The sequence below is a fragment of the Gasterosteus aculeatus genome, chromosome 20 (genome assembly GCF_964276395.1).
Source record: "Gasterosteus aculeatus chromosome 20, fGasAcu3.hap1.1, whole genome shotgun sequence".
Taxonomy (NCBI): domain Eukaryota; kingdom Metazoa; phylum Chordata; class Actinopteri; order Perciformes; family Gasterosteidae; genus Gasterosteus; species Gasterosteus aculeatus.
This window is the reverse complement of record NC_135707.1, coordinates 7,159,224-7,281,013: the sequence shown is the minus strand read 5'-3', so window position 1 is coordinate 7,281,013 and position 121,790 is coordinate 7,159,224. Positions and strand designations below refer to the sequence as shown.

The 121,790-nt window shown below is 46.1% G+C and overlaps 12 protein-coding genes, 1 long non-coding RNA gene and 1 other non-coding gene across 30 annotated transcripts; 7 read left to right on the top strand and 7 right to left on the bottom strand.

Annotated features, from left to right (window-relative positions):
- The first annotated feature begins 11,835 nt into the window (after window positions 1–11,835).
- crabp2a (cellular retinoic acid binding protein 2, a) lies at window positions 11,836–17,757 on the top strand. Its single transcript, XM_040166108.2, has 4 exons — window positions 11,836–12,365; window positions 15,404–15,582; window positions 16,070–16,186; window positions 17,220–17,757. Exons 1-4 carry the CDS (start codon window positions 12,284–12,286, stop codon window positions 17,268–17,270), a joined length of 429 nt encoding a protein of 142 aa, XP_040022042.1. The 5' UTR covers window positions 11,836–12,283; the 3' UTR covers window positions 17,271–17,757.
- A 3,925-nt stretch (window positions 17,758–21,682) lies between these two features.
- LOC144389560 (uncharacterized) lies at window positions 21,683–23,376 on the top strand. Its single transcript, XR_013453684.1, has 2 exons — window positions 21,683–21,922; window positions 22,017–23,376. It is a non-coding gene; the product is annotated as an uncharacterized LOC144389560 (long non-coding RNA).
- Window positions 23,377–26,206: 2,830 nt separating this feature from the next.
- itga10 (integrin, alpha 10) lies at window positions 26,207–44,981 on the top strand. The gene is made up of 31 exons (XM_040164772.2): window positions 26,207–26,445; window positions 26,877–26,960; window positions 32,042–32,153; window positions 32,272–32,381; window positions 32,462–32,550; window positions 33,995–34,109; window positions 34,275–34,402; window positions 34,971–35,119; window positions 37,931–38,081; window positions 39,083–39,248; window positions 39,375–39,448; window positions 39,527–39,671; window positions 40,358–40,506; window positions 40,649–40,792; window positions 40,928–41,134; window positions 41,235–41,365; window positions 41,673–41,839; window positions 41,985–42,127; window positions 42,207–42,317; window positions 42,408–42,493; window positions 42,566–42,707; window positions 42,801–42,893; window positions 43,010–43,086; window positions 43,167–43,256; window positions 43,328–43,412; window positions 43,634–43,744; window positions 43,822–43,929; window positions 44,014–44,127; window positions 44,202–44,297; window positions 44,385–44,498; window positions 44,578–44,981. The coding sequence occupies exons 2-31, from the start codon at window positions 26,909–26,911 to the stop codon at window positions 44,632–44,634; spliced, it is 3,516 nt and encodes a 1,171-aa protein (XP_040020706.2). The 5' UTR covers window positions 26,207–26,445; window positions 26,877–26,908; the 3' UTR covers window positions 44,635–44,981.
- polr3c (polymerase (RNA) III (DNA directed) polypeptide C) lies at window positions 44,811–49,915 on the bottom strand. Of its 2 annotated transcripts, none has more exons than XM_040164778.2 (13): window positions 49,701–49,915; window positions 48,448–48,594; window positions 47,968–48,232; window positions 47,516–47,817; window positions 47,285–47,389; window positions 46,849–47,022; window positions 46,703–46,754; window positions 46,532–46,592; window positions 46,306–46,456; window positions 45,711–45,812; window positions 45,583–45,632; window positions 45,317–45,466; window positions 44,811–45,224 (listed from the first exon to the last, which is right to left on the bottom strand). In XM_040164778.2, the coding sequence occupies exons 2-13, from the start codon at window positions 48,592–48,594 to the stop codon at window positions 45,143–45,145; spliced, it is 1,641 nt and encodes a 546-aa protein (XP_040020712.1). In that variant the 5' UTR covers window positions 49,701–49,915; the 3' UTR covers window positions 44,811–45,142. The 2 variants fall into 2 exon arrangements, with proteins under 2 accessions (XP_040020712.1, XP_077950954.1); XM_078094828.1 differs by lacking the exon at window positions 49,701–49,915 and adding an exon at window positions 49,526–49,644.
- rnf115a (ring finger protein 115a) lies at window positions 49,747–55,981 on the top strand. The gene is made up of 9 exons (XM_040164785.2): window positions 49,747–50,066; window positions 52,058–52,116; window positions 52,346–52,400; window positions 52,657–52,940; window positions 53,101–53,169; window positions 53,265–53,337; window positions 53,416–53,509; window positions 54,088–54,203; window positions 54,904–55,981. Exons 1-9 carry the CDS (start codon window positions 49,989–49,991, stop codon window positions 55,021–55,023), a joined length of 948 nt encoding a protein of 315 aa, XP_040020719.1. The 5' UTR covers window positions 49,747–49,988; the 3' UTR covers window positions 55,024–55,981.
- Window positions 55,982–56,057: 76 nt separating this feature from the next.
- Window positions 56,058–60,510, bottom strand: gba1 (glucosylceramidase beta 1). Its single transcript, XM_040164779.2, has 12 exons — window positions 60,259–60,510; window positions 60,018–60,080; window positions 59,730–59,921; window positions 59,509–59,655; window positions 58,983–59,116; window positions 58,725–58,897; window positions 58,516–58,605; window positions 58,280–58,427; window positions 57,599–57,823; window positions 56,979–57,142; window positions 56,765–56,881; window positions 56,058–56,521 (listed from the first exon to the last, which is right to left on the bottom strand). The coding sequence occupies exons 2-12, from the start codon at window positions 60,073–60,075 to the stop codon at window positions 56,416–56,418; spliced, it is 1,554 nt and encodes a 517-aa protein (XP_040020713.2). The 5' UTR covers window positions 60,076–60,080; window positions 60,259–60,510; the 3' UTR covers window positions 56,058–56,415.
- A 236-nt stretch (window positions 60,511–60,746) lies between these two features.
- On the bottom strand, window positions 60,747–66,423 carry dap3 (death associated protein 3). Of its 2 annotated transcripts, none has more exons than XM_078094829.1 (13): window positions 66,127–66,423; window positions 64,599–64,640; window positions 63,995–64,108; window positions 63,732–63,833; window positions 63,506–63,614; window positions 63,324–63,416; window positions 63,101–63,231; window positions 62,582–62,662; window positions 61,718–61,882; window positions 61,566–61,625; window positions 61,384–61,473; window positions 61,101–61,218; window positions 60,747–60,998 (listed from the first exon to the last, which is right to left on the bottom strand). In XM_078094829.1, the coding sequence occupies exons 1-13, from the start codon at window positions 66,127–66,129 to the stop codon at window positions 60,913–60,915; spliced, it is 1,194 nt and encodes a 397-aa protein (XP_077950955.1). In that variant the 5' UTR covers window positions 66,130–66,423; the 3' UTR covers window positions 60,747–60,912. The 2 variants fall into 2 exon arrangements, with proteins under 2 accessions (XP_077950955.1, XP_040020715.2); XM_040164781.2 differs by lacking the exon at window positions 66,127–66,423 and adding an exon at window positions 64,797–65,077.
- An 8-nt stretch (window positions 66,424–66,431) lies between these two features.
- Window positions 66,432–81,167, top strand: LOC120810321 (histone-lysine N-methyltransferase ASH1L-like). 8 transcript variants are annotated; one of them, XR_013453678.1, is made up of 14 exons: window positions 66,432–66,998; window positions 69,583–70,423; window positions 71,162–75,161; window positions 76,568–76,894; window positions 77,076–77,249; window positions 77,333–77,427; window positions 77,511–77,584; window positions 77,716–77,761; window positions 77,846–77,886; window positions 77,999–78,066; window positions 78,159–78,328; window positions 78,809–78,897; window positions 79,015–79,153; window positions 79,239–81,167. XR_013453678.1 is itself a non-coding variant. In XM_078094826.1 (11 exons), exons 3-10 carry the CDS (start codon window positions 77,370–77,372, stop codon window positions 79,105–79,107), a joined length of 639 nt encoding a protein of 212 aa, XP_077950952.1. In that variant the 5' UTR covers window positions 76,568–76,894; window positions 77,076–77,249; window positions 77,333–77,369; the 3' UTR covers window positions 79,108–79,153; window positions 79,239–81,167. The 8 variants fall into 8 exon arrangements, 2 of the variants coding, with proteins under 2 accessions (XP_077950952.1, XP_077950953.1); XR_013453679.1 differs by having other exon boundaries at window positions 78,159–78,341; XR_013453677.1 differs by having other exon boundaries at window positions 76,992–77,249.
- A 459-nt stretch (window positions 81,168–81,626) lies between these two features.
- rusc1 (RUN and SH3 domain containing 1) lies at window positions 81,627–95,829 on the bottom strand. Of its 5 annotated transcripts, none has more exons than XM_078094821.1 (13): window positions 95,651–95,829; window positions 90,805–94,126; window positions 88,149–88,952; window positions 87,071–87,193; window positions 86,888–86,964; window positions 86,678–86,695; window positions 86,257–86,431; window positions 85,826–85,931; window positions 85,632–85,678; window positions 85,065–85,561; window positions 84,743–84,969; window positions 84,351–84,518; window positions 81,627–84,216 (listed from the first exon to the last, which is right to left on the bottom strand). In XM_078094821.1, the coding sequence occupies exons 2-13, from the start codon at window positions 93,998–94,000 to the stop codon at window positions 84,051–84,053; spliced, it is 5,604 nt and encodes a 1,867-aa protein (XP_077950947.1). In that variant the 5' UTR covers window positions 94,001–94,126; window positions 95,651–95,829; the 3' UTR covers window positions 81,627–84,050. The 5 variants fall into 5 exon arrangements, with proteins under 5 accessions (XP_077950947.1, XP_077950948.1, XP_077950949.1 ...); XM_078094822.1 differs by lacking the exon at window positions 95,651–95,829 and adding an exon at window positions 95,035–95,254; XM_078094823.1 differs by lacking the exon at window positions 86,678–86,695.
- A 710-nt stretch (window positions 95,830–96,539) lies between these two features.
- Window positions 96,540–100,628, bottom strand: fdps (farnesyl diphosphate synthase (farnesyl pyrophosphate synthetase, dimethylallyltranstransferase, geranyltranstransferase)). 2 transcript variants are annotated; one of them, XM_040164783.2, is made up of 10 exons: window positions 100,416–100,628; window positions 99,819–99,959; window positions 99,584–99,724; window positions 99,071–99,151; window positions 98,842–98,964; window positions 98,678–98,766; window positions 98,524–98,596; window positions 98,353–98,430; window positions 98,113–98,247; window positions 96,540–97,198 (listed from the first exon to the last, which is right to left on the bottom strand). In XM_040164783.2, exons 1-10 carry the CDS (start codon window positions 100,416–100,418, stop codon window positions 96,998–97,000), a joined length of 1,065 nt encoding a protein of 354 aa, XP_040020717.1. In that variant the 5' UTR covers window positions 100,419–100,628; the 3' UTR covers window positions 96,540–96,997. The 2 variants fall into 2 exon arrangements, with proteins under 2 accessions (XP_040020717.1, XP_040020716.2); XM_040164782.2 differs by lacking the exon at window positions 100,416–100,628 and having other exon boundaries at window positions 99,819–100,208.
- Window positions 100,629–100,891: 263 nt separating this feature from the next.
- Window positions 100,892–108,527, bottom strand: fam189b (family with sequence similarity 189 member B). Of its 2 annotated transcripts, XM_040164867.2 has the most exons (14): window positions 107,079–108,527; window positions 106,923–106,979; window positions 106,371–106,478; window positions 106,124–106,240; window positions 105,540–105,647; window positions 105,207–105,367; window positions 105,019–105,118; window positions 104,873–104,945; window positions 104,456–104,753; window positions 104,027–104,376; window positions 103,908–103,949; window positions 103,225–103,400; window positions 102,994–103,140; window positions 100,892–102,874 (listed from the first exon to the last, which is right to left on the bottom strand). In XM_040164867.2, the coding sequence occupies exons 1-14, from the start codon at window positions 107,310–107,312 to the stop codon at window positions 102,620–102,622; spliced, it is 2,226 nt and encodes a 741-aa protein (XP_040020801.1). In that variant the 5' UTR covers window positions 107,313–108,527; the 3' UTR covers window positions 100,892–102,619. The 2 variants fall into 2 exon arrangements, with proteins under 2 accessions (XP_040020801.1, XP_077950945.1); XM_078094819.1 differs by lacking the exon at window positions 103,908–103,949.
- Window positions 108,528–108,911: 384 nt separating this feature from the next.
- rab13 (RAB13, member RAS oncogene family) lies at window positions 108,912–113,515 on the bottom strand. 2 transcript variants are annotated; one of them, XM_040164862.2, is made up of 8 exons: window positions 112,930–113,515; window positions 112,196–112,256; window positions 111,835–111,895; window positions 111,627–111,704; window positions 110,593–110,682; window positions 110,360–110,425; window positions 110,205–110,255; window positions 108,912–110,075 (listed from the first exon to the last, which is right to left on the bottom strand). In XM_040164862.2, exons 1-8 carry the CDS (start codon window positions 113,051–113,053, stop codon window positions 110,004–110,006), a joined length of 603 nt encoding a protein of 200 aa, XP_040020796.1. In that variant the 5' UTR covers window positions 113,054–113,515; the 3' UTR covers window positions 108,912–110,003. The 2 variants fall into 2 exon arrangements, with proteins under 2 accessions (XP_040020796.1, XP_077950946.1); XM_078094820.1 differs by lacking the exon at window positions 110,205–110,255 and having other exon boundaries at window positions 110,316–110,425.
- Window positions 113,515–116,706, top strand: rps27.2 (ribosomal protein S27, isoform 2). The gene is made up of 4 exons (XM_040164864.2): window positions 113,515–114,198; window positions 114,579–114,687; window positions 115,158–115,268; window positions 115,996–116,706. The coding sequence occupies exons 1-4, from the start codon at window positions 114,193–114,195 to the stop codon at window positions 116,022–116,024; spliced, it is 255 nt and encodes an 84-aa protein (XP_040020798.1). The 5' UTR covers window positions 113,515–114,192; the 3' UTR covers window positions 116,025–116,706.
- Window positions 114,951–115,083, top strand: LOC120811253 (small nucleolar RNA SNORA13). The gene has a single exon (XR_005710326.2). It is a non-coding gene; the product is annotated as a small nucleolar RNA SNORA13 (small nucleolar RNA).
- Window positions 116,707–121,790: the final 5,084 nt, after the last annotated feature.

The following is a 121,790-nucleotide window of genomic DNA, read 5'->3' as shown; positions in this document are numbered from 1 at the left end:
TAATTCTGCAGTATTGAAAGTCACCGTAGCTTTTATTGAACAGAGTAGACAGCCAAAGGAATATAGAATATTATGAAATCAAACTATTTCCCACACACACTTTCGCTTAGCCTCAACATGCTGATACAGTCGGCACACAGGTGATGGCAGCATTGCACAAATTTGTTACCAACATAAGTTATAGAAAAAACTTTTCTCTGTAAACTGACTTTTTAGATGCATGTGACTAACTGACGATGTCGGCTGATGTTGTTTAGGTTCTTGCATTGTTTGCGTCCACCAGACTAGAAATACAAATTTGAGCACATGAATCCAACAGATTTCTCCACACAGATTATCTCACGTCTTTCCAGAAGATCACATTGAGTAATTCTGTATCCCCTTAACCTGACATTTAAAATATAACCTAAATAATTCTGAATTAAGTAAATAATCAAGAAGTTGGTTAAGCACAGTTTAATTTAGTAAAATGGGGCACGTAAGCACACTATTTACTCAAGTAATGAAGGCTTAAAAACTAGATTTTGATCGAGTGCAAATCTATGAGATTTTGAAATGAGGTAGTTGTTGATTTAACTTGATCGATTCAGTTTATGAAAGGTTCTAGTATCCTTTAACTGTTAGCTTAGTTAACTGAGGTCAATAAATATTGCATTAGTTGCAGCGGATATTCAAATAAAAAGTGACAGCATAAGTATTTACAAACTAATTTTCATGTGCTGCTGCACTGAACCTGAAGCCTTGAACATCCACTTTTGCACTAAACCTCATTCCTACATACATGTCCTAAACCCCCCCCAAAACACTGCAGGTTTAAAAAAAAGAAGAAAGTCAGGAGAAATGCTGATACCTGACGTCTAATGCCTTCTCTAATGCCTTCTAATGCCTCCAAGGTGGAATATGTTTCCAGTGCCAAAAAACAAGTAATAACTCCACACACTGTGATCATTGAAACTTAATCACAAATAATGTTAGAAAGGAAACTTTAAGGTCACCAACAAGCTCTTATGCAAATGTTGGTTAAATGGTTTTTGGTGCAGGGCCTGCACATGTGTTCGAGTGCTCGCTAACAATCCCCTCGGAAAATATGCAGCCCTGATCTTGTAAAACTTCTCCATCTTTCCATCCTTTGCTTTCATTGGTTTTTTTTCATCGATTGTGTTACAGAGACAGTTAACAGTTTTTCATAATGTTTAATGCTTTCATTCTCTCACTATTTGAACTCATGTGGTCATGAAGAAAACACACAATCACAATTAAAAAAGTAAAACCAATAAACAACTTTCCATTTCATCAGTGAATTCTGGGGACTTTAGGGTCAAAGGGTCTCTCAAACACACACAGACACACACTCTGCTGAGGAAAAAGCAATATCGGACAACAATCGTTGACTCGGGTCAAAGAGGAAAGGCAACGGGGGAATAAAAGAATGAGTGCAGAGTGAGAGGTGGTGTGAGGGTGGAGGGGCCGAGCCGGAGGATGCAAGAAGGAGGGGCCACCTGATGAAAAAAACCAAACAGGGCAGCACTTTTAATGAACTTTTTTGGCGGATTTAAGAAGAAAAAAAACACATCACACGGACGCAAAATGAGGTGAAAAGCAGCGAGAGTCTGGGAACCAACGCTTGTTTTTCCTCTCGTCTTTCCCTCATCCCCCCCCCCTCCCCCCCTCCCCCCCCTCGACCTCAGACCATGTCGTCTCACTGCACTTCACACAACCGCCCTCATGAACATCTCCATCTACTTCACTTCCTCTCTTCTGACTCCTTCCCTCCTGTTGTCCTCTATCTTCCTGTTGAGCGTTGAGCCGTTTGACCTCATTCAGCCCATACAATGCAGTTTTACTGCGCCGTTGTCACGTAGCACCTCGGAGGGGCCCGTGGGCTCGTTAGGCTGGAGGTGTCAGACCGAGTGGAGGAACTGCAGAAACACGAGGCGAGATCGGGGCAACGGACGGGACCAAATCGAGAGAGAGAACGAAAACATGCAGGTTCATCAAAATTCCAGTTCTCCATCTCCTAATCTAATCTCTCCCGGCTCTCGCTCCCTCTCCGTCCAGACCAACTCATAACAAATGAGCGCGATAATTAGAACCACAAAGACTCGAGGGGGAGGGAGGAGAGATTTTAGGAGGTGGAGAGAGAGGGGTGGGGGGGGGGTAAAGGACAAAAGGAATAGAGTGTGAGTAATACAAGCGTCTGGGTGCTCGGGCATCTGGACATGTACACAAGACACTCAGCTTGACTCATGTACACACACACACACACACACACACGCACAAACGCTAACTGTCCCCTCAGCCTTTAAAAACAAAACGTCTACAGGGAAGCGATGTGAGTGGGTAAGATTTGGAGAAAATGTGTGACACACCGTTTGATTCTTGTGTATCTGAATTTGTTCCTCCCTCTCCGGTCTCCCTCGTTCTCTTCCTCTCGTTTCCTCGCTGGTCGTATCCTCTGCTCTAATCGAACCCACATGGTCAGCGGGTCGGCGTGACAGCAGCCCTCAGTGACGCACGGACCTGTGAATGTGTACGTGAGCCGCTGGCTTTGTTTGTTGTGCAGGTCCAACAGAGAAGTGGCTCACAAACATTTTGCCCCCCCACCCCCCGTGAGACTCCTTAAAATGAGACTGGGAGCCGTGATGGATTTCTGCATATAATTTTTTCAGAGGCCGGAGGAGACAGAAATGTGCAGTATTTTGAAAGCAAAGAGAAGTGATTAAAAGTTTCTTTCCTGTTAATCTTCTCTCAACGCCTCGGATGTGTCACACGACCCCCTGGGGAGGTCATAACCCTCCCACTGGAACAGAAATGAATCATAAGCTACAGTTATTGGTTACACCTTTGTCTCCATTATTTGCCCCTGGCTTCCTTTGAGGCTAAAGGCCAGTGATAATGACTTCCAGGAGTTAGTGGGGAGGAAGGCCAGGGTCAAGTTCACATCTGGGATCACCAGGGTTACTGGGGGGAGCCGTTATTGCTGGAGGTCATCTGGATGATAAAGTGGAGAATGCCACTGAAGTGTGCCTTGATCACACACACGTTCTCACACGCGAGCTTTAACTAACGCAAGTAAGCTGCTCCTTTGGAAAAAAAAGAAAAAGGATTGCAATGGAAGGGGACCACTATACCGAACATAAGTAAAACACAATAGTTTCCCATTGCACACCCAGATAAGATCACACTGGGACAATGAGTAGTCTGCAGACAGCAGCGGATGCGCCACACATATGATTCAAATCGGTGTCATTGGAAAGAGGAGAGCTGCTAGGAAACAAAAAGCTGCAAAAGAAGCGATATTACATCACAATGTACAGCATCTCCGCTCTGGTGTGGTCGGGTGTGTTTCTGTCGTGAACTCACACAGATAAGAGTCAACCGTTAAGTACTCTTTGTTTTGCTTGCACGTGCTCCGGCGTGTGAATCTTTTGCCGTTTGCGATATCAGTTACCAGCGTGGCCGTCGATATGAGACTAAACAGACAGATGAAGATGACGGAACAAAAGAAGTGAACAGTATACGGGCGGGTAATAGGAATAATAATCGGTATAAGGAGACCGATGAGTGAACTAAAGTTGGCACCAAAGGAGCAAACTAATACCTCTCTCGCCTCCAAAGACAGAGGAGTCTCTCTTTAATTCTTTGTGTCTCAACCTCTCCATCTCTGTCACTTTTGGTTTGCTTTCATCTTGCAGCTCTCTAAGTCACCGTCTCCCTTTGGTGACTCTCGCTCTCCTTTTCCTCCACAAAGATAAAACATTAACTACACTCTAACTTTCCCATTAACGCTTCCCCCTTTCTCTTTCTCTGCCTTTCCATCCTCTCCCCTTCTGTTTTCCCCTCTTCCCTCTCTTCAGCGTCTGTGAGGAATGTGTCAGAGCACCACAAAAGAACAAAGCTTGACAGCAGGAGGAGGAAGAAAAGGAGAAGAGGAGGGGAGGGGGGGGGGGTAAAGGAGAGGCAGAAAGGAAAAGGGGAAATAGAGGGAAGGATTGAACGCAGAGAAAAAGGTTGAGAGGAGCAGAACACGGTTGAGTGGGTCTGAATGCTGAGCTGCGCTTTGTCATCACGTGCTGACATGCAGCATCACACACATTTCAGAGCTCTTTATCAAGCCCCCCCCCCCCCACACCCCCATGGACAGCAGGCGCACACGATGGGTGAAGCTGTCGCTGTGTGCAGCAAACGGCTGCCTGTTTGATTCAGCGGCCTTTGAGGCATTTCTTGTTGTGCCATGGTGATATGCTAATGCACAGCGGCGAGGCAGAAGATTAATTTGCTCAACACCCGACAGCTCTCCATTGTGACCTTTGTGTTTGCATTAGTCACTTTCAAACTGGGAGCATGATCAATTCCCGCTCTTTCTGAACAGGCCGTGTTCCATCGACCACCGTGGAGGTGGAGAGGCAAACAGGCGGATGCTTATAGCGGTGAAATAAGCGCCGTCACTGATATAAGAATCACACTGCCTGTATGCTACCCAACTCGCCTTTACACTACTTTTACTGTGATATGTTCCTCTGGTCAGAGACAACCACAGGCTGAAAAGTTAAACAGGGACAAATAAAGAGAGGATTGGAGATTTGAGAGGAAGTAACAGTTGTGACCGTTTGATCTGATGGCTCAACCCCGTTGTTTGGACCAGGATTAACTTGTGTGGGCACGCTGCAATTGTGGCATGGTGTGTGGCCAATAAGGTGTGTGTGTGTGTGTGTGTGTGTGTGTGTGTGTGTGTGTGTGTGTGTGTGTGTGTGTGTGTGTGTGTGTGTGTGTTTGTGTTCAAAGGAGACAATGTGAGAGCTTTGTTGGCATCAAAAAGAGCCGAAGGACCTGCTGGAAACCACAGGATCTGGACGCAGGCCTGTGCGTAAACACGCGTATCGCGTTACCAAAGATCAATTTTGGGCCAATATTCACCTTTGTTAGTCTGTGTTAGGTCTAGCACTGATCCGGTGTATCAGCTGTGTGTGTGCGTGTGTGTGTGTGTGTGCGTGTGTGACTCCCCCCCCTTTCTCCCGAGTCACCCGGTATACCTCGCGCTAATTCGCCGTGCAGTGTAGCGGATGGGATCATCCATCAAGAGTCAATAGTTAACATCGGCTTTGTCCCGCTGCCATCCATCATCAGCGCGTGCGTGCGATTGCCTGCGTGCGTGTGCGCAGACATACAGCGTGCGTGTGAGTTGTGCGCGCTCCTCATAGGACTATACCTCCGACCCCGCGGGCCCCTGACCCTGCCCCACTGGCCCGGCTGACGCGCTGCTCCAAATGCTCCGGCGTCTCCTCCTCCTCCTCCTCCTCTGTACCCTTTCTTCCTTCCGAGCAGCGGGGGGTGAAAAGGAAGGGGGAGGAGGGGGGGTCGAAACGCTTTGAGGACACACCGACGACCTGCGCCGATCCCACCCCTTATTTTAATCTCTGCCTCCCTAATGGGTGCAGGGTGTCCCCCCCCCCCCCCCCCCCCGTGACGCAGGCACCGTTAAATGGATCGCCCACCGGTCGAGGCCAGAAGCTGTATCCCATTACCACCGCTTTTATTTTTATGACACGCCGCCGTTCATGGCGCAAGGGAGGCTGAGAGGGTTGCATTTGGCCTCTGTGTGTGTGTGTGTGTGTGTGTGTGTGTGTGTGTGTGTGTGTGTCTCTCTCTCTCTCTCTCTCTCCCTCTCTCTCGGTGCATGCTGGGAGTGAGTGTGTGTGAGCGTGTGTGAGCGTCTTTGAGCGGTTTTCTCTATTTGTTTTTTTTTCCCTTAGTTATATATATTAATTTAATGTGGTTTAGTGGTTGTTTTTCACTTTAGTTGTGGGGTTAGTCGTGGGTTTTTTTTTCTTTCTTTGGGTTTCTTTTCTCCTGCCGGTGTCTCGCCGGTCGGCGTCTCTAGACGCCATGGTAAATGGGGACACGTTCTCCCAGCTCACGAGGAAGCACGGCATTAAGATCGCCGCGGGCTTCCCGTGCAGCGTGGAGGACATCGGGTTGGCTGTGGGGGAAGTGGTCGGGCACGGCAGCGTTAAGTCGGCCGCTCGGATGAACGGGGCCGTGGTCATTTTCCTGGACCAGGTGGAGAAGGTGAACCGAGTCGTCGAGGCGGGCCTCACGGTGAATGAAATGTTTGTGCAGGTGTTGCCACTGACGCAACCGGCCACGAAGGTGGTTCTATCGAACGTCCCTCCGTTCATCACCGACGAATTTCTCAGCAGAGAACTCTCCAGACACGGAAAGGTGGTCTCACCGATCAAAAAGATCTTGTCTGGATGCAGGTCTCAGTTACTGAAGCACGTAGTGTCTCACCGCAGACACCTCTATATGATACTTAACAACCGGAATGTGGAGCTCAACCTCCGCTTCCATGTTAAGATAGATGATTACGAGTACGTGATTTTTGCATCATCGTCGGCGATGAAATGTTTCGGTTGCGGCGAGGAGGGGCACACCGTGGGTGCCTGCCCGAGGCGCGGGGACCCGACTCCGCCTGGCGGGGCTGCGGCGGGGGATCCTCCGGCCGCGGTTCTTGCGGGGGGGTCTCCCGCCGCGGCTGCGGCGGGGGGGTCTCCGGCCGCGGCTGCGGCGGGGGAGCCTCCGGCCGCGGTTTTGGCGGGGGGGTCTCCGGCCGCGGCTGCGGCGGGGGGGTCTCCGGCCGCGGCTGCGGCGGGGGAGCCGGCTCTTGCGGGGGGGTCTCCGGCCGCGGCTGCGGCGGGGGAGCCTCCGGCCGCGGCGCTTGCGGGGGAGTCTCCAGCCGCGGAGGTGGCTGCGGCGTCCGTGAGGCCGTTTCCGGTTCCGCGGGCCGCGGGCCGTTGCGCTGCTGTGCCTGACCCACACGGGGTGAGTATGGAAGATGTGCACAGTGTAAATGAGGGTGTTTTGGTGGGCGAGAGAGGAGCTTTGGGTGAGGTGGCACAGGGTGAGGATGGAGGGGAAGGAAAGGAAAAGGGTGAGGGGGGGGTTAGTGTGGAACAGGAGTCAGGTGCCATAGAGGCACAGTTGGGGGGAGGACTGAATGGGGGGGTGGAACAGGCAGAGGAGGTTAAGATGGTGGAGGAGGAAGCAGGAGAGCAAAAAGCTGCAACAAAAAGAAAAAAAAAGAGGCAAGATACAGGCAGCGAGGCAAAAGCCAGCAAGGTGGGGGAGGAAGAGGAGGCCATGGGGGGTCAGGGGCCATCTGACGGCAGTGAGAGTGAGGGCTGTGTGTCGGACAGCAGCGACATCCACAGCGCCTGTCTGACACACAGCCAGCGGGAAAAGCTCTACTCCGCAGAGCAAATCAAAATGTTTTTACAAAAAGTCAAAAATAGGAGAAATCTAAAAATCGAGGAGTTTTTCCCAGACCTGGTGTGTTTTTATAACTCAGCCAGACTCCGCATGAGCCAGCGAGAGGAGTCTGGCTTCACAGATCAAGAGGGTTTTAGACTAAAAAAAATTGTGCTAAAAGCAAAACGAGCAATCGATGATCACGAGAAAAGCCCCAATGTGTGTTTTAATTGATTTATTGGTTTTATTTTTATTTATTTTTATCATGGATACTTTAAAAGTGGGAAGCCTGAATGTGAACGGAGCCAGAGATGCCAAGAAGAGGGCATCTATTTATGAATTTAAAAAAATAAAACGTCTTGATGTTCTCTTCGTGCAAGAGACGCACAGCGACAGCACCAACGAGGCCGACTGGAGGAGGGAGTGGGAAGGGGAAGTCCTGCTGAGCCACAACACCAACCTCAGTGGAGGAGTGGGCTTCCTCTTCTCCAGGTCTTTTAAGCCAATCTCCCTGGAGGTCAAACACATCATCGAGGGGAGGTTGTTTTTAGTCAAGGCACGGTTCGACCTTTTTACTGTTGTTTTTATCAATGTGTATGCTCCAACAATCGGTACAGAGAGGAAGCTTTTTTTAACAAAAGTTAATGATCTTTTAGATGGCTGTGCCCCGGAGGATTTTTTATTCTTGGGGGGGGATTTTAACTGCACAGAAGATGCGGCCATAGACCGCAACCACGCAGAGCCACATCCAGCTTCCCAGCACGCTCTGAGGCAGCTGGTCCGGTCTCATGGCCTGGTGGATGTGTGGAGAAGGATGCATGCAGACTGCCGACAGTACACGTGGTCCCACCTCAGAGAAGGTAGAATCTCCTCAGCCAGGCTTGATCGGTTTTATGTTTTTAAGCACCATTTTAATATTTTCAAGATGTGTACCATTGTACCGGCTGTTTTTTCAGATCATTCCCTGCTAGTGTGTAATGTTTTTATTAGGAACATTTTGCCAAAAAGCGCGTACTGGCATTTTAACTCCGGTTTAACATTTGATAGGAATTTTAGAGCGGCCCTTTCATATTTTTGGAGTGTTTTTAGGCTGAGGAAGAGTGATTTTAGTAGTCTTAGGCAGTGGTGGGACCGCGGTAAGATCGAGATTAGGCTTCTTTGTCAGCAGCACACTCTCAACGTGACCAGAGACATCACCAGATCTATGAAGGACCTGGAGACTGATATAGTGGAACTAGAGCGTTTAAACGAGTCCACAGGAGAGCGAGGACATTTTGAAATCCTCAAGATCAAAAAAATGGCTCTGGCCGACCTGTTAGACGTTAAAGCTCAGGGTGCACTGGTCAGGTCCCGATTCCAGACCATCACGGAGATGGACACTCCCTCTAGTTTTTTCTTCGGCCTGGAGAGGAAGAGTGGGCAGGGGAGGGTGATCCACGCGCTGTTGGCAGACACAGGGTTGCCGGTGGTGGAACCATGCCAGATTAGGAGGCGAGCGGTCAGCTTTTACTCCTCCCTCTACACCAGTGAGTACAGGGAGGAGGAAGCACTGACGGAGGAGTTCGTGAGCGGGCTACCTCAAGTCTCTGAGGAGACCAACAAAGCGCTCAACAGGCCCATAACGGTGCAGGAGCTGAAGGCCGCCTTGCAGGGCATGCAGGGACGGCGTGCTCCTGGCATCGACGGCCTCCCCGCAGAATTTTTTAAGGCATTCTGGGACATATTTGCACCTGATGTCCTGGAGGTTTTTAACGAGAGTCTGGCCTCTGGTTCCATGCCGATGTCCTGCCGCAGAGCGGTCATAACGCTACTGCCGAAGAAGGGGAACCTGCAGGACATCGGCAACTGGCGCCCTGTGTCTCTACTGTGCGTGGATTACAAGCTTCTGTCCAGGGTCTTTGCCTCCAGGCTGAGGGAAGCTATGGAGCAGGTCATCCATCGGGACCAGACCTACTGTGTGCCCGGCAGGTCCATGGTAGACAATGTCTACCTCATTCGTGATGTTTTGGAGGTCGCCAGCTCGTTAGGCATTAATACTGGTCTGATTTCCCTAGACCAGGAAAAGGCTTTTGACCGCGTTGAGCACAGCTTCCTCTGGAAGGTCATGGGGAGGTTTGGGTTCAGCGCTGGTTTCATAGCTAAGATCAAAGTGTTGTACAGCGAGGTTGAGAGTGTGCTGAAGATAAACGGCAGTCTGTGTGCTCCTTTTAGAGTGTATAGAGGGGTCCGGCAGGGTTGTGCTCTGTCCGGGATGCTCTATGCACTCTCCCTGGAACCCCTTCTCGGCAAAATACGCTCTAGCCTGGAGGGCCTGGTTTTACCTGGTTTTAGTAGAAGAATGATTTTATCGGCGTATGCCGACGATGTTGTTGTTTTTATTAAAGGCCAGAGGGATGCAGACCTTTTAAATAACATCGTGGAAAGTTTTAGTAAGGCATCGGCAGCGAGGGTGAACTGGAAAAAAAGTGAAGCCCTCGCTGTCGGTGAATGGCGTGGCGGCCTCCCAGTTCTTCCCCAAAGCCTAGTGTGGAGGAAAGATGGTTTTAAATATCTGGGGATTTATCTAGGACAAGAGAGCATCGTCCAGAAGAACTGGGAGGGCGTCACAGAGAAGATAGAGGGGAAACTTTCCAAATGGAAATGGCTGCTCCCTCAAATGTCTTTTAAAGGTAGAGTTTTGGTTTTAAACAACCTGATTGCATCCCAGCTGTGGCACCGTCTTACCTGCCTAGACCCTCCCTCAGGCTTCCTTGCCAACTTACAGAAGAAAATGGTGGATTTCTTTTGGGGGGGTCTACACTGGGTGCCACAAGGGGTGCTGTTTTTACCCAGAGAGGAGGGGGGACAGGGCCTTGTCCACCTGGCCAGCCGGACGACCACTTTTAGACTCCAGTTTTTACAGAAATATCTCACAGGTCCGGAGTTTTTAGTATGGAGGGACGTGGCCAGCTGCATTTTTAGACGTGCAAACAACCTGGGGCTGGATACTGCTCTGTTTTTAATTGATTCTAAATTTTTAAAGTTAAATGGGCTACCTCCGTTTTATCAGGGTGTTTTTAAGTCTTGGGCCCTTTTTAATCATAAAAGGTGCCCACAGTCTTTCTCTCTGTACTGGTTGTTGAGAGAACCTTTGATCTACAGAGCAAGGCTGGACATCAGCAGCAGTGGTACCCCAGGCCTGATGGGGGCGCTGCTGAAAGCACGAGTCCTGTGCCTGCAGCAGCTGGTGGACGCAGTGGGGCCGACGCTGAGCGACGCCCCGGCCCTGGGCTCTCTGCTGGGGCTGCACTCCGTCCGGATGGCGAGGAGGCTCCTGGAGCTGTGGAACCAGAGGCTGACTGAGGAGGAAAGGAGCCACCTCACAGACTACAGCCAGAAAGATGTGGAGCCGGACCCTGCAGACCCCTTCCCCGAGATCTACCTGAGCCCAGGACTAGGGGAACTCACCGGCCCCCTGCTCGCCACAACACGCCCCGAAGCGCTGACATTGCACGAAGCAGACAAGAAGACTCTGTATTTTAACTGCGTGAAGAGCATAAACCGGTCCGGACTGTGCGACAGGCTCCCCACTGTGTGGTCCAACAGACTGGGACAAAATGGACCGGGCCCACAGTGGAGGATTTTATACAAACCTCCCCTCAAGAAACGGACTGCCGACCTCCAGTGGAGAATTTTACACGGTGCTGTCGCCTCCAACGCTTTTATTTCTGTTATTAATCCCACTGTTCTGAGCAAATGCCCCTTCTGTGACCTCCGAGAGACTATTTATCATGTTTTTACAGAGTGCAAGAGACTTACGAGTTTCTTCTCTCTTTTAACATCGGTTTTTAGTCTTTTTAATGTGGTTTTTACTGAAAAGATTTTTATCATGGGAGCTGCCTACAAAAAAGCAGAAAAAGAAAAATGGCAGCTCCTCAACTATCTTTCAGGGGAAGCCAAAATGGCCATTTATCTAAGCAGGAAGGCCAGAGTGAAGGACGGAGAGGGGCAGGAGGCCAGAGCAGTGTGGCTGGTGAACATCAGGGCCAGGCTCTGGCTAGAGTTCCGCTTTTATAAACACATTGGGGACGTAGACACTTTTAAACAACGCTGGTGTTTTAAAAATGTTGTGTGCTCAGTGGAAAATAATGAATTGGTGTTTGCTCCCGTTTTTATGGCATGAAATATAATTTTGCTTTTGTTTGTTTTGTTTTGTTGTTGCTTTGTCTTGTTTTTTTTAACAAAGGAAGGAAATCTGTGACCTTTTTTTAACACATTGACAAAGTTGTTGAAATATGTAAAATAAATTGTTTTTCTAAAAAATCAAAAAAAATCTCCCTCTCTCTCCCTCTCTCTCTCTCTCTCTCTCTCTCTCTCTCTCTCTCTCTCGCTCTCTCTCTCTATCACACACACAACAGCTCTGCTTTCCAGTCGGTCTCCTTCCTTCACACCGCTCTGCCACAGTCTAGCCTGGCTGTCATCCTTCCTGTTTTATACCAATAATGTTCACCGCACTGAAGTCACTCATTGAACCGAACAACTGCCAAAACAACACCGTAGCCCTGGACATTAAATTGTTATATCAAGCGCACAGGCGACTCATGGCACGCAGCTTGGATGAGAAGCGTCTCCAAAAGCGGGCTTTGGGCAGCTCCAAAATGCACATGTTGCATTCAGGGGCGGGGTCAGGTTGAGGCACTGGGGACCTTTGCCTGTAATCTGTTGGCGTTGGGGGCGTGTCCGCAGAGAAAGGGGCGTGTTCGCCCCAGTGCAGAGTATCTCCGCTCTCCGTGCCATTCATTTGTATCTTATATTGCACCGGCTCATAGGTGAGCAAAAGGGGGATCTGCCAGTCGGTCACTCATCGCATCGAGGAGAACAGAAGTAAAATTGGACGGGCATCGTCAGAATCATCCGTCTCGCACGCGAACCCAGACGAGAGTCATAAAGACCAGCTGTAGCTTTATTGGCGCAAGACGCGCAGAGACAGCAGAGGACCGACCCCACTTGGACCTGACAGTTCACCTCCATTCATCTGCACTACCTTCGGCTTAACATGGAGCGCGCAATCCCCGATTTCTCCGGCACCTGGGAGATGAAGAGCTCTGAAAACTTCGAGGAACTTTTGAAAAAGTTGGGTAGGTTGATCAAATATATATGCGAATTTTTAAACGTCGGCGAATGCGGCAGCTTGGCCCATGTGTTTTTCTGCGGGAGAGTGGTCTCTAATGAAGCTTTTATTTCGGTGCATAACGAGATCAGATGTGACAGTTTGTGTCGGCTCAAGCTTCCTCAGCACAATTATAGGTCAAATCTTCATCCGCGCCTCATGGATGATCACCCCCTCGACCGCATCGGTGGGGGGTCTTTGTCATTCTGAGGAACCCAAAACTCGGTGCTTGGCCTCCAGCCAGCATCACCACTCTCCCTCTCCTCCCCCCTTTGGCCTCCAAACACAATAGAGACAAACGGCGGCACATCTGTCTGTGCTGTAGCCGCAGATTGTGTGTGTGTGTGTGTGTGTGTGTGTGTGTGTATATGTGTGTGTGTGTGTGTGTGTGTGAGACCACCGTTATGACACGATACAGTGCAAGACAACCAAATTATGAATTATGATATGACACCTGCTGCTGAGGTTTACACAATTTTTTTCACATCACTTCTATTTATGAACGATGGAGATGTGTTAGTGCATGTGTGTGTGTGCGTGCGTGCGTGCTCGCCCACAACGTCGGAGCCGTCTGTCGTTAAAAGCCAATTCCCATGACATGACTTGCCGGTGCACACCTGAAATACATATCATCACATCGGCTGACACAGGGCGATGACACACACACACACACACACACACACACACACACACACACACACACACACACACACACACACACACACACACACACACAGTCTAAACAGGGTTATTGAAATAACTAAAGTATGGCAGTATTTTTCCAACGGCCAGGAATGTGAATTCAAATTTCTCAGTGACAATGAACAACCAATCGGGCGTTAATATACATGTTCATGTACGCCTCCCTTTACATGGAAGGAGAGAGAGAGAGAGGAGGGGGGATCCCAGGATATGGCTGCATGCACTACAGGTTTATTTGTGCGTGTAGTGTGTAGTTGGGTCTGTGAATGTGTGAGGTTTCTTCATATACTTGTGCACAAAAGTTAGAGGAACTTTAACAGGAATGCAGGTTAAAAGCCGCTCTGTGACACCGCCGTGGCTCATACTCAAAAAATAAATAAAACCATCACTGCATTAGTCATTCCTTTGGCATGGATGTCGGAGAGAGGGCCGCCCTTTGGTTTCATTGGGGATTAAAGCGCAGCTGGATGCAGCCTGTCAGCACCCTCCATCTTCCCTTCCTTTCCTCACTCCTGCTCTCTTCTCCCCTCTTCCCTCATCTCCCCCCGTGTCCCAAATGCTTCCTCTGCCCTCTGCTCTTTGACCTCTGACTCTGACCTTGTGACTATCTGCGTGTCCTCATGTGGTCCGTGTGAATTTAAGCATTTTGCTCGCAGGATTGCGAAAGTCTGTTTGGGTCATTTATATCTTTTAACAACTAATGGTTTTTCTAAAAGCTTCCCAAACGGGCCTCTGGCTGGGACTTTACTCCTTTCTTCAGTCTGTGTAAACATGCGCCTTGTGACGGTGACGTTCTCATTCTCCAGCATTTCTGGAGCAAAATAAGGTTATTTTATTTTTGTGTTTAGCCCAACTTCAAGTTCACTCCGCTTTTAGGTCAACATCATTCTGTGTCTTGCAAAGGGATGCAAATGTAATTTTTGCTTATTTTTTGTTTTTTAATGCAGTAGTAGAAACTGGGAACAGAATTGGTCCACATTCTGTCTCTATATTGATTGACTAAAACCCATTAAAAACAAACATAACCACATTAAATAAAATGTGCAATGTCACAGTGTAAAATACTCCATCTTAAGATGAAACTATACAATAATTAAAATAATAGTTAATTAAAACATGAGTTATTAATTATTAAAAGAACATGTCTGTATTTTAGACAATGAACTGTTGAAGGGTTTTATACGTTGTATTGCTATTCTTTTTATTTATTTTTAGTTTTTTGTATCTATTACAATGTGTGTCTGCTTTGTACTGTATTATGGATCCCTCTGGGTCTGAAATAAAAAAATAAATAAAAAAAATACATACAGTTTATATATAAACTTTCTTACTTTCAATCCGATTACCTCTCCTAGAAAATCAGATATATCAAATACGTTAATAAGACACAGACGCCTGCCCATTGTAATACCAAAAATAATCAAAATAATCTATCCATAATAATAACAATGCACATAAATACTGAGTTGTGTGTGGCATCCAGATGCGTGCTGGATGACTGTGCATTTCAGCAGTTGTATATATTTACCCCTGGTGACAGGTGGGAATGTGCGAGAGGTGAGAAGTGCGAAACCCAACTCGACGACAGATACACGCCGGACGACGTACACAAACTTCGCCTCACACTTGGACAGAGATCTTCACACACACAGACCACTGCCCCGTGTCTGTCTGACTCCCTCCTCCCCTCCCTCCCCTTCCCTCCCTCCCTCCCTCCCTCCCACCACACCGGTCTGCTCCTGGTTCCCTCTCTTTTCTTTCCCCCTGGGGCTGCATAATTAGTTTCACTGCAGCACACAATGGCAACCCGAGTGTGTGAACTGTCTTTGGTTACACAAAGGATAATAATGCAGATTACAGTTGAAAATCCCCCCCGATTGGTCCGAGTGTTTGATTCTGTGTGTGTGCAAAGATGACCAAGTCCGATGAGAATGCAGATGTGCTGCGTATGACCTCATTCTTTCCTCTGTCATCATTATTGGATGGAGCTGTGCACAGGCTTCTCCTTTTACCCCGAGTGTGCTTCAACACCGCAACACTTAACCACACACACAGACACACACAAGGCCTAGAGCCCGTTGTGCATCATTTGTTAGTAATACGTTTAGTATTTCTTGCTTCTGAGGGCTGGATCCTATAAACCAAACAGTGGCACAGAAAAATATCTGCCTCAATGCATTTGTGTGCTGCTTGCATGAGAATTTCCCTTCAAAGTATCGACACCAGTTTGTGCAACGGCGAGTGAGTGTTTACTTGTGTGCAAATCTCAAAAAAGTTTTGTCATGTTGTCCCTGTCTTCTCCAGCTGTGAACAAGATGCTGCGTTTAATTGCCGTGAAGGCCGCTTCCAAGCCTCTGGTGGAGATCACGCAGGACGGAGAGACGCTGTCCATCAAAACCTCCACCACAGTCCGCACCACCCACATCACTTTCACTGTGGGGCAGGAGTTCAACGAGGCCACTGTGGACGGACGTCCCTGCACGGTGCACGCGCACACATATGCACATAATAAATGGGTGTTTGGGGAGGGAACTGCCCAGATTACATCAATCTGTTTGATTTGGCTTTTCATCATATTTTGACTGATAGCATATCTCTACTCCTCCCTTAGTCCCTGAAGGCCCATCATGCTACATTATGCTCCTTCACACTCTTTACGACCCCATTCAGCTTCCTCTCTTCCCACCGTTCCCCCTTTCTCGCCCTTCCCTGCCCCCTGTCCCTCCCTTATTCCTCCGCGTTGGTTTCCCCCGTTTCCCATACGTGGCCTCTGTTTGGCCGTCTCCAAAGCAAACACGCGCAGGCGGCCAGCGCTCCGCTTTAGTGGCAATGAGCGCATCACAAGTTATCACCTCTCGGCGATCGCGCTGCTCCACCGCTGTTGTTTTCTCCCTCTTATCGGATACTCTCTTGTGACACCACATCCAGCCGGTACATCCAACTAAGTATTTTCTATCCCTCTGTTGTCAGAGTTTTCCACGTTGGGAAACCGACAGCAAGATCACTTGTGAGCAGACTCTGCCGAAAGGAGAAGGGCCTAAGACGTCCTGGACCCGAGAGATCACCAATGACGGCAAACTGATCCTGGTAAGCCACAAAAAAGATCCACTAAACCAGGGTTTAGATCTAGAGATCCTTTGCTGTACATTTTCAAGTACAGTAATTCTTTTGGACACTTGGTGAATTAATAAAACTCAATTTTATCTTCTTAAGAGCAAAGTAACACACCCGATACCACAGTTAAAAAAATGTATTTAGCAATGTAAACATTATGTAACATAGTAAAGGAATAATTGGTTATGCAATACCCTGTCCACCATGTATAAAACCTTTCTAAGTGTAGCTTAGTTTTATCTATTTCAATAAATAATACCCAAACTAAACGGTAAAATCACAGGAATATTGGTATTGCTAATACCACGATTGTATCTTGCGTTTCCCACTTAATAGTTGCAGGATATTTTTCACTATGCGACTCTTTTTATGTTTTTACAGTTATGCAGACATTTCTTTCTGGTATATTTTACAATTGCGCAACAAGACTACGCTGAAAATCACAGGCTATGATCTGAAGTATTGCCTTTTGAGTAGATAATTACATTATTGAGCTCTGACCACCATGATGTAAATATACTGAAAGAAGATTTTGTTGGAATAACAAATGCACGCACAATCATCAGCTGAACAAAACACAAGCTTGTGGGCAGACAGCATCCGACCTGATCAGAACAGAATAAAAACAATAATTATCATCTAAAGCCTAAAATCTATTTTCTTAAGTTAGGCTGACTTAGAAACGCAAAACAAAGCGACCAAAACATAATTATTATAAGACATGTTTCAGTAATTCTACCGGAATAATCAGAATCAGGCCCATAGAGCAGTGCCAGCAGGCTGCATGCTGTATTTAAGGGGCAGAACTACCATTGTTTAAATAAGCAACTTTCCGTAAATGTTTGTTCAAACCAGTTTGTTGAGATTACGTTGGTCTCAACTGGTGGATATGTGATGAAAAAACAACTCAATTCGCAGGTGAAGAAAGAATCATAAATGACTTGAAATGCTTTTAACAACATTTACCGTGTCGGTATCTAACATCCACATTCTCCTCTCTTTTCAGACCATGGCAGCGGATGATGTGATATGCACCAGAGTCTACGAGCGACAATGAACGAGAGCACTTCTCCCCATTTTCGTCCTTCCGCCCACCCTCCGTGTCCTGCGTCACCACGTGCATCTCTTCACCCCCCTTTTTGTTATGGCAGCACTCGGAGATCGCAGTTCCTAGTTTAATTCCGTCGTCTCTGTTGCATGGCTGTGTGTCGGCTCCTCAGTGGTCCTTTCGAACATGAAACATGTGCGTTGGATCCGATGAGTGAGCGCTTCATTGTGTGGTGCGGCAGGAGAAGTGTGTGACTATATCTGTAGACGTGTAAACCAATCTTTGAGCAGGTCAGTTCTGATGTGCACCTCCTCTCTGCTCCTTTAGCCCACAACTCTAACCTTTTCTATCTCACGACAACGTTTATATTTATTACTACACTAGAAGTCTGCTACAGTACCGCTCACGTTTTTACTTTGTGTCTCTTTTATATGAATATGTGACCATAGGAAACAACACGTTCTGTGGGGAGATAATAAAGCACGATATTAACTCAGCCTGACGTCGACTCCTGGTCCTCCTACTAAAGACTATCAGGTTCATAAAAGCACTTAACAGTGCACGCGTTGTATATTTTGTGAGTGCAGTTGTGGAACATGTGCACATTAGACGGCTCCATCTTATTTTAGGCTTTCTGTCAGCTGTCGGCAACTAGAATAACCTGTCTGTCCCCTCCCTCTCGGTCTGCCTCGCTCGCTCTCAGTCTCCCCATCCGTCCCATTCGTCTCCCTCTGTCAATCATCTCTCCGCCACATGCCCTCATTATTCCCCCTGCAAAGCACCACGGCTGAATACTTTTTCCGTGTGACTTTTTCTTTCCCTGTCTGCTCACGTTTATCTCACATTTCATCGTGAAAGCCCCTGTGGCATGTGAGGCAACCTGCAGAAAGCCAGCTGTGGGAATGACACTATGGGACGCTGTACAGTTGATTTCCGTTTAACTTGCCACTTCGTTAAATTCGGTTCATATTTCTCCGAAAAGTCTTTAAAAGCTCCTTGACTCAAAATAGTAGTTTGACATTAAGGAAAATACGCCATTTGCTTTCTTAAGGCCACTAAGCTGCTCTAATGGAGATTTCGTCAGAGATTTTACAGCCAGCAGGCGGTTAGCTTAGCTTAGCTTAACAACTACAAAAAAATTAATCTGGCACCTCTGAGAATAACTGAAAAAAAAGACAATTCACTGTTTTACAAAAGGCGATGTGCCGGACTATTTCTTGGCCTGACCGTCCCGAAGTCTTTGTTTTTCAAATGTGTGTTCACCGAGTTCACGAGAAGAGTTGAGAATGTTTTTCTGTGTGGAGGGGAGGGGAGTTCATTTTTCGGGTTGATGGATGTTGGGTTCATTTATTGTAATCTTAGTTGTGTAGGTTGATGTGTGAGGAAAATGTTGATATAGCCTCATTGTTTTCCTCCTTTGCGTTCCCTGAATTACATTTGCAGCTTGCTAAATATTTAGCCTCGGGGGACTCTCAGCTTTATGGTGAGCTAAGCTAACTGGCTGCTGGCTCTCATTCACCGAAATGACCACATAGGTTGAGAATGTTATCAATCTCCTCGTCTAACTCTGAGCAAGAAAAGCATTTCCCAAAATCTTCCTAATTTATGGGACATCTGTTGTTATGGCAACCAAAGTGGATAAAACAAATACTTGTAAACTTGTGGGTCAGACAGTGAACTACCTGAACAATCGCTTTAATGATCAGTGGGCGTGTCTACGATGGCAGGAAATGCCAATTAGATTACAGGGTACAACGGATTGACAGCAGATGTGCTTAACAAGGGGCGGGCTGTTAAGGGAAATGAAAAAGGGGCTGGGGAGAAAGATGGATGACCCCAAGTTCATACACACACACACACACACACACACACACACACACACACACACACACACACACACACACACACAAATGTACGTACATTGTCATAGAACAAGAAAGAAAATAGATTTCTGAGGGAGGAATGTTGTTATACTTAAACTTCTCTTTAACAAATTATTTCTTTATCTCTTCTTTTTATTTCACTTTTTGCCCTGCGGCTGTGTGTAGTTACAGTGTGACCCCAATAAAGTCCCCTTCTCTTCCCCCCGCCCTAATAAAAGGGGCAAATAACTACCCCTCCTTCACTGTTTATTACCCCCTGGGGCAGTAAAAGGCAGCTGTCCGGCCTCCTTCAAAACGCCGGACCCCTGTAAAAAAAAAAAAACACACGTACACACACATTGACATACCAAACTAAAAACACACATTCTGGGAACTCTTCACACATACCATCAAACACTCTGTACACTGCAGTGGCTCACCCTGAAGGGTGGACAGACACCCTTGTGTCTGCCTGGTGCACAAAACCTGCAAAACCCCCTGAAAAGACTGAGAATCAAAAAAAAAAAATACCCCGCACATCATCTCTGCTGATGACATCCCGAATGCATCGTTACCCCTGCAGATTGTTGGCTGTGCAGAAAAATGTAACAAAGAACAGAAGACGGTTTGGCAACATCGGGACAAACATACTTGACTCCACACTCTCTCACTGTAAATCAAGAAATAAACAGAGACACTCTGCAGAAAGAGCAAAAACAGATGCATGCATGAAATAAAAAACACCTGTTTCCTGAGTGAGTTCACAGAATTCACTTTATTGTGTTTAACAAGCTAACCGTAGTAACTATTGAAGTACATTTCAACCGTGTTAGATCAGGTTAGTTTAGGTACCGCAGGGCCCAGACTGAGTCGGGTTACAGTTTGATGGATGACTTGAGAGCAGGGAGTGTGTGTACTTGTCTGCATACTTGAGGGCATGTCACTAAAAGCCAGGACAGTTGATTTGTGATCTGGTTGAAGCAATTACCGCCACGCGGGTCTGCCACGGTCTAGCTTAGAGAGTGAGGGAGGGAGACGACTCGTAGAAGAATTCCCCGCGGGTGAGAGCGTGATGGGGAGCGAGAGGCACACGTCTTAGAGACGGTCTTCACGCACATAAATTCATAGATATATAGAATGCATGCGACAGTGTGATGACAGGTGATTGTCATTAACTGCACTCACGTGCTGCGGTGTCTCCGTCCAAGGTATTGATTTACACGCACCCGCCAGGCTGGACGAACTGATACACACGGCCAACAGGCGCACGCGCCCTGGTAAGTGCACCCGTCATCTTTGGCAAACGCAATTAGACCACCCAGGAACGTTTGAGGCCACTTGTAAAACATTGGTCAAGAATAGTCGGCAGCCCCGAGGGCATACCGCACACACACACACACACACACACAGGGAAGATGCCTACACACAGGACGCACAGGATACTCAACCTAAACTAACCCCAAAGCGCTTTTCTGTCTTGTCTGGGCAGAGAATGCTTCTATTAGGGGAAATAAAATTAAAGAGGAGCGGAACGGAGAAACCAGGAGCTGTTGAGTCACTGACTGAAGGAGCGCTGAGGAGGAAGGCGTGTACTTTGCTCAGAAATCTGCAGATGTACTGGGATCTCAGTGGATAACTTCCCCAATGTGCATCATCATCATCATCATCATCCTGCTGCTGCTCCTCCGCTTAGTGTGGGACAATGGTCTCACAGTATACCAGGCTGAATGAAGCCTTTGTAGAGATGGAGAATGCAATATTAAATCTGATTACAGACTCTGGATGGACACAGGGAGATGATGGAAATATGGAAGACTGTTTAAAGCCAGAATAAGCTAAAGAGATTTGTGTAAGTTAAAGAGAGAACTGTTACACAAGGGGACATTATTTCTAGTTATAAATACTATAAGTACAGGGGAAGTCAAAAATAGTGCATCGAAAGTGGATGGAGTGAACTTTTGAACCCAGTTGGGTAGAGGTGCAAGACAAAAGCATTATCAATGACAAATTACTAAATACAATCTGTTGGAGTTCAACACAAGTTAAAGGTCGTCAAGAGGATTACATTACATGAATATGTTTCTATTCTATTAACACCTGAGTGTCAAAAACCCGAACATTTTCGGCATCATAACAGTAAACTTTATGGCAGTACACCTGTATTGCATTTTTTTTTAATTGTACCGGTGTACTTGATCTCCGCAGTAGCTGCCATATTTGTTTGCACCAACACATCCTGCTTTTTTTCCTGATGCAACCATTGAATTTTTAAGATGATGCAGTATTCAGTATCTCTGCTTCGTCTTGACAGTGCACCCAAATGGGATTGTTGAATGACTTTTATCAAAAGAACATGGCGAGTAAAATGCTGCTGCAGCAGCCTCTGCTCTTCTGATTTCCAGCAACATGTTGGAACAACAAGTTTTTCCACAACAAACCCAGTAGCACAGCTCCGCGGGGCGGAGCCTCGCTTTGAGCGCACAACGTTGTCGTGCCGAAACAGGCCTTCCCCAAACTACCGCCCCAAACTATTCACAGTCATTAACCATCTAAGTTGAAAAGAGAACCGGAAGAGAGGCACCCAGGAGGAACACACGCTACATGTGTCCATTCCACCACGGGCGTTTTGTTTTGTCAACGTGAACTCTACACAGCTCCTGTGCTTTTGTGACAGATTATTTACAGTGTATTCAACACAATAAGCTTTAAAGGGATCCGCGAGAGCATTCAGGGAGTCAAAGAGAAGGTTCAATGAGGGAGAGCATGAAAGGAAAGCTAATACTTGGAGTCACATCAGTGGTAAGAGCCTGCATTTGTATTACTTCATACATGAGGTGCGGTTTAACACGTTCTCTTTCTTTTCCTCGCGCCATCTATTTCCTCTTTCTACAAGTTCCAGACCGATGCCCAGCCAACACACACCGGTCAAATCAACCGAGTTGTGCCGCGGTGTCGCTTGATTGGTGGCAGAGGACCATCGTTTGGTGAAGGAAGCTGTGAAGAAACGCAGCCACGTTAGCTGCTGCCCACCACTAGAAGCGCTGCACGCTGACAGAAGATCATCACGGTAACCACGGGCGTGACGTGTTGTCACGGCGGCTGCAAAGGCGGGAGCAGGAGGGACGTTGCAGGAGCACGTGGTGGCCGGTCTGCTAACACTGCGCTGCCACTACCGTCCGTCTCCTCCACAAATCACAGCTACTGTACTGCACTGATGATATGTAACACATGTGTGCTATGTGCTCTACTGCCCGTCCATCCATCCGTCCATCCATGCAGCCAGGCTCCATGTCTGACATTGACTCACTGATCACCCGACAGGCAAAATATCCCACGGACGTGCCAGCAAAAGTAGTACGCACAGACATTCCTTCTGCTCCTCGTCCTGAAATGTGCATTCGCTGTGAAAGAGAGAACTCGGCGGACTGAGCATTAGACGTCAATTCAATGTTTGAATCCGGCTGTCGTCTGTGATTTGGCTCACACGAAGAGTAGATTTTCACGTGGTGCTTTTCCAGAAAAAACACATCCGGTATATAATTAAATCATAGATCTGGACTAAAATGCTTTAGAACTTCATATTTCCTTTTAAAAGTCAGTGTGGAAAACCCAAAACATTAAGACAAGTCTCAATCAATGTTAAATTCCTGAGGTAACACAGAAAAAAACGAGTGCCCTTTACATCTGTATCCAATATTCACTCTACTGTGCAGTATGTAAAAGCTGTAAAAGTTATGTCCTCCCTGTTGATTGAAATGGTCTCGTTACAGCGGCGTGACTCTTCAAAGTTAGATTTTATGACGTTAATGTGTGCCCCCGCATAACTCTCATTGGTCTGAAACTGTGTGTGTGTGTGTGTTTTGACTCTGACTCCGCTTCTGTGCAGGGATCTGTGTTTGTGTTCAGTGAAGTCTGTATAATTAGGAGCAAAGGCATCTGTATTAACATGCTGCTGCCAGTCTGCATCACTATGCTGCCAGAGGAGTTACAGCAACAGCAGGGGCCCCAAAAAAAAAGAAACCCAAAGTGTGCGTGTTGTTTTGGTGATATGAGTCAAGAACCAGGACAACTAAGATCCAAGAGGAAGAGGAAGGTGGAGATGAAGAGGAGGGAGAAGTGATGGCAACGGTGATGGCGACCAAATGGCGTCAGTTAGGCAGTAACTGTAAGAGCAACGAAGGAGAGACAGAGGTCAATTATCCAATAATCATTATCTTCCCAACCACAGGGTTCATAAATCAAAAGCCAATGAAGCTCTTCTTATTTCGCCATGTGTTAGCCACCAAACCCATTGCACTCTTTACCCCAGTCCAGGCAGAAATCCATCACCACGTGATGAGTCTCGAGCGGGGGAGCTGATTTGCAAGGGACAGAAATAGACACTCAGCAACATTACTAAGAATTTGAGACGTGGAATCCGGCACGATATAAATCAGTCGTCAGCTGATCATCACGACGATCAGTGGACTGGCCTTGCGATCAGCTTTAAAAAAAAAACGAAAAGAAGGAAAACCTACCATTACTGAAAGGCACAGCATGGAGCTGCTGAGAGGTTCAGACAGGCTCGGGAGGAGCAATAGTTGAGAAGGAGCGGCACCGAGTGGCGACGTGTGCAAATTGTTTTAACAGTATTTAAAAGCAGCACATCTAATGAGATCTGCTGTTTTGTTAGATTACATTCTGTGGTTGGACATCGTTTCTTGGTGCCGAAAATTCTAAAATCCCCAAAGTTTACAGAAAACCTTGCAGCATCAAACACATGAAGTCCAGCTAAACACCTGCAAACTAGTGGCAGAACGTGTAAAAATGTTTTTAATGATAGAGAGTGGACGGGGAAGCTGCTCTCTAAACCACTATTAAAATAACTTTTTTGCCCACACTTTTTTAACTTTAATCACTTTAATAAAGACCTATTCGCATTTATATTTACCAAGATTGAGTAAGTTGCTGAACAAACATAGTACCAGTACAAATGAATGCAATTCACAAATTTACAAGTTCAAGCCTGTAAAATTTCAAGTGTGTCGACTAAACAAAAGTGAAAATTTTAGCTGGAATAAGAATTTTTACCAATGAACCTGAGAAATCTCACAGCATGGCTTCCATTGGCTAGATGCATACTTTAGTCGACGTTGTACGTCATGGACATTAATGATGTAAAAGCGAGCTCACCCAAAAAATGTACTTTTCCTGGTGACTTAAGAGTTAGGAGTGTTGATAGCAGGAGTGAGTAAATACATCAATTGTTTTGAGGGAGAGGCCATCATTTCTATTAACTGTCCAAACAAATTACCAGCTTAAAGCAATAATAATTAAATTACAGTACTGCTTATTTAAAACAATCACCATGTTCTATATCTCATTCAAATAGATCACAATTGCTTCTATGTGTGCGCCGCCTTCCAACCACATACCATAAGGTCCCATTATACCAATCTTTTTTTGTCTTGTCCCTTCTTCCTCATATTCTTCTTCTCCAATGTCAACACCAAGCTCACATGGAAATGATTGAGGTTTCCCCTTGCACAGCTACTGGGTCTGGGCTAAACTCAAGCAGCATACTCAAGTAAAACATTGAGATACTTGTACTTGTACACCTCCGTGTTTCCATCTCCTGCAAAATGATATCTCTGCTCCTTTCCACCACATTTAGCATAACTGTACTTTTGTGTTTTGTTTTACTTGCAGCACTAACTGTGGGGACCTGAGAGTGGCGCTAAAGACCTTTACAAGAACGATCTGCGGAGGGGTCAGTATATCAGATGCAATTCCTTCTCCATGTTGACATGATTTACTTTTATTGACTTTAGTTTGACCGCAGTTCTAGTTAAAATAGGACCTTTAAGATGCCGGTTGACTCGCCTGTTGACTTGTATGCCTTTCTTTGACTATAGTCAAAGAAAGGCATAGAAATAAGATTCATGTATGAGCTTCTGTGATGATGTTTTCATTTTGAGCGGTCCACAGAGCTTTGCACTCCCATCTAATAAAATTCCTCCTCGCACAGCAAACAAATTTAAAAGTAGGAATGATTAATTGATGCTAATTCGAGGAAGAGTTTAAATTTCCAAATAAAATGTACCAAATTGATGAGGTCAATCAAAACAGCTATTGCACGTTTAGGTGTATGGCAAGGAATAAAAAACAAGGATATAATTTTGCCGTTTACTGGACAGTTGTTTTAAATTTTAGAATTAAGAAAGCGATGTTAAAGTAAGTTTGCTTGCACACAATAAGGATTACAGCTTGTTCATTTAGAAATTGTATCCCATTTGTATTTATTTGTCCTTAGAATACAATACCTGTGTTTGACAGGCCATGTTGAATGTCAAAAGACTTATTTCCCTTTATCAAAACATAAATATGTTGCTGGTCAAAGCGTGTTAATTGGTTTGTTGGTGATTACTTACTAACCCATAGCCTTAGCCTTATTCTTACTAACCCATTGCATTAGCATTTCATTCCACTTTATTTTATTACCTGTGCACTGTTGTCTTGTCTGTCTACTGTCGCGCACTAACCGCCAAGACAAATTCCTTGTATGTTTGACATATTTTGGCTAATAAATGTTTCCTGATTCCTGATTCCTGATTCCTGATTAAGAAATCAAATGAATAATGTCCTCATGCTTTCCTCCATCTACCTATTTCCTAGGAAAGGACGGGGCATCTAAACTAAGCTCATGGTTTGAATTATGAATAATTGAACTTAACATTATAAATATGATTTCACTGATACTTTTGCTTGGGATTAAGAAACATTGGAAAACATTTCCCACAACTTGGCTACCCGAAGGTTGATTCTATCGATGGCGAAATGAGATATTAACCAATAAAGATACTAGTAAATAAGTAGATAGAGCCAAAGTGCGGCACTTATATATTCCGCAAAGTTTAAGATCTGATGTGAAGGTTTTGTTCCAAAGAAATAAGTCAGTCAGAGGTGAGCAAACAGAGAAATCGTCAGTTTGGAAAGTAAGACATGTCGGTTTGAGGTTTGTCGATGTGATCCAGCTGAGAGGACTGCTGGCTGGAGGAGGACGGATGGAGGGAGGGGAACTCCGAGGATAAATGCGCTCTTTCATTTCAAAGTCCGTTAGAGGCACATAGATACACCTACAGTTACTCTCTAGGAACAAGCAGATTTCTCTTAAAAAGTGAGGAAATCAGCGCAGAGGACCATGGACAACAAGCTACTCTAAAGAACTTCTCCACAAACCTTTGGCTCTATACAGAGAGACTGGAGATCTGGAGAGACGCGCTCCAGAGCCGAGGAGGACAACGCGCGCTGCTGACATCTGTTTGGGAAGGTGTTACACACTGGTGATGGTTTAATGATTATCAACGGCAGCCATTTTTTATTATCACGCCTGCGGGTCCCCGAGGTGTCAATTGAGCCATTTTTCTTTAGAAGCCTTTGCCGCACCACAACAGGGAATAACTTTCTGTGGTGTCACCCGAAGATTTCCAGGACTTTAAGAAAACGACAGAATCACGTTCAGGGATTATGATGTCGAGAAGACTTGTTTTATTTTCTATAGACGAGACCACTTTTGCAAACCAGGGAGCGCGCGCACAACAGACGTGCCAGCGGAGGACCGTTTGACTGGATTTTACGCATCTAAAGCGAGACCCGAGGACGCGCGTGTCCGTTTATAGTTGTGTCTGTATGTGCGCGTGTGCATGTGGTCCACGCCGAAGCTCTGCGCTTACCACAGCTCAAGGGAGAACTTTTCTTCTTTTTTTTTTAACAGAAAAAAGACGCTTCTTTCATTCGCTCTCATAAATGGATCTGCGTAAATACCTGCTGTGTCTGGAGTCCATCCTTCTTCTGATAGGTAATAACCCCTTTATTATCATTCATAAAGTTATATTTGGGGTAAGAAGTCACTTTGAAATGATTGTGTTTTTAAAATGAGTTTTTTGGCTGCTTATGGGACTTTTAACAGGAGAGGGTGGTGAGCCTCAGGGCACGAAGTGGTGCCTCTCTTAAAGCCACCTTTTGAACTTTGGAGAACTAAAGTCAACCTCTTGGTCCATGATTGATGCCTCTTCACTCCCCAGTTGCTCTCCTTTCCTCCAGCGCTGTCTCTCTGGCTGATGTGGTCCATAACCTCCACAACTCTTGCACTAAACGGACATGTGTGAATGATTGCGTCACACGTGCCTCCCCGAGACCCAAAGAGCTTTATTCTGTGTTGTGACAGTATAAGTGAGTGAGCATGAAGACATTCCTAGCGTGATCGTGTGCCGGAGAGCAGAGAAGCGGGCATACTAAAACACATGACCACACTCCATTTGCCAAAAAGATCAAAGGAAAAGGAAGTTGTGCATGTGTCCCGCAAAGCAATGGTTCCTTGTTCAAAGTTGGCTTCTTAAGTAAATCCATCAGTTTTTGTCAGTGCCGAGGAAGAATTTCATTCTAAGAGTTGGAGGCCTTAAAGCTCGGCGATATTTGCATGTAACCTCCGCCAAAAGGTTAGCGGTTGCTCTCCTCTTACAGTCGACCCCCTTTGACCCTGGCAGCTGAGTAACTCAACCCTACCGGCCATCAGCCCATCGCTTAAACCTGATGTCTGAAGTTCCCCTAATAAGGCGTCATGCGCCATGTGCCTTTTCAACACGGAGCCTGAACATCAGCTCTCCCTCCTGCACTCATGTTCGGCGTGGAGCCTCACACACCACATGGAGCCATATTCCCGCTCACCAGCAGGCAACCTAAGAAAAAGACTATTGTTGTCTAAGTGATTGCGCAGCGGATAAGCACACGTTTAACTGCTGCGTAATGGCCGTGAAGAGAAATGAGATCAATAGGCTGAGATATTATGCCGTGCAAGGCATGTTGAGATGGCTGCTCGGAACCACACAGCTACTGAAGTCAAAGTTAACATTGAGGCGTTATTGCCCGAGGGGTGATTATCCACGCGGTCGGTTTTCGTGCAACGCAAAATGTTTCTCATCCAGGAGCTTTAGAATCAACAAGGACCACATACGTACACAGCAGTATACACACACCTATTAACAAACGCCACCAGCCTGCGGTTAGGTTCTACACATTGCCCTCCATTATCAGGTTAGATCAAGCATGTAAAGGCTAACACCCCCCACCCTCCCTCCGACCACCTCTATTTAACCCTGCAATATTTGATGTAAATTGCACTGTAGCAATGAGACCTTAGTGTAAGTGTTGCTGCATGTGTCATACAGGAGCATGGCGGTGAGTGAGAGTGTGTGTTATGGTAATGGCTTCAGCAGACCTCTCCTGATGTGGACAACAGGCCTCTCGAGCATCTTACGCTCTGTTATGCTTTGCAGAGATGTCAAACACATGTGTGTGTGTGACTCATTTCTATATTTTTGCTATCATTCTCCCGGGTTTCTTCTTGTTTTATCCTTTTACCCTCCCCCATTTGTGGACTTTTAATCCTACTCCCCCTGCACCCACATTCCCTGGGAGAGGGTGACAGATATGAAAACAGAATGCCAGCAAGATAATTGAGAGAAAATCTGTGAAAAGGGGGTGAACTGAGCTGAGAGAGGAGGGGGATTGCATGGGAAACATTATGAGTCAGTTAAATGAAGATGATAGAAACAGACAGTCAAGCAATAACCTCTTCTGCAGGACATTTCACAGAGGGGCTATAAGTCAGGGAATTGAATTCAGGAACCAGAGAAACAGACGAGGAGAAAAGGTCATTTAAATACGATAATCCAATTAAAACCACATACATCCGTGTCTCTGCGTTCTGCTCGCATGTCTCCATAATCATCCAAAACATTGACGTGTCACGTTAACTTTCTGTGTAAATATACGGCACTTCGCAGCTATGCGGATCCAGCACCGATACCACCCGGAGCCCCACGTGCGGTCGAGAGAATCTGGACCTCGTTCGCCTTGATAAATGTTTGCCAGCAGTTGTCATGGTGACGGGTGGTCAGACGGGCTGCGGTACGGTGAGGTATATAAACCCCAATGAAAATGGAACCAGAGGAAGGAGGACAGGACAGGACAGACAAAACAGGGAGCGAGGTGCAGTTTTGTGGTATGAACGAAAGGGGGGGGGGGTCGTGGTTAAATATGTGTTTTTAGAAAGAGGGGGTAAAAGAAAGAAGCAATTTATGGTTTATGAGAGAATGAGTGAAATAGGAGGATGAAAGAGGAAATCAGTAGCAGGGCTTTTTATCAGGGGCCCCCGGTTTGTTGTGGAAAGCAATTTGGAACCAGAGAGGCTGGTTGATGTTGCCACAAGATATTTTAGTACACAGTGTTTAAGATTTGACAGAAGAGGACAGAATAACAAAGGCTGGATGGAAACCTTCACATTCACTCTGGCAATGAACAAGTATGATTTAGTATCAAGAAATGAATCTGTCCTTGCCTACGCAAATTCCCACCGCTGAAGTGCATTGAGCATCTGTGTAGAATCAGGTAGATGGATGAATCTCACAGTCACTGCAGGTTGGAATACTAGACGCTCACTCAGATCTGCAAGATGAGCAGAAACAAGACTTCCAGGTCTACAGGTGCTCTTTGAAAGGCCCAAAGCACAGCAGTACTTTGTTGGCCCACTGACATGCTCACAATGCAGTTGTTGTTTGAGTTGTTTGGTTATAATTCAAAGTAAAGTTTTGACCGGATGGCGCCAGATGAAAAGTTAGATCACGAAAGTCATTGACAAATGCATCCAGTGGTCGCTGAAACATTGAAATGCAAACTATGTTTCTACACCATCAGGACAAAACTCGATGTCGACACTATTTATCCTTTGTTTGACATTAAAGTCTGCAGCAAACAGGTCTACCAATCAGCAAAACGTGGCAATGTTTAGAGTAACGCTTTAAAGAATTGCAGCTCGACGTCCTTGAGTAAATCTGTGAGAAGAAACTTGTACAGAGAAGAAAAATGAAAGCGCAGGTAGAAGAAACAACAGCGTGTGAGAAAGGCAGGAGAAAGGGAAACATTGAACATATCTAGTTTCCTTCTCAAAGCCGAGTGCAATCCCCCTCGGATTTGGCCGAGGTAACCGCCTGTGTGTGTCGGCGTGTTTGCGGGGAACTATCTGCACCCGTGTGTGTTCGGGAACTGGTGAACTATCACGGCAGCAGAGTTCTGGTCTCGTTCTCCATCTGGATCACTGGAGATATGCGCAATAGGACAGTCGCTGATGCTCCGGATGCCAATAAATTACATGTCAACTAAGATTTATCTAGAAATCCTCTTGAACGAAACATACCCAGCACTGCCTGCTTTCCGGAGCTGCTCAAGTGTGACAAGTCAGGTTCCCGTTAACTGTCACACAGTTCAGTGTTTTGTGTGACTAAGCTGCCAGTTATTCTAAGGAAATAGCAAGATAGGGTAGTTTCCTGTGAGCCACCGCTGGTATCAGCTACCAGTACGATGAAACAGATAATAAAGTTGCATTCCAAGTCTGCATTTCTTTGCACGTATAGTGCACACTCCAGTTACGTAAATACTGTTGCATGCGGTGTCCCGTCCATTGGTCCATTGGTCCATTCGTGCCGTCCATTGGGATATGCTACTCCCACAATTTTGCACCTTGAACTTTGATCCTCTTGCCAAGAGGATTGTGGGTCAGAATAGACAGAAAAGCTGCCTTTCATGCTGCAAAATGCCACCAGATGTAGAAGGGTATCCTGGTGTTTTCGGTATACTGCATTTGACATACTGTGTACTTACACTAAATCTGACATTGATGCACAGCAAAATGTGGATCCATTGGTTATTGGTCTGCACAGTGTATTGCACATTTTATACTAGCAGGACTCAGGCAAACTGATAATAGAACATATTATAGATCTGGGTGAGCGAGAACAGAGGAGGAGGTCAGCGAAGCTCCAGTGAAATTCATCAGTTAACCCTTGTTTCAACATTTAACATAACTAAGTGTGTGTTATCTACCAATTTGTATTTTTCTGGCTTTAGAAAAAATGTTAAACTTCTTTTCACTCTTTGAAAAAATAACCATTAAATAGCCATTTATAGCCATTAACTTTGCCAGTATGAACATGCTCCAGTCAGCACCTGAATGTTCACGACTCAGGGAACCATCTTGCTGCTCTTCATCCCCGGTGTCTCCCTCGCCCCTCTCCCTCGGTGAATGAAGGGCGGCTTGTGCGTTGCAACAGGGGGCTTACTATGCTCCATCGTTTTTCTAACCCACACCCTTCCCTGCCTTGCCTCTTCCCTCCCCCGTTCCCCCCTGAACTCCCCTTTTTCCTCAGAGGTCTGCCTTTGGTCACTCTGTTTATCCATTTTTTCAGCCCCCCCCCCCCATCTCTCTCCCTCCAATCTCCCTCCCCAAAGCCGAGAGGGAAAAATAATAATCAGGCTTTGGACTGTACAGTTGTCCAGAAATGAATATTGTTTACACAGACTCGCATTCTTTACTCTGTAAAGCACTTTTCCTGTCGGGAGGCGGATGAGAAGATTAATACCACTCCAATGTTTTCACCAAAAACCCACGTTGTTAAGCTTATGTATTCCTTGATACCAGGGATCCCTTCTCACGAACACAACATCTGAGGACCAGCCTCCTACTTACAGCACAGATAGGAGAGGTATTCATTCTTTCTCGGGAAAAAAGCAAACATCCGAACATCCTTATTTTCCCCCCCTTGAGGTGGCTTTACTTTTGTAACATGCATCTTACTCCACAATATAACTGACATAAACTATATTCATGAAACATTCAAACTAAAGACTGATGACTGCAGCATCTCCTCAAAAATGAAAATGTTCTAGATTTCAAATGTATCATGTTATATAGATTTCTCAAAATTCAGCCTGACGTATTTGGCATCTTTGGAAACATCGTAATTCCATTCAATTAAAAAATGCAACGCCATGTTTTCTTTATACCATCTGTTTAATCTTCTTTTCTGTTATTTTGTTTTTCAGTGTTTTGTCAGTGTTTCAACATAGATGTAAAGCGCCCGCGCATCTTCACCGGTCCAAAGGACGCTCTGTTCGGCTTCTCCGTTTTACAACATGAAGCAGACGGGGAGAAATCGTACGTTCGTGTTGATTGGAAGCAAGAAAGATCCACAAATAATTCAACTTTTCATGACTGGACTGATCTTTCAAGATGTACACTGAGTGTGTTGATGATGAAGGACTTTCTGCTGAAGGTTGCTGGTCGGTGCTCCCTGGGACGGACCCCCCAACAACAGGAAAGGAGACGTGTACAAATGCACCGTGGGAGAGGAGAGGAACTCAAACTGCAGCAAAATGAATATAGGTGAGAGAAACAAATATGTGTAACAAGTCAACTCTCCTTGTTCAGGTCAATGCTACACTAAACTGATCTGTCTATCTCAGGTGAGACCGCTCTTCAGAACGTTTCTAAAAACCTGAGAAATTCCTCCCTGGGAATGACGCTGACTCCAAACTCACCTGATGGCTTCTTGGTACGTGGTTTCAACAGTGACAAACAGGACTGAAGGGATGTGATGACATCGAGTTGTGCTTGTTTGACAGAATTGAATGACTCACTGATACTTTCTTGATACCTTTTTGGAGTTTAATACGCGCACACACATTTTCACACAACAAAGACGGGAGTTGGCCGACTGAACTGGCAACATGCTTCAATGAATAAACACAACAGTGTGATTGCTGTAATTACGGAAGTTTTTGCAGATATGCGAAGCCCGCCTTCCTCTGGCTGACTTCTGTTCTATTTTTGCCAAATTGTAGGAGGCACTGATTTGAGACTTATACGTTTTTGTGCTCAACGCCGAGTTAAATCTCACATCATTCAAGTGCAAGTCCTCATGTCTGTGACGTGAAAGGTTCTCCACACAGTATTCAGAGCACACAATTTTGAGGCTTCTGGCTTCCAGAGGAACACACACGTCTGCATGAGCCAGCGAGCAGAAACGTGCGTTCTGTGCGTGTGATTGTATGTTAGATACTGTGTCCATCATGTGTTAGCGTGTTTTGGCGTGTGCCAGGCTTTTACTGCTGCTCCGGCCGTGTAGTCGAGCACAGTTCATGAACGTCCTTCGGTTTATTCCATTCTTGCGTGTGTGTGTGTGTGTGTTTATCTTAACCCCAGTGGTCAGGTCTATAAGAGGATCGGAATGCGTCTCTGGCCCTTCGTTAATGACAGACCGAGCAAAAGCCATAGCACCTCTCTCGCTTCACTCTGTCCTCTCCCTGCTTTCTGTCTCTCGCCCATCCCTCCACCCCGTCCCCTCGACCTGTCTGAAGAGAAACCCGCTGATAATGACAGGGCGGGGGGCAGTACCGGGATGTTTCTCGTTTTCTCATTCTGCCCCATCCAACCCCACTCAGTTGGTCTCATTCTTTTGTCTCTCTGCTGTGTGCACGAGTTTCTCTTTTATCTTCCCTTTCCACATTTTCCCCTTTTTTCCTCCCTCTCGGCATGAAAGCCAAATAAAAGGCACGCTTTGAAGATAAAAATATGTTTTATACCATGCACCCCCCCCTTACACACAATCAAATTTATATTGCTGTACTGGTCTGGTGTTCCAGCTCTGGTAAACCACTCATGACAACAGTGACTGCCAGCATGTCAACAATACTCTCCATCTCTACGCTTCTCCCTCATTCCTCTGCTCCCCAAACCACACTATTGTAGTTTTTCCATGACTTGTTCGCGCTCTCATTTCTTTTTGTTACCAGTCTGCTCTAGCTCAGCCTTATTTGTGTGTGTTTATTCAGTCGTCAAACCATTTTTGTCAACGCATTTAATCCCTGCCGTCCACAGAAAACACTCACACTGAGCGAAACGCAAACACCAAAAATAAACCGCTTCAAATTGAGCTGCTCCCGAAATTGCTTGACCTGACAGACAGATGCTGATGTGTTCCGATGTGTGTTTGGCAGGCCTGTGCCCCTCTGTGGTCTCAGGAGTGCGGTACGTCTCTGTTCAGCACCGGCATTTGTGCCTCCGTCAGCGACAACTTAGATCCAAGAGAGCCCATCGCCCCAACAGCGCAAAGTAACCACACACACACACAGACACACACACACACACACACACACACACACACACACACACACACACACACACACACACACACACACACAGGCGTAGTACATGTTGGGCAGGCTTCCTTTAGCCAACTCGTCTTTCTTTCTTTCAAAAAAAAAAAAACTCCCTCAGAGTGTTCCACATACATGGACATTGTGATCGTGCTGGATGGCTCCAACAGCATCTACCCCTGGTACGAGGTCCAGAATTTCCTCAGCAACATCCTCAGCAAGTTCCACATTAGCTTGGACCAGATGCAGGTAAGAGTGCAAGTCAATGTCTATTTGCACTGCTGATATATACTATTTACATTAGTGATGGAAACTTGTGGGTTTTGGATTGTGAGCGCTGTTGCCCAGAAGAGTAAGACAAGCTGGTCCCTTGAGTGGAAACATGCAGCGAGTGACAGAAGAACCAGTTTGGCAAATATGACCAGAATGAATTTCTTTAGTGATGTAAAAAAGGACGTGAGGCGAGTTAGCTTGAGGTGGAGGAGGAATGAAAGTCGGGTGGGAGAAGGGGGGGCTGGGAACGTTATTCGGAGTTGAACAACAAGGAGAAAGAGGTGGTTGGAGTTTTGGAAAGGGGGGACGAGGGGTCAGGGGCAAAGTGAGGGGAAGAGGAAATAACTCTGGTTTTTGAATGAATTAAAAAATTCTCCAAGAGCACTGTTTGCTTTAAGAATGAGATGGCTACTCAAATACATAATTGACCCAGAAACAAGAGCCACAGATGTTGCTTTCCACTACGATGTGCCAGCACGACCATAAATATGTGGCATTGTTGAAATACTTGTCTGTGTGTGTGTGTGTCTGTGTGCACATTCAGGTTGGCATCCTGCAGTACGGCGAGGTAGTTGTCCACGAGTGGTCTCTGAAGGACTACCAGACCACACAGGAGGTGGTGGAGGCCGCCAAGAACATCAGCAGACAGGAGGGACGAGAGACGCGCACGGCGTCCGCCATCCACACAGCCTGGTAGGCCCGTCAATCCCTGTGGCCTCTCTCTCGTTGGCTCGAGCTCTTTGTACGAAAACAACTCTGTACATCTGGCCAGCTAACGGGAAACTGTTTAGATTTTGGTGTAGTGTTTTAAATATGTCACTCTATGATGACCCAAAGATGAAGTATTGTACCATAGGGTACCGAAAGGTGCTCCGAGCAATACTTTGATCTCAACCACAAATCAAATGACCATGTGAGCTCTCAAAGGGAAGCGTTCATTGTGTAAACTCAACATTATGATGAATTATAGACTCATCTTTCAAGGAGTTAGTTGTGTTTTTCTAAGTGTAACTTCCCTGTTTTGATTCACTAACTGTCCTCAAACTACGAGTCACTTGCTCGACATCAATAAGGAGACAAAAAGAATAATAGACTAGCTGGTGAACGTAGCAGAGATACGAGATCACTAGTTACAGAGCAGAGATACGTCAATGATCAATCATCATTTGTGGCCCAGTTTGTCATCATCGTCACGCCTGTGCTTTGTGGAAGCATGTTGAGGGCATTTATGATGGTAACCCAAGTCTAAAGAAACATCCTATATGTTAAGGGGCAGTGAAAACCTCCTAGTCTTAAAGTATCTTTCTTTTCAAAAGAAAATTCCTACTTTATTAAAGCCACAAGGAGCACCACACCCAGGCCGTATGTGGCTACAGCTTCTTTTTTGGTGTTTCTGAGTGTCACACACACACACACACACACACACACACACACACACACACACGGGTAATCAAAGAGTTCCTTGTTTTCTGGCTACATTTAAAGGTAATTGTTTGGGAGAAGTGATGGAGGGACATTTAAAAGGCAGTCGAAAAAAGTAACTTGAAAATGGAGCCAGTGAAATAGTGTTTCGGCATTAAAATGACAGGACATCCAGACACTTTATCTTACAATCTCAATACCTTTCCTGCACCGTCATAAGTTGACTGTAAAGTCGTCTGCGCTATTAAGAAAATGACAGATTAAGGATTTTCCCAAGTGTGTGTCAGTCACGTTAAAGAAATAAATGTCCAAAGATGACCCCTTCTGCCTCATACAAACCAACAGGGCAGACTCCTGCTCACACACACACGCACACGCACACACACACACACACACACACACACACACACACACACACACAGCTGGCAGTGTGCAGGGAAGCGTCGGGGTAGAAAAATAGTGCGATTAGCTGAGCTGGACTCGTGGGCTGCTGACTCAGCGCGGCTGCAGGTGTGGCACAGCCTGACTCGGCCTGGTCAGACAAGTAGTGCTCCTACTGCTGTGAAAAGACCTACTCAGATACCAACAGTACACACACACACACACACACACACACACACACACACACACAGACACACAGTAAGGGCGCACTCCACAACTGTAGATTAAAGTCTTGAGGTTTTGAGGGAATTTACCAGACTTTCTTCCAGTCTGCAATGGCAGTTAAATGAGGATGGTGGTAAAATGTATTAATAGAAATAAACCCACAGAAAAAAGAAATGCTATCAAAGTGTAGTGGTAAAGTGGGGGCAATCAACAAAAGACCATACGAATTTGTTAAAGAATTCATCTCCAAACACGATAAAACACGGGGGAACGACTTGAAAGGGACACGGTCTCGGCTCTAAAAAAAGAATGGTGAGAACGCAGTTTAAAAAGGCAGATTGCGCGAATTGAGCTGGCAATGCGTGAATCCGTGGAGGGAAGAAATAGAAGCCTGCAGACAGTGTGATGTTGACATGTAAATGACAGCAATCGTTCGAATGTAGAGTAGATGACGTGAACATCAAACATTTCTTTTACATTGCTCCACCCGCTTGAGACGCTCCCGCTCACACTCAAACACACCTTCACAAGTGCACACACAGACAGCTGCGCCGTGTCATTACCACACTGCTGTGACTCCAATAAATGGCGTGTAAATACAACCAGGCCTCCCAATTAGCGCCACTCACTTTCTATCCCCTTTAAGCCGCCCTTCCCTGTCTCATCTCCATGTTCCTTTATTCCGGACTAATTGTTACCATTTCTTCTTTCTCATCTTTATCTAGTTCTTCTCAGTTATTCTACTCCTCTCTTCTGTTTCCACCCTCCTTCTCTGCACCCTGTGTAATTTGCACACTGCACGGGGGAAACGGTTGTTTTTAACTCTGACTTTCCTGCGGCTGACCACCATGTTATATTTAGACAAGGGGCTGAAGTTGGGACTGAAAATGACTGAGTTCACTCGCAGGGACTACTCTCCTCAGTTCGTGTGTGTGTGTGTGTGTGTGTGTTGGTCTGAGGCTTACCAAACTTATTCAATCCTTGAATCACGTCCCGTTGGTGAACAGGTTTCTGGAGACAAACAGGGTGTGGCTTGGGTCTGCTGGTGCATTTGTCATTTAGGTTTTCCTCTCTGCATCGTGGCACAACAGGATGGGAGTGCACAGATGCGGTCGCTGCGTGCAATGACACATGCACTGCAGGCCATGAACAATGCGAGTCAACTGGCAGTAAATGTATGTGTGCCAAATATGACTAATTTAGTTGTGGTACACTCGTGATTTGGACCATTTATATATCCGGGAAGCAACTTCAAATCTGTCAATGTTTTTTCTGGCATTTTCTAGCCCTTGAGATGTATATTTTTTTATGGGGTGTGTTTATTTGAGATTCTATGGAACCAAGTGACTGATTCTCTACGTCTTTCTCCCTCTCCCTCAGGCTCTTTCACTCCTTGCACGCTTCTATTTTCATTTTCTTTTCTCCCTGCGCCGCTTGTCATCATTTATCTCAGTCTGTCCCATTGCGTCTCTCTAGCACCGAGGCGTTCAGCGAGGAGCGTGGAGCCAGGGAGGGCGCCACCAAGGTGATGATCGTAGTGACGGACGGGGAGTCACATGACGGGGAGGATCTGGAAGCCTCGCTGGGCGAGTGCACGGACAGAAACATCACCAGATACGCCATCGCTGTGAGTACTTTGGTGCTTCGAGGACACACAGACCTAAAGTTATCCAACCTTCTGCAACCGGGGGAAACGTTTGTGGGAAGCGCACAAACTGACGTTCCTCACGTGTAGTGTGAAAGTGGTACGATGAAAATATATGAACCCCCAAACTGCCCCGCCTCAAAAAATAACACGGCTCTAAATACACAGATGACTGATTACTGAAAGAGTGGGAAGTGAAGCTCTTTCCTTCTAGCTCCACCCGACCCCTCAACACACAGAGGGGCGGCATGGATTTTTGGGGGGCTCTCGTGGAAGAACTGGTTGTAGACCCAGCCACAGTGTTTATACCATTACATTCAAATTCAATTCCTTTCCAAGTGCTGGAATTGTGCTTTCAATTTCAACACAAATCTCTTTTCGGTCTTTTATGTTTGTGTAAAGCCAAAGGAATGTAAAGCATCTTAATATATATATTTCATGTGGCCTCCCTTCACACTACACCCCTCTCATCCCCCTTTGAAAATAGAGGATTTCCTTAGTTTGCTTGGCAGCTGAACACACGGGGCGAGATTCTCGGGTTTGGTTTCCCTTATGGAATTTTTCTCATTTGTACTTCAGGCATAATGCCGTCGGCGACTGCTCTGCTACAATATATCTCCAGCATCAGTCATCTCTTCGCCTCGCAGCGAGGCCTGCGCTCCTCATTTACAAACCTCTGGTGGCCACCGTTTCCTCCGCTCTTATGTTTTCCAGTCAACTTGTTGCCTTTAGGTATATTGCATAACAACCCGTGGATGACACAGTCAATGAAGTGTGTTTGTATCGAGTTTACGGTTCAATTCCTACAGCTTACATCAAAGTAAATATCTCCTTTTGCCTCAGACTTCGACTATATATTTATCTCCTCACTGTTCATTCACAAACCTTCGCTCTGATACATGTGCTCTGTTTCCTCCCCCCTGTTCTGCACAGCTTAATCCATCATCTTTTTTTCTGGCTCGTTGTCTCACGCTGGCCTCCAGGTTCTGGGTCATTACATCCGCCGGCAGCAGGACCCAGAGACGTTCATCACGGAGATCAAGTCTATCGCCAGTGCCCCCGAAGAGAAGTACTTTTTCAACGTGACCGATGAAGCTGCGCTCAATGACATCGTGGACGCCCTGGGAGATCGCATCTTCACTCTGGAAGGTTAGTGATGGGAAAGGGAGGCCGTGGAGAAATTAAAGAAGTCGGACAAGGCCGTCTGGATCAGATCCAGAGAGGGGAGGAGATGTGTGAAGAAACAGAATTGCTCTTTTTTTTTCCCCCATCCAGGCACACTGGGCAACAACAAGAGCTCGTTCCACATGGAGATGTCTCAGATCGGCTTCTCAACACACACAATGGATGTAAGTCCTCCAGCTGTGACCCTCTGTGTGTGTGTGTGAACTGCACGTGTCTCATCCTTGGCCTGCTCCGTGCTTCAGGACGGCATCCTGTTTGGGATGGTGGGCGCCTACGACTGGGACGGCGGAGTGTTGAAGGAAGGGAGCAACGGACAAATAATTCCGCCCAGAGAGGCTTTTGAAAGCGAGTTTCCACTGGAGCTCAAGAATCACGCAGCTTATTTAGGTACCGTCATATCACACCACGCAGCATCTAACATTTTTTCCACGCAAACGGATCTCTAGCACAGATTGTTTTGTTAATGTTCGGTGTTGCTGGGACTGATTCCTCCAGGAGGGTGCATTCGTGTGTCAGCTGAAAGCTCAGACGTTTGAAACTTTGAGCCGACTACAGGGCCGGGGCAACCCACAAGTGGGCCCCAAATCCTTGCCCACCTACAATTTCAATTAATTATAATTTGATTAGAACTGCAACAATTATATACACTTAATTGTTTCTTTGTTTTTCGTCTGTATTGGATCACATTTCCTAAATCCCAAAGGGAGATTGTGTTACAAAACAGTCCAAAACCCAAACCTGGGGGCTTTTTGGAACCAATTCACTGTGATAATTAATTTTAGCGGATTAAATGAGCTCCAACTGCACGTGATCCTTTACAAAACCTTACAAATCCTTCTTGCTTATGGTTTGTCTTGTGCATAGAAACGCAAGAAAATATCAGATGATATTTCATTAATTCAGCTTTACTCGTATGAACACGTGCACGTGTCCTCTTTCCCCTACCAAACACATACGTGTAATCTGAGAAGAACACATTATTCGACTCCAGGTACTTTTTATCAAGTTGCTCTCCAACCCTGGTCTGACCCTTGTGTTACACGATGCCCATGTACTTGGTTACATGTTTGCAGGTTACACAGTGTCATCGGTGACCGTCAGTGACAGGAAGAGGCTCTACGTGGCTGGAGCTCCTCGGTTCAAACACAAAGGCAAAGTCATCCTGTTTGAGCTCAGCAGTGAGGGCGATGTCGACATTGCGCAGGCGCTCAATGGAGAACAGGTGAAGCTTCCTTGTCACGAATCTATCCTCAACCCTTCTTCGGCTTCTACTTGTTTGTCAAAACAGACAAAAGCCTGAACCTCATTGAATCAAGGGCTCCACCTAGTGGCAGGGAACTGAGAGGGCATGTTTCTGTCTGTAGATTGGATCTTACTATGGCAGTGAGGTGTGCGGGATGGACATTGACCAGAATGGCATCACGGACGTCCTCCTGGTTGCGGCTCCGATGTACCTCGGCTCAGGAAACAAGGAGACTGGAAGAGTTTACATCTACACACTCAGCGGGGTGAGACAGCAGTGGCACTGGTCCTTCTTCTGCTGGTGGATTTCGCTTACACAACATTCATCAAACCCTCGTTAGGGGTCCGTAGCCGTTTCTCAAACGCCCGGTGAATCCCGACACTCGTTTCTTTTCTCCCAGGAGGAGCTGTTTGTCCCTAATGGGACCCTGAAGTCTGAGGACAAGTCCCAGGACGCCAGGTTTGGTTACGCACTGGCAGCGGCCCCTGACCTGAACCACGATGGCTTCACTGACCTGCTGGTTGGAGCCCCGCTGGAGGACGACCACAAGGGCGCCATTTATGTCTACCACGGAGATCGTACTTACATCATACACAACTACAAGCAGGTGCTGCTTGTTTGCCCACAATTGCATTTTGACGTGTTTATTTCAGTATTATAATCCAACTATTGTTTTTTTCTTTTTCCTGCCTCTCTGGTGCTCTTAGCGTATCTCAGGGTCATCTATTTCCCCCTCGCTGCAGTACTTTGGCCGCAGTGTGAGTGCTCGCTTGGATTTGGATGGAGATGAGCTAATAGACTTGGCAGTTGGAGCACAAGGCAACGCTGTTCTGCTCAGGTGGGCCTAAGAAGGGAGGGAGGGAGGGAGGGAGGGAAGGACGGAGGGAAGGAAGGGCATTCACAGAACAGATTTTGGTTTTATGGCTGTAAGCACTTGGAGATAATGAACACATTAAAATGCACCCAAGAAGTGAGTGTTGCAGGGATGACGCATTTTTGTAGGTCTCAAGCCGGTAGTTAGCGTCCCACTGGTTCACTTAACCAAAATGGTTGGATTATTGCACAAAATGAGCTGAATGCCAAACATATGTTAGAGAAATGTACTTCAGAACCCGTTGGTCATTCCCTGTTCGTCCTCTGTCCAGCTCTCGGAGCATCGTGCAGATCAACGTGAGTCTCTCCTTCCAGCCTCACTCCATCAACGTCATTCAGAAGACCTGCCAGCGGGGAGGCAGAGACTCCGCCTGTCTCATGGCCACCGCCTGCTTCACCACCGTCTCCCGCTCCCCCGGTCCCCACAGCAACAGCTTCGGTACGACACTTCACATTACGTCCTCACTAATCGCCTTTGACGAGGGCCGGACACACGTACTAATATTAATCAGAACGGGTCTTTTCCAACTCTCGCTGTTTGTCCTTCGCCATAGACGGGTCGTAATTAACCGCTCTGTCCTCAGACCTGTGGGTGTCGGCCATGTTGGATGACAGGAAGTTGTCTGCCAGGGCGCTGTTTGACGAGAGCTCCCACCGGCAGACCCAGCGGCCAGTTCGAGTCCACGTGGGACAGACGCTGTGCTCCGATCTGCCCTTCCACGTCTACGTGAGAGTTGCAACACACGCCAACCAACAAGTTTGAGGTTTATCTCGTCGCTGACATTTGTTTCCGTCTTTGTTTGCAGGACACAGCAGATTACATCCGGCCAATTAGTTTCTCACTGCAGTTCAAAATCAATAACACAGATAGCGGTCCGGTTTTGGACGAAGGCTGGCCAACAACGGTCAAGAAATCTGTGAGCGGTTGTGATTTATAGCTTCCTTGTTTCCGCTCCATTGCGTTTTCTCCATCTAATACGTCGTCATCTCCATGTGCGCCTGTCCAGATCCAGTTCTTTAAAGACTGTGGTGAGGACGACGTTTGTACAACGGACCTGGTGCTGAAGGCCCACATGGACATCTCTGGGACGAGGTACGTCGTTTGAGATTCATGTTGTCAAGACCAGATGATTTTATGGGAGTTTCTATATTGTTTCCTCCACAGACAGAAGCCTTACGTGATCCGCAGCCCCCGCAGGCGTATGGCGGTGGAGGTGCAGCTTGAGAACAGGCTGGAGAACGCCTACAACACCAGCCTGACGGTGCACTATTCACGCAACCTGCACTTCTCCAGCCTCAGCATCAGGGTGAGCACGGCGTAGGTACCGCAAACGCTCGCACACGCGCCACCGACCAACTAACGCAGGATTCTGTGTCTCTCACCTTTTCTTCTGGTGCAGGAGGCCGCCCACTTCAAGATCGAGTGCACAGCACTCAGTGCCAGCAGCCACTCGTGCAACGTCAGCTATCCAGTATTTCGCTCCCAGTCAAAAGTAGGTCCAACATCTCCCATCGCTCTCTGGACTTGAGCTCGCTCAAACTTCAGTTCCTTCAGGTGAAATGTGTCACTCCAAGCGGGCGTTTTTTCTTTTTTTCTGTTTCTTCGAAGGTTAACTTCATGCTGGAGTTTGAGTTCAGCTGCACATCCTTGCACAGTCGAGTGCAGATGAAGCTCCACGCTGCCAGGTTCAACATACACGGTTCACAAATACTGACAAACTAAAAAAAAAAATTTTTTTTTTTTTAACCCTGTTGTTCTTTTACAGTGACAGTGTGGAGAGAGAGGACACTTTTGGGGATAACAGTGTCCATCTGCAGAGTTTTGTTCAGTATGAACCAGATTTGTTTGTTAGCAGGTATGTTCGCACATTTCTTTTGTAAATTTCAACAATCGGATATTTTAGCAGCTGTGTTTTATTCTGCGCAGTGACTCTAATTTGAACCGATATGAGGTTCACCCCACTCGGACGGCGTCGGAGGCAATTGGACCAGAATTCTACACTCACCTCAGGGTAAAGCTCTTTTTATGACCTTTAACGCGCTTTTCGTCGTTTAGTCTAAAAAAAAAAGATAGGCAGTAATTCTAGTTAAAGTGCCTCTGCCTACCAGTTTAGCTCCATGTCCTTGAAAACCAAGATGATATCCTATTAGATATTTTACTGAAAATTGTCACAGCGACCTTGACCGCTCGCAGTCACAGTGGAAGCATTATTCTTTGACTTATTTTTTTCAGCTGCAGAACCTCGGCTGTTACTCGGTGAGTAATCTGGAGCTGAGGCTGCATCTGCCCTCCGTGGCAGCAGGAGGCCGAGTCTTCATGACCGTCATCGATGTCTCACACAACGTGAGTAGTGCTGCTTTTGTGAGTGTTTCCGTCTCCCTTTTTGGATCGTGTCTGACAGACTTGATTTGCCCCCTTAGGCCACCGGGGTGAACTGCAGTGTGCTGAGTGATCCGGTCCTACTAGAGGCCAGACAGACAGACGTACGCTCCCTTCATCCTGAAGACATGATGCAAAACGACATACTGGTGAGGCCTCTGGTAGCGGAGCAGCTGCCCAACGCAGAACGCTGTGCGGCGTCAGTATAATTACGTCTTCATTTACGTTCGTAGAACTGCAGCAGGTCGTGGTGCACGGAGATTGTGTGTGAAGTCCAGCAGCTTCTGAGAGGGCAGACCGCCGCCATTCGAGTCAGTCGCAGAGTTCACGATGACTTTTTCAGAAAGGTGAGCCACACAGCGACGCGGAGACGCTCATTTCAGCCTGAATATAACTTTCACTTCTGACTCCCCTTTCGTAGGCCAAATACAAGTCAGTGAAGATAATAGCGTCCTATCGTCTGGCAGCTAAGGAGACAAACCTCATTACTCTGGGCACAGGGACAGCCTGGAGGGAGGTAAGACGACCGTGGCAGGATTTTGAGAGGCAGAATGAGAATTAGATTTTCTTTCTCCAAGCAAACCCTTTGTCCATTTTTCCGTAGACTGTACTGGAGGTGTTAAAGGGCCGCGCGATTCCCATCTCGCTGTGGATTCTGATTGGTAGCATAATTGGCGGTTTGCTGCTACTGGCCCTCATCATTTTCATATTATGGAAGGTATTCACATCACATGTTACATTCAACTTCAAACATCTCGTTGTGGAAAGAATATCCATCTCTATCTTATTTCCATCAGATGGGATTCTTTGCACGCAAACAGAGGGAAGAAGAAGATGAGAACCATGAGGACTGAGTCCAACTTTGGCTGCCATGACAACCGTAATTTACCATGACAAATATCACAGGAGCGGAGTGCACCGCTTATCAGGCACAGAGACAGTTTGGAGTGGATACACAGATGCAACAGGGACCTCCAGGACCAAAGAGAGAGTGGAAATGCACCACCACTATTTCCAGGGTCGGGAGCACTTATGTAAATAATGTTTTTTTATTATTTGAAAGAAAATGTGTATTAAACCACAATTCTTCTATTTAATATACAGATATCTTCCTGGTTTTACATTTCAAACATCGTTTATTCATATGTTTGTCTTTCAGTTTTGTGTGTGTCTTCATTGAAATTAAAACTGTTGAAAAGAATTATTCTCGTGCTCAATTTATTAATTTGCTGAAGAGTGCAATAAAAACAAGGCATCACTCTATTCAGATTTTACTGCACTGAAAACTGGATCAAACCAACCATATAAACTATAAAACAGACATACGTGACAGCATTCATACACTAAACAAAATCAATGCCCTCAACTTGTGGAAGCAGTGGAGTTGATGTAGGACTCTAAAAGAAAGATGCTTTCATCTACTTGGTTCTCTGCTGAATCCAACCTGGAGGGGTGAAAAACAGTAGTGGGAATCTTAACCAACTGACCAAAGAGGCGATCCAACAGTCCTCAGTAAAAATGTTTTTGTGCTCTTACTTGTTGATATGAAGCCGTAAGGCCTCCAGCTGTTGCTTTTCAGTAGCAGTGATCATCTCCTCGACCTCCGTCAGCTGCTCGGGCTCGGCCCCACTGGCCTGCAGAGATGCCAGAATGGCCTCAATTCGCTGGGATTTCTCCAGCAGACGCCTGTCAGTCAAGCAGACCACTAATCAAACGTTGATCTGTGACCGTGTGTGAGCCAGACGGGTCTTAAGGGTTCATCATGTGAAATGATCTTGATTTCCTGGGCACGATGAACTTACTTGTTCTCTCTGGACTCAAACAGCCGTCGCTCTATGAGGTTGGCGACTGTCTGCAAGAAAAGAAAGAATGTCGTCTGTAGTCTTTGAACCAGAGCCCCGGAGGTTACGGGAGGCTCATTGTGTTTTACCTTGTAGCAGTTCTGAAGCAGCATTCTTGCAGTGGGGAGCTGGTTGACGGTGTAAAGATAGAAAGTACGAGAGGGAGCAAAGTCCGGAGTCTTTGGGATTTCCTGAAGAAAAACAAAAGTGTCACAGGTAAGTCAATTAAAGGAATAACAAATTTCATACCTCGAACTGTGCTCAATCACATATCAATGTCTCAGTGTAGCTGCCAAATGGCCACTTTGCTTTATTTATTCCTGCGTCATTGTCCACAGAGACACACAGAATAAAGAGACAGTCTTTAATTAATAGGGAAGGGGTTTGAAAATATCTCATTCACTTATTGTAGCAAGCCAAACAATTTTGAAAGTAGATTTTTGGATCAAGTTTCATTTTTTATTTTTATTTTATGAACTAAGAAGACTGAAGAGACTTTCGTTGTATAAATACATCCATCAGTGTTCGGAATGTTACAAATAATTTGTGCCGACAGTTCAGCGATTCTGCTTTGGAAGCTCTTTCACGTTCTGTTCGTCAGGAATATGAAGGGAAAGCGGTCAACGATCCATCATCCTAAGAGCGCATTAATGCAAAGAGGGGCTTCCTGGAAGTTTCTTGTACCTGTAGCTGGACCAGGTTCTGTGCCAGCAGCGTGTAAAGCATGTCTTTGGCCTCTTTTGCTGGAATCATAGCAAAATCCTCCACCTGCTTCTGCTCCAGGTGACGTTTCCTTAGCAACAGACGGAAAATGCGAGCCGATCGGGAGCCAAATCTGAAAACAGATGGAAAGTGATTAACAAGGATTACCGGGCAATAACATGTAGACACGTTTAAACACCACACTTACCTCTCCTGCACAACAGACTCAAGCGTGGCTCGAGCCAGATTGGCCAGCGCTCTGTGCAGATCTGAGAGCCGAGTTAAGAAAAGCACCCGTACCTCGCGTTCTATCAATTTAAATGTGTGTGTTGGTTTTTGACCATATGCTCATGAGCCTCTAGATTAAAAAGAAGGATACTGACAACGTACATCCCTCCTCCACTTTCCCCAGCCTTTCCCACAAACTCCATCTAAGAAATCAGAAAAAGACAAAGTGATCAAAACCAATCTTGCAGAACGAAATGAAGATTGTAAAATTTGAGCGGTGCCTTGCAGAGGTCGTACCGGGTCATCGACCAGTAGCGTGAGGTATTGGTCTACGATGGGTCTGGCTATGTTGTAGCTGGGTGGGAGGGACCTAAAGATCTCATTGGCTGAGAGAGGCTTCGTACAGGTGGCTGTGGGCGAGGTCGTCACCTCGCTCATCCTCAGCATAGTCCTCACTATCTCACTGCTCGTCTGCGTTTGAGATTTCAAATGACAATTATTATAACCATGAACAACAACAATATTTGTTCCTCGTATGTGTGTATATATATTTATATATATATAAAAAAATACAAAACAGCAAAAAATAACATTGTTTTGATTTTAAGTCTTCGTGCCAAGCTAACTTACTGATGGCTGAAGCAAACAGAAAAGAATATTTTTAAACTATCTCAAATTTTTCCAAATTGACAAACCCATAAAACTTCAAAATATTCATGTGTAAAAACCTGACCTGATCCAATTTGTTGGCTACAGCACTGATGATGGCCTGGTCTCTGAAGTGGAGATGGAACCTCTCAAAATTCACCTGCCAGCAAATCCCCTCATCACCATGAGCCTGACCATTAAAGACACACACAAAAGATAGAAAGACAAAGACGTTATATGTAAGGGACAGGGGGAAAAAGAGGTCATTTCAGTTCTAAAAGTACTGCCAATGTGTTAAAAATGTAATAAACATCACCTGCGAATCCATTTTAGCCCTTTTCGCATTCCTTTGGTCCTCTCCATCCTCACTGCAGAGTTGTCGTTTTCCTCGTCCTACAAGTGTCATGTGTGGCACCTTGTAACAGTCGGGGAAGCTCTCTGGTGAGGGCGGAGCAGTGCTGACAGGGGCAGCCGGAGTACCAGGGGTTGCAGGGGTGGCTGGAGCGGCACTGGCTGCGGCTCCTGCCGCCACCATCGGGGGGCAGCGCTGAAGAAAATGGGTCTCCACCAGTTTGGAGAAGGCATTAGACACTTCACCGTAATCCATGCAGAGACCCTCTAGAAGGAAAGGGGCGATTAAAACTGCTGCGGTTTCTTTGTCGTATTCAATCTCTACAAAGAACAAAAATCTGAGCACAAGAAACACCTTCAAAAAAAGTGAGAAAAGCTTTGACAGCCCTTGATTAATACACACACTGAGATACTGACCCTCCATGTTCTGCGTGAGGCGGTCAGCGACTGTCTTAACCGTGCTGCTCATGGTCATGTGACCTCGCTGTAGTAGCTCCTCTATGATTAGCTCTCCGGTGTCACCGTACAGGGTTTTGGTGGTGTAGATGTAACGCGGGTATCTCAGGATTCTCAGAATCCGATCGCAGCTGGTCCGATACTCCGTGGGGCTTCCTGCTCCTTTGCGGCCCGAGCTGAACACACAGGCTCCATGCTGCACGAGCACACACAAGGACTTCTTTACCTACAACGAGACAGAGGGAAGCAAAGAGGTGCGTCACCTTCAGGAGATCAGACCGTTCGTCAAACCTCGGTAAATCTACCAGACGCTTAAATATTAGTTTTCACTTTTAAACTAATGATGCAAAAAACTATTTCAAAACGCACTGCAAATCACGCATGGAACGGTGCGTAGTAAAGAGAATAATATTCTTGAAACAAAAAGAGTTGGAATGGTACCAGGTCCAGAGGGACGCCAGTCTCATGAATGATGATCCTTAAGTTCTGTGCTCCACCTCTGAGAAGGTGTGTTCCCACTTTCTCCACAACTTCTCCGAAATGCTCCCGAAGCAGGAGACCACACAGCCGCACTTCCTGGGCCGTCATCTGCGCAGAAAGAACAATGGATGGAGAACGGTCTCACATATAGAGCCTCTACTCACTTTACAATACAAAAGCACAAACTAAGAGTCCGCTTAATGGTCACCAAACAAAAGGATTAAACTTAACATGGAAGCAAGTTATCATAAACAAAGAATTAGACTTTTACAGCAGAATAAATGCTTTTTACACAATGAGTAAAATGTGTTTAGGTTGAAGGAGGACTTCCGCTGTGTGCAAAACACAAGTTACAAAGAAAAGTTTGTTTTTTATAAAGTAAGTTTTTCTTTTAACAAATAGGGAACAATTAGTAATTTCAGGTTTTGGTGATGTATTATCGGGCGCATAAACTTGCATGCATCTTTGTCACTGCAGCGGAGGTGTTACTAATATAGAGAATATACAATGGCTCGGTTTCATTGCGATAGAGAGCCTTTATAAACAATATCAGTCTCCATAGTGGAAAAACAATCAAAACAATTTGCAAATGCAATGCAAAGTGACATTTTGGAAATGTCTTGTTTTATCAGACCAACAGTGCAAACCCCTAAAATCAATATAACAGAAAAACAGCAAATTCAGTATTGAAGATGCTTGAACTGGATGATTTTTTGGAATTGCAGATTCACTTTCTGTTCACAATACAAATATTGGATATTCCAGCACTAATAAAACACAGCATTTTTAACTTGACCCATAATAACAAAGTCAAAATATTTGGGCCTCACTCAAAACTAACTTTATGGAGGCGCTAAACTAAATCACGTGACGTTAACCTCTTTAGCGCATCATCAGGCTTCTTATTTGAAAAATAAATCACGAGAGGCGAGAGAAACGTTAGCGTAACGTTGCGTATAAATATCAGCGTTTGACACAACGTTACATAATATAACGTTATACAGAAGCCTGGTGCGTGCACACTAACAATGATAATTACCCACAGGTCGGACGATAAATACTTCTTGTAAAAACATTACAAACAAGTAAGCTTGATTCATGGATGAGCTACACGGCTGCGAGTGAACGTCGCTGCGCAGACGAGCAACACAACAGCTACACTCAACATTCAAGCTAGCTCGTTTAACCGCCACTGCCGCCGAAACGTTCGGTACCTCCGTGCGCTCCACGAACCGGTCCTACAGCCACGTTTCAGCACACAAGGCAAATGGTCGCGTCAAGCCTGCCGCCACAACACAACTAGAACACATGCGGCTTTCTGTTAGAAACCCCCCCGTGGTAGAAAACACACACACACACACACACACAGCAGCACTTCCGCTATTCAGCTGCGCTGGTTGGGATTTGCTCGGCGGTGCCGCGGTGCATGCCGGGCTGGAGGCGGACAGCTGTCTTCAGTTCGTGGAGGACCGACGTCAGTGTTTGTGCTGCTCCGGGGGAAGATGGCGGAGGCTGCGGCTGTTCCACCGCATCGGTTTTTCTGTCACTGTTGTAAAGGAGAAGTAAACCCCAAACTCCCGGTAAGGCGAAGGCATTTCTCGGTTCGTCCGTCACGCGCTCTTGTACAAATCGCGCGGTTGACAAGTCAGCCTTTTTGAGAAATACCGTTTGTTTCGCTCGGTCGCAACGGCTAATACACCAAGCTAGCCAGTTAGCATTTAGCGGCGTCTGTTGTTGTTAACTCTCTAAATAAAACTCGTGACGATTCAAATGTCTTGTCGAAAGCCAGGCATTGAAGGCGAACGGCGCTATTTGTCAGTCTGGCAGTTTCTGGAGGCAGTTTCGTGAAAGCACTGCGCTTGACGTCTTGCTTTGACAGCTCGGGGATGTTGTGTTTTGACCAGGAACAACAGAAACAGCTGAGGGAAGGAGGTCTACGTTGGCCCCGTTTCATTGTCTAACCACTGGCTGTCTGGTACCAGGGTTGCTTTCGTTTTCCACAGTTGTTTGTGCTGAAACGAACACTTGACAGGACAAGTTGGGGAATTTTGACCACCATTAACACGTCTTTTTGTCAGTTTGTTTTAAACTGAGAAGTAAGAGTCACGTCATATGACGTTAATGACTGGAGCGTGTATATTACACGTGTATTTGCTACGTCTTGCACCCAGTTGTTCGTTTATTAGTTACATCTAAAGTTAGTTTGAAATAAATCAGCGGTACACAATAACCCTGCTCTCAATCCTACTTCATGAAGGTTATGAAGAAAGAAATAGTCGTTTAAGAAATGGGTTTGTTTCAATTTATTGGTCATGTTTTCAGTCTGACTTGTAAAGTGTCAAATTGATTAGTAGACACGGCGAAGATAAAATCTACAATGTTCTAGTATTATAGTATAGTCGTGCAAGTTATTAAGTGAAGTTTCCTAGTCGTGGAATATCTCAAATGTAAAGATTCACAGGTTTTCAAAATTGATATCATTCAGTTTAAGTCTGTTGGTTTCTTCCTCGACGTTACTATCCCGACCAAGAAACTTTATCCATTAAACGAAAAGGAATGGTTTGATTAGGTGAAAATGAAAGTAGGTGTGAGCTGCTGCCATAACATATTACATTGCATGTATACAGTCTATCGCCATTGATGTAAATGAAGTGGACACAAAGTAACTAACAAACTGTCATTGTCCATGTTTCTGGCAGTCGTTGCGTCTGTGACGTAGTCGGCCGGGTTATCCTCCTGTCGGCCGAATCCATATTTTCATGGTACGGTTGAGGGTAATTCCAGCCTGCTACGTCATTGACTCTGCTCGTCTCAAGAACACTCAACCCGGTGGCATGTTGTCACCGAGCCAACTGACCGATACATCCGCGCACTACAACGATAAAACGAGTGTTGCATCCATCTATGGAACCGGGAAGATGAGCTGTTTTGAAACATCACCATAGTTTTACATCCCTAAATGTTTGTAAACCAAACCCACTGAAGGATGTGTTGGTCATGTGAGCATTGTATTCTTTTTTTTTTTTTTTTTTTCAAAAGCATTGAGTGAGCTTTGACTGGAACATGCTATGTGTTTGACCTACTTTTTTTCCATCAACACATCTTATACAACAGACATATCCGTCTACTTTCTAATCGCTTCTGCTGTTTATTGAATTAACCCAATTCAGTCCCGGTCCCATAGTTTGGGAAACATGTGTTCCACTGAGGAGACAACCTATGATCCAGCTGTACCAACTGCGTAGTCGTTAGAACCCGTCCACCTCCTGGGCTACTTCATGAGACACTGACCAACATAAATCTAAGAGTATCCATGCAAAGGAAAACTGATTACGTTTTGTTGATGAAGCCGGTCTGCGTAATGTCCTTGCAATGTTTTTATAATTCCCTTCAGATTTGTATCCTGTATCACAACCTCGCAAATACTGCATATAATTTACTTGGCGTTGGCTTCTCCAGAGTGAATGTGTTTGATATTTGAAAATATCACCTTGGTTTCTTGAAAAATGTTATGTCCCCATTTTTTTTTCTTCTATCTACTGCAACTCAATCTTTGTCGTGAATATTTCAGGAGTATATCTGTCCAAGATGTGACTCGGGATTCATCGAGGAAGTGACAGAAGATTCCAGGTGAGAGAAGAGCATTATTTTAAGAATCTACCTCATTATCACTCTTTAGTGTTCGTCTGGAACAAAAGCGGGTACGAGAACGGGAAGCCGGATGTTGTCCTGCAGAGACCCGCAGGCTTACCACGCCGTTTTGTCCCAGGCGATCACTAAACCTGACCACGTGCACAGGGTTCAGTGGATGTTGCTAATGATGTGTCTTTTGTCCCTTTTTGCGTGCGGCCTCCCTCAGTCTCCTAGAGGGTGTCGCTAACGGGATAGATGACGCAGCCACACAATTTGCAGAGGTAGAAGCTGACTTGGGGGACTTTGTATAGAGTCGGGTGGGGAAGTGGGCTAAGATGATGTATTGCAATCATTTCAGTTTTTAATGAACCTATTGTTTTCTTTCCCTGCCCTGTTCTTGACTCACCTTTCTGTTTTTCCTCCTCTCTACTCCCACCTCCTTTCCTTTCCTTAATCCCCACATTCTGTCTGAAAATCGCTTCCTTCAAACCCTTACCTGTCCCCTCCCCCGTCGAACCCCCACCCCCCCCCCCGTAGCTATGGCACCTGTTGTTACTGGAGCGGCCATTTACAGCCGAGGGTGACACGCCCGACTCAGAACCTCGGCTCCCCGGAGGGCGCCTGGGGGGTCTCAGTGACCTTGGAGGGTTGGGAGGGGGACCAATCGGAGGGTCGGTCCCGGCAGGCCTCGGGGGACCGATGGGCGGTCTACTAGGAGCCGGGGACCACTGGGGACCAGGACGCCCCCCCCGCCTGCACAGCCAGAGGAGATACCGGTCCAGAGGCAGCAGTAGACCAGACCGCTCGCCCGCTGTGGAGGGGTGAGTAACCGGCCGTCCTCGCCAACGTCCCGGCTCTCTTCTGCGCCTCGGGTATTCTCACTTATTAAAAAAAAAAATGCCAGTGCCATTAATGCTCTAAAGACACCGACTTGTTTTGGTGACGCCAATCACAGTTGTGCATTTTCTCCCCGTTTCTTAGGATCGTACAACAGTTTCTCGCCGGCCTCTTTGCCAACTCTGGAGTCCCTGGCTCCCCCCCCCTCTCATGGTAAGATGCCATTACAGCAGCACCATGGTGTTGGCGCTAGCGTCACAGTGTAAGTGCAATTTCTTATCACCCTGTGGTGTGTGTTACTCTCCCAGGACAGGGATGCTGCACTCTAACCCAGGAGATTACGCCTGGGGACAGGGGGGGTTAGACGCTGTGATAACGCAGGTAAGCCAAACGTAATAAAACTCACGCCACCCTCACTTATCAATTTCTCTGCCGTTTACAAATGTGTTGCATGTGTAGTTACTAGGTCAGTTGGATAACACGGGACCTCCTCCAGCAGAGAAAGAGAAGATCTCTTCTCTCCCTACTGTCAATATTTCTCAGGAACAAGCAGGTCAGTAATTGATTATTTATCTATTTGTCTTATTGCTCATGGAACTTTAAGTTAATTGATTGCACAACTTGGGTTGCACCAGCTAGTTGTCATCTACTATTAAGTCTCTGTAGAAAAAGGGCACACTTATTTTATGGTAACTAGTGGTTATGGATGCATAAGCAGGGACTCCCGAGAAAAAGCTGTCATCATGTAAATACACACTTATTTATTCAGAAGTCTGCGCGGCACTTGGATACAACGCTAAACCGCTGCCGCCTGGCAAGAGAAGCCTGCTGAGACTGTTTATTTGGGTGAAAATAAAATCCATTAACCTTGAGTATCAACAATGTGTTACATAAATTTCTTTTAGATGATGGCTCGAGGATCTGTTATTCTTGACTTCCTCTGTGTACACGGTCACATTTTCCCACCATGTTTCAACAGTGTGCTCGGTTTATCAATAGCTGACATCTTTGGGGGGGGAAGGAGGCTATCCTTGATAAATGCTTTGTACCGTTAAGACGACCAACTGATCTGTAGTCATTTAGCCGCTGGTGGTTAACACTAGACACCTTTTTTTATTCCCGCTCCTGTAGACTGCTGTATGGAATGTCCGGTGTGCAAAGAAGACTTCGCAGTGGGAGAGCCAGTCAGACAGCTACCCTGTAACCACTTCTTCCATTCAGACTGTATAGTACCGTGGCTGGAAATGGTGAGTCATAACAAGGAGGGTTTAATAAACTCACAAAATAGATCTGACACGGGAAACGGCATGCAAGTAGTAAGACGTGAAGGGTCATTTAAACGAAGGCTTCGGCTGCCCAAAGTTCAAAACAAAAAAAAGTCCTGTTTATTGAAATGAAGGAACATCGTTGGCCGATGCTGCGGAGTGGCTCATTGATGTTTATAATAGTTCTCATGACAACGACTGGGATTAATTGCACAGGGGAGCAAGCAAGGTCGAACAGGAAATACTTGTTGGGTAACTTAAAGAGATCAATGAGGCGTTATCAGTTGTAATAGCCGTAAAGGCGCAGGGCTGAGCAGCAACCATGGCAACCAGTTGGGAAAATTTGCCTGCTTTTTAAAAAAAAAAGCTACCTAGAGAAGGTCGGATTACAACTCACACAGGAGAGCGACTTCAATCAGTTCAGGATTTTGCCCCATTATATAATTTCAGAGTCCGTAGTGTGTGTGTATATATATATTATATATATATATATTATATATATTATTATATTATATATTATATTATATTATATATTATATATTATATTATATTATATATATATATAATAAAAAAAATATAATCTCCATGACCGTGGCAGCCTGATAAAACTACAATGACTCAACTTACGTGAAAACGCTCCGCCTCAAGCTAAAGTTGTCTATTCTGTTCTGTGACCACTCAGCATGACACATGTCCAGTGTGTAGGAAGAGTTTGAACGGAGAAGACAGCAGCAGCCAGCCCCCATCAGAGTCCCCCACCCTCTCCATGGACCCCCGCACACAGGAGAGATGGTCCTTCTAAGACACCCCCCCCCTCATCCCTCGGATCTCCTCGCCTCCATCCAACAACACACAGAAGACAAAGCGCTTATCGCTTTCCTCTTTTCATCTCTGTGACCGTCTTAATCATCTCAAGTCTGATGTTTTTTTTGTACTTTTTCTTTTTTAATGCCTTTCTCCTCATGTAAAAACAAAAAACCCGTACAGACGTCTTAACAGTCAGTTGAGGTCTGGAAGATCTTTTTTTTCTTTGCCTCCTTAAAAACAGCTTAGATTGACGATCAAGCCTATGTCTTCGCTACGTCCACCTCTAAAGCAAACTCCATTGATGTTGAAATGCACTGCTCCAATACACTATTGTGGGGAAATTTCAGACTTTATATCACATGCCATCTTTACTCATCAGAATATTCGTTAAAACTGAGCCCCACACGGCAAATGGGAACACCTTTACTGGTTTAGCATTCGCAGAGTCTGGACTTAACATGAACACCTAAAACCCTGGATGATAAGTTTATCACGGGTATATCGATACTTTTTTTGATGGGATTTTGTAGGAAATATCTTGATTGAACTCGTTATTTATTTTGGCAATGATGTAAAAGGTGTTCATGTTATTATGTCCACTCTCTAATGTACAGATAGTTTTTTTTCTTTAGGAATCCTGCTCAGTTGCTGCCACAGATGGGGGAAGAAAAATTAAATAGACCAGTAAAGGAATTCAGTTGGCCCATTGTGTAGTTATTTACAGTAAAACATAGTCACCCCCCCCCCCCCAGTTTTATTCCTCCGTCGAATGCTGTCGTTTCACATTTTTTATCACTTTTTTGATGTAAATAATTTTAGCCCAACAACTTATGGTTTGCAAAGGAAAAGAACATTCAGAATGGAGATAAAAATGTGAAATTACCTGGTTATCAAACTGTATATTATATATATGAAAAATGTCTATGATGTATTAAAAAATTGACAAATGGTCATATTTGAATTTTCATTGTCCCAACCTTACATACAGTGTAATAGCAACCCTAAGTTACTACAAACATACCTGAAGTGTTTTTTAAACAATTTGCACTTTATTTAAAATTAAATAACAAGGCACTTACAATTCCTGTACATTATTTATGATTTCATTCGCTCGAAATCCAGGCAAGAGTTGTGCTTGGCACAGGTCAGTCCAGTTAACTGATTATTACTTTCAGGTCTTCAATAGGATTCTGTTTTTCTTATAAAAAACATTTTAGGGTTTTAAAGGAAAATCTAATAATTTGAGTTAATTCATGTTTGAGGCTACTGCAATCCCCAATCTGAGTGAGTGGTTTAATAGAAACCTGCCAAAAAGCTTTGGTACCGAGATTCTCAACATAAAATGCTTTTTCAAATACGGATTTGCAATGTGAACTTGTACTAATGATCAGTGTGTGTTCCAAGCCAGCGTGAGCAACGAGCGAGCCGGTGCCGTCGAGGAGATGAAGCCCACAGCGAGATCCCTGACTTCAAACTGGATCACAGACGATGACCTACAAGTCCGCAAAAATATATATTGTCATTTTAATGTCAATTTTCAAATAACAGGAGGCACAATATTAGTAAAAGAGTTGACCTGGACTCTCTTATGCTACAGACCATCTCAGTGTGCTACATGTCATCAAAAGTCCCACAATAATCATTTAATTGTGCTTTTTAACCAAAATGAGCATGATTTAAAAATTACATTTTTTGGAAGAATTTGCTGTCCTTTGCATACAGTCCATATCACCCACCTGTTGAGTACGATCAGCACTACTGAGCCGTCGGGTCTGATGAACCCAGTGTATTCCAGCTCAGTTGTCTGACTGGCGGACACTCCCACTCTCTGAGACCCTTCCCACAGGAACTTACTGCACCAAAATAAAGATCTCATTAGACTCTGTAATAATGGAACAGGTGAAAAATGCCATTCTGTGTGAAAAACATCACGCCACTCGGTTGCGATACCTGAAGTGCGCCATGCTGTAGAAGTGTGGCTGCTTGTAGAAGACGTCCCGCTGAGCGTCCACTATGACAGGGCTGTCCACAAAGTTTTTAACCCAGTTTGGCCCACCACTCTGGTCCAAAGCCAGGTTCCAGTCCGTCCACCCCACCACATGATGATTCAAGTCCTGCCGTGGGGGAAAACACATACAGTTCAGGATCTGGTTTGTACTCAGAAACTTTGCACCGAGGTGTGTTGTTTATTATGAATTCATTCATTGGACCGGGGTTTGGTTTAAATGTCACAAAAGGACAGCACATCTACACAAACACATCCCCCATGATTCTAGAGAGGTCAAGAGGTCTGAATGCCGCCATGCAAAATAGAAACGTGGGGTGTCCAGTTTCATTTGAGAGAGCGAGCGAGCGAGCGAGCGAGCGAAGGAAGGAAGAAACAAAACACCGGTTCCAGCACGCTATGACGGCCTGTGGGTGATTTCTGAAGGCCGCGTGCAGCAACCTGTAAACCGGCACTGCGGGGTCGACGGAGGCGATGAGTCACCTCTCAGGAAGCGCTCACGACTCGTCACGCCGGATCTGATTGAACATGCCTCGTTTAAAAAAAAAAGATACAATGATCTCACCCCTATGATGTCGTGTGCGTACTGCTCCGCGCGGTCCCAGCTCCCCAGCTTCACCCCTCGGTCCAGCGGGCTCCAGCCGGCACAGGCCTCTGTGCCGAACAGGTAATACTCCGGGTACAGATGATGGATGACTCCGAGGCTTGTCTCTGCTGGGACGAGCCAGTCCATGTACCAGTGAACCGCCACGCCATGAATGAACCTTCCTGCGTGAATGTCATTTAGGACCTGGAGGGGGGAAAGTCAGAATAAAAAAACAATATGCATGCAGGAGAAGGACACTTTCCCCTTTCATCATATCGTTTTTCAATCTCTTCCTCTGGATGGATTATTAAATGGAATTAACGGTTTTTGCTTGCCTGTTGGAAAAGGTGAGGTCAGTTGAATATATTTTTGAATGGGATGGCAGGCTGTCAGTCATGACTCCATGGTAAGAGGTGTCAACATTAGCAACAACATCCCTACTTAGTTGAAGCGCTGACAAAAAAAACACTCTCCCCGCTGCAACACAAAACAAACCCCTTCCTTCGGGCTGATACTTTGACTCCTTCCTCCCGAATTAAAAATTAAAAAAAAGTCAGCTGGTTTCCTGCTGCTGGTAGCGGACATCTATCTGCAGAGTCGCCTCAGGGATCACAAAGTTTACCATGACTTTACCCGCTATCTCTCCGTCCTTGGACTCACCACTTTGGCCCAGTGAGGCAGCAGCAGACGGTTGTCATCCAGGATGAGGACGTGTGTGCGTGGGTGTGAGGAAGCATGCAGGGCAGGGCCCAGGTCCAGAGCCACCCAGTCCCTCTGCTCCTCAGGAGTGAAGCCAAGAGCCTGGAAACTGCAGTAAGACACGTCTCAGTCAGCCGAGCGATTGGGGATCCGCGGGGGGAATGGTTCATTCCGGGTAATACGATGTGAGGAGAGACCTGTAGTTTGTTATGTGTCCTGCAGAGGGCTCATTCCCTGTAGTCAGAGCCCAGAAGGTCAAGTTATATTTAGCATATTCCTCAAGGAACCTGAGAGGAAAGAAAGAAAGAAAGAAAAAAAAAAAGAGGCCAACCGTCTGAATAATTCCCCCTCGTAAAACGCATCACCAGCCCGTGACATTGCATCAAGGTAAAGCCCCACGTGTCACCTGATATAGTACTGAGCCCAGGTTTTGTGCTCCTTGCCCCCGGGCCGGCCCCTCAGGGAGCCCTTTCCTATGAGAGCACCGTTAGTTTTCATCCAGGCGGGGGCGCTCCAGGCGCTGGCCAGCAGAGCCAGGGGGCGAGGAGACAAGGCCTGAGCGCGCTGCAGGAGAGGGATCTGATAGGGGGGAGAGAGATTAGAGTGGCCCTGTGTGTGTGTGTGTGTGTGTGTGTGTGGGCGGGGGGGAGTGTAAGAGAGGGACCTTCATTTTGACGTCCTCGGGGGCCAGTGTGAAATTGTCCAGGTCGTAGTCTCCAGGTGTGTCGGCGTATGTGTACAGGCGGGTGGAGAAGTCACAGCTGGCCATGGGGACGCGCACCACGCTGTAACCGATACCTGCCAGAGACACAGCAGTGTAATCGCTTAGCAACCTTCGGGTTCTGTTTACTATTTGCTTTCAGCCCATAATAATAAATAATAGCAGTAGATTCTATAATATCTATATTTTTAATGCTGGTGTGTTACTGTTCTCCAAATGGATCATTCTTATCCTGATGGACGACGTGGATGCTGATTCTACTGATGTGGGAAACAAACTAACCTGCGCATATACAACACCTCTCCAAAAGTGTGAAATGTATTTCTCAATGTGTTGAAGCAGGACCACCCGTTGCTTTGCAGGAGAAAAAAACTGGTTGCAAAGTGTTTTTTGGATGAAAAATCCACTAACTAACAAATGTTTCTTATCTTCTTTTTTTTTTTGTTGATTCCTTTCACTGGAGGTGTACCTTCAGGGGAGAAGTACTGACGCAGCAGCTGCTCCTGTGTACCAGCTGAAAGAGACAGGATGTTAATGGCTGCCGCGTCCGTCATGGCTCCACCGAACCCCCTGATCTTCTGGTACTTCTGGTCGGGAACGACGGTCAACCTGAGGCCTGAAAGAGAGACACGTGATGCCGCTGTGCACCTGCTCCAACGCCACGGCGCGCCGCCCCGGCTCCACCCTCACCTGCGCCGGTGCCGTTGACCCGGACCCGGCCCCGGCCCGCCTCCAGCCTGCTGCCGGCCATGCTGCTCAGGTAGGAGGAGTACTGGCCCAATGGAGGCAGAGCGACGGACCCCACGCTGTCACAGTAGGTTGAGTTGCACTCACACACCACAGAGTCGTGGCCCAGGGTTCTGGCGACACATTGATTGGTCCCTGGAAGGAGGAGAAGAAGTCACAGCATCATAGGACTGCATGGAAGCAAAAGAACTAGGAAACAAAGCATCGGGGGTCATCTGCGTGGTGTGTTACCTTTAGAGAGGGTCACTTCTGCCGTGAGGAGCACGAGGGCCAAAAGCGCAGATGCCATTTTATCTAGAAATAGAAAGAAAAAATTGGGCTACAGAGATAAAACACGAATTGAATCTGTGTCTGGAGGCTTTACAAACATTAGTAAACAAATGAATAAAGACCAAACTGCTGCCTTCGTTTAGGTGATACACACATTTTTATTGTCATTACGTCATTCAGAGCATTTGAGAGATAATCTCACCTCAGAGGACGCTGACAGAAACTCTGTCATGTCCCGCGGGTTGATTCAAAGAAACATTCAAACTCGGCCGTCACTTTATCTCGGACCAATGTGGCGTACCGGAAGTGTACCTCCCAACGCGCCGTTCAGGCGATGAAATGGACTTCTATCTTGTGACGTCGGAAACTGTCACGTGACAACCGTGCGGGAATCTGGACCGCCGCCAGGTGGCGCTTCGCCACAAAAGCAGGAGACAGATTGACAGAAAGTTTGTTTGGTTTTCTGACGTTTAAAAAGTCTTTTGAATACATATTAGTATCCGTTTTTTTTATCTAAGATATTGTAATAACTTTTTTTTTTTAATCTGTAGAATATATAAATAAATCTGTGGTTGATAATACCATTCCTGCATGCTTTTCCGGTTCCCAGAGACTCTTTGGAATCAAACCTTTTCGCAGAGTATCCATCTGGCTTTCATGACATAACTATTTGCAATTAAACACTGCATGTCGAATTTTATAAGACTTTATTCGATTCATTCATTTTATTATCAAAGTTACACACATGCATCATCATTTACAGACATTATAGGTATGGACATTTGTATACATATGTATTTCTAGAACACTGATATTTGTGTGTTTTAAAAGCAGTGTGCGTCTGGGATTTAAGTCTTCATAGGAAGGCACAAATTCTGTCCAACATTGATGGATTTCTGTTGCTTAAAAAGATGAGTTCTTTCTTTCCTTCCTCCGTTCGACCTGATGAGGTGGAAAATAAAAATAGTTTAAAAAAACCTGCATCACTTTAATGTGCTCTTTTTTTGTTTTTTGCAAAAAGCCATCCACAGTATCATCGCTCACCCTGTGGATGCTGCAGCCACTGGCGGTCCATATAATAGAGGTAACAGCTCTCAAACTCCTTCTCGCTGTAGTTGGGCACAGACACCGGGATGAACAGGTCCATGCTGTCAAACCCCCTCTGATGAGGAAAACAGACGAAGTCAAAAACAATTTCAGGAATGAAGCCAAAACACATTTAGACCAAATTGTGTGAATAATTCATATTATGTTAATATATACACTAACAACACAACCACCACAAACAGGCTTCTGGAAATAAATGAAATGAACATCTCTCTCTGACCTCCCCCAGCAGCTCTTGAGGCAAATAGGAGGATTTTGGGGTGAAGAGAGATCCCGTCTGAGACAAAGTGGTGATGATGGCGCCTCCAGTCTGAGACAAAGAAAAAAAGGGACTGTTAACGGGATAACAAATATCTACCATGTAATATTCTCATGCATCCGTGGTCGGAGCCTTCTTCTTACCCAGCTTTTCGTCATCAGCTTTTTGAGGTTGTGAACCAAAGTGAGCTCCTCCGGATCCACCTGACGACAGTGAAACAAAAGAGAGGCAAATAAGCTGAAGGAGAAGCACAAGGACAATGAGATGTGACATGATTGTTAATGTGTTTCCTCACCGTGCTCTTATCCTCCTTCCTGATGGTGGATCTTCCCCACAGGGCGTTGACGCCGTCAACAGCCAGAGCCAGGCGGAAGTTTGACTCCGGCTGCCCGCTTTGCGCCCTCAGCTCCTTCATCACGGCTCCCACCACGTCACTGCTGCTCTTCACGCGAGATATTCCCTACAGAGGAATGAAACTCCATTAGACGCCTGATCAGATCTCTTTGAAAGCAACCAAATGGCAACCCCGCAGATTCAACTGTTTTATTAAAAGGTGAAAAGTACTACTGCATGTGTGAAAGAGTTGTACAATATGTATCAGCTTGTACATTCTTTTTTATTGTCCATCATGTGTTAGACAATGTTGTAGAAGGGCAACGCTAAATCTGTGGCATACTCGTTTATGTATAGTACAAAAAAATAACTCTTTAGGTCACAATCTGAGCCAGTTACGGTCATTTCATGCCTAATTTCTTTAGGTGCAGATGCCTCAGCAGGAGGTTTGAAAGTGGTTGAATTTCTTTTGTCTAGTGACGTGATGTCAGAAGGATGGCTAATAATATCAAATCCAATTAGAGCGCACAAAAAGCTCACAGTAACACCAGCGGTGTCGGAAAATGTGTTTTTCTTTCAAGGCGCAAAGGGCTGATTGAAAAAGGTGAAAATTCACCGAATGAAAAAAAACCTCTCCTGCTATTTTCGGTCTTTCTGGCTATTGATCGCCTCTAAACACAGTCGAGTTGAAAGATGAAACTACAATGGCTCCTTGTGGGGAAATCGGTAGGGCAGATGAAGGAACGGATAGGTAACAAAAAATAAAAACCAACAAAGTTGATGAAAAGGAAGAATCAAATGAACACATAAATCCTCAGAGAGTTACCTGATCCACCAGCTGGCCGAGTGGACTTCCCTCCTCAGTGAACTCTCTCTTTGTCCATGAATAGCGCTGCCGTGTCTTTATCTGGGAGAGAAACCATGCACTCATTGACCACATGCAATTAATATTTCAACACTCCTTTCATGGTAAAGCACACTAAAGTACTGAACAAATATAAAATATTGCCCTCAAACCATTTGATGCTGTATCACATCTACGGCGTCACGCAAAGACACCGGGCTACAAACACCGGCTTTAAGAGCTGTGCATACGGGTACATTCACAGATAAACCAGTGTAATTATGTCTATCAGCATGTGACCAAAACCGCTGTGAAGATGGTGTCACGGCTCATTTAAGTACAGTAAATACCTACACGCTTGTTAACAATGTGAAAAATGATGTAATGCTCCCAGAGCCTTAATTGTAACAATGAAGTCGTCAAGTTCTTATTCTAAAATGGAAGACTATATAAATATTGTCTGATGCATATAAAAAAGGCACGCTGCAGAAAGATCCTCACCTTTGAAAGGAAGTGCTCGTTGGTGTTTCTGAAGTTGCGCAACCATTCGGAGGCTTGTAATGGTTGATCAAAGCGGGAGGTGTTATAGGAGGAGGGCAGTAGCTCTTTGCAGTTCTTCACCCAGATGTGAGCTGTGGTAGAAAAATATATACATATATATGAGGGTCACGTTGTGTACAGTGGTAGCAGCCAGGCCCCTTGTGGGATCGTGTTGTTCGCTCACCATCAGGAACATGCAGCACCAACCATCCCTGCGTGTAGCAGAAGTGGAGTGTGTGACAGAGAGACATCGTCTTCCCACTGCCCTTCAACCCGTCTGATCAACTTGATAAGGTTAACGACGGGTTCATTAGGAGCGTCACAAGTACTCTGCGTGTGGTCGTGACCATGTGTTGTGAAGGATACAGAATAAATAGCGTAGAGAAGGTTTGCTGTAGTCGGCGGCCTTCAGGTAAGAGATGACCTCTAGAGCCGGCTGCCTCACCATCATAGAAGCCTCATTAAACGTCTTCATCTAGAAAACACACGCAGGTCTATTCAACCAAAAACAAATCAATCGAGCCACAAAACACTTTCAATCAGCCCGTAGGTTTAAAATAACGGCCATGCTGTCGCACAGGTGAGCACATACCTGTAGTTGGTAGCGCCGAGGGAGGCCGTGAGGGAACAGAGTGCGGATGTGTGCAGAGGGCAGCGTGTAATACTGTCCGATTTGTCTCTCTGACTGACACACCTTTAAAGAGACGAAAATATGCAACATCAACAACCAAAATACCGCGAATATACAGACAACTGCAGCTAGTATGCATCTTCAAACGGGCAGCTGTGCTCTGTATTCCCTCGGCTTGTTGGCAAGAGGATGACAGGGACACGGAGACAGAGGGATTCGCTTACTGGATCATTCTCCTGTGTTCTGAAAACTGAGAGCGGCGGCGAATCTGACTCCACGGCCGCAGCCTCCTGCTGCTGCCCACACCCACTGGTGTGAAGGCACCTCACATGCGTTACCTGCAAAGAATCCATCGTACAGTACAACACATTAATGGAAAGCCTTCAACAAAAGGATCAGCCGAGTAAGACATTGTATTTAAAGTTGCACTGTAATCTACATTCTGTCATTATGACGTTGGGTATCAAGAAAAGATTTACTTAAATATTATATTATAGAACAGGACATTACTAGTGAGATAGATTAAGGTTCTACAAAATGTTCTTTACTGTGTTTGGTATTCATTTCAAACAGGTGTTATATACCTAAAACTGCTTAGTATTGGTTGCCATGAAAATGAACCTACTGCCCATCACTACGTGCACAAACAACACAGGCACCGTGCAGCAGTTTAACGTTACAAACATCGTTTTTGCATCCTCGCTTTATAAACCGAGCAGCAGACCCAGGTGCAAACATCTCAAACATCGATGATTCTTCACACTGCCCAGGTTGTGTATCTGCAGCTTCTACATTCCTATTCCAACCTGCTGTTTAAAGGGATCTTACCGCTGGCCGTAGTCGGAAGGACAGCCTGTGGAGCGCCATGATCTGAAACCCGGGAGAGGACACCAGTTATGTTTTAACGAAGACATGTAGCGTGTAAAAACACATCAGTGTCCTTCAACCTTGCGTACACACACTTGACGTTAGCTAAGAGCTAGCAGCTAACAGCTAGCTGTGGTCTCCGGCGAGCACGTCACTTACCGGCGACATTAGCAATAACGAGCTAACGTTGCTAAACGAGCGCAGCTCAGCTGCGATTCGGTTCAGATTGGGTCACAACAATTTCGGTTCTGGTCATGTATTATTCAAATGACGCTGGACTGGACTCGGGAAAGGGTAACTTCACACGTCCAGGATAAGTCAGAAATGTGCCATATCTGTCATGGTGACCGTCATCATGCGGCCCAGAGCCGGAAGTGACGTTTCACCATCACAAATCATTGTATCCAATGAGGCGGCAACAACTGAAGAAAATGGAGTTTGTCAGACGTTTGACAAATTTCACCTGGAATAATAATGATGAACGGTGCTTGAGGAAAACACACAGTGGAAGAGTCCCACACGTGACTAACTGTGTGGAGAAGACCAGTACTCCTTTTAAACATCAAACACAACTCTGTTAGGATTTATGGAAGACGTTGCAAACTTTTTTTTCTTTTGAGCCAAATACACCTCCGGTATTTTTGATTGTACAATGTCAGTTAACCAATATGGATCTAGTGGCTCTAGGAAAATTAAGATAAAAGGCAAAAGAAAAGCTCCTTGTGCTTGTCTACTTTATCTGCTTAATCGTATTACCGTAAACCTGAATTTGATTGTGACGTTGTTTTTTTAAAATATTAATTATAATACTATTGTTCAGATTTTATAAAGATGGCATCTCATTATTTCATTTTTTTGAACAACCAAAGATGTATATCCCAGGCTGGACGAATGTACAGGTGAAGAATCCAAGAGCTCCCATCCTCCCAGACACCCAGGGCCCCAAAATCGGTGGGTCATCAGTGTGCCCCCTAAAGAATGAATCTGGCTGTGTGTTGATGCAAAGACGTATACAAACCAGGCAAAAAGGGGGCAGCTCTAGCGGACGCAGTGCCCTGGCCCAAGTTCAATATGTGTCATTTGGGGGGTAGTAATTTAATTACTTTAAGATTTTCTCTCAAAAGTTTGGAAAATGCACCACCACAGCCCCCTTATGTCAAGTCCTGCATCATGACCTTATCCTGAAGCTCTGCCTTCTTAAACACTTCATTGTGATATTGTCCAGTCCTATCGCACAATAAGCAAACCTCTTAAAAGTTGTGGTTGTTTAATGTGAAATTAGGGAATAGACAGCAGGAGGAACAAGAGGCCACCTAGATAGTAACAATGATACACATTAATAATAATGTAAACGATAACTCTTATAATCATTATTAGTCATTATTTATGCTTGTCTGTTGATTCTAACAAATGTGTTTTTTGTTGAACTGTGTTAAACATCGTTATGACTTTATGTGTTATTCTACCGAGGGGAAGAAAACACGTTTACCATATGAACTTTCTGATAAGTGCTTCTCCCGCTCTCTTTGCTCCCGTTGCATTACAGCGACACAACTTTAGAGGCGCTCCCCGAATTCCAACAGGCAGCCCACTTTACGCAAGTCGTCGCCATTTTATCAAACGTCTATTACGAACCGCACCGAGGTCCCGTTCGCCTTCTTACCCCCCCCCCCCTCTCCCGTCTCCCCTCTGCACACGAAAATGGCCACGCAATTGCATTCCCGCACATCCAACCAACCCCGTCTGCACCGCCCGTAACCCCGCGGCCACGCACGCACGCGCGCGCACGCACGCACACACACACGCGCGCACAGTGGGGCGCTGCTGCGACCCTTCAATCACCCTGACACGTTTAACAGCTCGCGTGAGCGCAATCTGACCCGTTTTTTTTTTTTTTAGTTTTTTTTTACTGGCGCGGGGAAGCGATGTAACTTTCCCAGAAAGAGGTTGGGCAAAAAGAAAAAGAAAGAAAAGAGAGAGAGAGAGAAAAAGGCAAAGCCCGGATCCAGTGGAACCAGTCCGCCACCTAGCTGCGGAGACGCGCCGACGGGGATCCGTCGACCGTGTCATTATGAAAACACCCGCGCCAATGTTGTTGCACAGCGTCGTCTCTGCGCTCCGACGAGACTGAAAGTCGCGCGTCGGGGAAGGTGTTTCAACTTCCACTGGAAGGCGGCTTTTTCTCATCAAAGCCGCGCGCTAATGCGCCAAACAGAAGAAGAAGAAGAAGAAGCAGAAAAGAGAGAGAGAGAGAGAGAGAGAGGGAAGAAGGTCCGGATTCGCTGTTGGTGCGAATGGGGGGGAAAGCGGGAGAGAGACACCTCATGCCCGAACGCAGTTGGCCGCGGGACGCGCTCTCGGGTAAGTAGCCTGCGTAGCCTTATTACAGGGTTCCATCGCAGTCCGTATTAATGCGTGCAGGCCCGTCACGGCGCCGCGGGGGTTGCTGATAATGTCGTGCATCCGCGGTGCGCTAATTTTATCCCTCGTTGCCGAGTGTGTTTCTCCCCCCCCACCCCACCCCCCTGTTCCCCGTGCGTGGTGATATTTCTTGTTTTCGATGTTGCTGACCCCAGCAGAAGAGCTGGCAGAGGACGGATAGAAGAGAGAGAGGGGGGGGGGGGGGTAATAAGCCACATCTCAAACACTACAGCAGGCACATTTGGCGACTACGTAGCGACCCCACTTCCATTTCGAGTTTTCAGTTGGTGTGTGTTTTTGGAGCATTAATGTGTTTCTTTTTTTTCTTTTTTTTTATATTATGGGCATGTAAGTGTAGCGGCAACAACAACACGTGTGTGTATCATTTGTAAGTGCGACGGCACGAGGCGGAGAGGGTTTTTCGGAGGTGCGCAAAGTCATTATGGAGAAGGAAGCCCCTGTTGACGTCCTCAGTAAACCGGGGATAGGTTGCTCCAGTGCGGTAATACCCCCCCCCCTATGCTACCCATACTGTATCTACAATAGAGCAACATCAGTGCTACCAACACACTAAGAGGTGTGTGTGTGTGTGTGTGTGTGTGTGTGTGTGTGTGTGTGTGTGTGTGGATGGGGGGGCGGTGGACTCACGTGACAAACTTCCATGTGTATTGTAGACGTGGAGGTTTCACAGTTCAGCGTTGTAAGATGCCATCGCAGCAGCCCCTTCCTTTCTTTTGCTCCTGGCTATCGTCAGGTAGAGGATAATGGTGTTGTAGTTATTGATGATAACGCCGTCATGGGATGGTGGTGATGGCTGGAAATACGGTGGGGTGGGCCATTATCGTGATTTAATCGCCGCCTGCAGAGAAACCCACGTTGACTGCAGTGTCAAGTCCACCCATCATCCTGTCACTGGAAATAGCTTCTGGTCTAACGATGGAATCATTTTGAGTTATGTTTGAGAGGTATATCTCGGGAGCGGATAAGAATCTATTATTATGCACTTTGACTGATGTTGAACGGGCTTGCCCCTTTCAGGTTTGAAAACCTGCCGCTCTTATTCTCTTCTATAGTCACTTTGCGAAACAGGTCGCGACCCGCATGGCGCAGGTCACGAAGAACGGGGCAGAGGACCACTGTCCATCTGTGTGCTCCTTAACGGCAAGGAGGTTTGGCCTTGGTTGTGCTCTGCAAACATGTTACGTAACATCATTTACGGGGACAGATGTTGATTTGAGTGGTTCAAGGAAAGGGTTTGGGTGTGGAGGCACCGAGGGTCCGGAGAGATAGCCCACCGAGCCCTCCAATGAAAACATTATCTGAGATGCGCTTGCAAGTTCAGTGTATTGTGAGACAAGTAGAGAATTTCACGAGAGGCTCTCGGGAGAGAAGCTGTGAGAAGGCTTGGTAGGGTGTGATTTAATAGAAAATGCATGAGAGAGTATAACGAAGGAAGCATGACTGAAGGTGCTGCTTCCTTTCGATATGTTCAAATCTTGAGCTGAAGACTGTGCGAGCGAGAGTGAACGGGTTTTTTTTATGGAGGGGAGAACGTTATTTTAGGGTGTGTTACTTGCTGTAATGTCTCATTAAACGTCAATTTACAATGGGGTCAACGAAAAGCTGACTTGACTTAGAGGAAGCAATGGGAGGAGGAAGAATTTGGTATCCTTTCCAAAAATACGTTTTACCCTTTCCTACGGATTTGTGTTACCACTATTGAAAAAGGGGGAGGAGGGGAATGGTCGGACCGTGAATGGAGGGATTGAGGTTGGAGAGGAGGAAAAGAACGGAGGGGAGGAAATATGGTTCTGATTAACATGGATACAGTGCATAAGTTGACCATTTTACTGTGTGGTCTACAGAGAGGGAGAGAGAGAGAGAGAGAGAGAGAGAGAGAGAGAGGATGGGACAAATAGAGAATGCATGCAAAAGCTTTCGGCCAAACATGAAAAGGGGAGTTTCGGAGAGAAAAGAAAGTACACTAGAGGGGAGGGGGGGGAGGAGAAGTGCTTGTGGGAGTAGCTGAGAACAGAAGGCGCAAAGGCAGTGGGGAAAGGAAGGGAGGAGACTAGATCAAGTGTTTGAATTAATCAGGATCTGATTTAGTTATATATTGATTCGGGTAGAGGAGGCGGTGAGGATCAGAACATGAGTAAAAGTGTAGCGGTGTTTGCCGTCTTTCAGAGCTGTCGGCGTTTCCAGATTCTTTAAAGAAAACCTGCTGAGCTGTTTTTGAGGAATGCGAGTAGCTCTTACTTCCAGTTTGTGCCGACATTCTGGGACTCGGAGGCTCTGATTGGCCCCCAGGGCGATGAGATTTGTGGGTTCTGTATGATGAGGTCATCTCTGTGGACACATACTTTAGCACCTCTCTACAGCTGCCTGCAGCAGTGGGACTTTCCCTCCAATTCCTGTAATGCCGATACTCAGCATCTGAGCTCACTGAAATGACTAATCACCGACCACTCTCTCTTTATGTCTGTCTTTTCTCTCCCTCTCTCCCTAATTTACTCCATCTCAGTTCAAGCCTGAAGAAGAAGAGAGAAACTTTCCTTTGCTGGATGAAGGACAGCCACTGTAGTTGGACACTTACAGTATATTCTTTTGGGAATAACCAGACCTACACCTACATTCTGGTCTCTCCTGTTGATCCCAACAACCCCGCCTGGGTAATTTAAAAGGGTCATACTGGGAGCTCTAACCCTACCCGGACTTCTCTGATGGACCACAGAGGGAATGGGGGAACCCCTACTAACACAAACTCCTGCCTGGACCCCATTTCTGCATCTGAAGACTCTGAGGCAGCACGGAAAAGGAAGCGGGGTGAGGAGGAGAAAGGAGATGTTGGGGAAAAGGAGGAGGAGAAAATAGGGCCGTTGAAAAAGAGAGAAGCAGACAAGGGCGCAGTGCTGGAGTTGCTCATCGAGGGGCGCTGTGGAAGTGCAGGGCAGCAGCAGCTTCAGATCTCTGGCAGAGAGACCAGCTGCCCCGAGGGGAACGTACGTCTCCGGAATGGACTCCAGGCCAAACGCACCAAGAAACCGCCCAAGATCTTGGAGAGCTACATCTGCAAGCCCAACGTCAGGACCTATCAGAGACAAGCCAGGGGAGGACCACTGAGGGGCGCAGGAGAGGGAGGACCGCAACACAACACCAGCTCCACTCCAAGCGAGGCCACCGCGGATCAACGCTCAGGCTTGGATTCTGTCCAGACAACATCTAAACAAACTGCGACTGCCGCCTCGCCACCTCTCGCCGCGTCTTCATCATCACCATTGCAGCCGCTGTCGTCATCATCAACAGCCTCTGCGACAGTGTCAGTCCCCGCCGTAACCAGCCAAGGGACCAAGTCTGCCAAACAGGTAAGTTAAGGACAAGGGTACACACACACACACTAACATGCTTACGTGGTGCCAAATCGGGTGGCTTTGTGCTTATCTGTAAAAAGGTCAAATGAGCAATTGTTTCGTAACGGAAACCTAAGCAGACCGTTTAAATAAACAGACCTATAAATAGGACAAGAGCCCGGCAACCACTTGGAGCTATTACAGACAACGGTCCATCAGTCTCTGTGCCCATCGCCCAGGGGGAAGCTCATTGCTCACAAACGCCACTCAAGCTGCAGGATACCAAAATAAGAGACAAGTAGGACATGTCAGGCCTTCTCATCTGTATTAGTGTCAATTTATAGCTACCAACACCACAGCTTTCTCTCTCTCCCTTGGTTTCTCTTTGGTTCTCTATATCTGTCCCTCTCTTCTATTTTTACATCCCCTCTTTTCTCTACCTGCTCTGATTTACCCCCCCCCCCCCCTCCCTGTCCCACTCCGTCCTCTCTGTTTCTCTGCCTTTGTGTTTCTCCTTTCTGTGTCAGCCTCATTGCTGTTTCCATCACCTCACTGTCTTCTCCTCAGTATGCTCTCTTTTCTTTGCCTAATTGAGTCATTCTGTCCACACGCTCTCTTTTAATGGTCAGGAACAAACCAAAGCATTTCACTTGTCGTCTCTTCCCCGCTGTCTTTCTCTGTCGTCGTCAGCAAACTAGTGGACGCTTCAGCCACTGTTGTTTATGACAGGGATTTTGTGTTTGCACTCCCCAGGTTCCTACCAAACTGGCCGATCAGACAGAGGTGAATCCAAATGGCTCATCCGACAGAGTGAAGAAGGAGAAGCTGCCCAGTGCCAACGGCAAGCCTGTCTCTGCAGGATACAAACCCTGCTTGCCGACAACAGAGCAGACCGTTTCAATTACCCCTTCCACTGCATCCATCCAAGCCCCATCTGCATCGGAAACCAGGAATGAAGGGAGGACCTCCAAGAAACATAATGGTTTGGTTCAGACAGCAAAACAGAAGGGACTATCTAATGGAAAAGGCTCTGTCGATATCCTTTGCAGTTCAATCTCGCAGAAAAACAAAGTTGGAAAACATAGCAGTTCCTCCTCTGTTTCCTCCATCGACTCCTCGGCAAGACTTCCAGCCTTCCCCACCTCCCATGAAGAATTCGGCCTGTCCAATAAGAGTACAGTAGACTCTCCTTCCTCTTCTTCAGTCACCCCTAAACAGCAGTCCATTCCCACTGTGGCGCACTCCTCCGCCGAAGATCAGGATCCCCCTTCAAAAGCCTCTCTGGAGAAAAAGAGAGACAAAGAGAGGAAACCAAAGAAAGACAAACGGAAAGATAAAAAATCAAAGAGAGATGGATTGGGAGCCGAAAGAACAAAAAGTCAGAGCAGAAAGGAAGAAGGCAAAAAGAAGAAGAAAAAGGAGAAAGGGAAGGATGGGAAATCGAGGCGTAGCAAAGAAAAAGAGGAAGGACATAGGATTGATGATACGCGAAAGGATGAGTTAAAGACTGAAGGAGGAAAAGCAGAGAAAAATAGGGATACATTTAGCCCAGTCAGACAAAGGCCAGAGCATAATTCATTTGGTGATACTGGTAAACCAGATAAAACCATTAAAGTCGTGAATCCAGGCAGACCAGATGACATTTTCAAGATGGATGACTGTTGCAAACCAGTTGAACAGACTGAGCCAACGACAGCAACATGTGACAACGGTAAATCACAAGAACAAGATGTCTCAAGACATCTGACTGCGCCTCCAAGCCACTCCTCTTCTAATCCTGCTCCCCCCCCTACACCCACTCCCTCTGTCCGTGCCCCCTTTTCTCTCCAAGAGCAGGACAGCCGTCCGCTTAAGAAACGCAAAGCCAGGCGGCCCAGCTGGACCAAGCTGGTGCACCGGGCTCAGCGAGCGGAAAACCAGGAAGCCCCGGCTGATTCCCAACATAATCGTTTCCCACAGTACCCCAAGATGTCCCCTTCGGCCAAGGCCACTATACACCAGACCGACGAGCCACACACAGCTTCCTCTGGCTCCGTAAACAGCAGCTTCTCCCTTCTGTCTTCTACCACCCAACCTCCATCCCCAAAGCAGAGTCATCCGGCATCAGACCCGAGTCCCCCTGCTTCCAGATACTCCGTTACCCCCGCAAGAAAACGGGGCCGGCCGAAATCCCACAGCTCTAGCTCAGATGAACCTCCCACAAGACTTTCGCCGAGCGCCGTCCCTACTGAGGTGCCTCTTTCAGCGCGTGACCGAGTTCAAAACGCTCCTGGGCTGGAGCCAAGTGCAAAACTGCAGTGCGCCGCTGAGTCTAAATCCAGCCCCAAGAAGCGTGGCCGTCCTCCCAAGCGACCCCTCCCCGAGGACCACGGCCCACTGAGTCGCACTGACAGGAGTAAAGATTTTTACACTCCCGAAAAGGGGAACCGGCAGCTGAAGATCAGGAGGCTGATTAACGAGATGAAGAAAAGAAAGAAGAGGAGACTTCACAAGGTAATGCTGTCCGGGTATGTGGGGAAAGAGGCAGGAGGAGGTCAGGCAGCAGATGGCGAGACCTCGCTGAGAATGAGTAAATCGATAGAGGCTACAACGGTACACACACTCTCGGCTCTGTCTTCCTCCTTCGGGAGCAAGTTGGGCCCTCAGATCAATGTGAGCAAGAGGGGAACAATCTACATGGGCAAGAGACGAGGACGCAAGCCTAAAGCCCAAACAGCAAACAGCACGCAGTCGTCGCTGTTTCACAATCCCTCCGAAACCTCGCTCTTCTCATCCAACCAACCCCAGCATCCTCCCTCTCACCCATTTCCTTCTCCATCTCTCACACACTCCAGCGGGGCCCAGAGCCCCTATAGTGAAGGCAGCCTCACAGAACCAACATCATCCCTGCTTTTTCCTCCCCCGTTCTCCCTCCCTTCCCCATCATCCTCCTGCACCTCCCCCCGCCCTCCCTCCTCCTCATCCTACTCTCCCTTTGTGAAGAAGAGTTGCCCATGTCAAGGAAGGCATCATTTCCCCTTTCACCAGTCTTCGTGTAAGCTCTCCTGTCCCACCCCTCCACTGCACCACACATCAGGCTCTCCCGGCCACCTGAAAGAGGCCACCCCCTCCCCCAGGAGTGAGTCGCACAGCGAGGACACGCTGCCTAGCGATAGTGGGATTGGAACGGATAACAACAGCGTTTCAGAGCGACTAGAGATGAGGGGGAATAGAGGCTTGTTCCGGTTGAGTCAGGGGCCAGGATTGATTCTGGGGGGTCAAAGGCACCCCTCCTCTCCTGTCTCTCTAATGCAGAGACACACGAACCTCATCACCAACTCAACTCACATGGAGCGGCACAGAGACAGACACAGGCACAGGCAAAGGGATTACGACTGTCCCTCCTCCTGTACTTGCTTGTGCCCGTGCTCCTGCCAAGGACACAACAAGTGTACTCATTTGGACTGTTACTCATGTCATGGACTTAACGCCCTGAAGAGACAGAAAAATAAACATAAGAAGAAGCACCAGCAGCTCCACATGCAGGATCCTGAGTTCCTGGCCGAGCTAGAAGATCTGATTGCTCAGTTCAGCGAGGTGCACATAGGTCGGCGAAGTTGGGTGAGGACCGGAGTCGGCCAGGGCTTTGACGGTAGTAGAAACGCTGCTGGGGGAAGGCGCCATCAGTCCTCCCATTCTCTCCGCTCCAACATCTTCAGGATCAATCTGAACGGCTTCTACTCTCCCCACTCTTCATCTTACTCCGCTAATCCCTCCTTTTCCCCGCAGCCTTTCTACCCCTGCCAGCCGGTGCATTGCAGCAGGAAGCCGGACAGCCGGCAATGTGGTTGCTCGTCAAAATTTCAGGATTGCATTGAAAACATGGGCTTTTACAGCGGCTATCCCCCAGCCACGACACTTTACCACCATCTGCCCAGCTCTTACCAGCTTCCCTCGCCACACCAGTACGCCCCCCATCAGCCCCATCATACACACTTCCTCCTCAACCCCGCCCGATTCCACCGGCGGAGGAGCAGGTTGCTGCGAGAGGGAGCTTTAGGCGGAGAGATTGAGGGAGATGTAGGAGGCAGCGGAGGAACCCCACACCTCAGCTCGGGGTTCACATCCAGCCACCCCTGTGCCTGCGGGAGGAGCGAACCCAAACACCGGCATAAACACCGCCACCGGCACAGCGACCGAGACATTGAGGAGGAGGAGTTACACGACGAGGTGGAGGAAGATGGAATTGAGAGAGGGGGGTTGACAAAGCCACGGTCAGGGTTCATTTTGGGGCAAAGTGAGGGAGGAAGGAAAAGGGCTAGAGGAATGGTGTCCGCTGCTGCTGCCACATCCTCATCATCGTCATCACCCTCAGGAGAGAGGTTCAAACACACACGTCTCACCTCGCTGGGCCTCGGTTCCTCTCACCTGTCTTCATTTGGAGGAAGCTGGGGCGGTCTAGGCCAGAACTGGACAAAATTTGGGGGCATGGGCGGGACGGGGTTCGGAAATACAACTCCAAGCTGGAGAGGCTTCACTGGAGAGCAACATACGGGCGGACATATCGCATCAGACGGAGAGGACGAAGACGGCGAGGACGAGTCACACCTGTACAGGACGTCGCCGTCCCCGACACACACCAACCTGTTCACGTCAGCTGCTTTGGCGGCAGGAGGGAGGGGTCTGAGGAGCGGATTGGCCGGTAGGACTCCAGGCCGGGGGGACAGGTCATGGAGGAAAGATGAGCCAGCGTGGACTGAGAGGAGAGAAGCAGGTAAGAGCGCACGAATGGTTTGATCAATAAATCCATGACTGAATATACATGCTTCAAGTGGGATGGCTGTGAGCTCAAATACTGCAATGTTAGGGTTTCTCTGCCAGTCTGTGCTGACAAATGCTTCAAAAGAACAACACTGATGCTCAGTGTTGTGTGAATGCACACTTATTGCACACTTATTTTATAATTTAATGGGCAAAAAAATCATCCAGAGAATAATGTAGAAAATCTCAAATCAACTGTGCTTATTATTGAAATACATCAACAGCAGCCAAAGCACGGCAGCTAGCTGTGTGAATAGCTTGTATGCCGAGAGGCTCTTTACAATTCCACAGTTATGTTCTTTATTTGCAGAATGTGGAGATGAGATTTTGGTACCAATAGTCTGCCCACTATAGTGACAGCATTGCTTTTTCTCAGGTGTTGTTGAGCCACACACCAAAGCCTGCAGGGTTTTTGGGAGGAAATCAGACTCTGTTCTTTTTATAGCCAATTTCAGACTCCCGCTGCTGTGGAGTATATGTGCCGAGCTTTCTCACACACACACACACACACACACACACACACACACATAAATGTTACCACTCAGCAACCACTCTGTTGGAATTTTTAAAACGGGCCATGGCAGGAGGGCGCATCTGGATGGGAACCTTCCAGAATATCTTTGAAATCTCCTTGGCCTGCAGCGAACCACACGCTGCCGTGGCCCCCGGGGCTACCCAGTGAACACAGTCATTAGTTAACCACAACATAGGCTATTTAAAGCCTGGCCTACCCCTCACTGCTGGCCAACTGACTTGGAAAAGGGAAAGAGTCATCAGTCTGCGAGGAACATTTAAAAAAAATATAGTTGACCTCGGGAGTGATTAATGAAGAAATAGCATAGAGGTCAGAGCGGGACCAAAAAGAGCTTATAAGGTGAAAATGATGTCTTTGAAAAAGTGTGATACATATATCATCAATTTATCATTCAACAAAACGCACATGTTTCTAAGTTTGGCACGCCAGCAAGGGCACAGTCATGCACATGTCTCTCTTTGCCTGCTCCGCCTTTTGAGATTGTGTTCCACATTAACCAATCGTGCAGCAAAACAGTTAGCGTGGAAGAGTGCATACGTGTTCATACCATAAAGTATGCATTCTGCACAGGGCCTTTCTTGTGGGGTTTTTTCCGCTCCGAATGGGCACATATAAATCCCCCTCGATGCATTTCCCAGAAGTGAACTGGTCAGAGGAAATGTTGTGACTCACATAATCTGTGTCCCATCCGCATGACTCAGCCTAGACTGGCCTCACATCACACCTCCTGCCGGCTCAATCACTTATCCACATCTGTCTCATTTCCTCTCCACCGTGTACGCCCCCCCCCCCCCCCCCCCCCCCCCCCTCTTCAATGACTGCAGGTTTACAAGGTGATTCGAGAAGCCCGGGGCAGCATAAAACCGTGCCAACGCCGGACAGCGCGGCGGGGGGAGGGAAGCGAAGGCCAGGGCGACCCAGAAAGCATCCGCTGCCCTCCGCCATGTCCTCCGCGTCGCACTCCTCCGCAGCTGCTCTGCGCGTCTCTCCACCCGACCTCTTGCCGGAACGCAACAGAGACGGGAGAGACGTGGGAGGGCCGGAGAGAGACAGGGGAGGCGACACAGCGCAGCAGGTGACCGAGTTGGAGCTGCAGGCCAGGAAGAAAGGGGACGGAAAAGAAAACACGGTGAATCTCCTTGTCATCAGAGGTAAACACTCGCAACTGCATCGTAGAGTACCTGAGCTGGTTGACTTGAAAATTCAATACAACCACTCCCTACTGCTTTATTAACCCACTGTTTTCAGCACTGTGTGCTAAACCAGTGCCTTTTCTCTCTTTCTCTTTTTCCTCTCTATCATTCTATCTCTCTCTTCATGCTTTCCTTTTAGTGCCGCTGAGGATAAACCCGGGTGTGACACCCCCCCTGAATGCTTTAGTCCGTCAGATGTTGACCAGGCTCAATCTCAACCAGCAACCATCCAAAGAGAGGAACGAGCAGACGGGCCTCCCAGGAAGACATTCCTTAGGGCGGGTCTTTACTCTGATGATTACAAAACCTTAGAGTAAGTTGAATGAAGTTTAAAAAAAACGTCCAACACTTTTTTGGTTTGTTCATGTTTTTAACGTTTTTAAGTCTCTTTCCCAGCCCGCCCTCCCAAGCCCGGCAGCTGTGCAAAGAGAGTATGGATTACTCACCGGGGGAGCATGAATACAGCCTTTTACCTGCTCCCATAAATGTTGGTGGGTGTTTAATACAATTCCCAAAACTGCCGTAACTTTTCGTAGCTACAATTATTTATTCAAATTGCCTTTGTGTCCTCCAGGGAAGTACCTGAGGCTGAAGAGGATTCATTTCCAGTTACCTTATGACGTTATGTGCTTGTGGCAGAACAATCAGGTACAGCAGGGCCCCGTAGAACAGAAATCAGGAAGCCAGACGGGAACATAAAGCATCCTTGGAGATAAAAGTGTGATACAAAAGGGTTTGTGGAGTGTCATGAATGTAATTCTGATGTTGCGTTGTCACAGCTTCAAAAGCAGCCTGCTGTCCCCCTTAAGAGAAAGCGGCGTTACTGTGAGTTGCCAACATTCACCATTTCACATCCCCGGTATCAAAGCAATTACTTACCCTGTAAACGTCTTTCTCTGTTTCACTCAGGCCGGCTGAAGGAGAGGACGGTATCCGCTCACAGGACAGGGGTGAGGGACAGGGGTTCATGCGGCTCAAGCTTGTTTCACTCCAGCGAAGAAAGCCGGTCAGAAATACACGTTAAACCTAAAGCGTCTCTCCATTTTCTTCTCTATCTCACAGGAGAGCTGTGGCGACATTAGCAGCTTGTTTCCGCACCTCGACATGGAGCCTCTGACCAGCAGCGAGAGGTACGGAAAGAAAACGGAGATTTAACGCGGATTAAAACTACGAATCAAATTAATGTCTGTCAGCTAATGTTTCTGCTCGTGTGCCGGGGCAGGAGCTTTGTGGTGAAACATCGCGTGTTCCTCGTGAGGAACTGGGAGCTCGTGAGAGACCGACAGATCCGACTGAGGATAGCGGGGGAGGGGGACGCAGAGGGAGAGGAGCAGGACTCGCAGTGTCTGTCCCGCGATGGAGCCGATGGGGACGACGGCCACATCAAGTCAGGTCCATGAAGCAAGTGTGTGTGTTAGTTTTCGTTTTTGTAGGTGTTTGTGTATGCATACGCGTATGTAGTTGCATTTTCATTTCAACATCTGTATAGATTTCTTTTACTCAATGTGTGCATGAGTGTGTGGTGTGTGTGTGCGCGCTCTGCTTACAGCCCGTCTTCCCACATATTACTCAGCAGCACAAAACTAAGTGGTTTTCCAACCATGGAATTTTTAGCTTGCAGAAATGTTTCCCCATTTCTGTCATCCCGCGCTGGTGTCCAAGAACCCAGCAGACATCAACATTATCCACTCGCAGTGGAACCGCACCGTAACCATCTAATACCCACTGACTAATTGCCGATGGGAACCACTGGGAAATAAGAACACTCTCACGATTACAGATATATCTGAGAAATAAACAATGCGCTGTTGTCATTCCCTCCTACAACATTAACATTAACATACAGAATTCTGTTTGCACTCTCACGTTCAGATCAGCAAGTGGGGAAGGTGATGGTTATCAACAGTGTCCCACGCCATCAGAGTCAGGACACCTCCAGCTTGCTCACTGACGGCCCCAGTGTGAGTGAAACACCTAGCTACCTAAAAAACAAGCATTTTTCCTTTCACAAAGCATATTTCCACAAGGATAAAAAAATCTGCTTTTTGCAATTAGTTGTGCATATTTGTTTACCACAGCCCAGAACCCAGAACGGAAAAGAGGAGGAAGAAGAGAAGAAAAACGAGGGGAAGAACAGGTCTGCTGCAGAGAACAGAGGAGGAAACGTCTGAATGATTTACTTTTGACCCTGCAGCATTTATAAGCTAACAATGAGAGGTAAGTAGAGCATCGGATGCAGAAACAGGACGGACCCGGAGACGTATGCGCATTGTCTTGTTAACATCGGTTTGCCTTTACTTAGGTGGGACCACTCGGAAAAAAGGGACCAGGCCCACAACCGTTCAGATGTCACAGTACTGCTATCAACAGTAGTAGTGCTGATGGAAACCAGTGAGAAAAGGAGGAAGCGTGATGGGGTATTATAGCAGCTGATAAATGCAAGAAAAACATCTCACACACACACAGGCGCGCGCTCTGAACGGCATCACACCAACGATGAAACCATGGCAACGCAGCTTTGGTCCAATCCGCAAAGGATGAGAGAAACTGAGACAAACTCCCGGATGAATGAATGAAATAAAAAGAAACAGACCAGCTGGAATGAATTTGCACTAGTGCTGGATGATCAAGCACACTAAAGACTGTATGTATGCTGAGTGAACTATAAACACACTAACACACACACTCATACTGTACACTTTGATTGCTCTTACTAAGGCACCTTAAGCAAAGACAGACATAGGTCACTGGTCAGAGTCTGCAAGTGGACATATATGGTACTCAGCATCACAGCTCTGATGTTTCCAAGAGACGAGGAGCTCATACAAACATGTAGCCTGGGCTCTAGGTAGGTCAAGACTTAACCTTCATTTACTCATTAAGCTTTCAAAGTCATATTGCACCTTTGGGAAATAACACAAGGATCAATGAACCAGTTGAAAGCTTTTGAGACAATGGAATGTTTTTTTTCCTTCACTTTACCAAGACAGTGTCTGCTATGTACCAGTGAATAGGCAGGGATGGAGGGGGGGGGGGGGGGGGGGGGGGGCTTCGTAATTGGGATTTTGGCATCACTGCAAGAGAATTTCTAATGAGGTTTTAAGAAAGAAGTTATTTTTGGAGAGAAAAGAAAGCTTAAGCACTGTCTGCTTAAGAGATGAGCAAAATATATTCACGATAAGAATGTTTATTATTGACTATTTTCAGTATTGCTTCGTTGGGAAGGGGCAAAAAAGCGCTTTGTTTACTTCAGACTGCCTTTGAGAATGTTTTTGCTCGAGAGCATTGACAATCAGAATGTCCTACGGGGAAGAGAGGAAACATAACTAGAATTGATTCCCCCCCAAATGCTCTGTAGAAGTGCCATGTTGTCTTGTGTCCCTACCTAAGCAAACTCATACAGTCTTTAAAAGCAATATCTCATCCAATAAGGACTACATAAGGACTTCCGTTATGTTTTTTGTTGTTGTGAATATCTGAGGATTGGAGGTCATTTTTCTGTACAGTGGCATAGTAGGTTGTTCTCATGTTAGAAGCATTGGGCCAATCCACTTACTGGTTTTACCCATAAGCGTTTAGTTTGATGTGAATGTACATAAAGAGAGACCGGTTTTCATTCTCTCAGCGGTAGGGTGTGAAATGAGTAGTTTACATGACAATACTATTGGGATTATACATTGAACGTATTAATTAAATTAATATTTGGTTTTACCAACATGTTTTTAACGCAGTATAAAGCTGACCAATATATCACTAATTCTTTTCCTAGAATTGACTATGATTGTATCTGATTTTTTTTGTGGAATTACATCATTTGTCTATTGTTAGCTACGCGTACATTTTTCATTTTCTAATTATTGGTTTGGACAATCAGTGACAGTGATTTAGTCTTTCCAGTGTTACATTTCTGCTCTAATTCAGTAGTGTGGCTTTAAATAACAAGCCAAGAAAGTGCAATTTCTTTGACTGTTTACATGCTGTATGTATATTTTTCCTCTCGCTTTTTTTAACTAAGAGCACTACATTATTGCCAGTGGGTAATTAACTTTATAGCAAAGGTACATAAAGAGTTATTTATCTAGTTGCATGACATGTAACCTTTCCTGTTGCCTCTGATAATATGCATCTGAAAAACAAAACATCAAAAACAGTTATAACTCAATGCCATAGAATGTCAGCTAAGACTATTTGCCTCTATAACCATGATAATAAAAGCATTTTATGTATACTAGCACTGAACCCTGCTGGCTGGATCAGTTGTGAGGCTTTTGTCTTGCCGTGTGGGTTTTGGGATGTTACTGCAGTGATTTTAATCAGGTTGAGCTAACAGTGCTATCTAGTGGTATTAGATTGTATATATCACACTGTGTTGTCCTCCATGATGACCCACAATGGAGGACGCAATCAAAGGAACACGCTTACAAGATGGGGGAGGGCCGCAGCTCATTTCGGAGATCTATTTTCCTCGTTCTGCCCTTCACAACAGCCAAGTGCATCCTGGAATTTCTTTTGTGATAGAAATCTCCCATATGAATGTAAACGGGGAAAAGAGGTGTGTAGTTGGGTTTCAGTATTGACATTTTTGCAATCTGACACATAAATATTCACAAGTGAAGTATCTCCTACCTTCCTTGATGTTTTAAAATATAAACTCTTGATGGTTAAAATATGACTCCAACAGTGACCCGGGTTTGGTTTATACTGATCATTTTATTTGGTGTATTTACAAACAAGCACATGCAGGAGTTTGACAGTGACTGACACTAGAGGGGCACTGAACTATATGCAATAGTAGGACACGGAGATGTCGACAGGCTACATGACACCAGAGACAGAAAGAAGAGGGAGGCACACTTCTCATTGTTACACGCAAGCGGCACACACATGCACACCCCTACACACATACACGCACACAGTGAAAGTGCGGGTTGTGCAGACACACCGAAGTGTTCAATCATATCTCTGCTTCCACTGCCAAATACGCTGCCATGTGCACTCTCTCTCAAAACACACACACACACACACACAACCCAGATAGATAGAGAGACACTAGATGGGTCAGATAGAGCTTTTCCTTTCAGAAACTTCAAGATCAATAAGTTGTACATCCAATAAATAAAATCCAAACAGCATTGGTACAAATCCATTTAGACCAGAATTTCACAAGTAAACAAATCAAAAAATATAAACACGATTCAGTGTGTCGACCGATATTTCATCTTTCTCGAGACATTATTTCTTGTAAACATCCAGCTGTTTTCCATTTTTATTGTGATCATAGGATATGAGCACTGGTTCAATTAATGCTACTGGACAGTTGCCATAGTGACCGTAACGTCACGCTACATGGCATTGACACAATGAAACGAGGAAACTTTGAAGAAAACTGAGCTTTCCCTGATTAATCAACAGCAAAGAAACTTTCCTGCCTGGTTAAATGGAGGTCCTTCAGTGTCAGCCTTTCTATACCAGCCAAAATATGTCTCTTTATTATTACCTTTAACAATCTTAGCTATTGTTTTAGGCTTTGTGGGTCAACGTCAAATCAAAACAAAGACTGTTAGTTGTACATTTAACCATATGCATAGTTATTATACACAATCTAGAGAATAACTAATAATTATATGACATAATGCAATGTGGTTAGAATCAACGTATCACTTTCACCACTACCACTTCTACCACTATCATTAATATCAATGATTATGATGAGCAAACATGGCGGGAAGGGTTGAGATAAATACAACAGCTGAGTTATGAAGTGAAGAACCAGCCAACAACCCTGTGGACGTTTATGAAGACATCATAAACACCTCTGGGATTTTCTCACTTCATTACGTTTAAGGTCAGATGTAGTTGAACAAGAGTTGAGCGTAGTTTGGTGTGGTGTATAGGGCCCCTTGAGGTTTTGGACAAATTGGGACAAATTGAGAGACAATATCATCAACATAATATGGACATTATCTTCTGTAGCTGTGTGGGAGGGATGGATGGGTAGATCTATATTTTCTGTCATTCATTCAGAGCATTCATGGCACATTACAATGCGTACAGTGTTGAGGTTATGAGAATAAGTCTAATGAATGTATGAATATGATGTCAAGACAATTGCATTACATGACGCAAACAGGAGGAAAGATTTTAAATTTCATACTGAAACACTTTTTTTTTTGCATGTATGACAACCACTTAATGTGTGTGGGAAGTTGTGGATTGAAGGATTTAGAATTAATTAATTCATTTTTTTAATCATCCACATCCTCAATGCGGCCTCAAGCTGTCACTTGTGTTTTACTATCCACTTTCTCTTGTTCATCCATCTTTCTATCTATCTTGGTAATATCAATCTCATGTATATACCTCTATATATATATATATATTTTGTATGTATATTTATACAGTCAAATTTGTTAACATGTCAAACACACATGAACCAGGCGATAAAGGTCAGAGGTCAATCGGGATGAATGTCAATAGAACACAGGTCTACACAGCTACAATTCACTACATTACTACGCAGTATGCAACAGGAGCTACGGCCCAGTACTCTCACATTCTTTCTCCACCCGACAACCCGCAGGCCGACAGTCTCTCCAGCTGACAGCGAGAGATATCCAGGTGGCTCCCAACAGGTCGTCGAATGTCGCCTGCTCGCGGCACGCAGCCTCTGATCTGAAAGCAGTCACGTGTGCAAGTTGCCGATTGGGCAGAAGATGCCTTGCGATCACTTTCAGATCAGCGGCTGACGGGGAAGGCAGACGTACAGAAAAGAACATTCTAAAGGGATACTTCACTCCGAGATCAAAAGGTCTTCTTCTGCAGTATGAAACGGTTTAAGTTTGACTTGAGTCATTAATTCACAGCGTCTGCTGCACTCCTCCTGCCAACATCCATTAGTTTAATGCTACCAAATTGGGTGGAGTGCAATGGGGGGGGGGAAACTACCATATGTTCATAAAGGAGAAAGCAGAACAGATGGTGTTATGCACTCAACTCACACTCAAACTGAGAAAGCGTGAAATATCCCTTTCAGAGTAGTGAAGCCTAACTATAACCTCTCAACACTCGCCTAAAATATATATATATTTATTTATTTTTTGTTGATTGAGTGCGGTCACATGATGAGGGAGGTGTAGCCAATAGGTACCAGTCCCTCTTTGTCTCCCTGACGACAGCGAATCCAGTCCTGGTCGACTCCTCCCAACACCACCAGTTCCTCCCCTTTGCAGAAGGTTAGCTCCGAACCCGCTCCAGAGTGATCGCACAGCGTTCGTACGGACCTGAGGACAGACAGCACAGATCTTCATGGCCACAATAATCCACAGACAACACGTGTCACAAAACATCAACAGTTTCTCAGTCTCAGTCAAACAAACCGCATAACTCCACAATCCACAACCGTCACTTCGTGTACCTGAGCGGTCTGGGTTTGTCCTTCATCTCCAACGTGTCAACCTCCTGCTCGGACTCTGGCTCACTTTCTCCCTCGGGCTCCCGGCCCGTCCTTATCATCGGAGTGGAGTTGCTGCTCACCATTCGTGTAAGCGCGGTGACGCCGGGCGCCAGCCACTGAGAGGGACGCCTGCGGAGACAGACGCAAAGAGGACGGGAGTAAGAGCGCGGGACTTTACCGTTCAAGTACATCAGTAACTTTGGAGTTTCTTAATGTACAGTAACTGTTAAAAGTCTGGACACATTTTCTCATTCAATGACAAACTTTTGACTGGTACTGGAGCTACAGGCGGTGACTTCAATAATTCAAAACTTTTCTCTCGAGCAGAAGGAAAAATCATAGCGTTTGCTTACCTGGCTGGCGGCGTGTGACCCGGCGGGCTGTTGAGGCTCTTAGAGGCTCCAAAGAGCCGCCCGAAACCCCAGGGAACCGGAGCACCACTGCCCACCGCAGCAAAGTCGCTCCCTGCTTGGGCCTGGAGGTCCGTCTTTAGCTCCTCCTTCTTCAGGTTCAGCTCAGACAGGTTCTGGCTCAGCCGGCCTCCCCAGCGCATCACCGCTCCCCATCCCTGCTGCATCACCTACGATTAATGGAAATGTCAGCGCCAAAGGATCCCAGGCGCCACATTTGACTACAAACAGTGAAAAGCCACAAGAGTGTGAGGGGGGGGGCTACCTGTCCTGCCTGCTGAACGAGGCTGTCCTCCTCAACATCAGGCAGAGGCAAGTCTCCAATGTCCTTCTCCTGCACCCACAGCAGCTGAGGACTGGTCTGAATGACCGAAGCTTTAGCGGGTGCAGCGGTGCTATTTGTCGACGCCCCTGGTACTCCGTTCTTTGGATTAATCAGTGGTGACAATTTCTCTTTGGCTGCCCGATTTTCTTGGCTCCCAAAGTCTACTTCGGAGAGACTTTCAATATATCTGCAGCTCGCAATTTGGGATTTGGGCCCCTCTGTTGGCCGCTGGAATCCGCCATCCTGACATGGTGGACTGGGGATCTCCGGAGTGGGATTATCTGGCTCTAGGTGGTGGTGCTGGAAGAGCAGGTCGAGGTTGAACGTCAGCAGGCTGAGAGGCTGCAACACGAGGAGCAGCTCTTCGAACAGAGGCTGGCAGGCGGTCAGCGACAGATGCATGAAGGAAGAAGGGCGGTAATACGTCTCCAGCACATCTGAGGGAAAGAGATCCTTGTCAAGCACATCCATGCCAACAAGAAGGACAAAGAAGTAATGGGAACTTACTGCTGCAAGACTGGAGGTGGGATAGCCAGAAATCCAGATGCTTGGTACTATAAGAAAGAAAAAAACAACAGGAAAACTCAGGATCCAAAGAGAATATGTCAGAGTAAATTACAATATAGTGAGAAAAAATATTATTATTCTATTATTTAATGGCTGATTTTCATGGATAGAAAGGATGCGTAGACATGACTCACTTCAGTAAACCAAGCAGAAATGCATTGAATCTGTGTTTGTTCTGTCTGAGCTGAGGCAGCTCTCCAACACAAACTTGTAGGTTGAACAATGCTTGAGTTTTAGGACCTTGAAAGTTATGTTGAAAGAAGGAAGAGGAAAATATATGGAGAGAGGGAAAGGGAGAGAGACAGAGACAGTGAGATCAACGGAGGTCTACCAAAAATGGCAGCGATCTTGGCGCTCGATAGCCCAATCAATATGTGCTTCCTGTTTTATTCAGCATATTAGACACTAAAATCAAAAAGTATTGACTAATGATTTGGAAAATGATGAGCACAAAAAATCTAGAGCTTATTATTATCAACCGGGGAAAAACACAAGACACAATCAATAATAGATGATATCATTTATGTCTATAAATGCTACTTTCCACAAAATAATCCAGTGCTACCTGGCCTGGTGGAGGCCTGGACGAGACCCCAGGCTGAATTTGGCCTCCTGCCTGCAATCAGGTCACTCTGGTGAGGTTTCAAACCATCGGTCAGCAAGCAGTGGAGGGCAGGACAGAGACACTGCAGCACCAGACGGCCCAGAGATGGATTTATGGTGCCGTCTCCTGACAAAGCCTGGGGAGGGGAGAGGAGAAAAGAGGAAGCGAGAGGGGGAAGATGTGCAGTGATAGGGAGAGACAGGGGGAGAGATCAGCGAGAATGACTCAAGGAAGGAGGAGGAAAGGGGGTCACATAAAGGGAGGTTGGAGAGAGGGTCGATGGGGGTGGGTATGTTGTGAATAGACATGAGTCGGGCGGTTGGAGTTAGTTTACAAAGAAATTCACAAGGCTAGATGGGGTTATCTAAATATATTCTAGTACCTTGTTAACTGAGTGAGACTGAGGAGAGACGGAACAACATATATAGAGTCAGATCAAGAAGAAAGGGAGGAAAAGCATTTACAAAGATAAAAAAATAAATTCAAAATGATATTACATTTGTCATTTGAGTGACATTTCTTGCTCGTGAAAAAAAAAGTAATTATGGCATTTTGAAATCCCACTTGTGACGTGAATTTCGCAGTAACTGACCTTCTGAACTACAGTCCGGGAAGAACTGAACTGGGCCAAGATGGCTTCCACCGCCACACTGACCGCACCGACCAGAGCTGGAGGGAAGAACAATGGTCTTTGCTTAAACTGTAAGAGCTTTAAAAAAAACAGGGAGAGAGACACACAAGCGCACACACCAGCACCAACGTGTGAGACGCACACCTTTTTTCTCCTGCAGGCACAGAGAGGACAGGCCCGGACCTCTCACCGGATGCCTCACATCTTCACCCATCCAGGACGCCTCTATCCTCTGCACAGAGCCAGCGAATGAGACACTGCGAACAGCTGACAGAGAGAAGGGCCATTACCTGCTATGTAATGTGTTTAAAAAACAGATATAGAAATTTAAAAGAAGCAAAGAGTCACCACAAACATAAATAACATAACTGAAATCTTTGCATTATTAGTGGGAGCAATTAAGCAATGAGGAGCACCGGAGTAGGCATATAGAAGCAGATGGTGCTACTGACAACAAACAGCGTGTGGAGTCATTCTATGAATATTGGTTGGCTGTGGTGAGCTTTCAACATTTGGATTTGTGAAGACAACTTTCTGCATCCATCAGGGATAAACAGGATCCCATGCATTAGTCGTGACTCACATTCGAAGATACTTAATACAAGCATACAAAAGGGAAAGACTACGGAACTAGGGGGCGACACAATTGTGTAAGCTGCCACAGGTCAGATCCATTTAGACACACGTTCAAAGAGCAGGTGTGGTGTACAATTCATATAAAACGATTCATATAAACTAGTTATATAAATTCATTCATATAATGAACAGGATGCAGTGGACCAGAAGTACTTTGAAATTGCCCTCGGGTGGCGCCTGGCATGAAATGCTTCTGCCCATTTTCAACATAGCATGCAAAAAACGAAAGCAGACCAGACGAGACAAACACAAAGACGGACAGAGGGAGACAAGGAAAGAGAGACTGATGAGAGCAACTCGAGGCGCAGCTGTCACCCCTCTGAAGGCCTTTTGTAGATTTGAAAGGATGACCTGCAGGGAGCTTCCTTCTGATACAACCACTACAGTTACCTAGTTCTTTCAAATCTGCAAATCCCCCGGGGAGGGTGGGGGGGGGGTTGAGAAAGTAACAACAGTCTTGGAGACATTTTATCCAGAACCGAGAACAAAGACAGTAAAAAGGACTCAGACAGACATGCATGCAAGCAAGATGACAGCGTATAAATGAAGAGAGAGAGAAGAGAATAGAGAGAGAGAGAGATCTTACTCGCCACACGTGACTGCGGAGGAGCCTGGTGGAGTTTTGGGGGCAGGGCGGGCGCTCTTGGCGGTATGGGAGGGTAGAGGTTTGGGTAGTAAAGGGGAGCAGCGAGGGCAGGCAAGGTGTGCGAGCGGGGGAAAAGCGGGGAGCTGAGGCCGGAGCCTGATACGCCGGGGGGGAGCGCACCGGAGCGCAGGGGAGGAGAGAGGGCGCCAATAGGGGAGAGGCGAGGAGGGGCGCCCCTGTGCAGGGGGCAGTTTTTCGGGTGGTACAAGTAATATGCAGGAAGAGGGGGAAGCTCCTTAGATGTCCTGGCCTTGCTGCTGGGCTTTTCTGAACAAAGCGAGCCTAAAGCGCTGACAGAGTTTGAACATGTCATCATGACATCTACGTTCTTATAAGGGGTCGTGCAAAGCGGAGCCGGCACGGCCCCACTAATGGGCGTGTCGGACTTGGTCGCCGAGTCACTGCAGTATAGAGAGTCAAAGGGACAGACGGAGGCCGATCCAAGGTCCCCGCGTGTCTTGCCATAATCCCAAGGGGAGTCCGCACTCAAATGATCCAGAGATTCATAGTTGATGGCAGAGTTTATATCAGTGCTGGAATCATCTGTGCGGGTGCAGGCTGAGCCAGCAACGGGGGCCCACTGTGTGTTGCAGTGTTTGTCGGAGGACTCCCTGCCTGCGTGGCTGTGGGGTCTGGGATCGGCAAAGGGCTTGGAGTTACAGTAGCCAGGACGAAAGGGAGGGAGGGCAGGGTGCAGGAAATAGGGTCGGGAGGACTGGGCGAGGGACAGGGGCGGGGAGGAAACTGCTTATTGGAGAGGGTAAAAAAAAAAAAAAAAAAGGCCAAAAAATGTAAAAGGTGCAGGAGTCACAATTGAGAGGCCGGGCGCACAAGCAAAGCGTCATGAGGGAGCGAAGTGGAGCGAAGGGCAGACGATGGAGACAAAAGAGTGGGACGGACAGGCCAGGAAAACAAAGTTCAAAGGCAACCAAAACATGTGTGGCAGAGAAATGGGAAGGAGAGAGAGAGATGCAGAAAATGTTAGTGTCTGTCGAGAGAAAAATGCACATTCATGAGCAGAAAACATCATCATGTAACATCATGCAGTAATGTAGTATTTCAACAGGTTGATTGACAGTCACACATTGACAGTGCATGAGAGTCAATGGAGTTATGACGGGCGATAACCAAAGTCTTTCGTTTGAGGGGGTTTGACTCGTAGCTAAACAGTAGAAATATTGTCACCAAAATTAAATAGCAGACATTATTCATATTTCAGTGTGGGCTTTCTTCACACCATCTAATTTCACTCCCATCTGATACTTATATTTCGAGCTATGGAAATCGAGCAACAGTGTCGCACCGTGCTGTGTAATTTACTGCAGTGACATCACCCCTTCTGGATCACCTTCTTTTGTTTTCCACCCTGGTAGCTCCTTTCACACCACCAACACCACCACCCCTGTCCAGCAGCAGTTCAATGCTGAGTCAGTCAACAGACATCAGACTTCTCTGTCCGTTTCTGCTCAATCATTGTCGGTCTCTGTGGAGATTCACAGATTGTGGCTAAAATTTTCAGGATTCAATTACCTGTGACAGTGTGTTGGCTACAAAACGAGCTAGAAAGAAACCGTACCTTGTTTAGGCTTCAGCTGTCTCTGAACTGAAACTCATGATACTTCCTATTTTTCTGACACTGGCTAACAGCAATAGGCCCATGTCCTTAGACACGCCCTCCCCCCAGTCTCTTAAAGGTGTACACACCTATTTCTGGCTTTGTTGCATAGAAATAGGTTAAATCATTTACAGGTATTTCTACAATATGAGAAGTAATTTTATCAGAGTGTTATTGGGGACTATGAGCAATTCAAATCTAACATGCACCCACTGACAATCTATGCCTTAATGTTAATGTAGAACACTGCAGCCCTGAAAGAGATAAGTAACTTGATCTTTTGTTACTCCAGGGAGCAAAGGAGGGGGAAGCAGAGAGACAGGATGGGCAGAAAGAGAAAAGCATATACGCATTCAAGTAGATGTGATTCAAAACCACTAAGGACGCAGAGAAACTAGGTAGAAACACATGGTTAGAAAGAAAAGAGACGTTGACGGTAGAAAGACGGAGGAGAGGAGGGGTGGGCACTTCGTTATCTCTCTCCCCGTTGGTCTAGGGTGGATAAATAATTGAATAAGGCAGTGATGACATCACGCTACAATAACCAATGCAGAAAAAAATGTCTGGAAAGTTTCCAACCTCCTCTTTCTCCTCACATAATTACTTTTCCTCTCCTAGCCTTCTTCATCCCTCCATCTTTCTATTGCTCATATTCCCTCTGCAGCTTCCACTGTCTTGTTAGCTGATGTTCATCCGTTGTAGATTCATCCATCATATCATGTATCATGCCTGTGACTCATTTATCATTTCCATAAATGAGTCAACTGTTGGTTTTCTATTCTATAGTCTATTTAAGGATGTTATTTGTGCATCTCTTTTTGTACTTCAATCTAGGCCCGTTCCAGATCTATTCTGTCATTCTAATTACACTGGGTTGCTTAGATTTGTTTATTTCCACCCATGCACGCACAAAGCTGCAAGCATATATATATATATATATATATATATTGTCCTTTGCATTATCATCCAATTCCCACTCACCTGTAGTTCTTGATTCAAAAGTCCCTCCTCCATCAGCTCGTCCTCTCACCTCCACCGCCACCTTTTCCTCCTCATCTTTTTCTTCTTTCTCCTGCTTTTCTTCCCGCTTAATTTCTTCACCCTTCCACTCTCTGCCGATGGTCCACAGGCTGTTGTCACTGGCCGAGCAGCCAATCTTCTGTGATGGGCACAGCTCTGGTTGTCTCCCCTCCTCATCGGCTCTCTGGAGCATTTCTTTCAAAGCGGCCATTGAGGTGAGGGCCGGTGGCGGCTGCATAAAGAAGGCCTGAGCCTGAGAGGTGTACTCCCATTGGTTGCCGTCGCCGCCTGCCATCTCTCGTCTCCACCTCAGGTTGTACAATATATCTGCATCAGGAGTAATGACTGTGGGGTCCGGGTCTGGATCTGTAATCACCTTTGTTTGGAGGAAGGTGCTCTTATTGCGGTATCGCAGCTCTTTAAAAGTTGTGACTTTTGGCGCTAATCCCGGAGATGACCCTGTGGAACTGAGCTTCTTTTGATTTTCAACGTGAGATTTTCTCACTGACAGCGGTGGATGTTTTGGGTGGGCTTCAGTGTCAGGTGTGAATGCTATGAGCCAATCAAATCGCTCAGGCTGTGCAGAGTTGGCCTGGAGAGTGCTGACTTTGTGGTGCGGCACCGATGGGGGGATTGGGGGTAAGGGGCGAGGAGGAGGAGGGGGAGGAGAATCTAGTAATTCTGCAGGATACCTGAAAGAATCAAAGCTCATATTCTTAGTTTCCTGTGTATTGCACAAATCACTGCTGTAGTAAGGGTCGGAGGTCCTCTTCCTTCTCCTTGCCTCTGTGAACAAAGTTGTTCTTGGTGAGCTCTCCTCGTTCATTTGGCATTCTTTTTCTGCTATTCGATCTGAATCCGTCTTGTTTCTGCTTCTCCATCGGTCTCTGGCCATAAACTCTGGGCCACATTCCTTCATCTCATTCTGATCTTTTAGTCTGAATTCATGTAGGTTCCCGGACCTGGACGAGGTAACGTCATCTCCATCGACTTCATCCTCTAATCCTCCAACACAAACACCAAGTTCTGGGCTGAGTTTGAGGAGCTCAGCTTGGGTCACTCCGGCAAGCATCAATAGCTTCCGAATCTCTACATCCAGTGCATGGAAGGAGGGCGGAGGAGGCAGCGCAGGAGGAGTGGGTATGGCAGAGGGGGAAGAGGAAGAGATAGAGATAACTGGTGGAGGAGGTAGAGGTGGGGGACGTGTGGTAGGAGGAGGAAGGGAAAAGGGGGTCTTTTCCTGTTCGGTTTGGAGAGCAGCGAGCCGCTGCGCCTCCTTTCTGGCAAGATGGCGCTTCCGAGGGGGAGGGATGGGAGGAGTCGGGGTGGGGATAGATGGGGGTGGAGAAGGAGTCGTATAAAGGGTGATGTAAGGGGCTGGTTTAGAGGTGGGAAGAGGAGGGATGGAAGGAGGAGATGGAAGGAGGGGTTTCTCACACCTAAAAGTGGTGAAAGTGGGGGATGAGGAGTTGGGGGAGAAAGTAGACAGTGTAGGAGAGGTAGACACAGCCATGGAGGTGGTCTCTCTACTGATGTTGATGTAGGTGTGGAGATCGGAGCTCACACTGGCGTGACGCGCTGGAGGTTTGGGGGGCCTGGGTGGCGGCTCGACGGGAGATGGGGTGAGGGAATCAAGAACGAGGGGATCCTCACAGTCTGACGGAGCAGTGAGGTCAACCCCTGCATCTGAAAACTCCTGAGAGTCTCCCATTGTTCCTCGGACACTTTTATACAACTTCCAGGGAATGTCGATGTTGCCCATTTCATCCATGACATCTGAGAGATCCTGCTCCTCCAGGTCTCCCAGATCAAATCCTTCCTCGTGGAGTCTGGCGATGTAGGCCAACTTGACTTCCCGGTTAACCTTCTCCAGGCGATCAAGGTGATCGAGCCGATCCCTCAGAACATCCCATTGTTGTTCCCCCTCCAGATCCCAACGAGCCACTTGGATCACCTGGCTGAAGCGCTCCATTTTCCCAAACTCCCCGACAGATTCTAGAAAGTCCAGCAGACCTTGTTTGGTGACCTCAGAATCCCCTTTGGCCCCTAGGTAGTCAGGAGAAGGCGAGTCTAGGGCAGAGGGGTAACCTTCATCTGGGGAGCAAGGGGGGATTGAGGAATGGGATGTCAAGAGGAAGGGATTGCGGCTAAGAGGAAGGGACGGGGGTGAACGCGCAGGAGCCTCGCATTCAGGGGCTTGTGGGAGAGAGCGCTCTTTGGGGGACAGAGCGACTTGGTCGAGAGAAGAGCAGATGGAGGCGGATTGATCCGCACAGTCAGACTCCAGATCAGAGCAGGAGCTGATGGAAGTGGAGGACGACGAGGTGGAGCAGGAGAGCGAAAACTCCAGGAGGGAGGGGGGGCAGTCACAGCATGAGGGGACCAGGGTGTCATCATCGTCATCGTCGTCGTTGTCTGCCTCCTCAACATCATCATCAATATCAAAATCCCCACTGCTCTCTTCCTCATCGTCTTCTTCTACTTTTACATTTTTCTTGTTGTCCAGATCAGCGCTTGCACTTGCATTCTGGCCTCCTTTTTTCAGACTGGCCACAGGGCGGGCAGAGGCCACCGGTTGAGCCTTTCCTTGGGAGGGAGGTCGAGGCTGCTCATTGCCCCGTTTCCCATCCTGCTTCAGGGGCAGCGGGGCAGGAGGAGGGGGTAGCTGCAGTTGCTGTCTGATAGAGATGGTGTTGTTGTTGTTGTGGTTGTGGTTGAACATGCTGTTGTTGTCCTGCGGGGAGCGGCCATCGCAGCACAGACACGGGAGGCTCGGCTCGTTGCAGTTCGGGTCGAGAGGGAGAACCGAGGGGAGCGCAGGCGGAGCGACTGCTGCCGCAATCTTGGTCGCCACGGACGCACGAGCAATCTTGGGTTTGGGCTTTGCGGGTTTGGAGAATGTGGAGCCCTGCTTCTTTGGGCCAAACCTGGACTGGGTTACTGGCGCTCGAGGCGGCACTCCGACCCTGGTCCTATTGGGTGCAGGGGTGACTTTAGTAGGCCTGCGTGGGGAGGACGTGGCGATTGTGTTCATGTTTTTATCCTCCCTCTGGAAACCAGGACCTTGAGACTTTGTTGCAGCTATGGAATTGGTCCGCCGGCTGACGTCGAAGCGCCGCGGCTTTGGAGGCTGAGAGGAGCAGCTAGAGGACTGCATTGTGGGAATGTGACTTTTTTTTAGGATTCTCTGATATTTCTGTTGCTATAGAAACAAGTGTTGTACAGGACAGATCCAAACTGTGATGCGTCGTGACTGTCACATCTTGGCGTGAGTCCCTAGATCCTGTAACACCAAAGAAGACAAAGTGAATAACGACTACCAGCATAATTCGGCTTTTCAAAAACCCTTTTCTTGCGCTTGAAATGTTTTCACATTAGACTACGTCTTGGGAGTTAAACTCATCGTATGTACTTTCTATTAAAATGCAATTTCTTTTGGGCTTTGTGTTTCATTCATCGCAGCCCAACAGCAGTGATACAAACACACAAACAGTCTCACACAGCACTGTAAAAAAAAAGGCACATTATCAAGCGTCACCAATTAAGCAAAATAATTCAAGCTGAAAACAATTGACATTGTCAACTAAAATTGACATTGAAATAATATTCTATGTTTATAATTGCAAAATTTCTGAGATTCTGATTTCTCAAATGTGACGATGTGCTGTTTTTTCATAGGTTTTCATGATAGTTCACGTTTTGAACTGGTGTTTGAACAAAACCAGACATTTGGACTCGCCACCTTGAGTAACTGTTATGGTCATTTTTTTAAATCTGACTTTATTAAATAAACTGCTTAATGATCATCAAGGAAATTACAGCAAGAACAGTATATGATTATGAACCAATTGCTAGTTGCTTGCCATATTTCATATTGTGCTGAGCAATGCTGTGCAGCTTTCATAAAACACTTAAACACACAGTTAAACTAAGAATTTAAAATATATGTAAGAGAAGGTTTTCTGCATCTGTCCCAATATTTTCTTTGTTTTCAGATGCAGTATATTAAAATTCAAACAAACACACACACGACATGGAATAATCCCCACATGAATAAATATGAGCTAATTCATAGCCTGATAACACCCTTATCAGTCGTGTCCATCTTCACTGATATTCAAGAGTTTACAATAGTCAGACTGTCTGAATCTAGATCAAAATAAATAATGTGAAAATAAACCAACACTGTACCTCGAGTGACGACTGAACGTTTAACTGGAGCATGAAATAATCCCGCAGTGAACAGCACCGAGTGAGCCCATCTACAGCCCATCTACCGAGGGCTATTGCTCATTCATTCCTGCACAGTGCCCTTCACTCCACTGAGCAATATAAAGCACTCCACTGCTCGCCTGTGGGCCTTTTTTTGTGTCGGAATGCCACCAAAACCGACAAAGCCTCGAAATAACACAAAAGAAAGGGCATATCTTCACATGTAATCCCGGCCCGTCCCGTGTGCAGCATTAACCCCTGCGTGCATCGATCCCACGGAGCTGATGGAGACTGGGAGGATGGGAGGAGGAGGGGAGGGGGGGAGAGGAGGGGGAAGCTCCAACCGCATCGCCCTGATACACAGGCCCATCCGCCCCTAGTGAATGTTACGAATAAGATGTTGATTCCGGTCAACACCGATAGTCACAATACGTTTTAGCGGAAAAATGACGTCAGAGATATGACCGTTAACAGCGGCGTTGCGGGTTTCTAGGAAGGATGCGCGCCGCAGCGCGTAACGTTTCGCTCACCACGACGAGCCGCCGCTGCGGGTACGATTTTTTTTTAAAAGAGAAGAAATGAGGACTTGACTCACGATCAGATTGAGGTGAAGATGGACGAAGGTCTCCATCTCGTCGGGCTCGCTCGCATCACCGTGTGAATGTGAATCTCCGCACGGTGACGGCCTCAGCATCTGTCTTCTCGCGAGCATCCAGGACCCCCCCACCCCCCGCCCACACACACACACACACACACACACACACACACACACGCAGACCAAGCCACACCCCGTACTTGCTTTATCATCACATCCAATCTTTCTCCTTCAGAAATGTTGGTTTTGGAAAGAAGACTCTCCCTGGAATCCTCAGAAATCCACGTGAGGAATTCCTTGAATTGATATTTTACAGAGATAACTAACCCAATCTTATCGATATGATCATCGATTCATCTACCTTCTTGAAAGTTAGAATGACCATTATCTTGGCGCGAAGACTGATTAGTCAGTTTACTATAGTATATAAAAGGAAAGCACCAAATTCTAACATTTGAAAAGCTGTAAACTGTCATATTTTGCTTTTGAATGGACTTCTTAAGAGTATATTTAGCGAAGCTGCAACAGCTACACTGTGTGTGAGTCATCAGGGGAAATGTGTTGCTGGAGGCACCTGCAGCAGCGGGACTCTGCTCAAAGGTTGGGGGTATTTTTGTCGGGTCTGTGGTGATCATTTTGCACAGCGATGGTGTGGCAGCCCCACAAAATGTATCGTCACAAAAGTAAATGTAGATGGATTAAAATGAGAGAAAGAAGGTGGAAGCGAGGGCGCTGAAGTATAGGTGAGAAGGAAACGCCTCGCCCTCTCCAATCTTCCCGTACCGGGTTATATTTAACATCACGAGTGGTGTTACATTTGTCACCTTTTTTTTTTATAACCAACACACAAACAAACACACATCTAAAACATGAAGAGGAAAGAGAAAAATACTGTTCATACATTATTTATTGAAGCAATAACATTCACCGCAGTACAGACTTTACAGCGGCTATATAAAAATACATGAAATTAGAAAGCTGATGAGGTTTGGCCCTCTGTCCTCTATCAGGATACATCTACCGTCATGGATGTTCCTTTTAGATTATATCTATTGATTGATGACATTCTCATAAAATTAAAACAGTTCCAAAAATCGGATTTTCTATGCGTTTTCTATCATTTCAGTGTCATACTTTCATCCATTGTGTTTTCCAGTTGCAAAACAACTGGAAACACTGCACATAAGAGAACTGGGTTCAATAATGTGGAATGGGGTAAAAGCAGTTTGAGGACATTTGCACCCAAATACCAAGACCACTGAAAAGTTATTCCCTGCATCATGTTAAAAGTCAAAAGGGTCCTGATGCACCGGACACTGTAGGCGACCACCATTCCCGCTCTTACTCTTACTTGTTCCTCTTGTAGATTTTCTCGGCAAAGTTGAGGAAGATGGAGTGAGGAAGGTTCTTAGCGTGACAAGCAATGAGCTTCTGTAACCGCTGGTAGCTGTCTTCCTCATATTTGTGGTACAATGTTGGCATTTGCAGGTTGTTGTACAGTTTTTTGACCTTTTCTACACAGGCATCATCATGGCGGCCATAACATTCCTGAGGAAGAGGTGAAGGTTAAATTAAGTTTCACTGTTATTTTATAATAAATATCTTCATTGCGGCAATTCATACTTGTTTGTATGTAGAATGAGGATTTTGCCAAGTATAGAGTTTGGGGGAAGGTCCCAAAAATATCTTTCAAAAGGGACGTCATATACTTCTGCTACTACCTTGTAAATAACCACACTTATACGGTGGTATGTAAAATTTAAAAAATGATCAGATTCCAAATGTACGGCAAAGACATATTACTAAAGTATTGCTTGTATTTGAAGGCCAGTGTGTAGGAAATCTAGGAGGTGAATGGACCTTTCGGGCCAACGTTCAGTTTGTCTGTTCTGGGCTACTGTAGAAACATGGCGGCACCGCATAGCAGAGGTGAATAAATACGAGGGGAAACAAAAGTTATACCAACAATGATAACATTCAGCCACTAGGTGTCGCACCCTCCGTCCACCGATCTCTTGCATTCACTTCACTGGTTGCCAGTTCTCGTTAGGGTATTATGCATTAGTGACCATCTCTACTTATAGTACAGCTATGTGATTTGAGAGATTCAGGAAGTACACAGGAGGTCAAACCCGGGAAAATCGTTTACAGAATACATTTTTGGGGGGAAATGTCCCACTCTCAAAAGGTTGTTATTGTATTATTGTTTGTCTACATACAAAAATTCTGAATATGATCTTTTATATTACATGCCATTGCTGCCAATAGATCCCCCAACACATCTTTAATGTTTAAATCATAGTGCATGCGCGCTGAGGTCTTTGAAATGGTAAATGTGGATGAAATCTGTTTAAGTAAATTTAAAGTACATTATACTGTCATCTTACTGTAAGCGAGACAAAATCCATGCAGACAACTGCATATTTAAACATAAAAGATTTTTTATTTTCATGAAGTCTCACCTCGAGCTCTGCTCTTTGCTCAGGAGTTATGTTTTCCAGCGCTGTCACCACCAGCCAACTACATTTGTTGTCCTGGATGTCTGTGCCGATCTTTCCCGTCACAGCAGGATCTCCGTAACAGTCCAAGTAATCGTCCTGCGAATGATCCACATTTCTCGGTTATTGAACTTGGCGGCATGTTGTTCAATGCGTTGCGTGAAAGCTGGAAAACGTGTAAAAGTAACGCATCTGAAAAAGTACCTGTATTTGAAAGAACTCTCCCATCTCAAGTAAGATGTGTTTGGCATTTTTGTGTTCCTCTTCACTCTGTATGCCTGCCTGTAGAACAAAGGCACGGTAGTAACGAGAAGGACTACCGCATTCATTTCTTATTTTCTATTTGTCATGTGTGCAGAATACAAACAAACTCACAATATACATTGCAGCTGCCACTGGGAGGTAAAACGAGTAGAATGCAGTCTTGTATTTTACAATAGCTTTATACCTGAAAGTCAAGAGAGAGAACAAAATGACACCTATTTTCTCTTGTAAACAAAATTCCTCTCTGCAAATGGATCTTCACTACCTCTCCAAGGTGAATCTGTTCAGGTCAATCTGACCAGAGGTAGACGTCATGAGGTCTAGAGCTTGTCCGAGCTCGGTCTGGAAAGATGTCTGAAACAAAAAGAGGTCCAGTAAGAATCCTGTATTAATCTGTGTGCCCGTGTACTGCGTCGGAGCGTGCAGTACCTCAGTGAATAGCTCCAGTAGGTGGACATAGTACGGCTGATCCCTGCAATGTCTGCGAAGCAGTCTGTAGATTGCCGCCTCCAAGAGAAACGAATCATTGATGGCATCCAGACCGATTCCATCCTTAAAAGACAAACAGACAGGATTCACCTGAAAAACTCACCACATCATTTCTAACAGAAAGAAATATCACACAACAACATTACGGTCTCTCTTTTTCGGATCTCACCTTCTTGTACCAGCAGGGCTGTCCTCTCCGAGTGACTGATCCATCCATGATATCATCTGCCACCAGGAAAAATGCCTGCAGCTGCAAGCCACAGAGGTAGTTGTTATACTTGATGCCAAATCAATAAAAAGAATGATATAGTAAGTACGAAGTTATTTGTAAGGCCCAATGTAGTTATTGTGGAAAATCTTACATAAGTAGTATTGTTGGATGGTGTATATTGATTGGTTCCTTTATAAATGACCATCTAAAATGATTTAATGAAGACTATTAATGGAGTTGGAGCACTGTTGGAAATTGAGTGTTGGGACTGACTCAAAACAAACTACAGTGTCGGCCATGATTAAGGACCTTGTCACCAAGTGGAGAGATCTGGTTAATTCATACGTACAGTTGATCAAAAAATGCAGGAATAGGCAATGCCTTTAGCATTTTATCGGCATTCATTTGCAATAAGAAAAATGTTGAATACCAGCTGCCAGACTTTAACGTGCACGTGTAACGTGTCCTTACCAACTCAACGCACCAGCCAACCAGCAGAGCCCGCCGCACGGTGTCCTGGGTGAGCTCACCGGGGGTCACGAGGTCCCTCAGCGAAGCGATCACGGACAGTCCTCGGTTCCTCTTGCCTCCGGGGGAGTTGTACACCAACACCTGAGGGGGGGAGGCGGCACGTCGTCACAGCAAGAAAAAGATGGTCTAAACGTTGCCAGAAGTTAGCTCTGTCAAAAACACGCGGCTCACGTGCCTCTCTGAACCTGCTCAGTGCGTCCGCGAGCGCGGGGTCAGCGAGGTCCTTCTCCGCGAGCTCCGTCACCAGCTCGTCGAACTGGGCTTCGAACAGCTGAGGGTCGGACCGCCGCGGCTTCCCGTTGCAAACGCCGTCTCCCTGGAGGGACGAGGTGCACATCAGAACCGGCGTCGTGTTGAGCCGAAACCGGGACGCGCCGCGCCACGCGGCCCGGAGGGTTTTGGGGGCATTGAGGAGCGAGCTCAGCGGGAGTCTCATTCTCAACCGTCCAGACCTCCCGACGTGGACGTCAACTCGCGTTGACTAACCCCGGGAACTAGCTCGGCTAACGCCCGTCGGACTGCCGCGTTACCAAGCTAACGTGAGAGTAGTTAAATGGCTTAAACCGCATAACGTTAAAAACATGTTCCGGTTGGGGAAGACTGACAAACTTAACAGCATCACAGCCTCTTGGCCCACTGAGCCGAGGGAACAAGAGCTTAAGGATTAACGTTAGATCAATGAATCACTGTGTAGGTGACAGTGGATGACGTTTACTTCAAGCTAGCAATATCATACCGGATACAATTAATTTATACATATATTTTTACATACCATGATTATACTGCCCTCGTAACTCAAACGGTTTGATTTACAATAGAAAAGAAGTTTCTCTTCTGTATTTTCGTCTTGGGTCAAACCGAAGTCTGTGAACGTCTCCTTCGACCAGGATGTGCAGTTTGTAGTTTGCTGCCGTGCTTCTGTCTGATTAAATACATGGCAACGGAACTACATTACCCGACATGCACGGTGAGTGGTGCATATGGGCGTGGATTGTGGAAGGCTCCATCTGACGTTGAGCCTTTCATTGGCCGGGAGCATCGAACCAGGATGGGCTTTTCCACGGTCTGACCAATAGCGTTGAAGAAGAGGTGGGGTTAAGGTGGAGTGAGGAGAATTGATGGGGAAAGTGTCAGCCTCAGCTATTATATTTACAGTAATAGCTAAACTTCAAGAGTAGAAGGGAGAAATATTAAACAGAGACCCCGGGACTATGACCTTCATAATCAGTACAAAAATCAACAAATGTCTTTTATTTGTCTATCATTTATTTCATATTTTTAAATACATTACTTGCATTAAAAGTTTTGCCATTGATACTGCATTTTAAAATCTGAAATACGTGTCATATTTATACATTTATTATTCAGGTTTCAAGGCTCTAGCCTGGCCTGACATACAGATATACATTTATTCTAATAAATAATGTTTAATGCAAGACAGGAGGTAGAGATACAGCTCAATGCCTTAATAAGGGATTGTATGGGTGTGCCTGCAAATATGTGTCCATGTGCATTTTTAAAATTTGATAAATACATCTAAAATGTGCCTTTATCGAGTCAATATCATCACTAAAAATTCCAACGAAGAAAAACTCCAATCCGACTTTAAATGTTGATATACTCCAAACCCAGTACCAAGAGCTGCCAGAACCATCACATGTTCACAATCAGCAGCCTTTTTTCTCATGAACAACCCATCCCCGACCCCTTCAAGTCCAAGGAGAACCATGCCAAAGCATAGTGTGAAGCCCAACCCCATAACTAATTTATCCGTGCATTAACTGCAAGAGACTCTTCGGTCACAGTGAAATTCACGCCACTTATTTTACAAGATCAGGCTGAGTTAGCCAGTGTCACAGACATGCTTTGCACTTGAAACATTTTCGAACCCACCCAAAATCAAACTAGGATGTGTTTGAAGCCATCTGGCAAAATACTTTTGGAAGCACTGCGCATCTTTGACTCTGACCTTCCTCTTCAGCTATCTATTGACACAAACACATTTCAAATGCAAGAGGGAAATGATAAGAAGCATTGTCAAAACATGCAGATAAGACATTCTGAGGACGTGTTACGTAGTTAGGTCCAATGCACAAGGCTCCTGCTGTATTCGGGAGGCTGTAGCAAAACATGCACATATGCAAATCAAACCACTGTGTCCAGGTGCCACTCACAGAATATACATTTCAAACGCTTAGCATGTGTCTGTGGCATGCATCAATGTCAAAGTTAAAAATGCTGGCTGCCTTATTTCTAAGGCCAGTGTGGAGGTGGAAAAACGTGGAGAAAGTTGGATCTGATTTGCATGAAGAAAACAACAAAAATGTACAACTCAGTTAGGGGCTTTCCACGTGAGACCACTTGTCCTCGGGTGTAACCTAATCTGTTTATCTTACATCAACTCTGTCTAATGAGTGTTCGATCAATGGAAGACAAACTATGGGTTTCTATAATACTTCTCTGAGCGATCCTTTGGGTGAATGGAAATGTATAAAAAGGGACAGAAGCATATTGAAACCCATAACTATGCAATGGACTGAATTTACATCTGAGTTATCGGTTGTTGTAGCATGAACGATGGTTGAGTTCTGCTTTAGGTCTTGAGGGAAATACGTCTCCAGATTACCATTGCAGAATAGAGCGGAAAGTTGTATCTGGTTGGTTGTTTCGGCCAGTAGCGGATTTATTCAGTTGAAACACACGGCTAGGAAATAAGCATCCGGTGATGGTTTCACTGATGTCGACATAATAGTGTGAGCTTTGGGCTGATGTTCGGAGTGATAAAGAGCACCACTGATTAAGGCCATTTGCACGGTCGGCTTCAGGGAAACGGAGGTGACGAAGAGGAAAAGGAGGGAAGACTGTCAAACCATCTCCACGACACAGCTTTTCCTCGGGCCTGCCTCATCCAATCATCCTTACAACCCTGTCGTCCCGTAAGCGTCCTCGGCCCCTCCCCCGTGCCTCCTTCTCTCCTCACAGTGCAGACTCTGAGTAAAGAGCTCCGGATGACCCATGCGGTGGACGAGGTGTCGCCAAACGTCGCAGTGATGCCGAGTACGAGGAGCTTAAATCGCCACAGCTGCGCAGGTGGATCCCCTCCGGCGCCAGACTGCTGTGGTGCCGGTTGTGTCGACTGTCACTGTGGGAATGGTGGTGTCCACGCCAATGAGGGTGACGGGTGTGATGGTTGGGGTATCTTCGGCTGCCGCTCCAAGGGTTCAGCAACACCTGGAGAGGAGTTTTTCACAAAGACAGTGAAATCTGCTTTATTTGCAGAAGCACTTAATTAGTCAGATGTAGTGAACTGAAAGCAGAGGTAAAATATTTAAATAAAACTCGTGACATACCTGATCCAGGGGCAGGTGGTTGTGATCAGAGTCCTCAACTCCGTTCCTCCTCTTAGGCCCCTGACCAGTGCTCCCAGCGTGCTCCGAGGAGGGCGACAGGTTTCGTTTGGAGCGCTGCAGGAAGCGAGCCACCAGGCTGCGAGTCACCTGAAATTAAAGTAAAAAGATGAATAAAAGGGAAGAGGAAATAAGGGAACCAAACAATCTAGAAGGGGTTTGCTCATGACTAACTTTAAGGTCCCCCAGGGAACGGTGGCAGTCTTTAGGTAAGCGCAGTGGTGAGGTGGGGGGCGCTTTAGAGGGAACCTGCCCCCCCGTGGCTGCTGATTTCACGCCGCCCTTCCTTGGCAGAGCAGCAGCGGGAGGCAAGGAGGTGCGGGGCAACAGACACCCATCAAAGGAAGGACCTATGAGAGACGGAGTCAGAGAGGAGACAGATTTCACTTCCTCATTCAACTCTAACAACATTACATTGGTTTTGGGGTTAGAGGAGTAACATAAAACCAGATGAAGACTATCAGGAGTCATTTTGCACATTGACTCATCCTTATCCCAATCCAGAAGATCAAATTTAAAATCTGGGAGAGCCAAAGGCCAAATTATAATACGGGGTAGATAAAATCCAGCGTTCTGATTGGTTGAGATTGAGTCACTGGGTGTGCATTTTTCAGCGATAATGTACAGTACCTGTTCACATTGACCCGAGCGTTCCATATCACTGCGCACTCAAAGTACCAGGCTTGATTTTGCGCGACCGTATCAGTTTCGGGCAATGGGAGCTTACGCAATTCAGGTGGACATCATGAGGGATGTGAATGAATGAGATGGTGAGACCCACTGCTGTTTACATGCACGTTTGTGCTAGAAGGCAGCTATTTACTTAAGTTTAAAGGCCTGTAGATGCAAGTTGTTACCTGTGTCTATAGATACTTTGCTGCCTCCAGAGCCAAAGTCAACTGGAGAGGAGCAGAAAGAAGTCATGGACATTGAAGCGGTAACGTTGGAGATGTTCACCGTTCTGCCTCTGACTTACCTGTGTCCGCCGAGACGCCGAGGCCTCCTGGCTCACTGTGTGACCTCACAAGACGCAGGATTCTCACACTCCCTCCGTCCTTCTCAGTCATTCCGGCACTGTGTCGAAGGTACAACGGTTGGCCCGGGAGGGGTGGCCCGTTACCCGGACCGCCGCTCTGCTCGCTGGCGGGTGAGGGGGATAAAATAGGCGTAGCGGAAGGGGTCGGGGTAGCTCCATGGCGCAGAAAGGTTGAGGGGAAAACTCGAAACTCAGGGATTGAGGATCGCTGTGGAGAAGTGGATTTCGCTATAGCTTCCAGCTGAGAACAGCTGCTGGCCAGCACGGCCTGTCGATGCAAAACTGGAGACCTGCGGGACACAACGAAACGGTCAACCGTGGAGCTCTCACATCGATGAGCCGCGTCCGTATGCGTGTGTATGTCCTCACCTGTATGTGATGGTCGCCGTGCTGGGTGAAGAGCAGGAGTTGGATCGCTCTCCCCTGAGGAAGCGCCTGGCTCTCGGCCCTCCTGCCAGGGGACTCTCCGGTGTCTGAGACAGGGGGCCACGGTAGCCGATGTACTCCCCCGCGTCTCCGTCGTCTCCCATCTCACCAACGTTCCTGTGGCCCCTCTGCCCCTGTGTCCTCAGCCCAACCTCCATCAGACAGGAATCGTCAGAGGGGGAGGAGTCATCAGGGATGTCCACAATCTCTGACATCAACAGAGATCCACTGTCCATGGACACTAATGAAGAAAGGTAATCATTTATTGTGAAGGGACACAATTTGCTCTTAGCTAACCAAATTAATCTACATATTTCAACATTTTCTTCCGGCACATTGTGAGGCTCAACATCTGCTCACCTTCTCCACTGAAGGCAGTAGAAGTTCCTCTCTCACAAGACACCTCTGTGCCGAGGGGGTCGAACACTGTGGCCTTGACAGCCAAAACAGAGAAGGATTAGCATTGTACACACACAATACACAGATACCTTCACAAACACACCCACCTGGCTTGCAGCTCTTTGTCCCATCACAGCTTCATAGGGAGGGGGGCAGTCAGTGGGGTAGAGCGGAACGGGGCTCTCCATGGAGCCATTATAGGTGATGCTGGACGTTAACACAAAAAAAACATGAAACTGTACTGACATACGGCACACGTGTGACGAATATTGATAATGCTTTTCATGTGTGGTACCTCTGAGCATCTGTTTCAGAGCTGCACGTGTACTCAGGAGGGTAGTAGGGGGGCGGAGGGATAGGTGGGACAAACTCCTCAAAGTCCATGATGTTGGTCAGGAAGGCATCCTGAGGAGTGGTGCATTCTGGGTTGACTGAACGAGAGCGATGTGGAGCCAGCTAGGCCGGGAAATGGGAAACACACGGATATCATACAACTGATAAAGGCAAGAGGTACAAAGGTATCAACGTCCCCAAATATGCACAAGTACAGTTTCTTGCAGAGTACTTGAGATTTGTAGATCACAATCTGTAAAACAATTTGGTAAATGTAAAATGTGTCTTTACTCACCAGGTGCACAAGGTCCAGAGAGAAGATGTGGATACTGCAGGTCACAGTGGACAGAGTGCAGATGATGGTGGAGAGAATGCTGAGACCACATGCACTGAACAGAAGGTCCTTTGGAGAAATAAAAAAATCAATATCAATATCTTGCCAACCCAAGGGCATTTTATCAGTGGAAATATGTCATATTTACAGTATGTGATAGGTTCACCATTTTTTAAGCTTTAGTTTTCCCTGGACAGTGTCTCTCTGTCAAGGATAGTAGGGAAAGGATAGAAATTTGCACTAAAAAACACAAACATTTGTGACAAACCCTCGATTTGTCCGACTGAATGCTGCATCCTCTCATTGCTGTCTTTTGAATACATTTTTGTTCAAAACAAAAAGTGTTTTACTTTGTCCTCCATTGGTTACATCTTACATTATTGGCCAGTGAACATGGGGGATGTTAACAGCAAGGGAAAAACGGTTTCAATGTTACTTTGAGCCCATGGCCACTATTTTAAGACAGACTTAAAAAATGTTGAACCTAGCCTTAAATGGTTAACGTGGGCGTTAAAATCTCCAATAGAGAGAGTTATCCTACCCACCTTTAGCTGGTGTCTGACTGAGTGACAGTCAGCATTCAGGTAGAGGACCAGGGTGTCCTCCTCTGTGATGGAGCAGGAGTGAGGAGGCGCACAACACACACACAGACCATTCTCCACCTACACACAGAGCATTGGTATGAAGCTTCAAGAACTCTAAAAACATCTTCAAAACTATTCCTGACACATTCTCTGAAGCACGGCCTCAGCGTGAGACTGCAGAACACGGCGCTCGCATAATGCAGCTTACCTGGCAAGTGAGCATAGACTTGACCATCTGTGCATTCTGACAGGAGAGCATTGAGCCGGCCAGGCTGAGGATCACACACACTGCGGACAGCAGCATGAACAGGGACACCTGCGGGGAAACACGGAGCCAAGTTTCTCTTTGGAGGGAGCTCAAAAACGTCTTCTACCCTCCAAAGACAACGCCAGGAGATCTCACTGATGCACAAACCAGGACTGGTTTTATAGGCGGATTCGCTCAGGATTACTTGGTTTGTTACTGTATCAATACGTGAATACACAAAATATAAGCACTGGAGGAAAAAATAGTCTGCAAGAGCTACCTTAAGGGTCTTAATGGACGAAAAGTACTTCAAATTTGACAATGTCATTCTGCTGATGAGGATCATGTGATATGTTTGAACACCAGGACGGCTTCTAAAGTGACCTTTTTACTCTTTATACACTATACTAGTGGTGCATATTCATTGTAATCATCATTAGTAATCAAGCATTGCGGCATGACACCTAGCGAGGAGACTTAAATACTATTTTTATCAGATTCAAATATTCATACCACCAGCGTCAGAGGTCTCCTCCATGAGATTATCCCAACTATCCCTGATGCTACCACCTGCAGACAGACAGCACACACATCAGAAAACACACCCTCCAAGATCTCTGATGTCTTATTCTTAATACGGTGGGGTTTTGCAGTCACATTTACACTTACAAAGAAGCCGGCCCAGAATGGACAGGACTGCCTGACGCGGGCAGAGGAGGTGAAGGCCATGCTGGTGAAAGAGAAGGCCAGGACCATGGCCCCCAGGCCCAGGTGGCACAGGCCGAGGTACAGGAGCAGCCGTGCCCCGCCGGGCCCCCGGCCCGACATGCCCCTGCGGCTGTCCGACCAGCCGCGAGACCCCGAGGCCGAAGCCACGCTGCTGGAGTCTGACGGCGAAGGCATGCCAGGCTCGTTGGCATGCGTGTGTGTGTGTGTGTGTGTGTGGAGGAGGTGACCGGGCGAGGTTTCAAGCTTATTCTGGGTTCATAAAACAAAGTTTCAATTTGTGTGGGCCGAAGTGCAAGCAAGTAGAAGAGGGAGAGACATAAATGCCGGTTTCCAGAGCTTGACTCCCAATTATGCACCAAGCTCGCCACTGGCAGGTGTCATAGGTTCTGTCCAACGCCCCATGGTGCGCACTGTGGTCCAGTGAGTGGGTCCAAGAACCTTGTCAGCAGAAAGTTGAGAAATTGAGCAGCGGCTACACACTCGCAGCCACCGTACTCACCTCATTTTAGGTTGCAGCCATGACAGGGTTAGCTTCAGCCAATAATAGTGTCTCTCTTCACAGCCTGCAGTTCACAGGCCACTACCAGTGACACAGGGGCCTAAAATCCCACCTCTCCCTCCTCCCGCCGGTGGCATTGCAGTAACTGGAGACCCGGAACAGGCCTCACATTGAAAGCATCCCACACAGAAAAGCAGCTGATTCCCGATCGTTAACCCCCCTCCTCCCTTCAGCAGATCCGACGCTAACGAGTCGGTCCGTGTGTCCAATCAGGAAGAGCAGCGTCCGAACATGTGCGCGCCACCTTTCCGCGACCTTACGTCGCGGTCCTCGTCCTACAAAGGATAAGAAAAAAAAAAGGTGGCGTGGAGATCGCAGCCCAGAGATCACCGGTTCGTCACCTCGACGTGAACAGGAAATACATCTACTCCACGGCTTCCTCAAATCGCACCAAAAACAGAAACCGGGCAAAACGATTATTTCCTCGCAGGTTTCGATCTTCCACAACTCCAAATTTTTTCTTTTTTTCTTGCGGTGGTCTACACCCGCACCTAGATCACCCTTCCCCACTCCTCCTCCACCTCTTTCGTCCCTGCAGTCACGCGGGCATCCCGTTCAGCCCGTGTGTTTGTATCCCGGACGTTCCCCTCACTGCCTCCCACCGTACGTCCCACGAGCACAACAGCATAGCGCGCATCCTCGAAATGTCCGCGACAACGTCTTTAAATCCATCCGGGGTGAATTGGGATTCTTCTTCTTCTTCTTCTTCTTCTTCTTCTTAAATGGCCCCTCCCCCCGCGGCCCGCGTCTCCTCCTCTGCTCGTCGCTTCAGCTCCGGCACCGAGGAAGAATTATATATCGTGTTTGCAAACCCAAACCGTGCCTTGCGTGATGACAAAGCACGCACGACGTGCATGCAGCTCGGAGATGCGGCAGAGCGCGCGCACACCGTCTGTGACACCTCCGTGGTGCTGATGCTGTGAAGGAGGGGCGGTTGCATAGCAACAGGCTCCAGCTTGTCCAGCAGCAGTGGGGTCCTACGGAGAGAAGGGGTGGGGCATATAGGTGCCTGGTCTAATTTAGGGCCTATTAACCAACACGGTTTGTCAACATATTCCTTTTGGTGTCCTTGAGACATAAAGGCACCTTCATCGTCTCCTTGAATTTTTCACTTCCTGAGGTGTTTTTCCTTATTTAAGTAAAAAGGGATGAATTGTACATTTGGAATCAATAAAATGTAATTGCCAACAATTGTTTCACACACACACACAAACTAATTGTTTGGCATTTTTATTTAGCAAATGAACAGGTCGACATATAAAATCTTGTGGAATTTCTGAAAAGACACAGAATTTGAAAGGAATGCACAGAAAACAGATGCAGAAAATAAAGTCCGTCCGGATCAGAGCAAAATCTCTAATAAGTTTGAATGATCTAAAACGTGATAAGAAAGAGACAAACCAGGCACGTCAGATTAAAGGCACAACCCACTAAATCCATTCAAAGCGAGCACTGCTGCGTCACTCACCTCCGGTCACTTTTATGCATCATTCTTTCATCTCTCCACTCATCTTCTCATATTGTACTTATCTCTGTTCCTCTTGTTCACATTCTCAACCCATTCATCTGTTAAAACGAAGCTTGTTTACCACCAGTGTTTGCTTCAGATTCAACTTTGTGCTCTCCTCAACTTCTTTATTGCAATGAGCTTTTTTAACTTCTCATGTAAACCCTAAAATGAACAAACTCATGAATGGCATCCGTTGCCGTAGATTCTGTTGAGTGAATTAACTAACTTTTGCAGAATTTAAGTATTTCAGCAATCCTGAAAGGATGAGCACAATACAAACAAGAAATCGCTGCAATATATCTAGGATTCACTAAACCCTTTTGTTCTGCAAGAACCGGATGTCAACTTGTCTGAGCTTTTGATGTAATGTTACACAAATTGTTGACTTTCCAATAGTCTGTTTACGCAAGCAAAAGCGAACGGTTAACCAAAGATGTGCTGTTGAAGGGATTCAAATGTGGTGTTAAGCCATCAAATAAAAGAATGGAAATAATAATGTAGAGCACGGTGAGAGGAATGCGGTCTCAGTTATTTGATCACAATAACAACATTGTCACTGTGGAAGAGGCAGGGGGCTCAAAGTAGGAATACGGGAGGGGAGGCGATGGGGGGGGGGGGTGCAAAGTACACTTAAGGGGAAATAAAACCAGTTTTGGTATAAAAACATAGTTGTAACACCTGGATGATGCCCACCAGATGGCGACAGAAAACGTGCTGTACTGAAGATCTCCGCTGGAATAGTGACTCGCTCTTGAACCGTCAGGGTTCCCCGTTACGTGTGCTGGCCGGTGAACATCTAGAGAAGGACGCATTTGGAGGATTTCTTCTCTGTACTGCTTGTGATTTTCACCTCTCGCCCTGTGGGCCCCTGTCAGGTACGGAAAAGCAGACAAAGACGGTAAATTAGAAAGACACTTGATATAACATTAAAACTGATACTTAACTTATTCAGGGGAAGAACAAATAATTCAATCTGATAGGATTCTTTATAACTCACTGGTTTCTTGCTGGATTTCTGAAGTATGTCGCTTGCCAAAGACAGAAAAGACTTAAGAAAAAAAAAAAGAAGTTAAATCTGCATCATTAAAAACACCATAACACAACTTACTCATAAGCTAGTCGTGAAGGTGGTGTTGTTATGTTCCGGCTCACCTCCTCCACGTTGATGCTGGACTTTGCGCTGGTCTCAAAGAATCTGATGCCGTGATCTTTTGCCAACTGTCAACAACGGATAAAGAGCAGATTAGAGAAGGTGAGGATGATTACTCAATAATTACTTCCTGTAACCGGCAGAAAAAGGGGAAAAACAAGCCTTCATTTCTGTTGCCTATTGTCTAGAAACAGCAATGAAAATAACAGTCGTGTTCCTGGTGGAGTCATCTCACCTTCTCTCCCGTCTCCCGAGAAACTTTCCTCTTTGCTTCAATGTCGCACTTATTCCCGAGTAACATTCGACTGACCCCAGCAGAGGCATTCTGCGGAGAAGGGAATGCACTTATTAGATTAGTCGGGTGCGTGTGTATAAGACGGTTTGCTTTATGAAAGGGTCACATTCAAGAAGAAGTCAAAGAGCAGGATCACAGACATCATTTACATCAGGTCTGGACTCCGCAACCAGAATGAGCCGCATGTACAGCAGCTGGTCTGAAGGGAAAACTCTAGAATTAAAGATTAACCTTTACAAGGACAACCTCAAGGAAACCATTGGAGAAACTGATTAATTAAATAAGTTATTCTCTGGGAAGCAGGGGGGGCGAGAACGTACCGGATTTGCAGTTTAGCCTAAAAGCCATGAAGCGTACAGTCTGCGCCTTTATGATGGAGCTACAACAAAGTCACCGTTCAGAGATCGTTACCAAATACATGTCACCGAACCCACTCGCGAAATTTGACTCTAAACGAGTCAGCAGCGTTTACTAATCACCGGAATGTCACATAAAAAAATAAATCACAGGAGGTCGCAACACCATAAAGCGAATCATGCAAAAAGAAGACAAAGGCTGGACTTAATCTGATCCCAGTCAAGCGGCCAATTAGTAACTCGTAGAGGATGGACAAAGGAGGGGAGACCACTCAGGAGTTGTAATAAAAATAAGCAAAACTATCAGGGAAATGAACAAAGCAGAGAGAGAGAGCTGCTGTCTGACTGCCAGTCACGAAGCCAAAGGCCTCCGAGTGGGTCGTCACGCACACACAATCAGAAATAATATATTTTGTAGATCTAGAAATTATCAGATGAATAGTATGTTCGTTTGCAGGCTCAATTTCTTCATTGGAAAAAAGTTCAAGTAATTAAGGCAAACTGACCATTGAAAAATCTAAAGTTAAGACCCTACTTGGTTGTTGCAGTGAGTTGTGATTTAAAAAACAATATTTTCCTCTGATAACCAGTTTTTTCTTTGCCAGGAAACACTCTCACTTCTGTGATGCTCTTCATCCAGTTCTGAATGTTTTCGAAGGACTTCTCGTCTGTGATGTCGTACACCAGGATAATGCCCTGACACAGAGATACAGAGGGAGGATTGAATGAGTCGCTGAAAAAAGAAAGGTACAGAGCCAGCACAAAGGGACGGTGATGTCAGCCGTGATTATCCAGTCTGCTGGTTCCGCAGGCGTCCCGTGCTCACCATGGCTCCTCTGTAGTAGGCTGTCGTGATGGTCTTGAACCTCTCTTGTCCGGCTGTGTCCCTGCACACAAAGCACGAGTGCAAGTAAGAAAAATGTGCACTAATCCATGCACATCGTGCAAGAGATTTCAAATAAAAACCGTCGAAGATAGTTGAAGGGTGCAGGACGACCTGCATTTTGTGCCGCCATATAGCGAGCTGAATTGATGTTGCCGTAGCGACACACTGGCACGACTCATGTGTAATGGATGTTGAACCTTAAAACCTGCCACAATGTCCCAATTTGCAGAAGAGGAGGGAGCTTCCTCTTTCCTCCAAGGAAAATGAGTCAGAGAAAAAGCGACGAACTGTCATTTCTTACCAGACTTGTAGTTTCACTTTCTTTCCCTCCACTTCAATGGTTTTTACTTTAAAGTCGATGCCTAAAAAGAGAAGAGAGGAGAATGAATGGACAGAGAGTTGCATGCATACCCCAAGCACGCGCACACACACACACAAATATGACAGCATATATAGGTCAGCCTCACAGCAGCGTAGACTAATTTATGGTGATTTTGACCCCTCACTGCCCTCCCGTCCACAAACAGACCTCTGGAAAGACGTACAGGCCAGCACGACACGCTGAAGTATGTGTGCTATGTCTTTGTTTCCCCTGCAGGACGGACGAGCTGACAGGCGGACAGACAGTGAGGGGAAGAGGACATGGTTGTCCTGTGAAAAAATAAAAAGTGCTTTCCAGAAGGCCAACCATTCTTCTGGGAACATGATGGTGAAGGAGATAGGAATGAGGGGTGGGTGGAACCTCTGAGGGAAGGAATGAGATCAGAGCGAGAGATCAGGGGAAAAGACTGCATACACATTCAACAGGAGAGAGAAGCAAAAAGAGGAGAAAGTAAAGAGATGAGACATAATGAAAAATGAAAAGGACATGAGAGAACAGAGACTTGTTCAGACTTGAGAGCAGTCTGAGAAACCAGTTTGAACATTAATTAGGTGACAGTCCAGCATTCAGCAAACCTTTGTGTTATTTATATTGTCTGATTTATAAGTCAGAGGCCGAGCTTAAGCTGAAGCAGAATCAAACGCAACACGTACCGATGGTGGAAATGTATGTGGAGTTGAAATTGTCTTCAGCGAAACGAATGATCAGACAGGTTTTGCCCACTCCGCTGTCCCCGATGAGGAGCAGTTTGTAAAGGAAATCATACTTCTTCGCCATGGTCGCTTAGTTCTTCAAAGTTAAAGCTAATTGGGGGAAAGTTGGGATTGTCGCTTCCTGGAAGCGCTTTTCATCGACGTCTTCGAAATCTTGTTTTTTTTAAAACTCCATGTAACGAGTGGATCCTCTTTTCCTTTTTTTCCCCCTTCTTGTCACCGGTGAATTCCGATCCCCCTCTGAGGCTCCGTGCTGAGTTTAGACCGCGCCGGATAAAGAAAAACACTTCATCCAAAGTTTAACTGTCCGCTGCGGGTCGGTCTTCAACACAAAACCGCCACGAGATTCTCTTTGATTTCCCGCAAACGTCCAAATTTAACTCCATTTACACTCGCTACGCGTTTGTCTTTTTTTCGGAACCCAACCAGATTCCCCCCCCAAAAAAACCCGGTCGCAGACTACGCAGTGTGGGAGTGCTTTATGGGAGCAGCGGCTCGTGCGTGCAGCTGCTCGGCGCGACCACCAGAGGGCGCCGCGTCACCGGGAAGCGAGCCACGCACGCACCTGAGAGGGACGCGAACCGAACCGTGGCATGAAGCGGACTATTCACGTGGCATTATCGCCGGGAAGTGACAATATTAAGTTTTCACCTCTTGAGCGTTTTGTTGAAGACGTGATAACATTGTGTATGACGTTATTTTCAAATGTTAATAATGTAAATTGCTGACAACAACTGGAGACAAGGAATGACATAACACATGTGTTTTTTCATTTTATTTATTATTATTTCAGAAATGTCTTTTAGATAACTTTTTGTGATAATTGTATATGCCCCTCCTCTGCATATCTTCGAATCACAACAACAACAAATAATGTTTTTGTGAAAGCCTACTTGTCAACTAAGAATTTACTGCATATTATGCAAATGATTTAATTTGTGTCCAATTTGTATTTATGTTTTTTGTAAATATTAAATGACCACAAACATCGTACGCAGAGCAAATTTTAATGTTTACTTACTTCAAGGAGCAAAAACCAATGCAATCAACGGTTATTATACATGTATCCATGTGTTTATAAGTAAAAGTCCTCTTACTTCTTCCGGGTCGCTGTCCGTCACCTAAACGTTTCCGGTGAGTCATCAGTTCGGTTTCCGGTTCGTCATCAGTTGGACTTTCCGGTGAAGCTCTCTACACGCAGACATGCCTGTAAGTATTGCTACACATTTATTTAGTAATCAGCGGTTGTTTTAGTGTTTTGACGGAGGAAATCTAACGCGACATTAAAGTCCTAGTTGTTTCCGGTGGAATCGACCGTTTTATCGCTGAAATGTGACCGTGAAGACGGAAGAAACGAACAAAGTATCGAGAAACACGTGTGCGACAAAGCAGGCCAGAGGCACGCGTCAATGGCCACCGGTCACATGTCGTTTATTTTGTATGGTTTAAACCAGTATTTACCCTTTTTAATCTTTAATTTATAAACTGTACAATTGTCTACTTATTCCTTGAATTACACTCCATGCTTTATGTTCAGTGTGTGTATTTGTTAGTATACAGCTAAACGGCGGTGTGATTTTTTTTTCCAGCTTGCAAAGGATCTGTTACACCCGAGCCTGGAGGACGAGAAGAGGACACACAAGAAAAAACGCCTCGTTCAAAGTCCAAATTCATATTTTATGGATGTCAAATGTCCAGGTCAGTTCATTTACGTGGCAACCTGACCAAACCCTCACGGATAAGACCGAAGACAGAAATGTGTGTGGAAAGTACACAAGTACTGTACCTAACTATACCTTAAATTGACTAGAATATTAATTTTATTACATTTCCCACATTATAAACGTGAATCATATTTAAACAATACAAATGAACCTGACTCAATTTAGGATTTGTAACCTATTTGTTATGATTCAGCATGGATTGAGTTATATCTCCCACATTAATTTTATTAAAACATTTGCCTTTATGTGTTGCCCTTTCATTGTTCCCTTAGTGATCGGGGTGTCAAATAAGGCATACAATGACACTTGTGGCTGTTTGGTAAAATTAGTTTCACGTGACTTCTTTTCATTAACAGCTGCAAGGACATTTGAGTAACCCGAGAGTTGATTTGATTCAGTCGGGCTTGTGTCGTCCCATCCAATGATTTGTACCGTCTGTTTCAGGCTGCTACAAGATCACCACAGTGTTCAGTCACGCTCAGACGGTCGTGCTGTGTGTCGGCTGCTCCACCGTCCTCTGTCAGCCTACGGGGGGGAAAGCTCGCCTCACGGAAGGTAACCTACGTGCACAGCGAAGAACGTGTCCACCTGTTTGTGCTACTTTACACGTAGACCTCTACATCCACGTAAAAGCATTCAGAAATGCACAGATACATTGTGTAGATATCAATTATTTTTGTTAATGTGTAATAAGCATTTCCTGATGGTTCATTGAACAAGTGGGTTGCGAGTCAACAGACATGTACAATAAACTCCTGTTGTATACTTAGTGCACCTCTGGCCGACAACTCTATTTGCCTTTGTGTTGCCCTTTCATTGCGTTCTCCATGAACAGGGTGTCGACTAAGGCATACAGTGATTCTTGTGGTGGTGACAGAAATTCATCAACCTGTATTGATGAATTTGTAAACTGCAAGCACAAGGCCTTTTCAATCAGGCACTTATGAAAACTTTTCAGCAAGTGCAACAAGAAATACTCGTTTTCTGATAAAAGATGGTTCAGAATTCCTTCACCATTCAGAGTACACTGAAAATATGATAACGTTTAAAGTCAAGGTTTGTCTTTACCTGCTCAATTCCTAGCTCTGTTGCCGTGGTAACTAAACCCTTCTCCGGGCACTCTGTGTCTTACAAGGTGTGATGTTTTTGGAGGTCTTTGAAAAGGCAAATAGCACGAGGGGTTTAGTGCTGTTCTCTGTAATATCCAAGTTAAGATATTTACTATCCTGATTATTCGAGTTATCACTAATGTGACAAGTCTTTTAAAAATGTTTCTCCTCAGGATGTTCGTTCAGGAGGAAACAGCACTAGTTTGACCACACGTGGTTGGACGCAGTTGTGGCTGGACGGAGCTCGGGGTCATGAAGAATAACACTGCCAGGGAGACGATGCTTCTACGAGGATAGGAGGGCGGAAATACCAATCATGTAATATTAGAAGTCTCTTTTGAATATGCACAGATAAAGGCTTAGCATTTTTGAGACTCCTCATATACAATTGTGCACCCCTCTTAAACCCCCCTTGTTGTTTTGTGGTAAAATGTCTTTGTGCATCCAAGGAGTCCTTATACGTCAGTACCCTCAAAATGTGCTGATACAGATCCAGGTAGCTCAGGACTGAGCGATTTGCTTCACATGACCATGATAACGTCCGAATCGTAACAGAAAGTTGGGTGTACACTGAGCTGTGGCTTAGTACACATTGTGTACCTTATTTGAAACGGTACACCACGATGTGGCGTTGGTCCGGGGCCGCTGTCACACCAGTTCGGGATTTTGATTCAGGGAAAGTCATTGCTGGTTCTGATTCTAATGGTTGTTAAACTCTGAACTATAACAGTAATTATAAATGATTATTGTTCATTTTGGGTCCTTATCAGAATTCTAGATTGAACATTAATAAAGCAGATGGTGTGAACGATCACTTGGTAATGGGGACACTTTTCTTACGTCCTGATTGTACACTGCTTACAAATAAAATTATATGGATATTATTTCACCTGTCTCCTGGTTAATGAGTGACTTGTACATGTAAAATACAGTCCCTTTAAGACTACTCTTAAAATGGGTAATTAATCCATTTATCTGTAATTTGTGAGGAGGGCTCAGACAGTGTTAAGGATGCAAAAGTTAAAGTAGATCACCAAACTGGGCAGAATTAATTAACATCGATGTTCTATTTTACGTCATTCCATTGTCAGGTACTTTAGACTTTAAACACTAAGTTTCATTGAAGAGTTTCACAGGGCGAACTGTCTTTTTGTCACGGCTTGTCTTACACACCTTGAGAGCAAGGCCATGGAGCTCTACCCCGCGGGGGGGGGGTGAGATACGGAGAGGTGGCAACAAGGTGGCTAAGGCAGAATTTAGAGGACTCCTGACAGTGCACTCAACATCTGTACACACCTGCAGGAAAAGAGAAATCCAATAAGTAAAGTAAGTACTTCATTACAATGAAATCTTACACAGCTATGGATTATGGTTGGGATGCTATTAGCACTGGTTTTGTAAGTCGTCAGTAGGGGGCGCTGCAGTGCAATGTCAAAGTGCCTCACTCATTAGTCGTCCTCTTTAATAAGGTATAAGAAGGCAATAAACACATTAAGAGCATTAGGAAGACGTACAATGCACATGGGTGAGATTGCTGGTTAATGTTGCTTTATTCAGGACCTTACACACTGGTTCGGTGTCTGAAGAATGTAACGCAATCAACCCTGTCGCATCTGTCCCAAGATGCTTCAGGGCTGCCCTGAGACACCTGATTATAAACTATTTTGCTCAGACCAGCAATTTGGTGTGCTGTATGCTCTCCTGTTTGTGTGGGACTGAAGTACGGTGCATTTCCCTATCTGACCTCCGACAGGCAGATAGCAGGAAGGACAGGTAGGGGAGTGTGGTCACCGAGGGAGGTGTCAGTAGGGTCTACACTGGCAATGTTTAACTCTCGAGGTGGCTGTCAACATGTAAAGTCGTCCGCGGCAGGTGGTGTCTGAGTGGGAGGATCGATAGCCACGGGTTGTAAAATCAGTCTGAGACGCGGCCAGATGAGTTTTTACTGTATTGATCTGAGCAGTTTGCATTCTTATCCCAGCTTTCATTGTGGCAGAGCCAATGTTGTAGGAAGAAAAGGTAATATGAAAGAGGATTGAGGAGAAATACAGAAAGAAAAATAACCACAAGGCTGTATGTGTAGGTGAAACAAACCCTTTCACCGAGAGAAAGACCGACGACTTTCCCTTCTAATGCTGCATGGGGATGAAAATCCACGATTCCGTGAATGGGAGATCTACATCAAGCATGCGCATACACCATTTGTTTGTTTGGGTTTGACAGCGCCATTACACGTTATTTGCACAATTAACTGACCTGAACACTGATGAGCGGGGTCTCACTGACCCCACGTCGCCATGGCAACGACCTCCGGCAGAGCAGAGCCAGTTTATGGGCCACTCGTCTGAATCCGCAGGAGGTCAACACAGGCGAGCCGAGTCCTGTCACACACTGACAGAGTGCGAGGATTAGGGCAGATGGCCTCAACACAGCGGCTATTCAAACCGGGTAAAACGTATCTTTCGTTGCAAGAATCTTTCACATCTTTCAGGAAAAACGCTTTTGTTCTTCCTTTTTTTTCTGATCTAAAGAGAGTCCTCGTGTTATTAATCTGTTGCCCATATGTGCCATTCACAAATACACGTATACACACAGACACACGTACACATGGAAGCCATTGGTATCCCATTTGAAGATTAAAATGATTGATTTAAAACACAATTAAGGCAGAAATGTAGGTAGTAACTAAAGGTAAAACACCACTTGCAGCCAATCGCAGCTGAATTGATTGTTGTGTTGGTAATGACTGTAATGTCTCTCTTCAAGGTGGTAGCAAAGGTTTAGGGTGGGTCTGCTTTGCTGTGAATCTTTGGGCCTTGGGCTCTACATCAAGAAAGTTGATAAATTAGTAAAGAAATGCTTAAATACACTCACAGACATCTGTGCACTGTTACACACCAGCAGTGCAGGAGTGAGGGTCACCGTGATGGATGCTGTCCCCGAATGGCCGCGAGTATTAAAAGCCCGGAGACCTGGAAAAAACAATCAGTCATGTCAGTTCGTCATAGCTGGAAATTAATCATCCCTGTGCCTGTGATAATTTCCTGCTTTAATTATTCTGACCATGTAGCTTAAATAGTCTGCTTGCTGTGTGTGTGTGTGTGTGTGTGTGTGTGCGAACAACTCGGGAGATGAAAAAGAATCTGAGGAGCAGTAACTATGTCTCTACATCCATTTCACGCGATACTAAGTAGATGAGAGAGGAGCAGGCTACGTTTGGTAAGAGTACCAAAAATATTTGTTCAGATCCTTCAGCAAAGCAGTGAATAACGTGAAAGAGGCAAAACAATTTGAGGGAGCAAAACAGTCAGTGGCAGACAGCAAATGTCAACACAGGCTGTTACGACCTACCGAGAATGTTTGAGAACACTTCTCTGTGCTGGCTGAACGCAGCCTACTCATAACGGATGGAACCGACAATGGGTTAGGACGGTCCTCAATAGTTTGCAAGGGAGACTCGGAAACTGCAAACACATGAGCACCAGCCAGATGCTGCTCAGTGGTTTTGATTAGCCAAGTTGTAGCTGTGTGTCTTTATTTCCCCCGTCAGAACAGCTATGCAGTGAATCTGTGTATGGCTATACATATTTCCAGCAATAGTTTACATCAAATGTAGTTTTTAGGTCAAAAATTAATTGACATTGTACTTACCTAGTATGACAATAATAAATCAGACTACTTATATTTTCTTATGTTTTACACAGCTGTTACAAAAGGTCCACCTAGGTCCTATTTGTCCATCCCTGCATTGATTCTACTCTTTCACTGTCTGTAATCATTCATTCTTACTCCGGGTCACAGCAAGCCAGGATCGATCCATAATGCATTTTGTGGAAGACTGGGAACACACAAACAACAGCAGCCACATTAAATTCATTACATTAGACTCATGTGAAGTATCCAATCCGGGAAAATAAGGGACATCATTCGAAATGTCTTTGATGGCCTGTAGACTTAAACGTTAGACAGTAAAGGGCTCCTGAATGACTCGTCACACAAAGCCCAGAACAATTGGTCTGCGGTTTTGGTTGGCACTTCAGTGTAGTATGAATTGAAAAAGAAAAAGGAAATACTTCGGGTTTTCAATTGCATCATGACCCTCAACATCAAAATTAACTTGGATGCCCAATTTGGAAAACACCCAGCTCACTGCTGTTGGAAACAACCAATCAACAGCTTTCTTCTAACCCATTAAAAATAAAGAGTCTGTGTGAAGGATAAGCTGATTGCCAATCAACGGTTTCACAAACGCATTCATGTGTGTTTTTATGACTCGACTTGCTCGGCATCCTTTCCAGTCAGTGTAAGGAAAATCCCCTCTGATTCAGACACAGACGATCGCTATGGAAACCGACATCACTTCTCAGTAACTGGGCAGGGATGGAAGGAGGCAGAGACAGGGAGGCGTGTTAAAGCAGTTCAAATGAATGAGAAATTCTAATGTAATCCCCCTGTGCCTGTGTGTGCGAGTGTGCACGCGCGTGTGTGTGTGTGTGTGTGTGTGTGTGTGTGTGTGCGAGTCTCAGCGTCCGTCTAAGAGTGCAAACGTGTGATAAGCAGAAGAAGGTGCGGCTCTAGCAGCATGGAGAGTAGACAGAAAAAAGAAGAGTAAATAAAATGTAATGAAGACACTTGCAGTGCTTTAGGATTCTGAAACTGGAGGCAGGAGGAGGAAGATGGAGGACACAGACGAAGAGGTTGGGGACTTACAGCTCACTTTCAGCGTCTTCCCCTCCGACGTTTAAGGGCCTGAAGTCGTGCTGCTGTCAAGAGATGACTGTAGAGTATGGTAGCAATGTTTAAAATGTCTAATTGCATTTGAATCCCTTACGAGGGTCTGACTTGGCCGCTGAGAGCCAGATGAGGAAGCACTGCTGGCACGCCGCTGAGCCTACACTCTAATTGGCTGACTCTCTCAACCTCCGGCCCTCTCTTTACATCGGTCGGCAAAAGCCTCAGACCCAGATACCCAGGGAGAAAAGAGCGAGAGAAAAAAAGTCAGAGACCGAAGAAAAAGCTTAAATGTATGAGTGGCACTGGTTACCGGCTGAAGATGAAGGACGTAGAGGAGTTATGTCAGTGCAAAATGAAACATTTTGAAAAATACATCAATTAACAACCTCTGCTCTGTTACTCCTTTTCTCCTAAACGTGCACAGGCACGGCTCTGGCGCGTGATGGAGGCCAGTGTTGCCATGGAGCTGGTATTGCCCGTTTCAGGGGGTTCCCTGGACCCACAACTCCTACCTGCACGGTAATGTGAACCATGACCAAGGTTTACAAACAGGTTACACATATTAGGAAGACAGTTGATGTTGACAACAAATAAAACAAATCCTTCCGCAGGATGTAAAAAAACCCAATGAATTTACCTCATTGTTCGTGGTTACTAGTACATGGGGGAAAATATGAAAAGGACTTTACAAGCTTGGTTCGCCTTGAGGAATTATAATCCCCTTTCATTAAACTGTCTGGCTGGAAATATTAAATGTCGGCTGCCCTACTGCGCGCTGCTGGCTAACCTTCTTACGGCATAAAAACTACATAAAACATTTATTGATTTAAAAAAATGAAACTCTGGTTCCCAGGAAGCTGATAGCCCACTAAAGTCTGGTAGACATTTAGGAGCCTGTATGATGATCTGTTACACCAACAAACACCAACAACATATTTTATAAATCACTTCCATGATTGAGTGTAAGTGTTAGAGGACCCACTTACCCTGTCTAGTCTCTAATGGCCTGAACAGAACAGCAGAATGCTTATTGCTACAGAACGCCTAAAGCAATCCCCAGCAGCTCTATGTACATAAAGTGTTTGTGAAGCCAAGGCTGGCATGGCAAAATTAAGAATAGAATTAGCACTTACTCTTGAATAAGGTTGTATAAATCGCTCTGTCAGTGACAGGCTGCTTCACGTGTCAAGGAAAGATGCCGCAGGTGCTTCCTTTCAACTCCCGCCAACACTTT

What these genes read in the sequence shown, in the direction of transcription:
- crabp2a (XM_040166108.2), top strand. Translation starts at nt 12,284, where the DNA reads ATGGAGCGCGCAATCCCCGATTTCTCCGGCACCTGGGAGATGAAGAGC. An exon ending in GGAACTTTTGAAAAAGTTGG is followed by an intron (nt 12,366 to 15,403) that starts GTAGGTTGATCA and finishes TGTCTTCTCCAG; the next exon opens with CTGTGAACAAGATGCTGCGT. An exon ending in ATGACGGCAAACTGATCCTG is followed by an intron (nt 16,187 to 17,219) that starts GTAAGCCACAAA and finishes CTCTCTTTTCAG; the next exon opens with ACCATGGCAGCGGATGATGT.
- itga10 (XM_040164772.2), top strand. Translation starts at nt 26,909, where the DNA reads ATGGATCTGCGTAAATACCTGCTGTGTCTGGAGTCCATCCTTCTTCTG. An exon ending in TCTCAACACACACAATGGAT is followed by an intron (nt 39,449 to 39,526) that starts GTAAGTCCTCCA and finishes TCCGTGCTTCAG; the next exon opens with GACGGCATCCTGTTTGGGAT. An exon ending in ATCTGCCCTTCCACGTCTAC is followed by an intron (nt 42,128 to 42,206) that starts GTGAGAGTTGCA and finishes CTTTGTTTGCAG; the next exon opens with GACACAGCAGATTACATCCG.
- polr3c (XM_040164778.2), bottom strand. Translation starts at nt 48,594, where the DNA reads ATGACGGCCCAGGAAGTGCGGCTGTGTGGTCTCCTGCTTCGGGAGCAT. An exon ending in TAGCCAACAAATTGGATCAG is followed by an intron (nt 47,023 to 47,284) that starts GTCAGGTTTTTA and finishes TCTCAAACGCAG; the next exon opens with ACGAGCAGTGAGATAGTGAG. An exon ending in TTTGAGTCCAGAGAGAACAA is followed by an intron (nt 45,467 to 45,582) that starts GTAAGTTCATCG and finishes CTTGACTGACAG; the next exon opens with GCGTCTGCTGGAGAAATCCC.
- rnf115a (XM_040164785.2), top strand. Translation starts at nt 49,989, where the DNA reads ATGGCGGAGGCTGCGGCTGTTCCACCGCATCGGTTTTTCTGTCACTGT. An exon ending in CAGCCACACAATTTGCAGAG is followed by an intron (nt 52,401 to 52,656) that starts GTAGAAGCTGAC and finishes CCCCCCCCGTAG; the next exon opens with CTATGGCACCTGTTGTTACT. An exon ending in TATTTCTCAGGAACAAGCAG is followed by an intron (nt 53,510 to 54,087) that starts GTCAGTAATTGA and finishes CCGCTCCTGTAG; the next exon opens with ACTGCTGTATGGAATGTCCG.
- gba1 (XM_040164779.2), bottom strand. Translation starts at nt 60,075, where the DNA reads ATGGCATCTGCGCTTTTGGCCCTCGTGCTCCTCACGGCAGAAGTGACC. An exon ending in GGTCAACGGCACCGGCGCAG is followed by an intron (nt 59,656 to 59,729) that starts GTGAGGGTGGAG and finishes TCTCTCTTTCAG; the next exon opens with GCCTCAGGTTGACCGTCGTT. An exon ending in GTGCTGATCGTACTCAACAG is followed by an intron (nt 56,522 to 56,764) that starts GTGGGTGATATG and finishes GCGGACTTGTAG; the next exon opens with GTCATCGTCTGTGATCCAGT.
- dap3 (XM_040164781.2), bottom strand. An exon ending in TTCTCTACGCTATTTATTCT is followed by an intron (nt 63,417 to 63,505) that starts GTATCCTTCACA and finishes CAAGTTGATCAG; the next exon opens with ACGGGTTGAAGGGCAGTGGG. An exon ending in GTGGCTGCAGCATCCACAGG is followed by an intron (nt 60,999 to 61,100) that starts GTGAGCGATGAT and finishes CCACCTCATCAG; the next exon opens with GTCGAACGGAGGAAGGAAAG.
- LOC120810321 (XM_078094826.1), top strand. Translation starts at nt 77,370, where the DNA reads ATGGATTACTCACCGGGGGAGCATGAATACAGCCTTTTACCTGCTCCC. An exon ending in TAAGAGAAAGCGGCGTTACT is followed by an intron (nt 77,762 to 77,845) that starts GTGAGTTGCCAA and finishes TGTTTCACTCAG; the next exon opens with GCCGGCTGAAGGAGAGGACG. An exon ending in CCTCTGACCAGCAGCGAGAG is followed by an intron (nt 78,067 to 78,158) that starts GTACGGAAAGAA and finishes GTGCCGGGGCAG; the next exon opens with GAGCTTTGTGGTGAAACATC.
- rusc1 (XM_078094821.1), bottom strand. Translation starts at nt 94,000, where the DNA reads ATGCAGTCCTCTAGCTGCTCCTCTCAGCCTCCAAAGCCGCGGCGCTTC. An exon ending in TCCGCAGTCACGTGTGGCGA is followed by an intron (nt 87,194 to 88,148) that starts GTAAGATCTCTC and finishes TCTCTCTGTCAG; the next exon opens with CTGTTCGCAGTGTCTCATTC. An exon ending in GACAAACCCAGACCGCTCAG is followed by an intron (nt 84,217 to 84,350) that starts GTACACGAAGTG and finishes GTCTGTCCTCAG; the next exon opens with GTCCGTACGAACGCTGTGCG.
- fdps (XM_040164782.2), bottom strand. Translation starts at nt 100,079, where the DNA reads ATGAGACTCCCGCTGAGCTCGCTCCTCAATGCCCCCAAAACCCTCCGG. An exon ending in CACTGAGCAGGTTCAGAGAG is followed by an intron (nt 99,725 to 99,818) that starts GCACGTGAGCCG and finishes TCCCCCCCTCAG; the next exon opens with GTGTTGGTGTACAACTCCCC. An exon ending in TACTGGAGCTATTCACTGAG is followed by an intron (nt 98,767 to 98,841) that starts GTACTGCACGCT and finishes TTTTTGTTTCAG; the next exon opens with ACATCTTTCCAGACCGAGCT.
- fam189b (XM_040164867.2), bottom strand. Translation starts at nt 107,312, where the DNA reads ATGCCTTCGCCGTCAGACTCCAGCAGCGTGGCTTCGGCCTCGGGGTCT. An exon ending in GTTCCCTGGGGGACCTTAAA is followed by an intron (nt 103,141 to 103,224) that starts GTTAGTCATGAG and finishes CTTTAATTTCAG; the next exon opens with GTGACTCGCAGCCTGGTGGC. An exon ending in ACCACCTGCCCCTGGATCAG is followed by an intron (nt 102,875 to 102,993) that starts GTATGTCACGAG and finishes ACTCCTCTCCAG; the next exon opens with GTGTTGCTGAACCCTTGGAG.
- rab13 (XM_040164862.2), bottom strand. Translation starts at nt 113,053, where the DNA reads ATGGCGAAGAAGTATGATTTCCTTTACAAACTGCTCCTCATCGGGGAC. An exon ending in AAAGTGAAACTACAAGTCTG is followed by an intron (nt 111,896 to 112,195) that starts GTAAGAAATGAC and finishes CTTTGTGTGCAG; the next exon opens with GGACACAGCCGGACAAGAGA. An exon ending in CCAGCATCAACGTGGAGGAG is followed by an intron (nt 110,256 to 110,359) that starts GTGAGCCGGAAC and finishes TTTTTTCTTAAG; the next exon opens with TCTTTTCTGTCTTTGGCAAG.
- rps27.2 (XM_040164864.2), top strand. An exon ending in TATGGATGTCAAATGTCCAG is followed by an intron (nt 114,688 to 115,157) that starts GTCAGTTCATTT and finishes CGTCTGTTTCAG; the next exon opens with GCTGCTACAAGATCACCACA. An exon ending in GAAAGCTCGCCTCACGGAAG is followed by an intron (nt 115,269 to 115,995) that starts GTAACCTACGTG and finishes GTTTCTCCTCAG; the next exon opens with GATGTTCGTTCAGGAGGAAA.